Raw genomic sequence first — 144,179 nt, forward strand, 5'->3', positions numbered from 1 at the left:
AATGTACCACTAATAAACAAAATATAATTAATGTTAGGTCACTTGTAGCAACTTGTATCAAATATATCTATTCAAAAAACAATATTATATTATATTATTATTATTATATTTGACTTGGCTGCCATTATTTATGATCTATTCATCGTTGCACACAGGAAAATATCCCAATTGTGTTTAACCCTTTTTTAAGAAACGTCTTAATAACGAGATAATTATGTAATCATATTATAATTATGTAATAATTATGTAATAATATTATAATTATGTAATAAATATGTAATAATATTATAATCATGTAATAAATATGTAATAATAGATCCCGGTAAAGCTACATAACTCAAATATAAGTACAAACCAAAGTTTATATAAAACATAAGTAATTACTTTCTACCGTCCTTCCCTCTCTTCATCACCTGTTTCTCTTTCAAATATCATCGTGTGATCCTAATACTCCCTAAGACTGCACAGAATTTCTTGTTGACCCCTTGACCTTCTGAAATCCTCCTCATCAGCAGCCATTCATCGACCAGTTTGACACTTTTGATGAGGTTCTCCAGTGCCAGGTTGTTTCTTTCCCTTCACTGTCTCACCTTTGTCTGCACTATATGATATTACCCACGTCCCTCTGCGCCCGTTGGACTGAACCAGTCGTTAAACCATGGGGTCCATCACTAATCAATGCCAGCCGGACTTGCCCACCTGTCAATCCAGACCATTCATTAGGAGCTTCAGGTCCAGGATGGGACGGAGGAAACAAAGGAGACGCTGTAGCAGCGACTTGAGCAACTTTGTTATTCATTTTCTCTCTTTTTATTTGGTTCTTATCTTAGGTTTTCTTTCCTCCTAAAACAAACTCAATTAAAGTAAAGGGCAATATTATCATATTTACACGTTTCTTCTATTCTATTTATATTTATATATAAATAACATGTACATTTTGAAAGAAAAACACATTTTTAAAACAGTTCATCCTTTTTTCTCTTCATTAATCATTCTTTTTAAATCATGTCAAAGTATAACGTATATTTTCTAGCCTCAAATGTTACATTGAACAATTACATATTAAGAAAACTGGCCTGTTGGGTTTTAAAAAAATATAGATATGGCAATATATCGCAATATTTTTTTTCAAGATACTGTATCGATATTTGACAGCTGTGTACAGTATGTATTTGTTTTTTTGCCTTTCAAATCATATTTTATTTTTTACCAAAGTTCTTTAAATAAATTGTGTTTAAATTAAAAATAAATCAATTTTATATTTACAATTAAAATGCAATTATTCAAAGAATTTGTTCCTTTTTGTTTTGCAATTAAAGTCCTGCCGCTGGACGCTCAATCATTATGTCCTTCGCAGCTAAAGGAACAATGAAATTGCGATCATGGCAGTGACTGAGGACGAGAGGATACATCTTTTAAAGCTTATGTTTGGACATATTTTGGTTTAAAAACAAATGAAAGCAGTTACGACTTCGTCAAGAAGTCATGTGGTCTGTAAATTCTACAACACTAGAGTCAAGTACTTGACAATACTACAAATATATATTTGTACCTACAGTATCGAAACATTGGCCAAGTTTCGTGATACGTATCATATCGCCAGATTCATGACAATATATACCCTACCCTACTCAGCACTGTTTTGAAGCTAGAGTGATGGGGTTTTTGTCATTGGACTGAACAAACTATTTCTGCCGGTGAGAAGCTTCTGGAGGACAGCAGCTCCGACATCACCACGTTCGCTTGATTGATGAAACTTGACGAGCCGAGCTTGATTAAACTGGATGGAAAACACACGTCGACATGTGGTGTGTACTGTCGTATCCCCGGGAGTCGTGCACGTGGACCGTACACAAACAAACAACGTGCAGAAAAAAAACCCCAAACTCTTGCAACATCTTGCAATCAAAAGCTGTCACACAGAGTTCATGAAGGGACGTGACAAACAAACGTGGTGCAGGAAGTTATTAGCATTACATTTACACTCCTGCTTTATTAGTGTCTCTGGCTTTATTAGTGTCTCTGGCTTCATTAGTGTCTCTGGCTTTATTCATATCTCCAACGTTATTAGGACGGCAACGGCTTTGGAATCTGGGGGAAGAAGTTGTTAGTGAAGCTAATGTTTAACCAAATTCAATTAGTTGTTTTTCTTAAAGTTGCATGTGAGTATTAGCAGGAACTTCATCAAAAGACTTGTAAAATAAACTATGCTTTTCAATATTCTACAGTTAACTGCATTTGTGTATATTCTATAGACGAGTAGTCCCTGGTGCGGGAACTGATTTAAAAAGACCAGATTTTCGTTTAAATGTCATTAGCATGATATTTTTGATTAGTGAAAATGAGTGAAACTAAACTCCTTAGAAACTTTACTTCTGAGTCTTCCTTCCTTATAAATAATGACAAAAAACAAACACACACATTGGGACAACACATAGGCACACACATACACAACACCATCGTCAGCATACAATCAAATATACATACAGTAGATGCAAATACATGGTTTGTTTTTGGACCTCGGGTCAGTTTGACCCAGAGCTAACACAAAGGTTAATTGTATTTTTTTTCTTTCTGGATGTCAGACCATGAATATAATCCGGACATTTAACCGGTCCGTGGTACAGATAAGGTTGGGGATATAGACCCAATCCAGTCCACCTAGTCATAAAAAATTATCTATTACATCTATCTTAATTCTGATTTATAAGAGCTAGATTAAAAATAAGTAGAAACTTCTTAACAACTTAAATCCGATGTTGAATGAAAGAGTGTTGGTGAAGTGATATTTAGGATAGGTTGAGCGGCCATCTTGGATAGCTTCCAGTTTAGCCATATTAGGTTGAGAAGCGTTCAAGTGGCGTAAGTTAGGATTGGCTGATATAACTAGACTAATTATGTTGAAGCTATGTTGCTAATACTTGCGTACTTTTTTGTAGTAAAGTACCAAGTCCCTTATGATGCCAATAAAAGGATACTAATGAATAGAAATGTAATAAAAAATCCCTGTACATAAAAAAGACATTTGTGTGTTTTAAAACCTTTTTTGCAAGGGTTTGACCGTGACTTCCTGTCCAGCCTCCAGTGGACACTTGATGAACTGCGGCTTTTTGTGCTTCCAAATTGACATCACTTTTTAATACAATATGTTGGCGCTTGGTTTATACATACGATGCAAGTGATGTCTTCCAAGATGGGACAAGTTGGTGTATTTAGAAGTATAGAAGTATAGAAGTCTCTTTTCTCTAAATCTTTAAACCACTTTAAAATGCCCAAGCGTTTTTATTTTGTCCATCATATCTGCTCTCTTTACCAAAAAAAAACACTTGGTGTTAACAGAGTATAGTATCAGAAATAATCGCAGTATTTGTATTTCTTCACACCTCTCGTTGAGTTGCATTATGGGAGTTTCAGTGAGTAGAGCTTTTAACCTACAGGCCATAATTGGAAAGACCTAATAAAATGAGGTTAAGGACCAAGTGCACGAGCAATAAGTGGTTTGAGAGTTTTATAGTTTGACCCACGATGTTGTGATGGTTGTGCTGTCGAGGCTGGAAATGGTTAATACACAAGTGAGGTCAAAAATGTTGCTTTAATAGAGCCCGTAGAACACGGTTCAGAGATCTTAAATGTCAAGTTGGTCACTGCTGTGCTTCTTAAGCCAAAGAACATTGGCCACAACTATTGTTATTGGTAGCAGATGAAAGATTACAGTGTAAAGACTTGTAATGAGTACACTGAAGATCAAACCACCCTGTTTTTTGGCTCGTTTTTGACATTTCTTGGTGCCGAAGCTGTCGCCTTGGCGATTGCCAAAAAGCCTCCAGTGTCATTTTTTCATATCCTGCCTTGAATTGAGGTCTGAGTTTTTGTCTTTATTGAATTTCGTCCGCTGTGATTCCCACATCTGTAAAGGATTTGCTGCTCAATATTATCTCCCTTCTTTCAACTCCATGAATGTTTCCTCCATTTCCTCTCAGCTGAAAGATTACTTAATCCCCTTTTTTTTTTTTGGTTGCTTTTATTCTGTCCATCCTGCTAATTTTCTGAAGCTGGTTTGAATAAGAGGGCGAGGACAGGCGTCCCACGCAGCTCGTGTTATTGCCGAGGATTTCTGTCACGATGTTGAACCAGCAAACGGGATTTCAAGTCAAACACGGTAATGGAATACTCCGGGCAGGCACGTTGGAAACTGTACTTTTGTTTTTGTTGGTCGTACACGCGGCGTCTCGTCCTCCCGTGATGAGCAGACGCCGTTATGATGGGAGGGAAGCATGTAATGTGATTTATTGAGCTGGCGCACTTTTCAAATTCAATCAGGAACTTTGATTGCTGATGAAAATTTGAGACAGGAAATCACTTGGATAGCAAAGTGAAACCTCATGAGACAGAACAGTGTGTGTGTGTGTGTGTGTGTGTGTGTGTGTGTGGGGGGGTATGTGTGTGTGTGTGCATCTGTAACGTGTTTGATAAGAGGGCAGCCAGGACGCCGGTGAATGTAACTATTGTGAAATGCAGGACGAGCAATTCATTTCCACGGGGAGGAACGAAAGCGGCGGTCGTGTTGGATATCAGCCAGACATGTGACAGGAAAGAAGATGATTGATTTACAGAAACATACATGTATATAAATGAGCTAAAAGCTTAGCAAATGATTATATTAATCCATCTTTTTTTTTGTATCTGTATATCTTTACTAGGAACTAAATTCAACTGTGAGTAAAGTTTTCAAATTTAATTAAATTAACTTTTATCCAAACATGTAATGATGCAACTAAAACTTTTATAAAAAATATATATATACATTTATATATATTGAAGGATTTCAAACTAAAATAAGGTATTACATTGTAGACATATTACTTAAAATAATGGGTTAATTAGAGGGATTCAAGTCGGAAAATGAACAGAAATTAGAATGTAATTAAATTAACACAAATAAGTCAATATAAAAATGTTTTATTGTCAGCCAAAATATTTTAACTAAATTGAACGACAATACTAATAACTATTATTATGTACTGTAATGATAGCCAGTGTTCAATATATTTATTTCTGAAGAAAATAGGAGATAACTTCTGTTTTAAAAGGTTCTTGAAATAGAAAGATGGATGGATGGATAGAAAACTACAGTAAAAACGTGAATGTTGGTAAACATGAATTCAATTATCAACATATTATGAGAACAATTAGAATTATATAAAAAAAATGGGGTTAGTTAGAGAGAAAATAAGTTAGAAAAATGAACAGGAATTGTAATGTAATTACATTTTTTGGGTAGTTAACTTTAACTATGATTTAGTTTTTTTATTTTAAGATTTACAAGAATAAATAAGTATATTAATGTTTTATTATCAGCAACAATATTTTAACAAAATGTAATGACCATACAATTAACTATTATTATGTACTGTACTGATAACTTATGTTCAATACATTTTTTCTGAAAAAAATAGGAGATAACTTTCGTTTTAAAAGGTTCTTTAAATTAAAATGATATCCAAGAACAAATAAACTACAGTAAAAAAATTCTACTTATTATAAAGTTAATTATATTTTTTATTTTAAGATTGACAAGAATATTTAAATATATTAATGTTTAATTATCAACAATTAAGAAGTATAATGACAATATGCTTAAGACCGTACAACTATTATTATGTACTGTAATGATAACTTATTACTTATTATTATTGCTTTCAGAAGAAAATACACTTATTCTTAAAAGTACAAAAATAGCCTCAATTATGAACCAAAATCAACAAAACATGAAATAACAAACTGTAAATGATTTTTTGACCAAACTAGACACCAGAAAATAGAAATAAACAACAACTTATCATGTAATCCTTATAAAAGCGAATGAATGTCGACAAACATGAATTAAATTCTCAACAAATTACAACAATAAAAGGGTGAATACGATCAGATTCAAATACCTTCAACTATAGTTGAGTATGTACATCAGCTGAGGAGCCGATGGCAGAGCAGGTCTAGTCTAATGGAATCTACTAAAGATTTAATCTCTACTTCTATTCCAGGAGACTAGACCCTCATCGAACCAGGGGTCAGCGCTGGTTCCCCCCGTGGCAGCGCGAGCGCACACATGAACCCATACGGCCCACCAAGCAGAGGTCACGGCGGATCTATGCTGGCTCGGTCTCTTGTGTTATTTTAATGTGTGTTGTTGCACACGAGGGGACACTCAAGCCCACACCTGACAGCATGACAGAGGGCCCCAATTACTGATTCTGTGGGAGAGTGCCTGTGTGTCACAGCCGGAGCTACAGCAAGAAAAGCCATGCAGCGCTGCTGGTGCACACATGTGATATAAAGATGACAGACTCATCAGTCACCGATGGCCTTTTAAAGTCTTCTCCATAGGGACCCCCGACCTTTTCGCATGATGCCAATAGCAGCTGTATGATGAATCAATTGCCTTGGGCTCCCGCCGGCTTCGCTGTAATCCCGGGTAAATATGTGACTAAAGCCTAAACCTATGGTTGTGTCGACGACAACAGCGACAGTAGCGAGACATGAGGACGGATTTGAGGTTGAAGGGATGACTGCTGGAGGAAAAACAATGCATTTCAAATCCACTTGTAACATATAAGACATTCCAGGTTTGTGTCGTCCACTTAAGTAGAAGATCACGGCTTCTGCACTTCATATGTGAGGCCAATTTACTTCGTCCACGTCAAAGAGGCTTTTGAGAAGTGTTTTCGGTCGATTACCAACGTTTTCTCCAGTTTTTTGTCTGATAAATGTGTACAGGACCTACAAATATTGCAAGAACTAACATGGTATATGATGGTCAGACTGGTCAGCTGAACAGTTTTGTTTTTGTTTTTGGTGTAAGTGTTATTTTCCCTGATAAAATTTGTGGCTAAAATTTAAAGGTTCAATATCTTCTAAAAATAAAATCATATTATAAATGTATGGATGGTTATCGTATTAGTTTGATCCGCTATGTCCATAACGGTACATAAAAATGGTGCATAAAACAAACCTTTTAAAACTAAAATAAAGCAAAATTTAAACAAATCCAAAATATTTTCAACTTGTTCCTGTGTGATACATATTTTACGTCATCTTCTGTCAGTATTACTTCCGATTCAGAGAGAATCACTGTCATGACAATATTTAAAAAAAACATGGTAAATGTTTGTATTTTAGTCCCAAAAATGAATCAGGTAAAATGAAAACAAAAAAACCACAATGAATCCCAAAATAGTAAATAAATAAATAATAATAAGACCCAGAGATTTTAATTGTTTTTTGGTCGGGTTATTAATTCTTATGTCAAAAACTGTACTATTCCCATGTCAACAATACTGTTGCACAAAATTAGCCCCAAAATAATTCTGACAGAATGTAACTGGTGAAGTGAGTTATTATGTAAACATGCTGAAGTTTATTTGAAACCTATCCATAAATACTGGTTTAGAGCTCAACTGAGTTCTACTTTATATCTTATGAGTCAAGCTATTACAATAAAACATGTAAACTCAATTTTGAAGATATACCTCGAGGCACCTTTATTGAGCCTAAACTGCACCTGTGGAATATTGTGTTACCAGCACATGATACAAAGTATATCATTTAACGCGTCACCATCTCTACTGTAATGTCATCCATCTGTAAAACAACATATTTAGTTCCTCGCACCATTCATTTATATTTGCACCACTGCACCATGTTAATAATACTTTCTTTACCTCTTTACCGCAGTTATTTGGATCGTACACAGAATGTACATATTAGTGTCGTCTTCTTGCATCACTCAGTGTTTGAGCTAGCTTGCGTCATTCCTAAACAACTACCCATGATCCTCTTCCACAAAATATAGTTAATTTTGACTTATTTCAACGTGAAGAAACTGTTGCTACACTATGAGACTTAACTCACTCTCCTTCCATTCACTCAAGAGTGATATTTTGCCCAAATTTAGCCGTATTTTCCATCAGGTTATATAGTATTTTTAACACGATTTTTCATCAAAGCGTAAATTTATATATGTAAGGTAAATAATCACAAGACCAGTCAAATGGTTCCATTAATTATGGTACAGTACTTTATATAGACCTGATTTTTCAATGTTTACTTCTTATGATTCAGACCAAATAACACATTATTAAATAATATTCACCATTAGTTATGAAACTAAAGGTAGCAGCAACACTTGCATCAGAACGTAAATGTCAAAAGCTGCATCTGTTCAAAACAATACATGAATTATTAAAACTTTTTCTTTCGTATTTACCAACATTTTCAACCGCCACAGCGATTCGCGTGAAAGAAAAAGTCGAGTCGAGGGATTTTCCTCGCCTATTGTCGGATGAGATTTAAATATAGATTAATTAGGTCAATTAATTTCAGATCATAATTAACTATTCTCTCACCAAGTGTTAATCTCTTGATGGCGCTCATTATGAAATAAGGTTAATTAATTGTTTCTAAATCTGGTATTTTGAGGCAGAGAGTTTCAGCTTCTTCACAAAAATAAAATAAAATAGAATGAAATTGGAGGTGCTGATGGGATGGATGGAGCATAAAAATACATTTTCGGGGCTACATTGGAAAGAGGGGAAATGGGGGAAGCAGGAAGATTAACTGGGGGAGTAGATATTGAGGAAATATAGCAGGAAATTGGAGTTTTTTACATATATATGTAGTATGTTTGTGCGCCTGCGAGGTGAGGATGGGGGAGCCTGATATGATGCACTAAATGAGGTGTAATGGCGGTAACATAGAGTGACAGCAGCGGGGTTAGTGCATTAAGGGGTTAACCAAGGCCAGGAGTCACCGACCTTCCTCGTCCCCTGAGACCGAATTATCTCCCTGGAAAGAAAATCGCACATCCCCTATACACACATATATACGGATAGTAAACATGTTCTATGGAACAGATTTTTCCGTGAAATGTTTTCGGTACGGATTTGAAATGAGCAGGAAGGCGTGAAAGAAAGACGGCGTAGCCTCTGTGTGAGAAATTAGAAATATTAGCATATTTATTACAGCGACATGAAAGACATTATTTATGCCTGTAACCCTTTTACAACGAGCAACACATGGGAAACCTGGTGTAAATAAGCGACGCCGTGTGGCCAAAGAAGGAATAGAGAGACATCGGAAGTAAGAGCACTCAATAACATTCACGATACAGAGATGGTGAGGAACTAACACTGTTTTTTTTTTAAAGACCGACACACTTTGTGAGGTTTTTTTTTTCTTCGATTCAACCGTTTTTGATTTGAGTCCTTCCTGTAATGTGTGTGTGTGTGCGTGACGAAGAAAGTTTGACTTTTTTTCACAACCAAACACTCCAGGAACACCTGACGTGTCGTTATTTTCGGTGCATTTTTGATCGGATCGTGGTCGAAAATAAATAACACGGTACCATTTGTCTAACCACGATTCTCCACTCCTGAGGATTTTCAGTGTCGATGCGAGTCATCGTAGGAACACAGATAAATAATACCTGTACATACAGTTGTCCGATAATGACCTCGGGGTAACACCGAAATAATGGGGTCAAAAGAAAAAAAAGAGCTGGGTAAATAAGGCATCTAAAAAGCCAGCAGTCAAAGGGGCTTCCATTGGACTGATCCGTAGAGTCATCAAGAGTGGGACGTTCTTCCACTTGGTTGCAGTCGAGCGTCTATTTTATTTTTACTGATGAAGTTTTTAACTGAAGTAGTATTATTATGACATCGGTAATCTCTGTTCCTGAGTGTAGCTCAAACAATTGTCTCAAACACCAGTTATCCTCGACTTTAAAGCAGCGATACGTAAGATTTGGACTTTTTAATTTTACATTTACTCTAAATGATGGCTGTGTCCCAAATCAAGTACACTTAATATACTTAATATAATACGCAATTAGTGAACTCAAATGGCCAGAAAATTGAGTGTGGATCGATGGACACTTTCCACCCTTAACGGCCGCCATCTTAGTGATGTATATGACACTAAACGGAAGCAACACAAAAACCATAACACAATGAAATACCAACGGCTGTTTACAATCAGTGTTAAAAAGTAGTAGAAGAAGAAGCTTTCCAGTCATTTCTGGTTAGTGTGTAGCAAGAGTGATCGATTTGAGACAGTACTAAATGGGCAAGTACGTGCAGTATTTTAATATGTACTTTAAACCAGTGCACTCGTACATGATTTGGGAAACAGCCATTGTTTTCATTTTGAACTGTAGAACTCTCTAGCTACCATTAGTACGTTGATACAAAGTACTGTAGTACAACAATGGGTCAGAGACGTTTTAATTTGAAGTAGTGAAAGACTTTTTGAATAACCGAGAGCTAAGAAGTATCTGGCAACGGCGCTAATTATGCTCTTTTCCATTTTTACGTATTGCTGCTTTAATACTGAGCATCTCTTTCCTTAAAGGGGAAGTCCCTCAATTATTATGTTTTTTTTACAGAGCAAAATTAGAGAATACATGTCGGATAAATACTGGTCTCTGAGTGTGTCTCGCTGAAGGTGGCTACAGCTAAGTTAGAGAAGCATGACGCAACGTTGTCTTTAAATAACGGTGCTTCGAGGCGTGGACTGAGTGGATGACTCAGGTCGACCGATGCACTTCAGAGCCACCACGTCTCAGCTCCGATCCCTCAAGGAGACCGAGGACACGTCCGAGGCGACCCGGGTCGACTTCTAACTTCACCCTTACGTCATAAACGCTCCTATTTATAAGCGCTCATCCGACTCTTTCTGACTCTACGACACAAAACTTCAGCCGCCTGCCAATCACAAGCCGGCGCTTCGCACACAATACATTCCTCTTTTTCATCGCCTCCTCCTCCTCCCCCCATCCTCCTCCTCCTTGTACGAGTCACCCCCAAATCTCTTTCCCACAATTAAAGTACATCGTAGTCATTATCATTACACACATTCTAACATTGTAAATCAACACTGTACATCATTTACACTATGATACAATCATATATACTGTTGGTTCTACAGAGTACCACGTAGTCAAACTGGCAGCAGTATTCTAGAAGCAGTGCTGTTAAAGACATGAACGTAAAAACAAAAAAAAAGAAGTCCTGTCAGAAATAAACGCGATAAGCAGCAGTTTTTTTTCCAGTCTGTCGGGAGTTTGACCGAGGCTCGGAAGTAACACGCTGGCCGTGAAGACTAACAAGAAAGTGCGACGTTACCAGACACATGATCGTCTTTTTTTTTTCTTTTTTTGTTTTTTAATTGGAAGATTCATTAAATTGTCATCATCATCGACAGTGTAAACTCTTTTCTCCCCCAAATCATCCTCCCGGCCGCCGTCCGCCCTGATAAAACACTGTCATTACCCCGTAATGAAAGGACGGGTGAATTACCGTCGGACGACCAGCCCCAGATGAATGGTTTAAAAAATGACTGTACACACGACTCTGTCAACAACATCATAGCTCGATGGCTCCCAACAACAATACCCTACAACTGCTGAGTGGACGTTATTCCAACACGTCTTTGAGGGAGAAACAAAAAAACGTTTTTTTTTCCCGCTGAATGCAGCTTCAGCTGGTTTCTCTTTGCACTGGCTTACATCATAAGTGCCAGTGGTTCTGTCTATGTACGCCTGAGGTCTAGTTGCTATGGAAGCGTCTCTATCAGTGTCGCTAGGGAAGCCCGTGTCCTTTACGGTCCAACAAATCTCTCGAGTCCACAAGTACACTCGGACACATGAAAGTATGTTTCCCCTTTTCTTCGACCCACTACTAATGTTCCTTGAGTTCATCTGCTTTGTTGAGTTAGAATGTGAAGGTTGAATAAACAACAATTACGATGGTTGACATAAAGAAACTGAAACTTGTTTGCGATAAAATTTCGCTCATTTTCTACTCACCCTCATCTGAGAGTCGGCGATTATTTTCAAAGTAATCTGTTCCGTTTTAAGAGTTATAGACAAAAAATATAAATTCAGTTTATCGTACACTGGAAGCGCTCGCGATGTTTTCCGAAAGTACTTCCTGTCTCTGCAGGATGTCGCGCTAGCAGCTAGCATAGCAGCCTCCGCTAAAAACACTCTTGAAATATAGACTTTTTAAAAGTTTTTCCAAAGCGTTGACGCTTCAGTACAAGATGAATGAGCTGTATGGAAGTATTTGGATGCCATTTTGGACAAATATTAAGAAGACATGTTAACTCCAGTCGCTACATTGACGTGGATATACATTATTGCCTATAACTCTATATCTATAAAGGTTTCTTTGAAAATAATTCCAACTCTTAGTCGACATGAGGGTGAGTAGAAAATAAGTGAAGTTTGAATTCAACCCGAGATATAACCAAGTGTTTTGGCCTCTAAATTACACCAAAATGATTCTTTAAACTCCCAGACTAGACATTTCTAGGAAAGGTTGTTTATATCATTCATTCATTCTTTTTCTGTGCCGCTTAATCCCTTAAGGGGTCCGCGGGGGGGCTGGAGTCTATCCCAGTTTCATCGGGAGACTCTGCCAGTCAGTCGCAGGTTGTTTATATCTGGCTTTAAAAATAGGAATAACCAACATTTTTGGTTCCGAAAACCCTTTAGTAGAGGAAGAAAGATGGAGTGCAAACTGGGTTGCCAGATCTGCACGATAGGTTCCAGATCCACCTAATAGATAACACAACTATCCAAAGACAACAACCATTGAACCTTGAATACATTTAAATAGGACGAAATAAGTGCGGCAGGACTGCTCCGTTGTTGTGGGCGAAGACATAAAGGCTCTCTATGTTTCTTTATTTCAAATTAAAACTAAAAAAAAGACCCCGAATAACACGGGCTCTCTGACATAAATAATGCAAGACAATCATAAATACAGATTTAGATACTTTCTCCCAACACACGTCTTTTGTTCCTTTAAAAAATATAAATCTTCAACTCAAACTGTGCTTCTTGAAACACTCGAATTTTTCCTTTTCAACGTGTCAAAGTGTACGTGTGGATGAAATACTGTATATATATATATATATATATACTCCTCTTCTTACTACAGGTCCAATCTGTCATCAACCCTTAACACAACTTTCACGTCACGCCAACTCTCGTCGAATGAAAGTGTCCGGGCGGATAAAAACTCCTACAGCTCAGCATTATGAACACCGATACAAACGTTAGGTCCATCTCTACAGATTTTTTGGGAGACAAAGTCCCTATAAACACATATCTACACATTTACAACGTTTTTCGCCCCGAAAACGCCCTCCGGTCGCGGTGTAAAGCAGAGACGAGTCAAGAGTAGAAAACAGACTGCAGGACCTCGCAGACAGCCATGACAGTGAAGTCTTCGTTCATTCAGTTGTCAAAAGATCTTTCTGATATGTTGAAAAAGTAGGCAGGGGATGATCTCGGTGTCGCTTCCGTTTGTCGCTCCGTGACGGGGGTCTGCTCTGGTGAAGCCGGTCGTAGCCGCCCGAGTATCAGAAACGAATGAAAACTGCGTGACGGTGAACGAGTCAAAAGAGTCCGTGGTGGTCACATCTCTGTGGATCTCCAAGTTAATGGCGCAGGATTCATAGCAAGCCTGTGGAGGAGCATCTGTCTCGAGGTGTTTTTTTTTATCGTGGAAGCCGTTATACTTGAACATGCGTCCCTTGGGTCTGAAGGCTCTGCACGCCGGATAAAATTTTCTTCTGGTGGCCGGCCAAGGTCACGCCCATCTTTGCTAGTTCACTGTTGTAGGACACAGAGAAGAAAAGATGTGTTAAGGTGTTACGGATGGTAGCGATGACTGCTGGCATCTCTACCTGATGCTGATGTAGAGGATGGAGTCGAAGCTGACGTATCCGGCGCTCGCAAAGTTCTCCTTGTACTGGTCCATCTTGATGGCCTCCAACCACTCGTCCACCGTGCTCACGCTGAACTCGGGGGTCGTGGGCTCGTCCCTGCTGAAGAACAAAGAAGTCCCGGTTATAGTTCGGATGTAGAGCCCCCTTGGTGTTCCCAGGGTCGGAATGGTTGTCGTCCCAATTCCCAGTCTCGATGTTTTTAAAACTGACGTCCTGATAAGTTGAAGATTCCAAAAATGAAGTGACCTGTGTGGACCCTGAGACACGGCCATTGATACTTATTGATTCAATAAAAGCATCTGCTGGATGACAGGTACCGTATTTGTCGGACTACGGGGTGCATCTCAAATCAATGAGCCAAGAACCGATTTTACGTGGTCCAGGTGTTCACAAATCTGTAAAAATGTTTCGGTACGACTAAGATATACATTTGCATCGCTAGGCTTCGTTATACCCTGGTTATACTTTGGTGTATTACATACTGTTAAAAGTACTGTCCTTTACATTAAATTATGGTACGAGGCGGATGTAAAACTCAAGGCTACTGGTCACGCTTAATGCGCCTTTTAACCCGGGTCCGTTACATATGTAAGAAAATTAATTGGGATATAACTCAGTGTGTTTTATGTCCAACAAAAACTTTTTGTCAATCAGGCAACAATGTACTCCTTTAATTTCTTTTAATTAACCTTAGAATGGTAATTATAAACTTGAAACTTTCATTCATTCATAATCTTTGCTTTTTGTTTACAATGCTATTTTCTACACGGTGTGAAAATATCTTTGGTCAATAAAATGCTAAAGTAGCACAAAAGCGCATGAATTTAACCCTATTGACTCAAACACTATACTATGTCACTACCAACGGGTTTAAAAGTTCATTGGAAATGATTGTAACTCCTTGAAGATTTTCCCTATTAACAATCCGAACCGTCTTAAAACAGAGACTGGGACTTGTCCTTACAGTCGCACCAAGAACTGGACGAACCCAGGTCCAAACATATCAGTATGGTTTCTGAAATATAGCATCACAACACATCCAGCTACAAGTTTTCTGAGAGGGAAAGATACAAGGATCAATTGTTCGAAGATTGTATTTTAGTTAGAAGGTCGATGTTGGTTTCAGTTTAAAAACCCCAGATCTGGTTCTAACTAGGCTTCTCTGGGACTCACCATCCAGGACTGTTGGCCAGCTCTCTCAGGCTCGCAGGGTTCCGTATAAGCTTGTCCAGAATTGTGACTATCTGTCCAAACTTTGGCCTTTCGCTTCTTCCTTTCTCCCAACAGTCCAGCATGAGTTGGTGCAAGACCACCGGACAGTCCATCGGGGCGGGCAGGCGGTAGCCTTCGTCTATTGCTTTGATGACCTGCAGAGAGAAAATCAAATTACTTGATGTTGTTTGTTTCTGAAAGATCGTATCGAGTCGATAGCAACTGTTAATGTCATCAGCGTTCTTGTCAGACTGACTGGAATGTTAGTAAGTGTTTCATGACTCACATCCTGGTTGGACATCTCCCAGTAGGGTCTCTCTCCGTATGAAATCACCTCCCACATGACGATTCCGTAACTCCACACATCACTCGCCGAGGTGAACTTCCTGTAGGCTATTGCCTCGGGAGCCGTCCATCTTATGGGGATCTTCCCTCCCTGGGAAAGTTACACAACGTTAAACGTCTCAGCTTTCATGACATTTGTATGACAATATTCCCATCAGCATTTCAGATGAAACCTCATGGTAGTAGATCAGTGCCATCAGGTTATTGAGGGAAATATCTTAGTAGTCAGTGCTTCTGTGTTGTCACCTGATCAACTGTTCGTCGCCTGATTGGCTGAAAGTAGTAGTCGGTACTGATATTGGTTTTGTCTGCTGCCACTGTTGTACCAGCATTTAGATTGAATTTGAAACGCTACAAATTGAATTGAATTGAATTATTGAATAAAAACAGATTTAACCCTTTATTATTCAAAGTATTGAATTCAATTATTGAATAAGAACAGATTTAACCCTTTATTATTCAAGTTATAATTATTGAATAAGAACAGATTTAACCCTGTATTATTCAAGTTATAATTATTGAATAAGAACAGATTTAACCCTTTATTACTCAAGTTATAATTATTGAATAAGAACAGATTTAACCCTTTATTATTCAAGTTATAATTATTGAATAGAACAGATTTAACCCTTTATTACTCAAGTTATAATTATTGAATAAGAACAGATTTAACCCTTTATTACTCAAGTTATAATTATTGAATAAGAACAGATTTAACCCTTTATTATTCAAGTTATTGAATTCAATTATTGAATAAAAACAGATTCAACCCTTTATTATTCTAGTTATTGAATTCAATTATTGAATAAAAACAGATTAAACCCTTTATTATTCTAGTTATTTAATTCAACTATTCAATAAAACAGATTCAACCTTTCATTATTCTAGGTATTTATTTCAATTATTCAATAAAAAACAGATTCAACCCTTTATTATTCAAGTTATTGAATTCAATTATTCAATAAAAAACACAAATTATTCAAATGAATCATTTATAAAAATAATGCATTGGTACTTATTTAAAAAATACGAAATGTTATATTCAACTATTACTATACTTCCATAAAACCTTTTACATTTTCCAATAATATACTGTACACTTTCTTTGGATAGTTTGCATCGTAGTGAAGTTTTCTTTTATGATCCTTTACAACAATTTAGTTTTTGTCTTTTACCACATTTAAAAACCTTCGTTAACTCATGAGGAAGTATTATTGACAGACTTTACACTGTAATTACATCATATTTTACGAGTCTTCTTTCCCAATTTTGCATCTGTAGCTTCCACAGAGAGTCCATCATGTTTAATTGATACAATGAGATCAATAAAACAGTTTTTCCTCTTAGAAAGCTGCACGAGTCCTGCTATTTTCCACATTTCTTTGAAGTCAAACCAAAAGCGGACGAGAATGTTTTTTTTTTAAAGAGGATGTCTCCGATAAAACCCCGGACCCCTCTCCTTATCTCCCCGGCATGACGCTGCAGCTTTTCAAAGCCCTTCCTAGTATCGATCTAATAACCCGGTGGAGAGAAACGAAATCACTCCATCCCTCCGTAGGAAAAACTATCTCCTTTAAAAAATTACGACACGTTCCATTATCCCATCAAGTCGGTGTGTTTGGACCGTAAAAAAGTCCAGACGGAGGCCGTAAATGACGGAGCACCGCAGGATAACTCCAGTATATTTTCTAGTAAGAAACAAAACTTAACTCCTCAGAGCCGCTTGAGATTAAACACAAACTTCCAACTCGCCGCCACTTATCCTCTCCTTCTCTTTCATGCTCGCTCGTTCCTCGACCCTTTTGTTGTCGACGCCGAGATCAAACGATTTCAAATTTAATCTCCTGTATCGATACAACAAGCGGCGAGAGACCCTCGTCCTCCTTCATCAGCGCCGCACTTACATTATATATGACTGGATCCATTAGGATGCCGGCGCTGCCTCTGCGGCGCTCGCTCAAAGTCAAATAGAAGACGTCGCTTCTAACTTGCGTTTGTTTCCAGCACCCATGCGTCTCCTGCTCTTTCATCTCGAGTCCCCTCACTATGTGTCTTTTATCCTCTTCTTCGCAACCTCTCCTCCGTCTCCCCCCCATCCTCGCAATAGAGCAGTCAGCGGCTGATTCGCTCCTCCCGGGGCAATGCTAATGCCATATTAAAAATAACATATCCGACACTTCCTATGAATATGAATAATACTGTCTCCTCCTGGGCTTTTCAGACGGGTCGCTCCGCCGGGGTTTGACTCACTGATGTCTCAGTCTCTGCACTTTCTTACTGTGAGACGCTCCTGTTACCTGCTGTTTATCCTCAAGTCTGGGAACTATTCCTGCTGCAGATAATACTCTATATAGACTCTTTATTTAGAGGGTTCAATAAAGTTGTTTCTATCTATCCATCTATCCATCCATCCATCCATCTATCTGAGTATCCATCCATCCATCCAGCTATCTATTCTGCTATCTATCCATCTGTCTATCTATCCGTCTATCTACTTATCCATCCATCTATCCATCTGTCTATCGATCCATCCATCCATCCATCCATCCATCCATCCATCCATCCATCCATCCATCCATCCATCCATCCATCCATCCATCCATCCATCCATCCATCCATCCATCCATCCATCCATCCATCCATCCATCCATCCATCCATCCATCCATCCATCCATCCATCCATCCATCCATCCATCCATCCATCCATCCATCCATCCATCCATCCATCCATCCATCCATCCATCCATCCATCCATCCATCCATCCATCCATCCATCCATCCATCCATCCATCCATCCATCCATCCATCCATCCATCCATCCATCCATCCATCCATCCATCCATCCATCCATCCATCCATCCATCCATCCATCCATCCATCCATCCATCCATCCATCCATCCATCCATCCATCCATCCATCCATCCATCCATCCATCCATCCATCCATCCATCCATCCATCCATCCATCCATCCATCCATCCATCCATCCATCCATCCATCCATCCATCCATCCATCCATCCATCCATCCATCCATCCATCCATCCATCCATCCATCCATCCATCCATCCATCCATCCATCCATCCATCCATCCATCCATCCATCCATCCATCCATCCATCCATCCATCCATCCATCCATCCATCCATCCATCCATCCATCCATCCATCCATCCATCCAAAAGTAATAATACATAGTCTTCCAATAAAATTAAAAAATATTCAGGAAAGGTATTTGATTGTCCTAAACTTGTTGTCCATGGAAAATGCTCTATTTATAAGCACAGATTGAGGCTTTCCAACAATTTATAGAACCCCCAACTTTTTGCCCAGTCTTTACAAAAAGTGTCACCCAAGGCAGTTCATTATTTGACCCCGGGTTCAAGTCCAATGTAATATTCAATGCACATATAACAGGAGCCCTGAACAGAATGACTGGCTCTGACAAAAGTCTTACCCTGGTAGTGTACGCCGCCTCAGGGTCGTCCTCCAGAACTCTGCTCAGGCCGAAGTCTGACACCTTACACACCAGGTTGCTGTTGACCAGGATGTTCCTGGCCGCCAGGTCTCGGTGCACGTAGCTCATGTCCGACAGATACTTCATCCCCGACGCGATGCCGCGCAGCATCCCCACCAGCTGGATCACCGTGAACTGGCCGTCGTGCTTCTGCGAAGGAGGGAACAGGATAGGAAGTCAAGGACAGTCAGAGTATTTGTCCCTCGACATTGATACATTCCAGTTTGTCTACAACATTCATGTAGTATTTGCAGTATTTTTCAAGGTGAAGTCATGAGAGAGAGGGTCAATTTATCAGGTAAATTAATATTTATAATTATTATAAAAGTCAAATTTGTAAATGAGAACTTTACCTCCCATTTGTTTTTTTGTTTGTATTACTCATGAAAAGATAGTTGCAGGTGGGTGAGGTATTTAAGGTGTACAGTCCAAAAAGTTCCAGGTTGTGCCACAACAAATACAGAGTTAAACGTTTTAAAGTCAAATACTGTAAGAATAAGAATAAGAAATACTGTAAAAAAGAAATGGCATAAATAAATGACAAGCCACAACATAAAGGGTCATTAGGGGGTTGGTAAAAATACAATTTACTTTGTAGATAATTAGTCCAATGACGTTTTTCTTATTGTAAATATGTTGATGGTTAAATAATGTAAATATTTTTATATAAAATAAATGACAGTCCATAAAATATAGGTTCATGAAGAGATTGGTGAAACAGATTACAAAATAGTGTAAATAATGATTTTAATCTAGTTGTAAATAACTACGTAAATATTTTGACATTTTCTTTTGGGAATAAAAGGAAAAATAAATGACAGGCTACAACATTAGGGAGTAGATAAAATAAATAATAAGTAATTATATGAGATCAGATCAGTGATGTAAGGAGGAGTCTGACCATGAATAGATCTGGAAGTAAGAACCAGAATTTTAAAATTGATCCTGAAAGAAACTGGCAGCCAGTGAAGAGTTTAAGGATCAGAGAAATGTGAGTTCTTCTACTAGAGCAGGTCAGAATTCTCACTGCAGAGTTTTGTATCAACTGCAGGCGAAACAGCTCCTTCTTGTTAAGACACCAAATTAAACTGTTACAATAGTCTAAACGAGAAGACACAAACGCATGGATTATAAACTAATTCCTCTCAGTCGAAGGAAACAGTTAAGTAGAAACATTTGTCTGCTTCAAGGACAAACAGTTTTGACTTTTAAGATATTTGTTGGACGCCTGGTTCACGTGTCGTCGCTCCACTGGGTCAACAGCTGCCGTTCAAAACTCCCTCCTGTTCCTTTGTGATCTCGCATCACTCCACAGAAAAACCGAACGTCTCTTCATCTATCTATCATCCGGCATCTGCACCTTCTTCACTCATCCCTCGTTCTTTCCCTCTCTCTCTCTCTCTCTCTCTCCCCCTCGACAGCTGCGGAGTAAGTTAATTAGCAGGAGGTTTTGTGAGATGCTGATTGATTGGACTGTCTAACAAACCTACAGACTTCCTCTATCAATCTGCCCGCCACGTTCTGCTGCCAGGAAGGGTGGCGTGGTGTGGTGGGGCGAGGGGGCGGTCGGGCGAGGGGGTGGGTGGTCCGTGAAGAGGAGACGAGTGCGGGGCAGGGAGCGGACGAACGAGCCGCATGACGGCAAAATGATTTTTTTCGACAAACCTCGCAGCACGACTTTTCGGCGTTTTTTCAGCCAAACTAAAAGGCGAGACTTAATCAAAACGGCCGCTGGAGCGCCCCGGAACTTTTTGTTGGGTCTCGGGGAGACAGAGACGCTTCATAAAACGTAATTAAAGACTCGGTTTCAATGCAGCCGCTCAGCTCAGCTGTAAAAAGTAAATAAAAGTGCGTTCCATTATTTTAAGGGCGGCTCGGCGGACCCTCTTTATGAGGCGCTATTAGAAAACATACTTGGGCTGATGCGTTACTTGGCAACTATAGCGAAGGACGCGCGGGTTTCATCGTCGTGAAGGACTTCTGGCTACAGATCTGGTGATATTACAATACGTCTGTCACTCAAGGCCTGTCATTGGTCTCTGAGAAGTTGAAATATTCTTTTTTTTTCATGTCTTTATAATTAACTAAAGACAACCTCTCGCACAGTGATGACTCACATATGGAAGTAGATCAGTGCCAGAATATTGAATATATTAATTACATTTTAACCTCTTTTTTTAAATAATTAATTCAATATTTTTTAACTAAAATGTGGATGTTTATTGTTGTTTATTACTGGAAGGATGCAACAAATTACTGGTTCGCTAGTGTCGACATTAGGTTTTTTTTAAAGTTGCTATTGGAGAAAAAAAAACAACTACAAACAGACAAACAATATTCAAATATAAAATTCCTTAAAGTATTTTTGTTTCTTTCATCTGTTTGTTAGATTATTAAAAAACAACAGATTAGTTCAATTTAGAGGGAGAATCGGTAAAAAAAATCAGTGATGGTCTCAGTCTTAAACTTTACTATCACTTTGAGCAGAAAATAAAAACGAAACATTAAACCATAACTAGTCAAAGTATGTGTGCGTATTGTCAGAACTCTTTAGGATTTGTGGTGTCAATCAAATCAGAAAGTAAAAGTCAAACGCCAAACTGTCTTGACACAAAAAAACAACACGTGGAGTCTATTTTACAAAAAGGGTTTGGGACTCCCATCATGCTTTGCAGCTTCTAGAACATCAACAAGTGTATGACATGATATGTTTGCTGCAATATTACAAAAAAAACTAAGTATTTTAACCCTGTAATTTAGTGGAAAAAAGTCCTGTTGGCTGGTGAAACATTGGGTCAAATCCCACAACTTCTTATGTTAGCGCTAGTTTCTGATGATTCACAGAAATAAATTGTTTAAATCAAAAAAATGTAAAATAAAAACGACCAAATAAGAGTTTATAGCCTGAACATATATTTTATTTCTAATAAAGCAAACTCTTCCATTTAGAAATGTACAGATAAATTCATATTTAAGCCAATTTTGAGTAAAAAAGAGACCTTCAGTACTTCAGTCAAATTAGATTGTGATAATATTTAATCATTATAGCAGTTTAAAGTATCAACACTTGAACTCTGAATCAAATATAAACCGTATGAGAAACTTTTTGACGTCCAATCAGACGAGTCGATCTAATAGCAGAGTAAGCGACAGTTTCAACTTTAATAATGTAGAATTACCGCCACAGTTTTATTGATTTCCTTTCTGATAACAGGTTTAGCGATGATGACAGTTAAAGTGGCTTCCTGTCCGTTTATCAATGTCAGTCCAAGGTCAAGCATCAGGTTATATCCTTTTATATTTATTATTGTATTGATTGTTTTTTCTCTGCTGTAGCTGTGATAATATTCACAACGTTTCTAATACTTCCTTCATAAAAGTCATGAAAGAGTCGCTTCCAACAATTGTCGTTTTTTTCTCTCGGTCGGCGACGTTCGGTGACTCACCTTGAGGAAGGTGTCCAGAGACCCGTTCTCCATGAACTCTGTGATGATCATCACTGGTTTACCTGAGAACACACGACGAAAAGTTGCCGTTAATGAATGTATACATGTAAGAACCCGGGTCGAGTCGTGTCGGGGGGTCCCACAGCTGCTCCCCTCTCTCTCTCTCTCTCCCTCTCTCTCTCCCTCTCTCTCTGGGGGATAAGGTGACGTGTCGTCATCAGTCACGGTGACAGCCTCTAATCAGCTTCTCCATAAACGCCAGCAGATAATGAGAACGGACCAAATCCTGCAGGATCCTGGTGTGTGTTTGAGAGCCTCCTGAGAGCCCATGAATACTAATCATCCTCCAGGGGAAGGGGGTTTGCGGTCGGATCATGGTGCACCTGCACGAGTGTGTGTGTGTGTGTGTGTGATTGCACGAGTGTGATGGAGGGCGTTGTGATTGACAGGCCCCGGTGCACCCTGGTCCCCTGCTCGACATCTGGTGAAGTTTACAAATGATTAACAAAGTACCGCAAATCACAGGATCCTGTTTACACGCACACAACGAAACGGTAGCAGTTGTGAGTCGTCTGGGAAAAGTTTCTCGGATTACACACAGTTTATCACTTCTGTTGTGGTGTTGGACTCATAGAGCGTTCCACTTGTGCGATTTTAGACACAGCCACAGTGTTACGGGGTGCTATACTTTACCTCATGAGCTAGCATTGATGCTTAGCCGAGCTAGCATGTAGACAATTCAGTTTTCTTTACTTTACATTTCAGTTCGCAAAATTATTTGTAACAGTTTCTCTATTTGTTATGCGTCACGGGGTGTTAAATATCACATGACAGCAGCTAGCATGGTTAGCGACTAGCTAGGCAAGTAGCGGGATTTTTTTATTCACTTTTAAGTACAGTTAAAAAAAAGAAAAACTGGTTTATTTAAACAGTTTCTCTACCTAATGTGTGTTATGGGGTGGTAAGTGTAAGTCAGTAATGTAGTGTAAGTAATCATTTCTATATTATTTGAGGAAACTTTAAACTTAAAATTGTTTGCGTCGTTGCTAAAAATTACTTAAAGTGTGATTTATATTTACAATAATACAACAGAATTAGTACATCTATTTTGAAAATGTATAAAATGTATTATATATATATTCCATTTGTACATTCAGAAAAAGAAATAAATACAAATAAAGCCAAAAAATACCATAATAAAACGCTTTGGTTCGGAAGAAGTAAAGTAAATAAGTGGATTAATTTTATTTATAAAGCTTCTTTCAAGTTAAGCGATATATACATTTAAAACAATACATTTTTAACTATTCTTAAATTTGAAATCAAATTACCAAATATTTCTACTCAAATATCCATATTTATAAAGAATATATAATGACTCATATCACGGCATAACCTAAATATAATATATCCTTTTGAAATTAAATACGAAAGTAACACAATATCCCACAATAGTTCATGATTTAATATAATATATATGCATGTAATAGAAGATAATGACCATATAATCACACAATATATACTCATACATACTACATTATTATTATACCTGAAAATATATATATATACTGTATATAAAAATAATTGTCTGAGGCAGTAACTATTTTATTTTATTTTCGTTGCTTGTATCTTCTTGTGTTTCGACACCAGCGTTTACAAATGGCTTTATTTATTTGAGTTGTCTGGTGGCTCTGGAGAGAAGTTTACAGGAGACGACATGAGAAGAGGCCTGTCAGGAGGGGGGGGGGGTCTTCAGTGAGATTGTAGGTAAAGACAGTAATGCATCAACCTAAATGAATTCACTATCTGGCTGCAGCAAACACACACACACACACACACACACACAGCAGAATGGCCGGGTCTCTTGTGGTGGTGTAGTCTTTGACAGTAACATTAGTCTCTGGGATAAAAGTGAAAGAGAATTGGATTTTCTTCTGCTGGGGGTGAAGACTGCTGGTTACATTTATCTCCACACGGGGCTTGTGTGGTTGACGGTGTGTGTGTGGTGTGTGTGTGTGTGTGTGTGTGTGTTAGGGACCTGCTTTGAGGGCGCAGTGTGTGGGAAGGGCACGATGACAGCGGCTTGATCTGGTTACGATAGGAGTCGCATCATTCTATGTGATCCTCAATGAAAAGTCGTGGCTCTCAATCTTCTCCTCAGCCTCTCTGCGGAGGAACATCTGACCACCTGGGCCACGTGGACAAGGTCAGCGTCACCTTGACATGAACCGGTCGGGAGGGTCGAGTCTCGTCCGTGAAAATGTTATCACTTATTCATACTTCATGCTATTTTTTTTATTATTACCTTTTTAAACATTTGTTTTTAACCAATTAAAGGGAGTTTTATTTTATAAACAATAGAAAATAAAACATTCAAAATATATGAACTGTATCTAAGACACAACCCACCAAATATTTATTTAATATCAGGTTAAAACACAAAAATGTAAAATGCTTTAAATATTTTAGAATCAGCAATTTTGTCGTTTATTAAACGAAAAAAATGGCCAATATAGAAGTTAACCAACCTGGATTTTTATAATAATTTACAAATTCTCACTGTGGTGTAAATTCTGATGAAGGGGAAACAAATGGCCCAGGAGCCGTTTAGCTAGCTTTAGCTAGTGCTAGTAGCGTTGTAGCAATTGTTGGCTAAAGTTGAAAACGCTTCATTTCAGAAATAAGATTTTGATTTAAACTTTGATTTTAACTTTGTTTCTTGATTTTTTTTATTTTTTCTTAAAACTTGTAACCATTGCAGTGCATTATGGACCCTGAAGCTTCTTCGCGGAAATACGGGAAAATCATGCTAACATTTTTAGCTGCATAACTCCTTCTTATTCATTCTTCTTGTCATTCTTCTTGGATTCTGGAACCAGCACTTCATTTGCAATAGCTATTGCATTTTAAAAATAATAATAATAATAATAATAATACATCATACGTATGACAAGACTGAAGTAAAAACTATAGTAAATTAAGTGAAGACATTTTTCTTTACTTTATATACTGAAGAATCGGGCAATACAATACGTATTACAATACAGGGGCATGATGATATATCTGTAGTATTGTCGAGTACTTGACTCTGGTGTTGCAGAATTTATAGACCACATGGATGAAGTTGTAACTACTTTCATTTGTTTTGAAATATGTCCAAACTTTAACTTTAAAAGCTCCTAGGGTATCCTACTGTATCCTCTCGTCCTCAGTCATCACTAGAATTCATTGTTGCTCTAGCTGCGGAGGACGTTATGACTGCAATTGAAATATAAACCAAAGAATAACTATGATGAAATACACTACATCGATATGGAATCATGACAAAAAAAATTGCGATGTTTAATCATGTCCATATTTTCCATCACCTCGACTGTAAACACTGTAGTTTCCAGCTCTCGCCGGTGGGTCTTGAGCTCATCTGCAGTAATCTATCACTCGTCTGTTGTTTGCTCTGTGCAGTTCTCAAAAGCACACACACCCTCCAGCTCATTTGGAGGTTCTACTCCCCCAGAAAAGAGCTGGAGTGGCACTTCCAAATATCCCCCTGAAAGAGCCTCATTAACTAATCACATTCATATTCACAACAGTCTATCGCCATTCACTGCTTTTATAGAAGCGCCGCGGCAACCCTGGATCCAAACACCTCCCGGTGTACGGATGCGTGTGCAAATTGGGTATTGATGTTCTGCCAGTTGGAGTATGTAATGGAGTAGATCAGGGCCGAGTTTGATCTGCTTTCCAGCTCTTCATTAAAACGAATGTAGGAAGTGTTGTCGCTCCTTCTTCTGAAGGTTTGTCACACTTTTGAGTCGGGAAGTTGCGGGAAAACAACATCCAATACTTGCACCTGCGAGGCGTCGCTTGGAGAGACGCCGGCGTGGGTGCGTGGGTTTAAATGAAGGCGATAAGATCTGAATACAATTACATTAGCGGCAGTTATCCGTGCACGTAGGGCCCGGTGGGCCCCGTTATTGAGTGAGGCGGCCCAAGGTACGGAGCAGAAAATGAAATAACTGCTGTATTGATTAATGTTAAGGTCCTGAACTAAATGATACAATGCTTTTAACACGGGACAGATCTGTGTTCTGGGAAGCGGCGGCGGCGGCGAGTGCTGCCGCGAGGGGAGACAGAAACTCAATAAGCTTATCTCTTCACCTCTCCTCCTCTCTTTGCTTCCTCATCTCCTCTCATTTCCTCACGTTTGCTCCGGCCTCGTTCCTTCCTCCTCTTCCTCGAGAATCTCCCGACGCTCATCTCGCCGCTCAAGTCCCCCCACTCGTCCCTCATTTCCTGACGTCCCTATCCTCGCCGGCCAAATCTCCGCCATCTACATTTCCAAACGACGGATTGTTCTCTCTACGCTCCCGACTAATTCTCTGGACTGGAAAAGCACAGTTTTTTTTTTTCTTTCCCCCGGCACCTGAGTGTGTGTGTGTGTGTGTGTGTGCGCGAGAGCCCGCGATGGAGCCCGTGATGGAGCCCATGATGGAGCCCATGATGGAGCCCGGTAATTGAGGGTTTTCCAAATGAGCTGATTGTCGCAGCGATTGTAAAACACGTAAAACGACGGACAGGCTGAAACGGGAGACGGGGAGATAAAAGGGAGATAAGAGAACGGGGAGGGGATGGATGGATGGATTGCCACTCGCTCTATAGAAAGAAAAAACTGTTGGTTTTTTTTTTTTTTGTCTCTTCCAGCGCACGGCGGATAATTAACATGACAATAGTGACAATCAGGTTCAGACAGAAGAGTAGCTTATTAGAGGAAGCTGAGAGCTTACGAGGTTTAGAAGCTGACAGAATATACTCACGGAAAATAATGGGGGGGGAAAGGAAATAATTGGAAAGAAATACAAGCATGCAATGGGATGAAAACTACTCTAGTTCGGATAATGTCGAGTCGACTATTATCTGAATTAGCTTCTCAAGAGTGTTTGTCTCAAATCTATGGATGAAACAAATCAACATTTGTTATGAAATGAGTTTTTATTGCAATATTGTTCAATATTAATTCAAATTGAAAGCTGAGAACCAGGGAATCCATTCTTTATTACGGAATCCCGGTCAAAACATAGACCAGATTCACCTGCACGTGTTACGACTCACAGTGTTTATCAAGTTACAAAGTTGTATTAGTTAAAGTGTCGCTCAAAACCATAGATAAGAATATTGAATTCAGTTTCGTGTCTCTTTGACATACTACCAAGCGGCTAAAGACACCGTAACTTTCCATGTGTATGGTAGTAAAAAATATATGATTAAAGTAAAATTTAAGTTTGTATAGTTCTTGTTAAATTACTGCCAGATTAAACATATCAAGTCAATTATTTTCTCCCGATAATTAGACAGTCATCAATTAACATTGATTACAACCATAACTGTAGTAGTTTAAGGGTTAAAAATATTAGAAATGTACTCTCTATCCCCATTTCTAATGAGATGTTATCACTCATATTGTTGTTGTTCAAGACACATAATGAACAACACATGTGATGTCATCAACTCTTCTAGCTTTAAAACACGTAAATATGTAGTTTTGTCATCTTTGTGTAATAGGAGATCTGTTTTATTGAGTGAAATTAATTAAAAAAAAGATTAAATGTTCTGTATGTGAGCATCGCAGTTGTTGGTCAACCAAGCTATAGTGTCCTTCACTTTTAACATTAACGTTGCCACTAGCCTCGCATTCTACCTCACTTTAAAATCACACTAAAACCAGAAGCCATTAACTCTGTAAAGCGACATTTCTTTAATCCTGATGGTTAAAAATCTCCCTTGGAAAAGCTTCCAGTGGTTCAAGTCTGCATAAAGATCTTACTCAGAACCCTTTCAGACTGGATTCTTACCAATACTCGTATAATAATTGCACCGTCTCAGACATAAGCAGAAGAAACCAGACTGAAATACAGTATCATCGGCAGTTGGTACCAGACGATGCGTTCTAAGATACCACTTGACTCAGTTGTGGACGCCACAGTAAGTATGATGTCATCCCATAACAAACCTGATGATTCATCTGAGCCGGTCACTGGTTAGTCAACTGCAACGACGACAACATGTTGGATCAGCTCAGTACTCAGTTTTAGTTTTCATTTTCAGGGATAAAGATAAAAATCAAACTTCTGAACCGTATCCTCTCCCACCCACACAAACCACTCCAACACACCTGAGCCCCAATCCGGCAGGGGTCATCCCCGTCTGATTAGACCGAGTCTGGTGTGAAGGGAGCAGCTGGTGCGGTGGAGAAAAAAAAGGCCTGAAGGAGTTATTGACCCATCTCAACTCTCAACCCCTTCGCTCTCCGCCTCACACTCTGGGCTGTGACCTGTGAAATAACTGCTACACTAGTGAGATTTGTTTCGGAGGGGCTCTATCAGATCCTCAATGTGCCGTGAAGACAGGCGGGGGATAAGCACACACAAGGAAAACAGAACCTATGGATTATATGCAAAAAAAGCCTCAGTTTCGCTGTCAGCAGCCTTTTTTTCCTTTTCGAGAGAACGACCCCCCGAAAATAAACGTGGTTATTCAAACAAACTGTAGGCCGGGAAGAAGGATGTGTCCCCGTCAAACGTAAAGAGCCTCATTTATTTCGTCAGTTGAACAAACCGATTCAATCCTGCGAATCAAAGGTCACGGCGTCGCTTACAAAGCGGGAAGAAAAGAATAAGAAATGCGAGAAGGTTTTTTGGCTCTTAATAGGCTACGCTGCTGAATATGCATGATGCTAAAAACACGTCCAATTAACGTTATGAATTATTAATATTCCTGATAAAAGCCTCTGCATATGCATTTGTTCTTTTGTCGGTGGCACTGAGCGCCACATCGGAAATCTTTAATGTCCCGGGAACAGAAGGGGGCCGGAGGAGCACGGGTTTATTTGTCTTGTATTGTGTTTACAACTCGCTTTTTCTGTCGCGCAATTGCTTTTCTCGCTTTCCCTCGTAATCGGCAACACAAGGTGTAAACGTGGAGCATCAACACTGCATGGAAATTAAATGGAGACTTTCCTTAATATTGAATAGTTAAATACGCGCTGAGAGACTTTTAACACCATCGTACTTTTTATTTAAATTTTCACCAACACCCTCTTAGTAGTAATATCGCACGATTACAACCGTTTTTAGTGTCACAAATGTCAGCCAAAAACTTCTTCAGCAGCAATTAAATGAAAACTTTTCAATCATTTTTTAAGTATGTTCAATAAATATGTCGTATTTATGTCTTCAACATTTAAAAAAAAAGTGATGAAGCAAATCGTAATAGTAGTAATAAATCAACTTTTGACATCTTCGAATGTGCTTGTTATTCATATAAACGATTTACTTATTACTAGTTATGAAACTAAAAGAGTTTAATGTATCAACCCCAATGTTTCCCTTACTTCCACTCCTTTTTTTACTGATAAGAAACAGATAAAAAAATTAAAAATAAAAATAAATGACCTGTTTATATAAAGGACTAAGCCTGTAGGATAGTTGGCGTTTTGACCACAATTGTGCTCTACTTTGGGTCTACCCTGTAGACAAATTGTTTATACCTATTGTTTATTGTGTTGTCGCCTCCTTCGTGGGTTATTCAATATTATGACTTTTTCCCTTTTGTATTTTCTTGTTACGCTAGTTTTTAATGCGATTAATGACACATTTTGCTCCATTCTTCTTTCTTTAGAATGTTCAATAAAGCTTCTAGTTTATTCATACGTCAATTAAATTATTGTTTTCCAATATGGCCTGATAAGAAGTAGCAAAAAATAAAAATAAAAATCCATTGTTTAAAAGGATTGGTAGCAACTCTGCTACTTAGCATTAGTACTTTTCAAGAAAATGCATTTTCTTCTTGGAAAACCCTCACTTAGGAACAGTTTCTTTCAAACAACTGCCAGAAATTTGTTTTATTACTATTATTTATTCCATTGTTACGTCCATCCGAGGGGCCTTTCTACGTTTTTTTTTTCTTGTTTTCTACTGTTTCTTATGATGTCGTGTTGCTGTGATGAGAAATGAATATCTCCTTGTTCTTAGCAGATGAATAAAAATCCTTTAATTTTTTGAAAATCGGGAAAACCTGTCTATTTGATAAACCGACCGAAGTTACGTCAATTCAGTTCACGTTGGAGGAAACCGAGTACTCAAAGAAAACTCATTCAAGCTCATGAGAAAAACCAAACAAACTCAACATAGTGAACGACTTTAACGACACAAAGACTTACTTTACAATAGTTTACCGTCTCTGAAAACGACTTGATATTAGCATCTATTCTGCTTATCGCCTGTTCCTCTCGGTCGCAATTTGTAACTTCTGTAACTCCCTTTCATTTCCTGCCGCAGGAGTATCCGCACTGTAATTATCTCTGGTCTGAATTATTCCAGCTGACAACGGTGTTTTTTTTCACCGTGAGGCAGAAGAAAAGACCGGCGGAGAAGGACGGGGCCGAGGCAGGCGGTGATTGAATGAGAAGATGAGATGGACACCGAGAGTGGACGCGAGCGGCGAGACAAGAGAAAGATGGATGAAGAGGCGAGAGAGAGAGAGAGAGAGAGAGAGAGAGAGAGAGAGGGAGGACGGCGAGAGCGGGCGATAACAAATCAGCTATCTTGTTGAACCAGACCATTGTCTAGCTCACCTTAATGAACACACGGCTCTCTAAGCACCTCACACAATCATGGCAAGTTAACAAGAGTCTGCTCCAGGAGGGTGGGTCGGGGGGGCAGGCGCTGCTCGCCATGCGTCATTAACGCGTTACCATGGTGATGGACCCTTTATCTGATCCATGGTCCACTCTCCCGGCTCTTGTCACACACATGCGTATCACCGAGTGATGGTGAAGGAAAAATGGTTGGGCTTACATTTGGTCACGACGCCCTCCAGTCGGATGATGTTGGGATGGTCGAACTGTCCCATGATGGACGCCTCGGACAGGAAGTCCCGCCTCTGTTTGTCGGAGTAGCCGGCCTTCAGGCTCTTGATGGCCACGTAGATCTCGCGTTTGCCTTGAACGCGGAGGCGACCGCTGCACACCTCCCCGAACTCACCTGAACACACATCATGTTTGAGTCGTTACTTCCAACGGATAATACATCAACAGAAGAAGAGTCATCGCACGACAGTTACTCTATTTCTCTGACTATAAGGTCTCAAAATGTTTTAATACGACATTTGTGAGCTACCATGATGCTCCAAAGTATTACTACTCAAAGCCCCGTAGTATCATCAAGACACTGTCGAATTACTCTACGAGGGTTTGTGGTAAAACTCGCGATGCTCCGTAGCAATATTCCGAGAGCGTCTATACTATTAGTCCAAGAGGTTCCGGAGTATGATACCACGAGGCTCAGGAGTATAACTCGGAGAGTCTCCTCAGCTGGTGAGGCATCGCAGAGTAACATGCGAGGATCCATAGGGTTACTAGCGAGGCTCCGTGGTATTACTCTGAGTGGCTCGGTAGAATTACTTGCGAGGCATCGTTGAATACCTTGTGATACTCCTTTGTGTAACACATGAGACATCGCGGAGTATCTCGCGAACAGTGTATGATAACGCACAAGCCCCATAGGATTAATGCATGAGGCTCAGTAGTATTACTCTTTGAGGCTCAGTAGTATTACTCTGCCTGGCTCCGTAGTATTACTCTGCAAGGGTATGTAGTATTACTCCGCGAGGCCATGTTGTATCACGCTGTGACGCTCAGTAGTATAACTCGGCGAAGCTTCGTAGTATAAGTCGGCGAGGATTCGTAGTATAACTCAGCGGAGCTTCGTATTATAACTTGTTGAAGCTTTGTAGTATTACTCGGCGAGGCTTCATAATATAACTCGGCGAGGCTTCGTAGTATAATTCGGCGAGGCTTCGTAGTATAACTCAGCGCAGCAAGTAGTATAACTTGGCGAGGCTTCGTAGTATAACTCAGCGAGGCTTCGTAGTAAAACTCAGCGAAGCTTCATAGTATTACTCAGTGAGGCTTTGTAGTATAACTCTGCGAGGCTTCGTAGTAAAACTCAGCGAAGCTTCATAGTATTACTCAGCGAGGCTTCGTAGTAAAACTCAGCGAGGCTTCGCAGTGTTACTCAGTGAGGCTCCGTAGTAAACCTCGGCGAGGCTTCGAAGTACAACTCGGCGAGGCTCTGTAGTATAACTTCATGAGGATGTGCAGTCAAGAGCATCATGTAGTAATATGTAATGGGTACTGTGCTTTAATATTAAGGTGTGTGTATAAGGTCCCAAAAATGGAACCTGTTAAGAAACATACTAAGAAAAATATATCAGTCATGCAGTAGAAGAAAATGTGTCTCACAATTTTCTAGCATAGTATATATATAGTATATATATAGTCTGAAAAATATATGTCATTAGTCTATCTTGGAAAAGTTATTCACTGTATATATTGTTGTCTTTTAATCAGCTCGGCCTAAACACTTTGTTTTCTTCCCTACGTTCACTGTTTATCTGAGGATCTACTTTCTTCAACCAAACTATTTACACACATATGGTTTTGGCCGCTAAAGAAATCCAGGCACATCCTGTCATGTATCGTTCTGCTCGCCAACTCACCAGCTCCGATAACTCGCTCGATCCGAATGTTGGAAGCGTCGATCTCCTTGGCGAAGTCTCTGACAGCCTGGTTGGGATCTTCATAGGTGTGAGGATGGATGTAGGTTCTGCTGCCAGGAAGTTTGACTGCGAGGATGGAAACGTAGAGATTTAAACAACAGGAACAAAGTTACAGGGTGTTTTTTTTTTTTTTTGTTCCCCTCCAAAGTTCGCAGGCAGTACAATGTTAGATGAAAGTGTCGCATTTCTCGCGGCGTGAAACCGCGGCGTCGACGCGTGGGAACAAGAATGGTTATATAATCGAACACATAACTTGTTGGTGTTATAATGACTCATGATTTTTAACAGGAACCCATAAGGAGCTCCGATCTGCAGGCGACGTTATGTTAAAAAAAAAAAAACGGGAGGCAATTTGGTTTTCCTCCAAATTCATTTGGACACAGACGTCCATGTGGGCGACCATTTTATCAACTGATTAGTGGAACGTTTTAGATATAAAAATGTGCGTTTTCTTAACCGTTATTTGGTTCCGGGGACGAAGTGAGACATTTTGCTTTGTGGTAAAGTCAATATAAGTGTGTGTGTTTGTGTGTTTGGTCGTCACCTCGCCCGTGTTGAAACTGCATCTTCTCTTCGTCCGGGTCCTGCTTGGCTTTGATGTATCCACAGTGCCTGGTGAAGAAGAAGTACAGATGGTCAATGATCCGCATTTAAACACGAGCAGACACAGCAGATCATCTTCTCAACACGCTGAGATCTCGATTTAACCAGGATTTCCTGGGTTTTTTTCTCCTGTTTTCTCAGATTAGAGATTTTTTTTTTTTCCAACGGTTCTGAAAGACCCCCTGCGGTCGTCCAGATTCACCTCCTGCTTCCACCGTGACGCAGGAAGACGGAGGCCAAATATTGATGAATTGATCACTTCTGGTGCCCAGCTGTGAGCCGCTGTCTAACTTCTGTTTTACAACAAACCCGTGATTACGCTGCGTCCACATGTGGTCCTGATGTTAGCGAACACGTTGTTACGACACCAGAGAGCTTCTGCTCACTCGTCGAAAAGACATTCCTTGTAATACTTTAACCTTGTCTTTCCACAGGGCTGTACGGTGAAGCAGTTTACTGACTCTACTAAAGGTAGGATTTGCTTTTCAATTCCACTCACAAGACCCGCCAAGAGTTTTTAATGTTTTCAAACAGTGCCAAATGCAGAAAACACTTGAAAAAAATAAACGTATTATCTATTGATAAACAAGTTACTTACTCGTTTACTGGTAGTGACCATTTACTTGGGAGTTTCCATACAGTCAAACAGTACCAGAGGCTGATAAGTACTTTATATTTACTTTCATGCTGCTTTTATAATGTTGTTTTATTGGTGGAATTATATGTGACGCATAAGCTAGCCTTGGCTCCACTAGCTTGTTGAAGGGTACACACCGAAAACAGATTTCTAAGAAAGTAAAAAGACTTATTTCTTTAATACCGTTCTTATTCACCTAAAAAAAGACAAAAAGTTACATTGAAGAAACAAAAATCTTATATTTAGCATATGCTAAAGAAAATGGGATCCCAGATCTACATTACTTTCCTATTTTTTTCTTTCATGTAGACCGCCTCAAATACCTTACAAGAAATATTTTAACATTGGTGAACCTATTGGTGAATCGTTTTATTGGGAAGGAATTGGCGAATATTTATTTCTTAAGTTGCATTTATTCGTAGTGAACAAAGACTGTGTTAAAAAATACATTTCTTAAATAGTGGATGGAAGAAATGTCTTGGTTTCCAAAGGATATATGTACAGTATTCCTCCTTCTGTTCGTTGACAACATATAGTGTACAAAACAAGTCCATTACTTGCAACTCCAGTGGAGACTGGATAAGGGATCAGCGACACATGAAAAGGTGCTGTTGTTCGGTTGAGTTTGGTCTTTAATCCTTGTTGATTCTACACGGCTTAACGCTCGATGGAGCCCAGACATCAGGCTCGCCCAGGGACCAACACTCTGGGGTACACACCGGACACTGGTATTTTGAGGGGGGTGTAGGGTTGGGAGGAATAATTATCTCAATGGCATCTAGAGGAGGAGCGGGGGGGTTCAGAGGGGGTGTCACCTGGTTATCAGCTGGGCTCAATCCAGCCTGAACACCAAGGGACCATCATTACCCCCATGACACACTCAGTAGCTTTAGGGCATGTGTTGGGAACATATGGGGAGCGGGGTCCGGGGTCGCACCTCTTGCTCCCGCGGTGGTAATCCCACGGGTGCCACCGACGAGAAATAAAAAAACCCGGCAGCAGACTTTAAAGCAGATCTCCATCACTCGTGCATGTGTGCGCCTGCACGGGTGCTCGGCTGCTGATACGAGCGTCTGATGGGAAATGAACACATTTCCATAGTAATTACAGAGCGACTCGTTTCTCCTCTCCAGTTAGAGGTGTCATGAGTCATTAGCTCCGCCGTCTTAAACATTGCACAAGAACCTGACGTGGCTGCGCGCCCCTGATTTGTTTCCTGTCTGTTTTCCACCATCAAACAAACACCAGTGACCACGGATTCAACTCAAGTCTCAACACATCACGTTCTCGAGTATACCGGGGGTTTTCTTACGCTATAACTTCACTTGAAGCGTTCCTGGAGCCGAGGTCGAAAGCAGGCAGGATCCCATATCGTTTTATTTCATTCATCTGCTCTTTTTTTGTAGTTGGATCAGGTTTGTTTAGCTTGAGTTCCTAGTGTACTTAGACCCTGAATTTGCGGGTACACACCACAAAAAAGTTGACATTCCAAAAATGGCTCTATTATACCTACTCTATTTTTAAGACGACTGCTTATGTTTACACAAATAGGAATAAAAATGTAATAATCGCATAGATCTACCAAAGTCAGCCGACAGAGGACTCACTGTAAGTAAGTAAGTAATTTGTATTTGTATAGCGCTTTTCCAGACCAGGGTCACAAAGCGCTTAAACAATCAAAACAATATTCAGTAAAGTATATATTTTAAAGGTCAAGATAATACTGAGAACAACATAGCCCTTGGGGAGTGTACTGGATGTGGCTGAATTTCATAGACTTGAATACCGTCATTTGAGCGAACATTACCTGATAGATTATAAACAATGTCGACTAGCGATCTGGCGGAGTTATTCCGATCACCTGCCGGGCAGTGTTCAGGAAACTAAAGTCTTTGGGTTTCACGGGGAGCATGGTTACAAAGCCATGTAGTCAATAATTGTGCTTCCTCTTCATCCACATATTCATCCCAACATATTTGACTTATTCAAAACCGCCAAGCGCTAGAAAGATGTCCAAACATTTTGTTTTCCTAACTGCAACTGGAACGATCCAAAGTGCCTTTAATGCAACTCCCCGCTCTTGGAACGCTCATTTAACATTTTCACTCCATAACTGTTTTGTAAAGATTTGGTAAATACCCATTTAAATAACTAAATATATATATATTTTTTTTGCATATCATTTATACATTGTGTCCCAAATATAGTGCATCATGTCCGTTACGGGGTGTTGAAGATGAATTGATATGCTCTAAAACTAGCGCCTGAGTTAATAATAATATTAATACTTATACTGAGGGGAAATTAATATCAAACCTTATTTAACAATATAGCTTTTTTTTAGATGACATTAGGTAGTGACGTATTTTGTCTGCTGACAGATGAATGATGGAAAGAAAAACAAAATGAGAAGCAGTTTTTTTTTTACATCAGTGACACGTTCTCCATGATAGATTACGCTCGTTGTTCATGTGTGTCGTCTGTGATTCATTCCCACCGTTTTCCGTCCACGTCAGATATTCCCACTTGAAAGCAGAAACAGCGCAGGTGTAATTAGCATTAGCAAAAGTCTGTTAGCGAGGCTGCGTGAGATTTTCCAGCCCCTCGTATTAAGAACAAGCCAGTGTTGGTGATTACAAGCCAGTTTTTTCCCATCTGGGAAATGTCCAAATGTTGTCAGTAAACAACTTCAATAGAGGCATTATGTATGACAACTTTCTTGAAAGACTGACTTGGAATTATTTATAATTTTCTAACTTTTGCTAAAAATAAACAGTCTTACACTCTCTTTTAGTTCAGAAAGGCATGAAAAATATTTCTGACAAACTATTTTATTGTGTTTTCTTTTATTAGTCAACAGCTGCTCAACTCCGAATATTAATTACTAAAGTTTGTTTCTGTAATTTAGTAATAGTTTCTTTATTTCTTCATTTATGCATTCTTATTTATTTAAAATGTTTTTCATATATTTTTATGATACACTGCATATTGCCCATTTTGCATAGAAATAAAAAAAACTATAATGCTCCGGTAATGCTTTGCCGCCCAGCTGACCAAACACAGTAACATCAACGTAAAATATTTGTGCATTAGCTTCGTAGAATTTTTTTTATAGATTATTCTAAATTTCTAATCACTTGACTTAAGACATGTCATTTCCCAAGAGTTTTCTTTGACAAATACAACACAACTCAACTCCCTAGTATCACATCATGTAAGTCATTGAAGGCAAAGTCCTGATCTAAAGTATGTTTATCAAATTTACTTCACCACATATAGTAATATTCCCTCACGCATTGTATCACTGCTTGTGTGGGAAAGAGATGTGGTTGTACTTCGTGCCAGATCTCTGAAGGAGTAAACGCTAAACCTGACCTTGAGGATAATAACTCAGTCATGTTTGTGTTTTGTTGGAGTTAAGATAATTAACAGCTTGTGAAACTGTGACGAAGATATAGCAGCGAACTAACAGCTCACCGCTTTAGAAAGAATTCAGACCGACATGTAAACTCTGTTCTACTCTCTCCATTATATACAAGTAAAATGTGCAACTCTTAACCAGATGTGATCTCTATTCTTTGTTTAATTAAAATAGTCAATTCAGATTCCTAGTCATTGTGCATCTGATCAAAAAAATGGTTTCTCTTATAAGGAGCATCACAAGTTTTCCCTGCTCCATTCCTCGCCCTTTCACACTCGGAACAGACGAGCGGCGTATATTCAAGTCCACACTCCTGCCGCACAAATCACACCGACTGACACACATTAATGGACTGATATCACCGTCACCCTGGAGCCTTCACCTTCCTCTCTGTTCCACTTCGGCGGGGACAACAGGCTATCCCTGTCCTCCGAAGCCACACACTCCACATTTGCATATCAATTTACTTTTTAATATAATACTCTGTCACTCGAGACCCATTTGTCATCCCGGCTCCCACCTTCATAAAGCGCCATCCATTTATTATAGTTGGCCAAGTCCCTCCCCAATTTTGCCCTCTTTTCTTGTCATTCTCTCCCTTATCTCTCCTGTGTATTCTTTTATTTCACCAACTCTTCCATTAAGTTTTGACGTCGCCCCTTTTTTCCAATAAACCGCAAGTTGGGTCTAACGTTTCCATCCATTTAGCTGACGTCTACGATACTCTTTGTTTTTTTTTGATTTCGTGTCCTCTAAGAAGAAGAAAGGGTCGACACAAAGGACTGGAAAGAGAAAAGACGCGAGCGAGAGGGGGGGAAAAAAAGGAAAAAGAGTGCTGACAGGCAAGAGCGAACAATGGGGGTTCAAGCCTGCATACCAAGTAACATACAATCACATGGAGGGGAAGCTATAGGAACTGAGACCCACTGGGTAACATAACAGATGTGGACAGGTGGCGGTGGTGCTGCGGGAACACAGCGACCATAACAAGGGCATGTTTCAGAAGAGACTTGGTTGAAAAGAGATGTAACAGTCAAGGTCGAGGAAACAAATGGATGTTAGGCACAGTGTACATTAGGAAAGGAAGCAGCGGTGACTAAGTGTCCAGAAAGTGTAGCACTAATGGATGCATTGTGGGCAAACAATAGAGACACGAAGAGGATCGAAATCCTGGAGAAAGTGAACACGCAACCAGCTTCAGTAAGAGGAAAATACCTGATGTCTGGATTGGTGGCAGCGAGATCAGATCTTAACATTTGGTTGTCACGGAATCCATGAAGTTACTACCTCTGACAAGGTCATGGGATCTGACTTTTAGCTACTCAAAAGTGGACGAATGTATTTCAACTTCACTTTCAGTGAAGTGATGGATGATAGTTCCGGTTTTCCACCAGGATGCAGGGAGGTTTTCAGAGGTTTTGCCATTTGCAACAGCAACACTTTGTTGGCAATGTATTCAATACTTTTCTCTGAAAACACAAGCGGATCTACCGGGGAGGCATAGCGAACGGATGTTTGTTTTTTCAAGACAAGACCAAGTAAAAATGCCATCAAGACCAAGACTGATCTTAAGTACTTCAACACTACAAGACACACAACGTATGCTTGAACCACTAAAATTCATTGTGACTGTGATAAAATGCGTTTATTTGACACAACATAGTAGGGCTGGTACAGTAGGTACAACTGAGGAATGCACTGACGCAGATACCTGTTGGTTTGGTGTCGGAAGAAGACGCCTTGTTGTTACCCTAGAATTGCATCAAATTAATCGCACTTTGTTGTAAACCTAAACCAATACTCACAGTATTTTAGTAAAATATGACTTTTTTGTCTTTTGGTTTTAACAATGGTATTTCGCGTAAGTAAATTAAGTAAAACAAATTAAAGTCAGTTTTTTTAACCCTTACCCTAACCATAACCCAAATAAAAGAAAGTCTAAAAGTCTGAAGTCTATATTTAAAACTGTTATTGACACTGCATAGTCCCAGAAGTGTGTATGTATGTCCAGCCCAATTTTTGTGTCAGTCCTCTTAGGAATTTTCATTTGTTGTATTTCACACACAAATACAGGGTTATAGGTCAACGTCTAATCAGGAAATACATTTTGTCATAAACAAGCACGATTCTTGAAATCGTGTAAGTAGTAGCTAATGAAGTTATTTGAAAAGAGGTTCCTTGGCAGAGGTTTGCACTGCCTTAGTGCTTTTATAGTTTCCAATAGGAAAAAGGGTCTTGTTCCCAAGTAGTGATGTAGGAAGAGATGGTGATCAACACTCTGGTTGCTGTATCAAAAAGATCTGTTTCAGTTCGGGAAGTGACCCGAAAAACAAGATAAACAACCGAAGTCTGAACGAAGACGAGCAGCAGCCTTTTGTTCTCCACCTTCCCTATAATTAAGCGATGTACTTTCCCGGTCAATTGCGTTTACGGCCCGACAGCTCGGCGTGCAACTACACAACAACCCCTCTGTGATAAGCCTTCTGATAATCACTTGCTTCTGTGTACTCTCACAAGTGTATTAGCGCAACAGCGAAGTTGGTCTCGCAATCGTCAGCGGAGCTATTAGGGAGCCATTTTTAGACCAGTGTTTAAGAGAGAGGATGTAAGTTGGTTTACAGTCGGTGCAGGGAATACCTGAAGTGATTAACATAATGACAATTATTAGCTTTAAATGCAGTTATGTCATTACAGATTTAAAGCAGGAAAGTCAAATTTGGCACCCGAGAGTGAAAAGTTTTAGACGCCGCGAGTACAAGGTCATTTGAAAGTAGAAAAAACATAAAAACCTTCAATAAGCGGTACAAACAGATAAATAATAATCATTTTTAAGCATCATTTTGAAGATTTAATAGTGTTCGTTCTCATTAAATCTATTATGAAGGTCATGTTAGCAGTGTCGATTTTGAAAAGTAAGAATTCAAATGTACAATCATCAAAAGGACTTGCATTATAGTTGTCAGTCCCCACGTAATTGGCCTATTTCGATGATAGCAGTAGGCTGCAACGCAGCATGTCATGTTGTTTTTTGACAAGGTTAGGTTAATAAAAACGTAGTGCCAATTATAAAATAAATGAATGACAATCGTCTGAAGTTAAACACAGACTACACTACATTCCTTATTCAAAGATGGCAGTAGGCTGCAACGCAACATGTCTATAGCTATAGCGTCGATGAGGGAGAGAGCACAACACTTCCTGAGCTGGGATCAAACCAGCAACCTTTACAAGGCAACTCTGTAACATCTGAGATAAAAAACCCTAACATGGATTAATTACCGCACACTCCTTTACTTATGGTGCCAACAATTCATTAGACTCCCATGATGCCGTTCTTCAAACTTACTTAATTACTTGCTTCTCTATTAAGAGACAGTTTAATAGTCAATACAATACTGTATTGAATATTGTTAGTATTTCTAAGTCTATGTTGCCATAGACCAGAATGGCGTAATTGACAAATTTGGCTGGGCGGCAAAGAACTATTGGCGCTATCCAGGTCACTAAGAGGGTTGTTGAGAGGGATTGCACCTCATAGTCAATGTTTTTAATTGTGATAACTTATTGATGAAAATGTTAAGTACGTTTAGTACGGGCTGTATTTCAAATATATATTGTACTAAGACTTATTTAGGGCTGTCAAAGGTTTGATTTAGAAGCGAAAGAAGACGACCCACATTTACTGGTCACTCTTTATAGGATTCCATGCTGGATAAATGGATTCACTCTCAGACATTAAAAGGGTCACGTTCGCAAACATATTATCCGTTATTTATTTATTTCTGTCTCCTCTTTCATTTCCTGCCTCGCCACATTATTTTTTTGCCTCCGCTAATCAAAAAGACTAGAAAAATGAAATCAGTAAAACATTAGTCACCCCTTTCGGCATGACACAATGAAATAACACATCTATTCTCCTTTTCCACACCGTCTCATTTCCCCCCGGTGTCGCACACACACACACACACACACACATCGGTATCTGTCGCCATCATTACTCACGATAATGGTGATTCCATTTAATATCAAGCTATTAAATGAAATATTATCACGGCGAGCTAAATCAATGAATCCAATTCACTCATTATTTCAAAACAAAAACGATGTCGAGCTTCCCCGCAACCCAGATGCGTTCGCCGCCTGCATGCTAATCCCCGCGAACCTTTTTAGAAATCTGATTGTGGATAATTAATTAAGAGCATGGAAACAACAAGCCGGGCGCTCGGAGAGAGACGTGGCATCGACCCAACACCCTCTGACCACGGCGTAGAAGGATTTACTCAGCCGCGGCTAATTATTAGCATGATTAGCGGGGAGAGTTACGACCACTAAATCCGTCGCTTTCATTAACGCCCCTGTTTCGGAAACGTTTCACTCAAAGAGAAAGAGGGGGGTAAAAAAAAAAAAACTGGGACCACCTGACGAAGAAGTCATTAAGCAAAGTGTATCTTTAAATCGCGGGCGAAACGAATTCCTCTAATGATATTGCGACGCCGCTTGATTAGCTCGCGCTCGTAACGCGAATGTGACTCATAAATGTATTTAAAACGAGCTGTAAACTCTCCGACTGGTTTGAACGTGTCCACCGTTTATAGGACATCCAATCAATCTGGCTAAAACATCTGCTCATTTGCATTTGCACCTGCGGCGACTTTTTTCCCGACTTTCTGCAGACAAAGCGGTATCCGGACACCGCCGCGGCTTAGCGGCATTAATTTAACTCAACGGCGTCCAAGCGGCGCGTACAAATCTGTTTAATAACCGCGCACACATGTCATCGTCGCACATATGCGACGCACACCTTCCCACACTTTTGTGTCCGACTCGAGCGGCGGCTGCCAAAACCATCGTTGGCGGGTTTTTTTTTTATCATTTTGACAATAACGCCCACGAGAGCGACGATTATGTGGGACCGTTTTTCTTTCACACGTTTGAGGAAGATACTGTTGTGTTATTGTGTCGTAGCTTCTGTTTCATTTGAAGGTGACACTTTCACGCCTTCTATGATGTTCCCACAAGAGTGCTGTCAGATTATTATGTTTTCAGATGATAAACTTTTGGAAGTTTTATTGCTTTAGATTTTACATTTACCAGCAAAACGCATTATAGTAACTCAATGCTACATTTGCTAGCTTAGCTAGTTGATAACTGGCATAGCAGTAATCGTTTTTAGGTACATTTTAACAACCTATGATGCAAAATAAATACAATTTTAAAAGTTTTATTAGTTGTTCTTTTTCTACTACTGTAACTTAAAGATAAGCAGATTTTAAAAGGACTGCTGAATTTGCTAGCTTAGCTAGTGGATAACGTTGCTAGCAGCTGTCATCCTAAGGTGAATTTTACACAATTTATTGTTCTTTTGTTTGTTTTTCTTCTTCTACTGTGAAAAAGTTTATAAAAGGAATGCTAAACTTGCTAGCTTAGCTAATCGATAACGTTGCTAGCAGCTGTCATCCTAAGGTGAATTTTATACAATTCATCGCAACATTAATAAGACTATTTTTGTTTTATTTGTTTTTCTTCTTCTACTGTAACGTAAAGTGAAAAAGAGTTTAAAAGACATGCTGAACTTGCTAGCTTAGCTAGTCGATAGTGTTACTAGCAGAAGTCATCCTAAGGTGAATTTTACACAATTTATCGCAAGGTTAATACAACTATTTTTGTTTTATTTGTTTTTTTGTTTGTTTTTCTTCTTCTACTCTAACGTTGAGTGAAAAAGAGTTTAAAAGGAATGCTGAACTTGCTAGCTTAGCTAGTCGATAGTGTTGCTAGCAGAAGTCATCCTAAGGTGAATGTTACACAATTTATTGCAACGTTAATCCAACTATTTGTTTTATTTATTTATTTTTTTGTTTGTTTTTCTTCTTCTACTGTAAGGTAAAGTTAAGAAGATTTTAAAAATAACGCTAAACTTGCTAAATTAACATAACTTAATCAATAAATATATTTAAATGGAAACAAAATATCACTCAATTTGAGAAGTAACATTCTTAAAAAAAAAAGAAGAAAAAAGCCACATGGTGCTGCAGAATGTCTGCCTCAGCACTTGCTCTGTTTTTCTATTGCTTTCTCAATTATTTTCTTCTGTACAACACAAATCCACTGTTGTGTTTACAACACAATACAACACAAGTTTCTGATTCTGACATCCAGTTAAAATAATAAAAGCCAAAGACTTCACACCGAGTGAATGTGTTTCATTGTTTCTGGCGACACATTGTTATCGGGGCCACACTCAGGCCACACAGGGGCCGACACAGCAAAGCTCCGTCTCCGACAGATACTGCACAGATCCTGTGAAGACAAGCTCTTGCTCTCGACCCGAGAAACTCTTCAGCGGCGCTTGATAATGTCTGAGAGCAGCAACTCTGAATAAGATACTTATAGTTCATCCCTTGATGTCACCGGACAGATTTCTTTACCATTTCTCCACCGCAGATCAAACGTTAGATATAACACTTGGATATGAAAAGTACATTTTCATTTTCCTCTCCCATTACTGTAACCGCCATTACAATTCTAAAGTACAATAGTGCAGCAGAGATGCTGTCAGATCCAGAAAGCAAAGAGCGATACAGTCATTACCTCCTAGAAAACTCTTTCTCTTCACATGTGTCTGGTGTCTTTGCTGCAGAACATCTTTTTTACTTTGACTTTTTGTCTTTTCTTCTTAAATTACACTTTAGGTCATTGTTTAAGTTTAGGTCTAAGCCTTTTTTACGCTTATTTCATCAATAAGTTTGACATTTCTCAAGGATTTTCCTGCTTAAAGTACAATAAATCAGCGGAACATTATTACCTTTTTTTCAGAAATAAATTGTATAGAGATACAAATGCAAACCATAATAAAAAAAATAATCTTTTAGAGCGTACCTTTAAATAACAATGCATATTTAAAATGCATCTATACTTTTTAACAACTTTTTTTCTTTTCAATGCTTTATTTTCTTGCCAAGACAAGCAAACAAAAGTATCCAGGCTTCATATTTTACACTAAATATTTAAAAGAAATCACAACCAGGCTGTTAAACTAATCACCCAACGGATTTCTATTTATATTCTTGTTTAATTTAATTGATTTATTTTTCATTATATTGATTGATTCAGTTTACACTTTGTGTATTTATTTATTTTAATATTCTTTTTTCATTTTTCATTTTATTAATTAATTTAATATTTAATTCATTTTACATTATATTTATTTATTTTAATATTTCATTTATTTATTTTACTCTTTTTTTTCTAAATATTTTGATCTTAGTTTATTATTATTTTTTTATTATTATTTTTCTTTATGGATGTTTTTTTTTTTCTTTTTTCATTTTAATTGTATTTAACATAATTTCTCTATCTTTATTTTCAATTTTCTTCTCTCCTGAAGCGCCGATAGATTTAAACTATCCATGTAAATATCATTAAATGATGGTATTTCCAAGATAAAGCTTTATTTAAAAGCTTTACGTTGACACTGGCTAATAGTGGAAAAATCTTGATCCTCACGCTCCAGCAAACATTACCAGTCAAACCGGACAAAGTCATTTGAACATCTGTTGAATCCACCATTTTGACCCTCACTTTCTTCTCTTTTTCCCCCCCCATCATCGGTCGCACCTGCTAAATCACCGCCAGGAGGACAAAATCAGCAACTTCTCTCCGGCGCACGAACACTCGTGGAACCGCGACGGCGGTCGCGCAACAATAACCGCCGCGGCGGCGTGTCGGAGGAGCTTTAGTCGCCTTTTCATGTTTCCCTCCCGCATCAACAATAGCATAACAGTGGCCTCGCCGAACGTGCAGCAACACAATGACCTGCAAATCAGCCAGTTTATGAGGCGGAGCTGCCAACACGCTTGTTTATGTGGCCGCGCTCGTGTCACGGGCTTTTATGGACCACTGCTAAAAACATAGCCTGGATTGTGAAGCCTTTTCTCTCTTATTTATTTAGGTTAAAATCATGTGATTTTTACCATCAATATCGAGAACCTTCTTGACGGAGCTTCATCCACTTTTAATAATTTCTTCGCGGGACAGTTACTTCAGGGAAAGGCAAAAGAGATTGAGATATTGGAGGCTAAGATAAGGATAAGGATAAGACGAGGATTTAATCAGAAACAGCGGAGTAAAAAAAAAAATTGGGTCTTTTTTCTTCTTCTTGTCCACCCACATCATTACGATGCCACTTTCTCTCCCGACTGTTCCTCTGCTCTACAAATCTTACACCAAAATAAGGAATGTGTCACGACATGATAATGAAAACACCTGTTTCTTTAAGTCATGATTAAAGAGTACATTCAGAATCAAGCATATGAAAAGTTTAGTAGTAGTTTTCTACATGTATGCAGCATCAGATCGTGAATAATACACCACGATCAAAGCTGCCGTTCAGTTTCCTGGATCCTGATTGGCTAAGCAATGAGCATAACTGCGATCACAACATTGAATTTTCTATAAACTTGTGATAACAAACAAAAGGGAAAGAATTGCCGGATTCGTAAACACAGAAACATTACTGCTGGCTATCCATACGTTTACTCATGGTTTTACTTCAATTCACGTCAACAAGTTCTGCCGCTTTACGTTCCTTCTTAGTTCTTGGTTCCTGTAATACATAGTCCAGAAATATACTCGAAATGGTCTTTAGTTTCCAATGTTTTAATTGATTTATTCTGAGAATGTCTTCATTAATCGGAAGAGAAATTAAAGAATTCATAGTCAAATATCATTTTTAGCCTCATTTTTCTTAATGTTATCGTGGCTTAATTACTTTCTTTTTCTTTCTATCTTTGTGTTTATTTATTTAGTTTTACTCAAGACGTTTTCCTGATGATATTATGAGTCTTTTGCTTATTTTTCCACTTTTTGTCAACGGTCTCTGCCTCGTAGTGACTAATGATTCAAGCTAGTATTCCAGTGAGTTTGACTTAGGATTGCAGTGCATTGTGGGTCTTAGATTGCTAATAACCTCCCCTGATCGGAGGAACCATCCGACATTTAGAAAGGAAAGCTAGTCGTTCTCTGTCAACACTTTCGAATCGCTCCTTGGGTGGGAGGATTCTTCGGACCCCCTGCTGAGCCGTGTGACTCGGAGGTGAAGATCCTCCTCCTCCTCCTCGACGTCTGAGTGGAGGATCAGAAGGTCGATGTGATCGTGACCAGAGATTCCTTCAGATTAAACTCATACGCTTCCCAGAAGTCGTGCGTCTCCAGAAACGTTCTCTCCGGCAGTCTTCGCTTCCTACGTAACATCTTCCGTCCATCTTCCCTGCAGCATCGCTCTGGTCTCTGGAGTAACTCCCCTTTGATCGGCTCGCTCGGCTCGCTCGCACATGACAGATGTGCACGTGTTATTTAATAGAGAGAGTAATCAACACGGCTTCCTCTTAAGTGGCCTCACAAGATAGAAGATAGAAAGAGAAGGATGGTGCGGAAGACGAGGGAAGGAAGGGGGGGATGAAGTTAATATGTCATCGTCAAAATCCGGTCTCTGATTGGTTAATGCGTTAACACCTGACAGATTGTGAGGGTGATCATGTGACATCACGCTGTTTTCTTCCCCGTGATTAAAAATATTCAGACGAGCACTTATCGAGTGAGTTTTACGCCCTTTTTTCTTTCTTTTTTTTTGGGGGGCGGGGGGGCGTGTCTGCGTCTCATCCACAGCTGAGTCTCTCACTGATTACAAACCTACTAGTCAATAGTGAATAGAGCACTCAGCCTGATAAGCAATCACCTGAATCAATACTAATCTTTTTAGTGTGTGTGTGTGTGTGTGTGTGTGTCGGCTTTTTTTTTTTTTTTTTTCAACTTACCGCTAATCAAGTGCGGCTCATTGTGCATAAACATGCAGTTACAGGAAGGTTAAATCACAAAAGTGTCAACTCTTTCTTTTTTTCAGGTCCCATATTGCACCTCTTTCTCTCTCTCTCTCTCGCTCCTTTCATCTTCAAGCCTCACACCAATTGGCATTCTTTTATTTTTTTTCTTCCCCTCCTTCATCTCCTGCTCCTGCTCCTCTCTGAGACGCAGCATTAGCAGCAGCCTAACCTTCAAAGAGAGTGATCATAGAAGGTCTGAGCTGCTCTCACGCAGACCCTCGCTCCGGCTTCGGCGGCGCAATAAATGTCATCGTTGAAGTGTCTGCTTCGGCAGGAAAAGGGAATACTGCGGCGTCGAGGAGGGGGATTTTTTTTGGGGGGCCGAAGCCGCATGCGGTGTTTGAACCCCGTGAGCGGAGGTGGAGGTTTCGACTTACCTCCCGCTGACGACGAAGCACGTCACCAGGAAGATCAGGAGGATGATGCCGCCGGCTATTGACACGGCCAGGATGGTCGATTGGTTTGGGTCGCCTATCGCCAGCACATCTACAATCAGGACAAGAAAGATAACACATGAGGGCCTCGTCTTCCTCTTCTTCTTGCTCTTGTAACTAAACTCGGAGAGAATTCTGACCCGCTCTAGTAGAAGAACTCACATTTCTCCGATCCTTAAAACTCTTCACTGGCTTCCAGTTTCTTTCAGGATCAACTTTAAAATTCTGGTTCTTACTTTCAGATCTATTCATGGTCAGACTCCTCCTTACATCACTGATCTGATCCAGCCTTAGACCCCAGCTCGGGCTCTGAGGTCTGTGGATCAGAATCTACTGATGGTTCCTGAACAGGGTTCCGGACAAGAGGAGAGAAATCCTTCCAGACTGTTGCTCCTAAGCTTTGGAACGATCTTCCTCTCTCTCTGTGTCTGATGATCTACTGACTCCTTCAAGAAACATCTTAAGATGTTTTTATTTTTGCTTTTTCCTGATCTTCTGGGACTCCTGTGTTTGTCTTATGTCTTGGCCTTTAAGAGTTTTTAAATCTACTTTTATCAAAATGTACTTTTAACTGTGTATTGCTTTTGATTGTTCTAGCGCTTAGTGACCCTGGTCCAGAAAGGCGCTTTACAAATATCTATTATTAATTTCTTACTTACTTACTTGTAAACAATTCAAGATTCATACAACTCTTCACCATCTCTTAAGTTGCATCTAAAAAAGTCTTGGACTCAAAACTGTGAACTTGGACAAATAAGAGACATCCAGGATCAGAATTGGTTAAAAGTCACATCGACTTTACTCGCAAGGAGAGTTTAATACAGAACCTTGTCATTGAATGTCTCATTTTCACTCTCAAGTGAGAGCTTTTTGGCTGGCAGCTCTACACTCCAGCGTAAGTTTTTTATTATCCGAGAGACGGGAACGAAGTTAAAACAGAAAAAAAAAAAACAGAACAGATGGTGTTGAATGGAGCAAACAGAGATTAGCGTCTTATCTGACTGAACCTGTGATGTCTTCCTCAGACATTCTGAAGACAGAAAAATAAACCAGTGCTTTGAAACTTTACCAATGATTAAGATGTAAATACCTGTGGCTAACACTCAACACACACTCTTCCGGGGTTGCGGGTCTAAAGTTAGTGGAAAGTCAAAATGGCAGATCAGAATTGAATTGAAGGTTAAGACGCCATCGTCTCTGAGAGAAAGTCTCAGATGAAGTGGTTTTTCACTCATAATAATCTACATCACATTCACATACAAATTAATTGATTCCAACACAAACATAAGGTTTTTTGTTTATTATTACTTGATAAATGTGTGTAATATCCACATGGGGAGGAGATGATATGAGGAGAAAAATACAAGGAAAAAAGTTTGGGATTCACACAATGTTATGTTTAAAAATTATGTTTGATTGTAGCGCTTATACTTCTTTTGAGCAGTAAAATAACAAATTTAAATATATTTTATGTATAAAATTATATATATAGTACCACATGAGTCGAAAATGAGAATAGTTAAAAACATAGTTCAGTTTTACATGACATACTACGTCAAAAACACAGCAGAGAAAATATTATTTTGGTAAGGTTATGATGAGATCTCTCAATCGCTGTCCATTATATATTTTTAAAGATAAAAAGATATATTTTTTTTGCTTTCCTGTTGATAAAGAAGGCTAAACCTTAACAGTAACATAGTGTTGAAAAGAGCTGGTCTAACATTACGGGAGGTTCGTTGAGTAAAAGCTCTCTACAGGTCACACGGCTGAACGTAATAGTCAAACAGACCGAGTGAAAAGTCTCCACGTCGCCCAGAATAAACGTTGCTACTGAGGTGCATTGATTTTACGCCCCGACAATCCCTGTCCTCGATCCAAACAAACGCCCCAGTACTGCAGCACGGACAGATTTGTAAAACTCTGCATGTGTGCTGATGAAGCAAATGGAATGCCTGGAGGCATGCGGAAGCATTGATCTTCCATTACAGTTACTGGCACACGCTCAAATGCATACATACTTCTTTAACGATCAATGGCATGGATTTGATCAGCTAACGTTGATACGATCGCTCCGAGGTCTTCGGGCTGATTATTTTTACGGCATTGAACTCGACTCCCGACGTCAAAGGAACTCTTTAATCGCTCTATTATATTCCACTGATCAATGCGTATCGTGCACAAGTGGCGATTGAAAGTTCTTTATTTTTTTAATGAGTGATTATTGCGGCGTCAGAACGTCCGCCCAGACGATCTGCATACCACAGAGCTATACATCCACCCCATTGATCCCTCTTGCTGTCAGGGGATCAATGCTTGCTTTGAGGAGCACATTACCAGGTCGTACGCCGGCGAAATAACCTCTCGTGCTCGTACAGTAATGAAGTGATAATGGCGGCGAACAAAGGACAGAAGGATGAGTCGTGGAGTTTGAAAACAACATGACAGAGATGTTAATAGAAAAAAAAAAAAGCCCCGAGCACAGATCGGAGCCTCTGCAATCGAAGATGGAGTTTTTCTTTGGGTGTTTTCAAGCATGAAAGTGAGAAGCTTGTTCTTTTCAAGATGCAGGCGTTGATAAAAACCTTGTTGTCAGCTGTTGTTAGCGAGCGTCACGTTCTATTCGTCGGTTAAACCGTGAAGATCATTAAATATTGAGCTTTTAGGAAGGACAAATGAACATGTCGTCGATATACACAGAGCACGTCCACCATATGGTTTCTCTGGTTATTTCCTGTTTGGCGTTGAATCTTTTAACAGTATATTGTGTATTTCTTCCTTCAGACTTGTCTAAACTGCCTTGTCTTCTTTTGTAAATGTTCCATGAATGTCATCATCAGACTTAATTTAATAATATTAGTACCTTTTTTTTTATTTCTAATAATATTCTTTACTTATCTTGTTTACTTTTCCCAGCCTGTCTACACTATATTCCTTGAATAATAAAGTTAGACTTTTTATTGTATAATTTTGTTCGAACATATACCTGTATGTAAAAGGACAAATTATTATTTATATTTGAAATTATTAATATATTAATAGATTGTCTAAATATTGTGTTTTTTTGGACTATATTTATGTATTTGTCATATTTCTTTTCCAAAGAAAAAATGTATTACCTTGAACTGGATTGGGTTGTGTTTTTGAACATAAGGGGTCCTCAACCTTTTTAGCACTATGGACCAATTTTAGTAAGTATTTTGTAAGTAGTACCAAGTATTGTTTTTTAATGGACAGGCCTCAAAGATAAGGCAGATCTATACGTTCTTCTTCTGGGTGCTTAGTTGGCCCTTTTCCTCTTTTTCCTTTTTCTTTTGACCTTTTTACATTTTTTCTCTTGTTGGCAGGTTTATTTAAAGTAACCAATCACGTGTCAAAGAAGCTTATTATCAAACAGAAATGACTGTCCCCATTAAAAAATGCCTCATTGAGACATAAAAGTATATTTGTGGATAGTTGTGTACTTTATTCTACTCCAAAGGTATTCCTTGACTATAACTGTCTCTATAGGTTGATAGGCAGGAATATTGTGGAAATGGAGTCGGTCCAGGTCGAATCAAAATTCAACTTTGATCGTCTTGAGTTTTCACATCTTTAGACATAAACCATTGTCAGATAGTAAGTTAAGAAAGTCTACCTTCATGGCTGGTCTCCAGCTCGATCTCCCCGCCGTAGCTCCCGTAGCCTCCGTCCGTCTTCGCCCGGACCAGGAACACGTAGGTGGTCCCGGGTTTCAAACCGTCCACCGTCATCATGTTGGAGCGAGTCTTCAAAACCGTGTAGTTCTGCTCCCTCTGGTTCTGAAGGGTAAATGACCGACATTAGACTAGATCGAAGAAAAGTTCGTGTGATTGATGCTGCAATAGTTTTCGGTGCCGAGCCGAGCTGATAGAAGTAATAGAACTGATACCTCAAATTCAATAGAAACGTCTCCGGAGAAAAATGAAAACATTCAAATTCGTTCGTCTCCATTTAGTCACAATTATAGTTGAATGACGTCGAGTCCCAAATCTTATCACCTCTCCACTTGGGGACGATAAGCAGTTACTTACCACTCCTGCAGTTCATTGACTTCCTATTCTATCGAGTGCATTATGAGTGTGTGTGTGTGTGTGTGTGCGCGAGGAACAAAGTGTGTCGAGCAGTAAGCCGACTCCCTGCAGCGAGTAATGGAAGACAATGCAACATGGATTAGTGCTATTTTACTGCTAATGCCTGACAACACACAGACACGGCGGCTTAATTTCATCACCTTAACCGCGCTTTACGAGGTTTGTTCGACAGATGTGTGTTTAATTGGCGGCGGGGAGACGAGGAAAGTCAAAGCGCGAACGAGAGGATAACATCATCAAAGACTCGGCGCCCGCGGTCGACGCGTGAGGTCGGGTTCGAGCTTCTGAAGTCGTCGACTTGTTGAAGAACGACTTTTAAAATGTATTTCTGCACATTTAACCCAGTATTAATGAGATTTAAATCAAGTGATTAACTTAATTTTTACATCATGATCTAGAGTTAAAGTTCAAATATAATGAACGTCTATTTCTAGGGCTGGCTATAGATTAGAAACTTGTGATAACAGCAATGCTTACGATAGTATCGGTGGGTATGGGTATGATGATGCAGGGGCAACGATACAGTATATTGCAATACTATAGGAACAATGATTTATTTCTAGTATTGTCGAGTACTTGACTCTATTGTCGTCGGATTTACATACCAAACAACTCTGCTTTCATTAGTTCATCAGTTTTAAAAGCTGATGGAGTCAAATGTATCCTCTTGTCCTCAGTCATCTCGCAGGATTTCATTGTCCCATACGGACTGCTGCCATGTAGCGACAGGAGGTTTAATTGCAACACAAAAATTAACAAACACTTTGTGTATTTCCTTGATTTTCTGGAACTCCTGTGTTGTTCTCAGTGTTCTCTTGATCTTTTATATTTTATTGAGTATTGTTTCGATTGTTTAAGTGCTTTGTGACCCTGGTCTGGAAACGTGCTGTATAAATATAAATTACATACTTTATTAATTTTTAATTGTAAATACAAAATCGAATTATTTTATTTTATACACACTTTATTAAACTGTAAACTAATAAAGAACTATGGTAAATTATATGATTTGAAGCCAAAAATAAGTATCGATACAGAGATGGCAAATATTGATAAAGTATCCCAGACAAAAGTATTGCGATATATCAATATTTTCTTACTCCCCTTATACCTTCACTTCGATACCGGTTCCTGAGCTATACTTTTTTTTCGATATCAATGTTATAAGTACAATTCTGTCAAAAACAAAATGTAACTCTTTGAGAAAACAGATTGAAGAGGGAAAAAAAGATGTAGTTCAAATCTTTTTTCAAATTAATTTCCTGTAAAAATGACTTATTAATCTGATTATCAATCTAAAATCCACACTATGTCAATTTTTGATCACAGAAAGATGAAGTATTTTTCAATACTCAAGACTACTGAAGCATTTTGGTCGATACTCGAAAATAGCGGAGGTTTCATACCCTTGATTTACCACGCATTATCACTTGATTTATTTAAGTCACGCATCTGTAAATGAGGTATTGTCGCTTAATTTAGTAGTAAATAGCTTCCAAGTAAATGTAGCTTACCTTTTTTTGTCAAATACTGATATATCCAGTATTATTTCCATGATTTAAATAATTAAAAGGCCATTCAAGTGAACCAGACAATGCTAAAGCTAACTTATCTTAAGCTAGCTTGATTGAATACAATACATTTACATCACAGACTTGGACGTCAGCTTGATGTATTTGTTATATTTTCTTATATTAAGTGTTCTACCTAAAACATGGGTCCCTTTTGAGCTCAGAAAAAACGGTTAAACCTATAAAATGTGTTCGTAAATTGTTATCACAGAGCTATTATTTGCTCCTGATCAATTTCAAACTTTGAATTCCCAACTGAATACATTCTTAAAATAAATTAAAATTAAGTACCTTATTATATCCATTAATATAACAAAAACAATCCAACAAGAGTTTAAAAAATGCATCCAGGACTCACTTTTTCATAGTAGGTGACCTCATACTCCACGATGGCGCCGTTGGGTCTCTCCGGTCCCTGCCAGGCCAAGGTCACGCTGTCCTTGCTCCGGCGCTCCTTCAACACCACGTTCACTGTCCACACAAACAGGTAAAAACACGTGAGATTTAATCGCTTCCCACCTGTGATAAATAAGAGTTTTCATACGTGTTCACCTGATGATCAAACCTTCCATCAGTGGACGGTGAAAACTCTGTTGTTCTACTGTTGATTCTCACATAATGAGGCCTGAGTTATTCCTCTTGGTTTCTTATTCGCTGGTGTTTGTGTTCAAGGTCAACCGTCTCATCACTCTCAGAAGAAACTCCTCCTTCAACCTTCCATGACTTTTCCTACTTCTTAGTTCCTGAAGTTTAGCAGCGATTCCTCTGATTGGTTGAAACTTTATTGCTGTTTTCCAGTTATTTCGTCATATTTTCAACTCAAATTAACCTGTAGTTTTATGCTAGAGGAACTGGACAAGCAAGCAGTTGGAGTTTTATCTATTTTTCCATCCATCCATCTCTTCCTCCCTCCCTCTCTCTCTTTTTCTCCCTCTCTCTTTTTCTCTCTAGTTCTTTCACGGTTTATATTTCAATAAAGTCTGCATAGACAACCGCAGTCATAACATCCTCCACATCTAAAAGAACGTTTAAATCTCGCGAGGTCCCAGTGATGACTGAGGACGAGAGGATACATTTGACTCCAGCAGCTTTTAAAGATGTTTGGACATATTTTGGTTTAAAAACAAATACAATCAGGATACTTTTTTTCTGGGATACTGTATCAATATTTGTCGCCACTGTATCGATATTTATTTTTGGTTTCAGATTATATAATTTACCTTAGTTCTTCATTAGTCTATATAGATATAAAATAGAATAATTAGATTTGGTATTTACAATTAAAATGCAAATATTCAAAGTGTTTGTTCGTTTTAGTGTTGGAATTAAACCTCCTGTCGCTACATGGCAGCAGTCAGTATAGGACAATGAAATCCTGCGAGATGACTGAGGACGAGAGGATACATTTGACTCCAGCAGCTTTTAAAACTGATCATTGGACAGCTTTTGGTTTCAAAACTAATGAAATCAGATACGACTTCCTCAAGAGTCATGTGGTCTGTAAATCCTGCAACACCAGAGTCAAGTACTCGGACAATACTACAAATTGATCCTTGTTTCTACAGTATCGCAACATAAAGCAGTATATCCTATCGTTGATGTACCTATATTGTGTTATGTATTATACCGCAAGATTCTTGTCAATACACACACATAAATCACTTCATTTTCGCTGTCCTGGTCTCTGGGAAAAACAAAATGTTTATTTTAATATATTGCGTTTCTCTTCTTGAAGGTTGCATCTGTAGTACTGATCTCTGTGTTTGGACTCCTCTGCCAAACATTCCTTTCAAATGTCTTCACTTCGACATCTGTTTTACTTTTATTCGATGTCTCCAGATCATTGTTTTTTAAAGTGAGGTCGTCAGGTGTGCCGTGGGAAAACATACAACTTCACTTAATTAATCTGCAATTAACATGTCATTATTCAGTGTATTTGCTGTTGTACTTACTGGGAGTGTATTCATGTAATACTCCTCATATCACTAGATTGTTAATTCTGCTACACAGTATAATTTTTTAACATTTCTAGAGGTTTATTTCATTCAAAAAGTGTGCCTTGGCTCCAAAAAAGTGTATAAATCACTGCTCTATATAATGCTAATGGTTGACATCCATTGTGTCTTTGCTGACCTTGAACACTGTCATCTTTATACGTTCCGAAATCATCAGGAGGCCACATTTAGACGACTTGGCGTGGACGTTTAAGTTTGACATAAAAACGACTTGACATGTTTAGATTTGAGCTACAAATCTCTGCGTCTGTGATCAGTTTAAATCAAAATATTAAAAAAAAAAACATATGTATGTCAGTGATTAGAGTTGATGCAAAACAACTTTTAAAAAAAAAAGTACTATGTATCGCCCCCTGTTGTTCGTCCTCCACCTTTCTTTCAGCGGCACATGTGAAGCGTGTGAAGCAGGTGGTCGTGATGTACGAGCGGACGTGTTCGCTAATGAAGTGGGTCATTAGTGTGTTTTAACGATCCGGCGCTGACCTGTCTGCGAGGTGGTGACGTTCACCACGGCGGTGCCTCGGGGCGACGAGCTCAGGTCCGACACGCCGTTCTGGCTCTCCACGGTGAAGCTGTAGTTGGAGTCCGGCTGCAGGTCGGTGACCAGGGCGCTCGGCGACGACAGGCCGAACTGCCGCGGCACGAAGTGGACGCTGCTCCCGCAGGGGGCGCACTTCTTCCCGTCGCCCAGGCAGCGCCGGCAGTGGATGCTGTAGGTGATGTCGCCGCGACCCCCAGTGTCCCGCGGCGGGGACCACTCCAGCGTGGCACAGGTCTCGTTGACCGTGGAGATGGGGTTCTCCGGGGCGGACGGAGGGCCTGTAGGGGGGGTTGGTAGACCGTTATACAAAAAGAAAGTCAAGAACAGAAGTTTCCATTTCAAAATATAATATAATGTAAATGAAAAAACGTGGCTAGAGATTGTTTATATCTTAGAATCCTCTTTTTAATTACATTTTATAAGATACAATTGCATCTTTTTAGTTACTTTTGGAACGTACACTAGTGTGAAAACATTGTGAATTTGTTTTAGAAGGCCCGTCTTCAACTATTGGATGGAGATACATCAATCAAACGCAATTTGTCCCGCCCCCCCCATTATAAAGCTATATAAATACAAATTATTTACTTACTTACATTTAAAAAGAGCTAGCATTGGAGTTTAAAGGAACATTTTGAACAGATGGGGGTGAATTTTTCAATTTAAAACAGCAGCTTGATCACAAAGTTTTCAGTAGTGTCTACCCCACCTTTAAATACGACTCCCTACAGTGAAACCAAAGACGTTTTAATGTGTAAAACGTGTAGCAAAATGCTAAAAACGAAATACTTTTTTGTAAGTAAGTAATTTTTATTTGTATAGCGCTTTTCCATAAACAATCAAAACAATATTCAATAAAGTATAAACTTTAAAGGTCAAGATAAAACTGATAACACAACAGGAGTTCCAGAAAGTCAAGGAAAAGCCTGAACAAATAAAAACGTCTTAAGATGTTTCTTAAAGGAGTCAGTAGACTTATACTTATTGCTCATGAGTATTTAACAATAATAATGGTGTTTCAATCCACACTTTTTCTTCTCAATCTACGTCAAACTCAAGAACATCCGGCTCACGGTATGAATAAATGTCTGCCGACGTACTTTCATAATGACCGACATCAGTGGCCCAGTTGGAAAACACAACGCTCCAAGAATAACATGTTGCGTGAATAATATTAAAGTTAAATTATTTATCATCGTATTACCAGTAATATGCTTTATTTTGTATGTATTAGCAGCACATTATTAATCTCTTGTTTCTCCCAAGAATTCCACCACTAAATAAATAATAGCTCCACCATATTTTTTTCTTTAGCATTTCCACAAATAGTTCCCCCGCAGGACGCCAGGTTGGCGTGATTCAGAAAAACTGCTCACAAGGCTGTCAAAGAGCCAGCGTGGGCAGCAGGTTTGCGGACCATATGGAACCTAAACAGTCGATGACCATTCAGGCAGACGTCTCATTAGCTCGCGGCTAAGCAGTGGGCTCTCGCGGGACCCCATGGTGGGACCGGGGGACTCTCCTGATTAGCCTCCGCCGCGGCTAGCCTCCCTGAAGTGCACCAGCGTTCGGGGAAGAAAAAAAAAAGGAACGCAAACTCCTGCATCGGAGACCATGCTGGGGATAATTGTGAGTCTCGGTCGTAAATCTAGGGAAAGGGTTCTGCTGACTGATCCCCCCCCCCGTACCCCCCCACACACCCCTCAACCCTCCCGCTCAACTGTCCGTCATCATAGTCACACTGACCTGACGTTTAGATTATATTCCACGACACTTCCTGCTGTTCTATTCTTTCACCACGTCCAAAAAAAAAGTCATCCCGGACTAATTTTCTCCTCATTTTTTGCCGCCTCGCACAGTGTGTGTGTAGGTGTGTGTGTAGGTGTGTGTGTGTGTGTGTGTGTGTGTGTGCTCATACATATTTGAGCGAGGCGTTACTCATTTCCAGCTGATAACACCTGTCACATCTCACCTGCTACAACGATTAATGAATGTAATCTACCATAACCGGATAATGGCTCTCTAGGATATGTGTGTGTGTGTATAAGTGTGTGTGTGTGTGTGTGTGTGTGCGCTCGATGGTTTCCGAGAGTGTGATCTTCATACCCGGGCGGCCTTTTGTCCTCTCTCATCCCTTCATCACTTTGTCAACCCGTCCGTCTCTCGCGGCGACGATCGAATCTCAAGGTCAGATTTAAATAGGATTCAAAGTGTTGACGCAGGTGAGAGAAGCGTAACTTAAACACTTGTTTATGCTTCCAACTGTCTCCTGAAAATCCTATCAGTTTTCCTGTGTATTCTACCTTTCACACTCCTGACTTCATCCACCCTGTCTGCACTCTCTTCTTCGCCTCTGTCCTGAATGATATTGAATTAAAACGGTTGCAAGATAATGCTCTAAGGTTTTCAAGAATCTACTTTTATTTTAGGTAGTACTAGCTGTCCCTTTATACTACTTACTACTACTTCTTTATTAAGGAAAATGTATTAATCACATATTTAACAATTGTTTAATCTAAGAAAAACACACTTTTTTTTAAACGTATATGTTTTGTTTGTATAAGATAACTAGCTTGACTATCATGCGAAAAATATTTCAGATTGCCATATCTTATATATACTGTATATATATTGTTGTTCCATTAACATGCTTGCATGTACTTAAAAGAGCGCTAGCGTAATTTTATTTCGGCTAGTTGCGACAGGTTACAAAAATTGGCCAAAAACTTGAAAGTGAAAAGGACTTGAAACTCTTTTAAAAGCTGTAACTGGCTTAATATTTGAAGTACAGAGCTCTATTGTAGTTTAAAACCTTCCTTGGAATAAGTCGAAGAACACAAGCATATGCAATAATTATAAGGGAGTAGTGTTGTGTCATTTAATTAACAAATAATTGAAAGTAAATGTAATAAAAGCAACAACAAAACTGGTTCTAAAGTGAATACAGTACAATCTAGGGTACGAGCTGTAATCACACTAGGAGAGAAATTGCAAAAAACTATCGTAAAAATGGATCTAAGAAATGTTTTTCAGCTCTTGAACTATACATTAGTAAAGTATAATCAAGTTTACCACACTTTGAAATAGTAGTTGATTTTAACTCTAGTCTTACAATGACAGGTTTGGCTTCTCAAGTCTTGAGTTTGAAACATACGTTCTGGAGCTTCTGGTTGAATCAACATTAAGCAGACCAGGGTGATGGATGGAGATAAGCATTTCAAAATCAGAGTCCATGGTTCTTCTCGGTCAGGAATAAGGTGGGGAGCCTTCTATTTCTAAAGGATGAGTTTAAGTACGTCTGGATCTTGTTCATGAGTGAGGGAATGGAATGTAAGATCTACTGTCTGGGCTTCTCTGGGACCCGACCACCATAATTCTTGTCTTTAACTTCTTGCTCAAAAGTTTCTTATCGTTTCATCTGTTAATATTGGTTATAAATACATGTAAAAATACATTAATTTAATTATCATTATTCTCTTTTCAAGTTAAATACATTTCTAAGACAACTTTGACTTCATTTCCACAGATTCTCTTGTATTTTTCGGTCGACAGGACTTTAGATTTTATTTTAAAATGTGTGGAATCTCTCATTTTTATAGACAAGTTAACCTGAAACAAGACTGTAATTTTCCACTCGGCCCTCGTTGCTGACTTCGCACTTTTTTCAAATCACGACGCGGTCATTACGCTCTCAACCGCTTCTTTTCATCCCGTCATTTAAAACGACTGGTATTCATTCTGGCACCTCTGACCGGATCAATTCCCTTTTCGTTCCTCTCCTCCTTCTGCACGTCCTCAGAAACATAACAACCTTTTAGCGGCGCATGATCCGCGCCAGACGCACGTGTCAGCACTTTTATCTGCCGTTTGAACGGAGCCGCAACAAAAGGTTACGAGTAACCGGGAGTCTTCCATGCGTCGAAAATCCTCCCCGCGGTATACATTGCAAGTTAATGTAATATAGAATATAATCCAATATTCAGGACCTAAAGCCTGCTGTAGGATTTAAAGGTCTGGAGCAGCACGGTGTGAAATTAACTTTTTTTTCGTTCGGTGTGAGGGGCGGTCGATACGAGGACGCCGCCGGTGTCACTCACGAGTGCAGGGCATGGATCGCGGGTCGGCGTCGGCCCGGTGGAAGCCCCTCTCGCAGACGCACTCCGTGGCCTGGTCCTGAGGGGACGCGCTGTGGGCGGGGCACTTGGTACAGTAGGCGTCCGTGGCCGAGGCCTTGTAGGTCCCGGGTCTGCAGGCTGGAAAGCAGAGGAAGGAAAAGTTAGCGAGACGGAAGATGATTCGTGGAGAACGGCTTTAAAAAAAAAAAGATGTTTTATATTCCATAGATCATTTAAAAAAGATTTGCCAGGGAGGTGATGTATTGCTAAAGGACACCAGTGACGGCCCTGAAGCCCCGGATTGTTGAACTGGCCATAAATTTATGGCTGGATTTCTGCCAGAAATCTTTCTGCAGACGGAGTGACGACCATTTTATTTTATTGGAAGTCTGCGCCCTGATTCTGCCGCTGCCATCACTCTCTTCCGCCGGTCCATCTGGATGTCTCAGTGTTTTATAAAAGTAGACGATAAAACTTCAGAGTCGACTCATATTGTGATGAATAACTTTATTTTAAAACATGTCAACATATTTGTTTTCGGACCTTAAGGTCACCTTAACCCAGAGACAACACAAGGGATACCACTAACACATTTGTTTTCTGGCCTTTCAAGTCACCTTGACCCAGAGACAACACAAGGGATACCACAAACACATTTGTTTTCGGGCCTTTTCAGGTCACCTTAAGCCAGAGACAACACAAGGGATACCACCAACACATTTGTTTTTTGGCCTTTTGGGTCACCTTGACCCTGGTCTCGAAAAGCGCTATATAAATAAATATTACTTACTTACTTACTTGACCCAGAGACAACACAAGGGATACCACTAACACATTTGTTTTTGGGCCTTTCGGGTCACCTTGACCCAGAGACAACACAAGGGATACCACTAACACATTTGTTTTTGGGCCTTTCGGGTCACCTTGACCCAGAGACAACACAAGGGATACCACAAACACGTTTTTTTTCGGGCCTTCTGGTTACCTTGACCCAAAGACAACACAAGGGATACCACAAACACGTTTTTTTTCGGGCCTTCTGGTTACCTTGACCCAAAGACAACACAAGGGTAGCACAAACACATTTGTTTGCGGGCCTTTCGGGTCACCTTGATCCCAGAGACAACACAAGGGATACCACTAACACATTTGTTTTTGGGCCTTTCGGGTCACCTTGACCCAGAGACAACACAAGGGATACCACTCATACATATGTTTTCAGGCCTTCGGGTCATCTTGACCCTGACACAAAGATAAAAAATATATATAATTTTGAAAAGTGTGTTCAGAAAGTTTAAGAAAAGAGAGAAAACTCTGTTAAAACTTGTTAAAACAAACTCTGTTAAAAATTGTTAAAACAAAAAAAAACAATTAATAAAGAGAATTTGAAATAAACCAAGACTTTTATTTGAGAATAATTGGAAATCAAGTTGAGTTTTTAGGTAAAATGTTTATAACCAAACTTGTTCTGAGTCAGGAATCATAATATGAATTATATTTAATCAGAAGGAAACAAGAAAGAAAGAAAATAATATATATATATATATATAAAGTAATCTGAGAGTTTTTTTTGTGGCGAAGAAAAAAATGAATTAGTGAATCTCTGAATAAAATTTTAAAAAAGTCACCATAACCATTAAAAAATAACATTGTACTTGGTCCTCATTGGAAGCTGTCAGTACAACAGGACACAAGACATCGCGTGCGGCCGAGGTTTTGAGCTGATATCCTGTGACATCAAGTCTCTTTTGAACACGTCTGTAGCCCCTGAGCCCGGGGGGGTCGCACACCACAATAAACTGTCATTTACGTTACATAATCATGGAGGCGCACGTTACGATATCACCACGGTTACGGCGCCTCTTTTTATTAGTCGCCGTCCGCCGAAATACAACTGGGACTTTCCAATGATTTCCCTTTTGTCATCCCGGGGAGTAAAAAAAATGGAATTCCTGGCCCTTCCCTTTGGTGATCAGGGATGGATATAGATTCCACGTGTGTTTATTCATACGTTCCTGCGCCGGCGTCCTGGTCCTCGCCCGGTAAATACGCTTTCCAGGAGCTGGTGGCGGCGAAAGAATCAATGACGTGACAACATCCAGCAGGTGCTGATTGCATGTGTGTGTGTGTGTGTGTGTGTTTGTCGGTGAAGGTCACGGATTGAATCAACGTCGCCGAAAAAGCTTGTAAATGATCGCACTAATTCACACACACACACACACACACACACACACACACACACACACACGGTTCAGTAAACAAGAGGAAAAGGGAAAAGTGGCCTGAAAGTAGACCCATTGCTCACGGTTCGGGGGCGACTACCGGCGCCTCCACCTGGATGCGGCGCTCGCTCGCGTACAGACAGTATTTTTAGGCAAATCATTCATCATGTGGGAGCAAAGTCCACTAGCACAATCCCCCGAAGACTCCCGGGAACACTGAGAAAAAAAAAGGGATGAGGAAGCGGGACGCCGGAAAGAAAAGGTGAGCTAAGGTAGGGTGGAGAAGACGTGATTATCCTCCTGGGGTTTTTTCTTTTTTTTTCCCGCTCGCTGTCAGCTCGCCAGGTAACGGTGTGTATGTGTGAGTTCCTGCTCAATCCCCCCCCAACCCCCCCAAACTCCAACCAAAAAAAAAGGGTTTCATCCGGAGAGTCCTGGCGGCGGGACGGAGTGCACAAAAGAGACACACAGGGGGCGCCGTGCCAGCCCGGGGGCCTGGCGCTCGAACAAGAGCCCGATCTAAAACTTGGTGCAAAAAGTTGGCTGCTACAAGTAGAGCTTCCATCTCCAGCTCTTTTTTTTTTTCTTCTTCGATCTGGTTCCCACTTCCCAACTGCTCTCTTTCTCTTCTCCGCTACCTCCAGTCTGTTCGCCGGGGCCCCTCAGGATTTACAACTCGGAAGTAGTGAGACCATGTAAAACTGTATTTAGAATATTTTCACTATCTACAGACCAGGATCCATCTCTTACATCCACACAAAACTCTGCAGCAAGAATTCTGACCCGCTCTAGTAGGAGAACTCACATTTCCCAGATTCTTAAAACTCGTCACTGGCTGCCAGTTTCTTTCAAAGTCAAGTTTAAAATTCTGGTTCTTACTTTCAGATTCCATGGTCATAAAGACCTTTTTATTAGTGCAGACTTTTTCCTAATTTTCTCGGACTATTGTGTTTGTCTTATGTTGTCTTGGCCTTTTAGAGTTTTTAAATGTGTAGGTATTTTTAACTGTGTATTGTTTTGGATTTTTAAAGCACTTTGTGATCCTGGTCTAGAAAAGGCGCTTTATAAATAACTATTACTTACTTACTTTTAATTGCATTTTAGTGCCTGATGGTACTGTTAGCATGCTAGCAATGGTATGTGCTAGTAAACAATAGCAATCATGATAATACATGCTTAAAATTTAGAATTTATATATTTTATTAAAGTTAAACTGTGTAAGCAAATAGAAACAAACTTAAGTCCAAAAAATATCTCCTAAAACTTGATTGTTAACCATCATTCATACACACTCACACCAACAAGTTAGCGGGTATGCTAACCACTAAGCTACAGTGTGCCCTGATGTCATTTATTTCTTTAAATACCTAAAAATTGAAACGGCCAAAGTGCTCTTAAACTTATATTCACCATATTTACTTGAATATTGATATTAAAATGCACATTTTTCTTTTACAAATTATGACAGGATACACCATAGTAAACAAGGTAGCTTAATTAGCAGCTAAGTTAGCATAATGCATAACTGCACAGATAACTTTCTCAACTTTAAAAAAATAATTTTTAGGATGTAATTTTTCATGATGGGCCATTTTCAAGATAAATACATGTTCCATTATTAAGGGGAACAAATATATATATATATATATATATATATATATATATATATATATATATATATGTATATTTATAAATAAAACAGTGGGAAAAAAGTAAGATACAAACACGGCGAGACAATGTAGAAAATGGTTCTTTGCTAAAGGAGAAAATGTCTATTAAATATTGTTTTTTAAGACAAAATAAAATTAGTTTTTGCTTTAAGTAAAAGAGACGAAACAATACTTGTTTAAAAACACCTCAAACAAAAACTCTAGAAGTCGCTGAAGGGAAAATAAAAGCTCCAAACTTGACATTGGATTCTTTTAAAAAACTCTCTTTTTTAACGTTTTTATTTCAAGTTCCATGAATAAACAAACCCTAAATCCTCTGGAGCCAGAAACGTTTGCTTGAAGCTGTCGAGTCACAATAACTGGTCGAAGCTGCTCGATGGGATTTCAAAACGTTCTCACCAGGATTTCTTATCGACGCCAACGGGTGTTTTAATCGGCGGAGGCGTGTCTGCTCCAAAAACAAAGATTGGCTTCAGTTTCAGTGTCTCATTAAAAATGCATGTGTTCACCAGAGAGAGTGTGTATTCATGCCAATCGATAGCTCTTAGATATGATACACTCCTGCAACTCAACACACACGGATGAGAAGGGAATAGTTCAGCTGTCGCACGCTCGGTTACTTTAATTAAAACACTCATTACTACTTTGTATATTTATTTATTTCTCTTTTAATGTAAAACTAATGGGTTTTTTCTTCCTTTATTATCACATAAAATAACTACTGCTTTGCTATATATTGCTATTCTGTATGTATTTGATTTTCCATTTATACTAGTATCAAATGTGAACTTAAATATAAAAATAATTCCATTTAAAATGTCATTTTTTTCAGATATTCTTGGCTATATTTCTGAAAAATATATGAAATATTTGTTATTTTTCTATCGACTATTATCAGTATTGCTGTCATATTGAACTTTTTCGTTTTCTAACATCAAATGTAAAATAAACCAAAAAAACAATTCCTTTTAACACATACTTTTTACATTTTTTTAAGATATTCTTGGATATTTATTTTTAAAGAATATAAACAACATTTAAAATGTTTATATTAACTTCTGTTACTTCTGTCATTAAAGGTATTGCATTTTCCATGTATTTTTATTTTAAACTTCTAAACTGAAGCCATATTATTTCAAATATATATTCATAACATGTTATATATATTTAAGATTTGGTAAAACGCAGAGAAATATTAATTTAATATATTATTATATACTTAAAATTATCTGTATTTGTTTTAATTAATTTAAGTTAAAGACGACACGGTGGCTTGATATGAGGTCTAGAAAGTTTAAGAGTTTATATAAAAATATTAAATATTTAAAAAGGGATTTTAAATTGTAACAATGCTACTGAAAAAATTAACTATTTTTTATATATATATATATATATATATATATATATATATATATTTATATTATATAATTCTAATATGGTGGATTTAAATGTAAATTTTCTTAAATATCATCTTAACTGTGAATATAAAAATTCAAAAAATTAATACAATTAAATTAGCAAAATATCAAATGAGTATCTAAATTCAATAAAAAATAACAATAAATAAAAATTGTCCGGTAAATACACAAAATTTGAGTCAAAGTCAAAGCCCATAGGAAACATCTGGACCCATTTTTTACTAAACATAACCAGCAATATATTTGTTTTATAACATGTTTTTTCATTGTGTACTGCAACAATTAAAGTTCCGATATCAGCAATTAAAACCTCGTACTTTAAATCAAATCCCCTAAAAAAAATCCCTCCCATCCTGTAACCAGCAGACCCTCTGAGCGCCGCGTTAAAAACCCTGGTTTCGAGCCGATTTAAAGGACACTGGTCAGTAGGAGTGAAGCGTCGAGCACCACCAGCTGTAGCAATAAAGAGGATAAAACTGGAGTGAGTCGGTGAGTGAACGGGGGGTAGATTGAGTATTTGTTCGGGCGCATGTGTGTGTTCCTTTGTGGAGGAAGATGTGTAAAGCTTGCTGGCTCCTGGGAGATGAGCTCTATAATGGTGACCATGGCAACAGGCTTTCAAGATGGAACCCTCTTCGTACCCCTTGAGTGCCACGGCTCCTGAAGCACAGTAGCAGCCTGTGTGTGCATGTGTGCGTGTGTGTGTGTGCGTGCATGTGTGTGTCGCACGGGCGATCCAGGCATTAGTTGAGGCCAGCTACTTAAAAATTGATACATCAAGCATCGCTGGAGAAATGTGACGAGATTGAATGCGACGCTCTTCGCGGCCACCAGGGTCACATCTGTAGCCGCTCGTGTGTTTGTGCTGCTGTGTACACGCCCGTAAAAACATGCTCACAGTTGACTTGACATGTCCTAACGCCAAACAAACTCAAGGAAACGGTGCGTCACCGCCGGAGGACGGGAACTCGAATCAATGCAGGCCGATGGACTTTCTAGAAATGGATTAGTGACGTTTACCAACAGTCGGCCGCCGGTCATAATATTGATATTTATGTTAAAAATACATCATCTGTTCATGTAGGAAAGATTCAAACAAGTCAATTCTAAATTTAATGATTGATTTGGAGCAGCGGTGTTCCTCAGAGCTCTGATCTTGGGTCCCTGCTTCTTCAAATTGAAACCAAAGGCTGTTTTGCATTATTCGAGGGTGGGAAACTCATTTTGTCTTTTTGTTTTTTTCTTGTTTTTGATGCACATATGTGTTGCTTTAAAACGAACACATTTGCTTTGCAAGTGTGTCTTGAATGGAATGTGATGTACCACTCATTTCATAATAATAATGATACAAATCCAAATATTTTGAATGATATAAGGAAAGAGTTGTGTTTTTTATTGAATATAAGATTGAAAACAAATGATTTATTATTATTAAATGTTAACTAATATTTAATATAGTTATTATCTGAGAATAATCATGTCTCATGATAAAGACATTTAATTATCACAAAAAATATGATGTATACTTTTTTGAAATTCAAGATATATTTATAAAAAGTATAAGAGATGTTTTGTATTTAATTGGTCAATATTTCCATCTTGAACTTAACATGAAAATATTTGCTTCAATAAAATTAAAGATATAAAGACAAAGATTTATGTTGCGTTTAGTTTATATGGTAACAAATGTATCAAGAAGGACAGTAGGAACTTGTTTTAATAGAAAATCATTGGAAATGAAACCATTATACTTTTTGTTGGACAAATAAAGTCATTATTATATTTAAAGTGGATTTACATTCGTTTTTGGCATTTTTTGTGGTATTTTTTTTTATAAACTTGACGAAGTGAGAATGACTGATAACGTATTCATGTATAAAACAGTTTTCAGTAAATAGGAATAAAGTTGTCTCAAGCTCTTCTCATAAAAAACCTTGGAGATGTTAAAATAGTGGTGTGAGCCACAGTCAATCTAATCTAATCTGCTCAAGGGCTACAATTGACCCCCAGTTTTAGAGCAAGTGAGGGGGAGTGTGTGTGTGTGTGGGGTGTGATGTAATACTCATGTCATGATAATAATAATGATACAAATCCAAATATTTTGAATGATAAAACGAAAGAGTTGTGTTTTTTATTGAATATAAGATTGAAAACAAATGATTTATTATTATTAAATGTATTATTTAATATAGTTATTATCTGAGAATAATGATGTCTCACGATAGACAGTTATGTATCACTAAAAATGCTTTTTTTTTATTTATAATTATAAAAAGTAAAAGAGATGTTTTGTATTTAATTGGTCAGATTTATGTTGCGTTTAGTTTATATGATAACAAATCATCAAGAAGGACAGTAGGAACTTTTTTTTTTAAGAAAATCATTGGAAATGAAACCATTATACTTTTTTTTGACAAATAAATTCATTAGTATATTTAAAGTGGATTTACCTTTTGTTTTCGGTTTTGTTTTTTTAGGGTAATAAGAGGTTTAAGAAAAAAGTGTATTTTTAATAAACTTGACAAAGTGAGAATGACTGATAATGTCTTCACGTAGAAAACTGTTTTTATTGTATAGGAATAAATTTGTCTCAGTAGCTTCTCATAAATAAAAACCTTGGTGATGTTTAGCCAGTTTTGTGTGTCAATCTAATCTAATCTAATCTAATCTAATTTGCTCAAGGGCTACAATTGGCCCCCAGTTTTAGAGCAAGTGAGGGTGAGTGTGTGTGTGTGTGTGTGTGTGTTTGTGAGTGTTTCTGTGGCTTGTGTGGAATTGAGACGTCAGCACTAGAGTCCTGCCTCCTGCAGAGACTTCCCTCTAATCCTTAATCTTCGCTCATAACTCTCTAAAACACCTTAATGCTGCCATTACTTCTAATCCTGAGACGTGGTTTCCATGTCTTCCTGCTGAGAGATCAGAGGGACCACAAGTTGTCAGCAGAGAAGGAATAAAAGATGCTGGACTCACATGCTTCACCGCTTGAAAGACCGAAAAAAAAAAGAGAAAAAGTCAAGTAGAAGTCAAAAAAATCGATGGGAGCGACGCATATACGTTGTTCTAATTGACACTTGTGGACAGACCCCCCGCTGGGCTCCTGTCATCCACACAGAGACGGCTCCGGATACCAAATGGTTCATGATGTCCAGTACATGAAGCACATGAGTGGACTTTCTGATCCACTCCGTCCTCTGGACGCCGGCCAATTACCGCGCTCGGCCGAGAGGAACCGCGGGACGGATCCTTCTCCCTCTTCCTCTTTTCCGTCCATCCTCGTCCTCCATCCATCACTCCGCCGTGCCCTTCCGTCTTGTCTCCTCCTATTTTCCCGCCCGTCTGTCTGTCTCGCTTTTACGTCTGTTTATGTATGTGAGTCTTATTTCCCAGAGGGCCGTCTGTCATATGTTGACCCTGACCTTCTCCAGAGCTCCTGCACAAATATTTACTCTCTCGCTCGCGCAACCCCTTGTCATCGAGTCCAGGACCCAGAGATCCACTTTCAGCGCAATTAATACACCTTTTTCTGCCGGTAACACGAGCTCACGGCGCTCTCGTTCAGAGGTGTTTATCCCGCTCGCCGAAAAACAGAATAAATAGATACCAGGTGCTTGTACCAGGGGTCGGAGGTGAGGGACGGGCAAAGACAGGAAGAAAAGAAAAAAAGGGTTGCGACAGGTCTAAGGAGGGAAGTCTTTCGCGAGTTTGTTTCGCAGACTGAATAAGTTATTTCTCTGTCCTGTCGGTCTTGCTTTCAAAATATAAAGAGTCAAAGCGTCTTTGAAAAGCAACACCATTGTAAAGATTTTATTTTTTATTTTGGAGGGATTTGAGCTACCGTGAGTTATATATATATTAATATTTATGTTAAATATACATCATCTGTTTATGTACAAAAGATTTAAATAAGTCAACTTTTAATTAAATGCTTGATGCCAGCAGCGGTGTACCTCAAAGCTCTGATCTTGGGCCCCCCTACTTCTTCAAATTGATTTCTAAAACAAAGGCTGTTTGGCTTATTTGAGGTTGAAAAACTCATTTTGTCTTTTTGTTTTTCTGTGTTTGACGCCCCAGTTGTAAAGTCGAGGTGTTTATCGTGGGACTTAAAATAGAATAAATAGATTCGAAGTGCTTGTATGAGAGGTCTGTTCTGTCTGTCCTGCTTTTAAAATATAAAGAGTCAAAACGTCTTTGAAAAGCAACACTAGATTTAAACAAGTAAACTTTAAATTAAATGATTGATGCCAGCAGCAATTTTGAGCAGCGGTGTTCCTCAGAGCTCTGATCTTGGGTCTCTACTTCTGCAAATTGATTTCTAAACCAAAGGCTGTTGAGGGGTGGAACAAAGACTCAAAACGTCTTTGAAAAGCAACACTATTGTAAAGTTAGTATTGTAAATTGTTGTTTTTTTTCTTTTTTTTATTCTGAAGGGATTTGAGCTGCCATGAGTTATATCGTATAAATTCAGGTCAAATAGGAAAAGACAATGGAGACATCTTCAAAGTGTCAAATTTTGCAGAAATTTAAATTTAATTTCGTTAAAATCATACACATTATGATATCGTAGAAGTCGCCTTCACCCAATTAACTATTTCTAACTATCATTTGCTTAAAATAACTGAACCAACAGCCTTCACACTCCATCCTATTTTAGTCATTCAGGTTTTTTTCCCCCCCGAGTCCCAAGTGACACTGTTTTTTTGCATCCTTATAAACAAGTGCTTTATTTTTTAGGTTTAATTGTATCTGCTGGAGTCCAAACCTTCCACGTCCGTCTCTATATAATGCAATTACTGTCATACTGGTGGAGACCGTATGGAGGTTATTTTTACTCTCATCCTATATGTGTGGAGTCATTTGACGGCGGAAACTTTTGGTTAAAAAATAAAGATTTGTTGGTGAGGTCCGAAGATTATCTTTGGAAATTTAGCTTCCCTTATGTTGAAAATGTGGCACTTAATATGGAATTACATCCATCCTTTGAGTGGAAGTTGATAATATTTTTTTGTGTAAAGTAACAATGTTTATACTAAAGACAACCTTTGATTTTTTATTTAACCCAAAACCACTATCGTTGCTCATAGTTGTACTGTAACATCTCATGGGTACCACGACCCCTCAGGACCATCCCTCTTCTGACCCCATTTCTAACGTAGAGTTAGCAAGGTTTTGACCTCGACATCACAAATAAGGTTCATTGGTTTGTAGAAATGCTGGAATTTGTGATGTAATACTTTAACCCAAGTGTCTGCAATTAACTTACGTATAGGAGCCACATTTAAAAGTGACGTCACCGGAAATAAATATGATACCAACCCTTGAAAAAGAAAAAAAGGACAAAATGAATTGCAGTGAAATTATATTTAAAAAACACCAGATGTTTGATGTTTTTTTTTTTTATGTATTTTGATATTTACTTTATCAGAAAAGAACTATGAAAAACAATGTATTTTGATTTTTGTTTTAAAATTAATTTTGTCAAGACATATTGACAGTAAAAAAAACTTCTAGTGAGAGGTTAAAAACTTCTATATAAAATGCTGAGTTAGCTATTCATGTCTACATTATCAGGAAGTGCTGCATCTATATAGTAAATACTTATCATACTTGCATAGGTCTATCAAAACTAGGGTTGTTATAATACTAACATTTTCAACTAAGTACTGAGGAGAATACTCAATATGCAATCAAATTTGCGATACCACAAGGAAAACAAAAAAGTTCTTAAAATTTTAAAGAATAGTTAAAAATTTTGTAGAAAAATGTAAAACTTATAACACTACACACTTGTAAACTAAACTCATGTAACAACTAACGCAACCACACGTTAAATATTTATAATGTATTTATAATAATTTAAAAATAAGTCACCCAAAAGGAAACTAAGTAACAAATTGTAGTAGTAACTATAACATCAAGTTTTCGATCATTTCGAGAGTTTTGATTATTGTATTGCGATACAACATTTTACTATTAATGCTGTTTTCGCGTGTCGCTACTTTTGAATCCCCTCGTGCGACACCATCTCAACCCCTTAGGCAACAAGACTTATTGCGTCACACACGTCGAACACAAAGACGCGTAAAACAAATCGAACGCACACTTCACGTGGCCCCGGACACACACGAACACACACAAACACACACAAACACACACGAACACACCAGGGAAGTTAAGTTCGGCGCCGCGTGACCAGCATCCCGTACGAAGCAGCAGAAGAAGAAGAAGAAGAACACCTCCTCCTCTCCTCCTCTCCTCCTCTCCTCCTCTCCTCCTCTCCTCGCCCACGTTATTTTCAGTTCATCACTTTCAATAATTCATCCTCACAGGGCGGAGGAGGATAAGAGCGCGAGCGCCTTCTTCTCCGTGTCATCCAGACATAAACACACACACACAGATGGACCTGTCAAGTGGAAGGCCATGTTCTCGCCGTCTTTCATCCGTGGGAGGGCAGCCACCAACCTGGTCACAACAAATGGATTGCCGCGCTTCCTCTCGAACCCCCACAAATAAATTGATGTCATAAAACAATCTTTGCAACTAGACATGTCTGAGGACAACGGGGAATGAATGCATGTCGTTGTTTTTTTTTGTTTTTTTTATGGACCCCAAAGATGGTGCCCTTGTGTTCCTTCCTGTCATCAGAGTGGGGGGTCACGGATGAAACACTGATGAGGAAATTGATGCTGTGGCTGAAGATCTTTTCATCTACGACACCAAGATCAATGAAACAATTCCAGGGATTGCTGTGTTTTCTTATAGCGGAAAGGCGGCGACAATACTATGTTAGTTTCTGTCGGAGGTTTTTAAACTCTCCCTAAAAAAAAAAAATTAAATTAAATTAAATTTGACTAAAATACAGTGACTTGTGGCATAACAGTTGTTTTTCAAAACAATTAAAAATGTTAATTAACTTATGAAGTAATTACATTTCTTACTTTTATGATGCGATTAATTGCGATTATTAAATTAAAGTCACACTTAGTTATATTTTTAAATCGGATGTATCCCATTTTAATCTGTAACTTTTAGTTCATCAGTTTACTTTTAGTCAAAAAATTTTTTATGTGTTGGTCTTTATGTGAGTTTTCGGTATGAAAACAGTGGTCAGTCACACTTTACTGGACAGTGATTGGTCTGGTGAATCATATACTTGTTTTTTTTATGTATTATGTCACAGTACTTTATATAGAGATGATATTTTATTTGTATTTAACATTGATTTAGAGGGTGTCCTAACTTTTTTCAAGGAGGGCCACATTTGACGAAGAGATTTATAGCGGGGGCCAAATATAAACAAAGCATCTAACCAAGAGTTATTTAATTTATAGGTTACAATTGAAACTAATCTGACCATCTTCAATGAAACTATCTAAAAGGAGGTAAACACAGGTTTGAAGATGCACAACTCAACAATCATCATTGAAATGTTTTTATCTGAACCAGAAATTGATCAAAAACAAACTTTAGCTTTTTGCAGAAAAAAGTACACAAAAGATTCCTTAGATTTGTCCTTACCATTCGTTGAGTGAAGAAACTTCTTGTCATTTTCCAGTTTCCTTCTGATAGCATGAGCTACTGCTAGCTTAGCTACGACCACAACTCTCATTAGCATCATATGGCGGTGCAGAAAATCTACTTTTATAACCTTATATTTCGGTGGAATAAATGCTAATAAAGCTAGCATATGCGACACAAAGTTCTTCAAGGACAGAAAAAAGACAATTTGTGTCATTTTTCCGTTTGTGCGACGTATTAAAAGTTTTATTTAAAACCTATTTTTAAACTCCCTGGTTAAATAACACAGTTCATAATGGAACACGCGGGCGACATTAAAATATAGATCAATTCATCGCTGTTTAATAATGGATTCAACTTTAATTCAAATCTGTCACTTCATAGTATGTAAGTGCAGGTGAAACAACAACAAAAACTCCCGTCCACTGGATCGTGTCGAAGCTTGATCTCGGCGGCGGAACTTTAGCTGCAGCTGTTCTGCATAAGAAAGTATCTACAAATTGGACTTTGAGCGTGACTACACGGCGACGTCATGTTTGGAGCCGGCGTCTGTGCAACAACGCTCCAATCAGTCTGACGGAATGATCGTACATCTGGAAGCCATCCATGCCGTCAAAAGAGAGAGGTGGGGTACGAGGTGCGGGGGGGGGTAAGTGGAAGGGTCAATGGCTGTTTTCCTGTTCCTGTGTTTCCTGCAGACCCGCTGGTGTTTCTGCATCCATTAGATCTTAACTAGAGCAAACCCGACTCTGACTCGACACCGTAGCCGCTGTTACGAACGCCGACTTTTTCCTCATCGCATGTTTATCCCAAAATGGAGCTGCACGGCATACCAAACACAGCCAATTAATGTCAAGTGTACCCAGAGGAGACCGCCCGCCGCACCTCCGGGTCCGCTGGGGGAATAGTTCTATATGAGGACTCGGGGAAAACGCACATTAACGGCTTCTCAGCTTTGGCCTGTTTTTTCCTCCCCTCTTTTGTTCACAGTTGCTCCGGCGGGCCCCGGCACACCGGCCGGTCCTCCGGCCCCCGAGGCGATGTGGTGGCTAACACCTCTTTTGTGCAAACATCACATCGCGGAGCTAACGTTGCTCTGGGGCGTCGCAGCCAGTCATTCGTTCTGGCTACGTGCTAGCGCTGTAGAAAGACATTATCTGGGTCAGTGCAGTGCAGACAGGGACTGTAGTGTCTGAGGACTCTCCGAGCATGTGATTTCACGTGTAATTTATTCACAAAAGAAGGGGAAATGAGAGAGGGAGAATTACAGTAAAGGTGGAGAAAGGACACATTTTAATAACAGATGAAGGAAAGAACAGACCGGGGACTTTAAACAGACCCTCAAATTATCGCTCGTCCCGAGGCCAACAGCAACTGTGTCGGCGTCTTAATTACCTCTGCCAAGGACGTTATAAAGCTTTGTCTGTCGTTTATTCTCCAAAAACTTCTAAACACACTTCAGTGGATTTCAAAGAAACCTGCTTGAGATTCAGTCATTCAGGTTTTGAAGCGGCTTCTTTCAGAGCAGTTGGGGAGACAAAACAATGAAATGAATAAAATAAATCAACCTTCGTGTGATGGTTTATTCACTGTTGTTTTGGGGTCGCTGCACTTGGTGGAGACTCAAAGCTAGTGCTAGCTCGGGAAGTGAATAAATATCTCAAAATTCCTTTGTTTTCATTTTTCTCTGGGAATACGAAGAACTGTTGGAGTATAAGTGAGTTAAAGTGATACAATTCAAATGGCATTGTTTTAATCGACCTTGTGTCCACCGATTATTTACAGTAATCCGTCTCTTTTTGGAGTTAAATTTAGAAATGTATATCAATACGATGGTCGCGAAATGGGCGCCATTTTTGTCGTCCAAAAATACACACTTAACAACAACCAAATACCTTCATACTGCTCTTCTGTAATGTTTCTCTTGTATTGTAGCCTTGACAAGAGGAATTGTTCAGAAAGAAACTATATTTTAAGCTTGTTTGTAGCAGAAGCTGAAATGCTAACATGCTACACAGACAGGGAACACTATCCTGAGCACTTCCAGTGTAGACAGTACACTCTAGTGTGTCTTTGTGGACGACCAAAATGCACATACGTTTCTCCCTAGATCTCTAAAAAGGAACAGATTACTCTGGAAATAATCTCAACACTTGACGTTTGAATTTGAACTATCACTTTAAGACATGATGCGTTTAACAAACTATTGGACCATCTTGTTGCAGAGAAACCTCCCAATGAATACATTTCTATGTTTGTTTTTTTGCCAACCGTGCTATTTTATTCTTGCTCTTTACTATCTAGAGGTCGGTCCATGATATTAATGCAGAAAAAACGTTGGCGACCACTTGAAATACCTCAAAATAGATCTTAAAACATGCTTTAAACAGAAACTTTTTCTTAACCCTATTGTTGACTTTGGTTTGTTTCCATTGATCATTTGCAGTTTAGCAAGTTCATACATTCATTTTCTACCGCGTTATCCCTTATGGGGGTCGCGGGTGACTGTAGTCTATCCCAGTGTCATTTTGCGAGAGGCAGGGGACACCCCCTCATACCCCAAGTTCTCAATCAACGTCCGTATGTTTTTGGACTGTGGGAGGAAACCGGAGTTCCCGGAGTAAACCCATGCAACACGGGGAGAACATAACCCCCGCCGGGTTTAGCAAGTTAATGTTTTCAAAATGAATGCAGACGATCTCTTCCTTGTCGATCAGACTATAACGCACACAATTGTGCATAATCTTCCCATAAACTCTACACTTAACTCGCCTGAACAGAACCACACAACCATTAAACACCCGCCGTACGGTGGAGTCTAGTTAAAAAGACGACGACGGATGGTTATAGCGGGCGATGTAAAGGTTGTTAGCGACAGTCACCGGAGGACGGATCGCTGTCGTTTTCTTGGCTCCCGGTGTATCTTGTCCTTTAGGAACATCTGTCTGGTAATAACAACCTGATGCTTCCGCGGCTTATCGTTCTAATTCCTGCGAAACAAACACACAAAAGGCGTTCACGACACAAGGAAATCCATCAGCGCTCGAGTGGACCCGCACCTCCACGCTCTCCAGCTCCCCGAGCTGCCACCGAGAAAAGAGCAAAGATATCAGTGTGTGTGTGTTGTGTGTGTGTTGTGTGTGTTGAGTAGGGGAGTCCTTGACCTTCACAAGTCTGTCTGTGATCAACATAAAAATTCTCACTTTACCGATCGCATCCACAGACCCTCGACACACACACACACACACACACACCCTCGTAAATGAGCTCAATCTCTTTCACAGGTGTGAAGATTAACATTGCTCTACATCTGTTCCCGGTTCCAACCTTTCATTAAGAACACACACTTGAATCCTCTCCCCGGATATGGAGCCCGCGGTGGATCTCACGCGACACACACACTCGTCGAGTTACACACTCGCGAGCAGCGGGTCATGTATCGTAAAAAAAAAAAAACTTTATTTCCACGGCGACAGAACGTCTCTTTTTCCTGCAGAATAAACATGCCTCTGTGTTAAGTCTCCCCCGCCGGGCTGTGGTCGCGTCCAGGTCTGATGGGCTCAACAGCTGAGCAGCAGGTCTTTGATCAGGAGGCAGAATTCACAGCTTGATCTATTATTACTATTAAAGTGCTCTGAGAGGGACATTACACAGGCCTGTCAGCCCTCAGCCGCTGCTATGAGCTCATATTTGGTGACGTGCGTCCGGATTTGTGCGCCGGCTTTACAGCATGTTCAGCCGGTGCACATGACGCCCGGATACTTGTGGGAATCAGGCGTGTTAAGACCGGACCGAAGGGCCCGACGGTGCCCCAAAGACTTTGCAAGTTACCTTATGGATTTGCTTCTCCATGTTAAACTACTTTTGCTTGAATTCCTTTTTTACAAGAACTCTCTCTCCGGATGAGTTAAAAGATTTAAAGTTGGGTCGTGTTGACTTTAAATCTCACTTCAGAAGAGGACAGATTGTCCTAGTAGCGGACTACGACCATTTTAAAGAGCAAATCCTGGTCCAGGATTTGTTTCCAGCTCCCACAGAAAGAAAAAAAACATGTTCTATTGATTACTACTGTCTGAAAGGTGTTTTCTCTGAAGTAACATACATTCTTGATTCGTGAAAAGGTCAAGGTACTTGTTTCAGTCAAGTTTATTCAAAAAATAAACCTGTAAACTAGTGAAAATGAGTGAAATACGAACTCTATATGATACATTTTTCATGTTTTAACGCTAGTATTAAACTGGTCAGTGTTGCAGAAAGGGTTGTGGGCTCTTGTTGTAGAGCAGACGGGGGCCACATGCGGCCCTTTGACTGTATTTATGCGGCCCTCGTAATGTCAATGTATGATCATGTATAAATGGTTCTTATGCATTAACAAATGTATTTTGTATTTATTATTCATTTACATTTTCACAAAACACATAACATTTTTTTGACTATATATTAAGTTAATTGAAGAAATGTTTTAACAACTCATATATACAATAATAAAATTGCATGTTTTTCTTTATATAAAGGTTGTTTGAGTGTAAATGAACAAGGAACTTTATTACGAAATGTACGTAACTTTGAAATGTGAAACATTATCACAAAAATGCCGAATAATATCATTCATTTTTTTCACATAAAACTATAAGCTACAGCTCATTTAAGTCTTTATTGTCAGAAACGTTTCTAGATAAGTTTCCCCGTCACTCCGTGAGAGCTGAATGGACACAAGCAAATGGCTAAACGTGGCCCCTACGCCCCACTATGAACTATTCTAAAACATGCGGCTATTAAGTGGACCTCGGAGAGTGCCGGGGGCCCCTGCGTCTCGTGTTCTTCGTGAATTGATAAAATCCTTTTGAGTACATTAACGTTTGCTCATTTATAACAAACAACGACCTTCGAAATGCTTCTCAAGATGTTCTTCAAATCCACTTATTATGCTTTTAGCGTGTAATTCACTTTACAATAGCTGAGAAAATAAAAATGTTCTTTTTTTCCATCTTCAAGCCCTCGAGTTGAGGTGACAGGATTCAGAATCACGCTAGCATTAGCTAAGTCTTCAACCCATTCATTTGCTGCCACTTATCTGGGGACGCTATCCCAGCTGCTCAGGGCAAAACAAATACAAACTACACACAGTATGGTTCATGTTTCTTCTTCTAGAAGCTCATCCACAACCTTCTTGTCTATAATGGCCAAAATAACCAAGGCAGCAACGCTACTGTTACCATGACAACCTCATTGTTGAGAGGTTCTCTTGTCACGAGTTGAAATAAGACGTATGTAACAAATCAAATCACAAGAGCTACGTGACGACACGACAGGAAGTGAGGCGTGAAGCGTTGACCTACATTTCAACGCGCCTGGGGGTGGGCGAGGACCAGCCGGAGAACCTGTGCCGAGGCGACAGGTGTCCGTCCTCGTCCAGCCCCTCCATCCCAAAAGACATCTGAGGCAGTAATTGCTGCTGTCAGACCTTCGGAGAAGGACGACACACACTCGCGCACACACTTGATTCTGCCCTTCAGCCGAGGGGGTCGCCGGGGGGTTTGAAAAAAAAACAAAAAACAGGGAAAAGGGTCTGAGAGTTCTCGACACTCCCAGCTGAGAGACGAGGCGGGGAGAGGGGGAAAGAAAATAGAGAAACACAGTGATGGAGAGAACAGAGAGAGAATGAACAAGTGAAGAGAGTGTGTGTGGCGAAGGTCGACAACAAACACAGACGGAGGGATGGATGGAGGGATGGAGGGAGCGAGAGAGCGAGTGACAAGAGCGAGCAAATGTATGTGACAGAGGCGCTGGGAAGAAGAGAGGCTCTGTTTGGATAAGACTGAGGGGAGAGAGATTATGTAACGGGTGACAGAGAAGATGAGTATGATTTCATGGGATTGAGCAGCCGAGGCCTTTTTCTGTGTGTTCGCTGCACGTCAGTGCGCCCCCGAAAAAAAAAGAGGTGATGTAAGACAGACCGAGAAGATTGTTTATGGGGAAAGATAAAAATAGATATTTTTTTGCAGAGAAAAGAAAGCGACAATATCAACCGAGGTTGAAATGAATCAACACAATTTTTTTGGGGGGGAAGCAGAAGTCGGGGGCATGTGACGGGTCCCTGCTGAACCTCTTGTTTACAAGTGCAATGCTGCGGAAACTAGGGTTTTAAATTCTCAACATTGATTTTCGTCACACTGGAACAATAACAAAAAGGCAAACCAATTACCCGCTACGGTAAAATGTCATAATAAGATAATTTTCCGCACTATAAGGCGCACTTTAAATTTCTCAAAAAACAATAGCTTATGCTAACAGAAGGAAACTGGAAAATGACTAGAAGAAGGTGTTTTTCTTAATCAACTACCTGCTTTAAATATCGGGAAGATGGTTTTTAGGACAAATCTGGGGAAGCTTTTGAGTACTTTTTTTGGTTGTTTGCTAAGCTAAACGGCTTCTACTGGCACAACTCATCTGTCTATGGTATGTTTTTTGTTCAGATCAAAACGTTTCACTGAGGAGATTGTTGTGCATCCTCAAACCTTTGTTTACCTCCGTTCAGATAGTTTCATTGAAGATGGACAGAAAAGCCAGATGCAATAATGGCGTCTCAAAGTTGCCAAGGTATCCAACTTCGACTGCAACCATCTTATGTGTAGATCGTTTGATCCGTTATGGGGGCCCATATAGAATTTTGAAATGTTGCCAGTAACGGTGCTTAAAGTATATTAAACACTTTTTGCTATTTCTAGATTTTAAGAGAAGCTTCGCTAAGAGAATTCCATAGAAAGTCTGACTAAGCTAAAGTGTCCAATGGTCCATCTCCTGCTTTTACCTCACTTCTCTGTTACACAATCTATTTCTGGTAGAAAAAATATTTTTGCGCTGATTCATATTGTCGTATCACTAGCTCCGTAAAAGACAAAATTAGGGGTTGATACCTGCGTAACTTCCTGGTCCGTTTACTACTATTTGTGAGAGAACTCTGGCCTATATGGTACCGAGTTTTGGTACCTAGCCTAATGGGGATTTGCTTAGGGTAGTCGACCAGAGAGCACTGTGTCCCAACAAGCAGTGTGCGAAAATGTAGTGCGCACTCAAATGGCCAGAAAATTTGAGTGTGGATCGATGGACACTTTCCACCCTTAACGGCCGCCATCTTAGTGACGTAGATGACGCTCACTAAAGACGCTCCTTCGAAGCAGATACCGACGTAAATGTCTCGATAAAACATTAATTTTGACCATAAAACAACACAACAACAGTGATAACACAATGAAACACAACTTCATAACTTGTTTCGATTGGCGAGAATCGCTGTCAAGTGTCGGCGATAGAGTTTCAACGGCTGGTTGAAATCAGCGTTAAAAAGTAGTAGAAGAAGAAGCTGTCGAGTAATTTCCGGTAGCGGTAGTTGAGACAGTACTACCTGTCTTAAAGTGTACTTTAAAGCAGTAGAGAAGTACGGAGATTTGAGATACACCCCAAGTGCTTCCCTGAGTCTTGAGTCTATCCTGATGCAGAAAGGGTAATAAGGGGTTGAGTGTTTTTCCCGATCAATCTACGATCTTACCTACGGTGGCTACAGCCTTTGACAAGTGACCGAGAACAAGATCAGGACGTGTCTAGACTGTCATGAAAGTGTAAAGGCTTGTTAGACGAGGTATTAGGTGAAGCCGAAGAAGGTTTTTTAATGAGGGTGGATTCATGGATTCTGCGGTCAACTTCCTCCGGACACATCGGTCGTATACGTGTCTGCACACGTCGTAGCGAGCAGTAAACGGAAAAGCTATCGCGGCGCGCTCAGAGATTCATAATCTGGGAAAATAGAAGCGAGAGATGAGCTGGTGATCTATAAATGTTTAACAAGCGCAGACAGAGTAGATGAGGGCAACGGGGAGAGCGAGGGAGGAGGGGGTTGAGCCAAGGAGAAAAATGAAGAGGTGAAAAAAGGAAGACGCCATGAAAAGTGATGGGCGAAGAACAAAATGGGGGGGCTCACAACGTTCCAGGAGGGAAGAATTATGACGGTCGCCAGTAAGGTTAGAAAAGAGCCCGGAGGAAGGAGGGGAGCTGGAGATCGGAGGAGAAAAAAGCTGTAATTGGACTTGTCTGGTGTTTGTCTAACACAGAAAGGCTAGTAATGATTCCATTAGCGCCTCACACCGAGAGGCAGGGACAGGAACACAAAGAGCGAGGGAGACCGAGGGAGAGTGGAAGTCGCTGGAACAACAGGAGGAGGCCTGAGGGGCCGGAACACCAGAGGATCCACCCGGAACATTACCAGCGCAAAACAATAAGCATCCGCTAAATGGTAAATAAACAAGAGCGAACCAAAGGTGTCCATTTAACGCTCACCTGCACCACGGCGATAATGACAAACCCACCCCCACCCACGCACCCCCCACCACCACCGCCGCCACCTTGTCTTTGTGCGGTTTGAATGCGTTTTCCCTATGGAAGACCCACGGAGCCTGGTGAGCGGAGACCTTTTGTGCGGCGCTGGCACCGGCCGACGACACCATGTTCCTGAAAGCCTCGTCGGCGAAACAGAGCCAGTGGTTGTCTTTTCATGCTCGCGCTAAATGGATGCTCACTTCGGCGCCGTGACATCATGCCAAAGCAAACGGTGTACGAGGAGAAACGAGCGGCGGCAACAAAACACACTCGAACGATGATATGATCGTAGATGAATAAGTAGAATCGAGAGCTTCTTCTGGACAGATTGTTCACTATAATTAATACTTATTACCTTATTTACAAGAATATTAATTACCGTAGCAGACGACGCCAAAGACGAGATACAGATGTATTTATGAATTATATTATGTCGTTAACTTTTTATTAGCAATGATTTCTAGGTTGAGAAAATGCACTTTTTACAACCGTCTTTTAAATAAAATAGTTAATCTGGGTCATTCTACCGAACATGTTTAAGTATTGTTTGAGTAATTAATAGTTTCTGGATCTTTTAGAAAAATAGTTAATCTCAGTCATTCTACCGAACATGTTTAAGTATTGTTTGAGTAATTAATAGTTTCTGGACCAGGGTCACAAAGCGCTAAAACAATATAAAGCAAAAGGGAAACAAACTTCTTTCCGATTTAAGTCTGAAATTGATTGATTGTGAGCATTATTTGTCATAATATGCCAAATTATTATTTGATAATCAATATTATTTGTTTATGTAAAATTGTGGTGAAGAAAAAAAATGTATTCATTACTAGTTTAATTTTTAAAATGGTTTATTAGTATTTTGTTTTTTCTCCTTCCCTCAAAATAAATTGAAATAATATTGAAAAATTATATAATATACAAAACATAACAATTTAATATTCTGTTTTAAATAAAATGGTGTAATTATACCTTTTAATTTGATCTTTCACTGTCTTGGCACGTTATCATTGATTTAATTTAAAGCATCACATTAAGGAGTTACAGTCGCTCACAATAGCCACAGAATATAATGTGGCCCCTGAGATTGAATCTCAATCCAGTGATTTATCCATGAGATGTTCCACACCTGTTACACATCAACTCATCTCACGTCATAGATCTGACCCTTGACCCCTGACGGTTCGTTCATTTTCTCCATTATATGGTCAGCCAGCGACAACACGGTGAACCTCCACGCTTGCAGATGTTCACGAGCTTGTTAAACCAGAAACACTGCTGTGCTTCGATCTCAGCGGAGGGATCAGTCGTTAGGACCCTGGGGATGAGGTCGTGGAGGTCATGGAGGTCAACTGGTTGCAGCGTCAGAGAGACTCTTAATATGTTCTAAAATGCCTGTTAAATGTTGTTTTTTGGAATGTAGTAGAAACAATAGAAGTAAAAGCACTAAATGTGTTTCTGATTGAATCAAATATTTTTTACTTTTCTTTCAAACTCGGGGCCTGTGGGCCAAAACACATGGAGGAGATTTCAAGGACATTCATAATACTTTATGTTTTAAGTTGAAAAATACTATGTTCAACTAAATTTGTATGTGATTGCGTTGTGTTTGTTAAAACTCAAATCGTTTTTTATTGATTCACGTTCTCTATTTAAAATGAACTACTACATATAATATTCCATAATTTGTCATAAAACATATATTAAATATGATTCTTTTTTTTCCAATAGTACAGTATAACGGACCAAAACAAAACTACTCCTTAAATAAAAAGTGATAAATAATAGTAAACATTGTAAACTAACCCAATTATAGAAAAATACCATAAGAATACTAAAAAAAATAAGGAAAATAACAATGATTTGCCTGTTATCTTTTTGTCAAAAATTGCTTATAATATCATGTTTCTCTTTATTACATGAAATAAAAATCATTTAAATGTAAAAAAAAAAAACTAGCTTTACCTTTAGCAGGCAACACACTTACTTCTACCTGCTTGAATGTTACAGTGACTTTAATTGCAATTGTTCAAATTTATTAACAGCAAATTATTAAGATTATCATTAAAATATTAGCTCAACGTGTGACAAAAAATGTCTAATACTGTGATTATAAATTCGTTTTAAATTCAAAATATTGTGCAGTTACACACATTTTTAGTTATGGACAAAATCATATTTTACAATATCATTTTTTTTCAGCAAATTAAATTACTTTTTGTTGCAATATTGACTCATAATACACCTGATGACCATTTTTAATTTTTGGATTAAATTGTATTTTTAATGAATAATTTAGTCTCTCAATGTAATCGCTATCATTGCAACAAAAAACATAAAAGCCAGTTAACACAACAATGAAAGTTTACATACTTTTAATCACCTAAATAATAAGCATCTAATAATCAGATAAATGTTTATGAATCTCCTCCATTAGAAGCAGCTGTAAAAGTCACAGCAGGTTGAGTCTGTCTGTCTCGTCACCTGTCTCGCTGCAGCGACTTCCTTTTACGAGACACAGCCGGTGTTTGCCTACAAGCTGCCGATTGCAAATCACGGAGGACGTCTTGTTCTTCCTACAAGCTGCTTTTTCCTGCTCCTGAAGTTTTCTCACCGGCTTCATTATTCCAGTCTCGAGGAAGGGAGTCTGGAGCTCAGGTGACTCAACCCCACGCGCGAGCAGGAGTTTTACGACTCAATAATCGGCTTCCTGGGGCGAACACTTCCTGTTTTTTTCTTAATCATACGCATGTGGCGGCTGGAAGTTGCCGGTGCAAATACGTTTGATCAAGCCAGCGGGGAGCGAGAGCGCTGACAGTCGCGCTCCTGGGAATGAAGAGATCACTTGAAACAACCTCAAGCAAATCATTCCTGCCGACAAACTTGACACATTGAACTCTTCCGCACTGAAAACAAAGGTGTTTCTTTCCGTGTGAAGCCAGCATGTGTCCCGCAGCAAACTGGATTCTTATGAGCAACACACAATCTCACTTTTAGGCGCAAAAATATGTAGTTTTCGATCGAAAAAAAAGCATTTCCCATTGAGAGTCAACAGAGTTTTGTGTCTTAGTTTTTCTTGTAGTACTTTTTCTTAGTTTGTTTGTGTGTTTTGTGTGTTAGTAAGTGTGTATGTGTATACCTTTACTTGTGTCTATTGTTTTTTAACATTTTTCATATGTCCTTTATAATATAGAAAAAAACACTAGTTTATATAGATTTTTTTTTAAAAACATTGATGTTTAATATTAATTGAAATGTATTTTTTAATCTAATATAAACTTTTATAATCGTCCACCCGATTTTGCCCAATATTGCTGACGAAAAGTATTTATTTTATCTCAATATTACATTTTTAAAAGTAGTGATGTGTTGATGAAGCTTCATGAAGCAGTGTCCTTATTTCCTGCGTCCACTAGATGTCACTCTTTGCTCTATAATCTACTGCTTTGAAAGGCTATTCTATTGAAATCTCACGTTTTAAAGATAAGGGCGCCACCTACTGTCCACCTGCTGAAAAACATGACACTGCTTCATGAAGCTCCATCACTATTAAAAGTAAATATTTGATATTTTTTTTATAATTGACTCAAAATTTGTTTTTTTATATTCGTATGAATATGTAACAAACATCTTGAGCCTCTCAACACCACATCCCCCCGAAGACCCCGGTCCTACTCACGTTGGCAGAAGTCCTTGTTCTCCTCGAATCCGGGCTTGCAAACGCACCGCCCGATGGGGACCAACCAGCCGCCGTCGGCGCTGCAGTACATCTTGGGGGCCTCGAACTCCTCGGAGGCGTTGACGCAGGCGCCGTGCACCTCCACCAGAGCCGTGTCCCCGCCGGTGATGGTGTCGGGGAACTGGGCCAGGTTGAGCACGGTGACGGGACACTTCTTGTAGAAGACCCTGACCGACACCAGGGCGATGCAGGCGCCGAGGTCCTGGAAGGCCAGGTAGAAGCCCTTCTTGCTCAGGTTGCTGATGTCCCGGACCTCCGTGTTGAGCTTCATCACGCGGTCGCCGACGTCCACCTGAGAACGAGTGTTTAAGGTGAGCTCGGGGGAAAATACATTTTCCTTTTCGAGCAACAAACCTGCGTGAAGCTTTCGTCCGCGGCGATGGTATCGATCTTGACGTACTGGCTCTCCTTGATGAACCACAAGTTGGGATTGTTGGACTCGTAGTAGTACATGTTGAAGGTCTGAAAAAAACAACCGAGAAAAAACTCAACACGAAGGATCCAATATGAACCCTTAACAAGGTCTCCGTCAGTCCTAAGTTATTCCCCTCCTGCTCCTCAAATCTCATTTCATTCGTCGGCCGGTTCGACATCGCTCTCGCAACCCTCCGCGCAGTATTCCTCTGGTCTTCATTCCGAAGATGGAGCGACAATAAAAAAGCCTGCTGAAGGTACCGAGGAACGACCGCGGCGTTCGACTGGTGTGTGCCGAACCCAAAGTCTGCAAATATTAAATCACAAGTTCCAATATATGTGCAGGCGGTAAAGTGGCCTCTCGAGCGTTTGCTCCGTGAATGAGAAAAAGAACGACAAGAAAACCATAGTTTGCTACGGAGAGAAGTTAAATCTTGAAGGAGTCACAAACAATCATGAACGTAACGCTGAATAAAACGTCAAATAGACGAGTGTAAACCCTTTCTTTTTTGTCCCAAACTGAATTTAAAATGTGACTCTAAACTCTAAGTGTACACCTTATTTCGGGAGTATAGGTATACATTGTAGTAGAGCCTTCAATGAATTACACTCGCACTGAGATACCTGCGACATCTCAACTTGATTTTTTGGATACAAGGAAGTATAAATCTACAGTATTTTCCGCACTATAAGGCGCACTTAAATGCCTTTAAATTTCTCAAACGACAGTGCGCCTTATAATCTGAACATTACCTGGTAGGTGACTTTACAAACACTTTGATTACATCATTGCGTCGGAGGTGGAATTAACGACGCACGTCATGTCATGGCAGACGGCTACGGAGTAAGATTACTGCCACATTTTTGACCAAGTGTGTCTTGGTTGTCACTCTGCTGCGCGCTCAACCAGTCATACACGTGAGTCCAACATGTCATGCACGTGCACTCTAGCTGTCATACATGCGCTCAACTTCTCTGCTTGTAAGAGTCCTCCTTGTGGTTTGGAAAATCTCCCATCATGCTTTAAAAACAAACTACTTGACCTTTCCCGCCGTAATTGGTTCAGAGAACATCTCTTGTGAAAACAGGGATTCTAGATAAAAAGGTGTCACTCTGGAAAACCTGCTGTTTTTCTTAATTGTTGGTTCAAAATAACATAAGGACGCACGAACGACGTTACTAATATAGATCAGATAAATTATTTAATGCGTTTTTTCACATAAAACAGTTGTTTTCTAACTGAGCATATCTAGAGGCGTAATTCTTAAGACTTTCTTTGATTTTGTGTAAAATTGTGTATTCGTCCTTGGGTTTGTCCAAGAGTTACTGCACAAATAAAAGCTATTATTAGTTGGGCTCAAAGACGGCTCTGTGCGAAATGGAAGCATCATTTCCATTGTTGCAGACTCACTTTGTCACTGTTATTTTACGGGGAAGTTGTGTGTGTGTGTGTGTGTGTGTGTGTGTGTGTGTGTGTGTGTGTGTGTGTGTGTGTGTGTGTGTGTGTGTGTGTGTGTGTGTGTGTGTGTGTGTGTGTGTGTGTGTGTGTGTGTGTGTGTGTGTGTGTGTGTGTGTGTGTGTGTGTGTGTGTGTCGAAGTGTGTGAAGGCGAGTTTAGGTGGTGCCGACGTGTTATTCCAAAAGAAAGGCTCTTTTGCGTTATGTATTTTAATAACCTAAAAAACACATTTTTGTTTCTTAAAATTAAGGTTACCCTTAAAGGGGAGCTCATGTGTTGATTTAAGTGTGTCTTAAATAGATGTTGGACTCTATTGTACTCATCAGTGTCTGTTTGTACAAAACTCCCTTTTCATTGAAATATTTTTCTAGGGATGAAATCTTGTTTAACCACGCCCACTCTGCTGTAATTGGTCAAAACATGGAGGCTTGTCAACACGTGTCATCAATCAGAGAAGTCTCCATCTCCAAGGGACTTGTTGTATAAACAAAGCAGGGTGTGAATACAGCTGGTTGGAGGAGGAGTTATGCCATTATTATGTCATAATGGACTCCGCACTCGTAACCTCTAGTTCGCTGAGATTGCAGACGGTGGAGAACTTTATTATAACTTTAAAGATGAGGGGCTTGTTTTCGAGACATTGTGTGATTACAAAAAGAGGGGTGGATGTTCCTCAAAATGTTGTGAACAAGCAGGTGACTAATATTTCTTCGTAAGTATTACATTTAATTGGCCGCAATTCGGGGAATTGTTATCAAGGTTTTTCATGGGAAACCATTCTCCTAACTTTCCTTTAACATCAGGGTCAAGGTGCCCGAAAACAAATGTGTTTATCCCCGGTGTTGCCTCTGGGTCAAGGTTTACGACCTCCACCACTGAAAATGTTTTTCTGGAAGCCAGGGAGGTCGTTCACCTTCAGGGTCACCTTGACCCGGATATAATGGTTAAAACCGTCCTAACACTCGTTTTTTTTTTCTCCAATTTCCTATAGTCGCATCAATGTCAGGGTTCACCCAATTACATAAGTTGAACATGCAGCCCGGGAGTCGATAAATGTGTCAGGACGTGTGGTTGAACGCACACATTAAGTCCTTTTAGTCCACTTAGTGTCACACTCAGGGCGCTGCTGTAACTCACTGGTTTTTGGTTCTTCTAGGGTTAGCTTTGAAACCCAGTAATGACCGCAAGGACTGGATCAGCTTCAGCGATACCTCTAAGGAAGTCGGGGGGTTTGAAGGATGTTTTTTCATCTTCACTTCACACATGAACACCAGACTGGATACAGACCTCTTTGCAGGTCCCGGGGACCCCCGGCAGGCTGTTGCAGTCCCTCAGAGTGAACTTGATCTCGATGTAGACCCGCTGCGCTCCTTCACGGCTGATGTGACGCGTCCTCAGCCAGTTGTTCTGGTTGGCCTCCATGACATTGCACACCTGGTAGGTCCTCATCGGGGTGTTCCTCTCATCCATCACGCTGATCTCCTCCCACTGGGAGAAAGGAAGAGAGGGCGACACATGTGACATTTTAAAATCTCAGAGGGAAGTCAGGAACTGGTAGCGCAGAGAAATGGATTTATGGAGCACACATTCAAAAACGTGGAAATCCACCGCGGTTTCGAACGTAAACCTAACGTACGCCGACGTGTTCCGCGATCTGCGTCAGGATCCGTGTTCATCTGCTCTGCACATGTGCGACGCTCCGACATCCCAGAGCGTGATTGAGCGGTCGTAGGGGGGGGGATAGGAGGGCGGTGGGCTTGTGTTGGCGGGGCAGTAGGTAGCACAGGGCTACTTTGTCTCCCATCATTTGCTGCCATCTGTTTCCACTTGGAACCCGGGCAGTAATTGAGAACACTTCTCGCATGAGCAAGAAAACATTTTCGATTCCACGCGCACACACACTCGCATCGTCTATACCTTGAAAGAAAATGAAAATAAACTGAAAAAAAAGGGCTTTTCGGTGGTTTAAGACATTTGATCCGCTGAAGGAAAAGTGGATTCGCCGCGACACACACAAACGTATAGAGTGGTTTTGCGGTGAAGTGGACCACCATCTTTGTTCTGAGTGATGAGCACATGTTCGAGCGTCAACACTCGAGCGCTTCGATGTTGCATAAAGTTTAAAGTCGAATAAAGTTTCCCTTCAAACACCAAACAAGGTTAACGTCGATACAATGTCGGGAAATAACAGGCAGAGAGCTTTTTTTTTTTCTCAGGCGTTCGTCTTGACGTTAATCGGATGTGACAACCCAACAACCCGGCAAAAGCCCGCCGCACTTCACCTCTGAGCGCTAAAACAGATCCACATAAAAACGCACTTTTCCAGCATCGACCACGGCTCGGATTCATGCCTTTTATCCGAACGGCATCAGCACCTGAATGTGAATTACAGCTCGAGTGAAATTGTGATAATTATGAAGAAACTTGAGCTGAAGGAGAGGAAGAGAGAGAAAAAAAAAAAAAAACTCTAGAAGTCCCACTTGTACTTGCTAAAGAAAATCTTTCTTTAGTGTAAGAGTCGCTGAGAACCAAGATGAACTTTCAATTCAAGGTCTACGTCAGGAAAAACGCTTGAAGTCAATGGGGGAACTGGACAAACCAGATGTCAAATACATCGCGAGGATCAGAGAAAATATATTGGGAGAATTAAATAGAATACAATGATAAAAGCACCGAGACAGCGCATACCTCTGCCAAGGAGATTATGACTAAATAAAAAAAACAGCATACGTTCCATAATTCAAGAGATGTGTTGGCTCTCGGCTCCTGAGCGGGAATTGAACTCACAAGGCAGGCGTGAAAGCGCAGCGTTCTAACCACTAGACCACCAGGAGGTAAGTTTTCGCAGCATTCTCAGGCTTTTTAAGCTCTAGAGATGGAGAATTACAGAGAATAGCTGAGTTTTATGAGGCCAAATCTTTTCTTTTTTTCTATCGGCTGGATCCCCGCGGAGCCGACGCATGACTAGCATCAGTAAAACGCATCAATGCCTTCTTGAATCCAAACTACATCCAGATTGTTATCATCTGACTTACTAAGAACATTTAGATTGAATTAATTTAACCTGTTTCTTTTTCCTTTTGTTCAATTTGACACTTCAATGTCAAGTCCACTTTTTCAAAAACATACTTCCACCTGAAACTATTTAAATGCTGGTTTGCAAGAATTTTCATTTTAATTTATACATATTTTATTGATTTTATATAAAATATATTTATGAGTGTAACAATGCTAAAATTGCCTTTTTTCTGTTATCTTGAAACTTGTTTTTGTACATTTCAATTACAATAAGAAGACATTTTCTTAATTTCTTTGATTTTATTAAGAATATAATTGTTAAATATTGTAATATATAATTTTTAACTTTAAGAAAGAAATTTAACCATGACATGGATTGCAGTAAATGGTAAATAATGTAAAAAAGTAATTTTAACATATTAAATATATATATATATAAGTTTTTATTAAGTTAAAATGAATCACACTAGATTGTGGCGACTCATTTTTATATATATTTATTTACCTTTTGTAAAAAAAGTAAAGTGAAAAAAGGAATAATAAAAATAATTAAACTGAATAGCAGTCTAATTCTTTAAAGAAAATTGGTTAAATATTTGGAAATCTTAAAAACCTTTCTTTAAAATCGATATAGGAAGTACAAAAAAGTAAATCTCAGCATCTGACCTCAACCAACCGACACTCTTTCAACTGAAGGTCTCGGACCGATGGTATAATATGAATTTATTGCTCACCTCTAAATGAATAAATAAAACGTATTAATATGATAAATTATCTGAGCATGTTTTTGTTCAGTCCAACTTTTAAGCAGAGGAATGATGAACAGATTGCTATGCTAACAGTCGTTAACATAGAAGTTTAGCCAACTTTGAGTATGAAAAAAGAACACACAACGAATGGCGAGAGTGAAAGAAAAAGGGGGGTAAAAAAAAGTGAGAATTAGAGAGAGAGATGAATGTTGGTAAATTACAGGCGCGCCTGGCAGCTAAATAGACCCATCTGTGCAGAGCCGAGGCTCGTCCGACTTCACAGGACCGTTGCACGCACACACACACACACACACACACACACACACACACACACACACACCAAACCTAGTCACTGGGGAGTGACGATTAAAGCATTTATGGGAATAGTCATTGAGGGATAAAAAGGGCTTTATGATGTCTTTGTTTATTTCTAGTTCGGCAGAGTTTTGGAGTGCTTGGATTACCGCCACTTCCTGGTGAGCCACTGATTTCCCCAGCTGGCCGGTCTGTTCACCGTCACTCGCGCGGCGCAGGTGTGTCTACGGACACCAAAAAACAACCTGCTTGCCAACGCTAATGGCCGACGTGCCGGAGGAGAGAATGTTTGAACATTTTCGAATTTAAAACCTCCTCCCTAATCACCGCGACCAATCGGCACGCGGCTCTCTTGATTGCTTTGAAGTGAAGCAGAGACGTCGGCGAAAGGGTTTAAGTTCAACCGGTCTTAACGTAATGTCATCTGATGTATACATCTATAGGGACATAATGGGCCTTCAAGCTTTACTACAACTTTCCTACATGAAGAGGTGGGGCGGGGGGGGGGGCAGCCCAAGGACAACCTGGGCCTCCAATTTTCAGCCTTCATTACAGGGCGTCTGTTTTGTGTCCCTCGTCAAGGAGCACCCCCTGCTCGGTGACAGAAATGGGTCGGTCCACTCCGTCTCCGAAACATCCGGATTAAAAGTGACCCGCGGGGGTCAAGTGTGGTTTAATTCAGGTGGACGTTGGACTGTGATTGGAGGGAATTGCCTCTCGCTGGGACCAATCTGGAGGCCTGGGGTTCAAGGGCCAACTACATAATTCTCTGTGTACAAAACACCAGACTTTCCGACTCTCGAACACCGTCGTTCTGATGAAAATGTTTTTCCACTTTATTCAATGAATCCAAGAGTTTATTGAACTTTAAAGTGATGAAGGCAGTGGAAGGGACGGTAAATTGTTTCCTTCACACTTTAAACTCTATAAACCACAAACAAGAACGGTTGGAAACAACTGAATTTAAGAAAATGGTTAAGAGACCAGTTTACTGTGTGTGGAACGAAATTGAGAAGAAATTCGATGCCAAAATAAAAGGACGATTTGAAGGTAACGTCACAGCTAAAGCTGAATTACATGTTGCTTTTATTTTTGCCAAAATCAGTCGTGAATTAACGCCCAATGACTGACTCTCATAAGCTTAATATATAATGATTTTATTTACACATTTTACCAATATTTTATTTTTTGTATTTTACTTTAAAATACTCATTTTTCACACTGTAATATTTATTTATTTACATTGACAACTTTAATTCCCTACTCTCCCTGAATGTGGCTTTAAATAAGTCAATACATAGATAGAAAAAATATATTGAATTAACGTTCAAACATTTTCAGGCAACATTGACGTATTTATTCAACTGTATATGCAACAAACAATAATTGAAGACCTGAAAAAAAGTAGGGTCTTAGGGTCCAGATGTGGCCTTCTGACTAAAATGATGCTGGCCTCATGAAGTCAAGCTATAGATATTTTTAAAGCTTTTTCAGCAAAATTTATACTTTATTATAACCTTGTTGTTTTTCTAAAAGTCATTAAAAGTCAATTTCAAATTCTAAATTGTTTCCTATTTCTCTCTTATGTTGTTACATTAGTTACCAAATATAATATTTATGAGCTGCCTTTTTAAATAACTAACATTAATTGGTTAATTTTGATAAGTTACACAATACAAATCAACTTGTTTTGTAACAACAATGATTTGTATTATATATGTTTTGCAGATATTTTTGACTTCAGTAGGTCAGATTGATTTACAAATCCTTACAATCCAGATTGATTTACAAACGTCTTAAAACTAATACAAATAAATACTTTTAGAACACTTTTTTGACCTCAACATTTGCTCTTTTTTTGTTAGACAAGTTTAATTAAAACGCAACTCAACATTTTCTTTAAGCTCACTTTCTGTTTTATACGACTAGTGATGGTCTGACGAAGCTTCATGAAACAGTGTCATGTTGTTTAGAGGTCAGTAGGGGGCGCCATCAGTTTAAAAAGGATTTGATGTTCCTTCGTTATTCAAAAGAAAGGAAAAGAGTGCAGACACGTAGTGAGCTCTGAGAATAATGACACTGTTTCATGAAGCTTCATAACACCATCATAACTCCTAAACTATGACGTCTTCACCGACCTCGATCAGGTACGTCATTTGCTAGCATTAGCTTGAGCCGGGATTAGCGCTGCTGCTCGCGGTCGTTCCACACATGGAGCACATCGAGCGCTCCGGGCTCTCTTAGGCGAACAAATACATGCAAACATAAACAACATGTTCCTCGCAATCAATGCGGCTCAAGTAAGCAAAACTGGATACCCTCCACTATAGCGGCTCACGAGCATGAAACCGCATGTGGCGTCCTGCGAGCGAACACGGCGGCGTTGAATAATGGAGAGGAAGTGTGAATGAAGCGGGGAATAGAATTCATTCAGCGCTACTCAGAGCTGTACTCCACATACAGAACACTGTACAAAAAAAAAAAAAAAACGCACTTCTGATGTCACCCTGAAGTCTCTATACCTGCACAACACGCACACACCAGCGCACTCTTACATAAGAAAAATAACTTCACTCCCAAAAAGCGAAAAAAAAAAATGGAGGCTCCAGCGCCGCGGCGTTTGCAGCGCAGCGGAAATAATTTGTAAATTCCCCCCCGCAAGACGCCCGATTTAGCGAGAACCCAGTGCTCTCTCTCGAACACTGCTGCTCTCGTTCGACGAAACATGTCATCACCGCCGCCGTCTATGATCCGACGTGTATGTTTCGGTGGCATAAACAGGGTTGTGTGTGTGTGTGTGTGTGTGTGTGTGTGTGTGTGTGTGTGTGTGGGCGTGTGTTTACAATACTCACCCCTTCATTAGGGTGAGCCTCCCAGCCCAGGTCGGCCAGAGCCGACATGGAGTCCAGCAACGTAACTGCGAAGAAAGAACAAAAGCAAAACCATGAGCAACATTTACGAGGAAGGACGTATAGAATGTTTTCGTCACACAGATCAAGGTGGTTTTGAAAAAAACCTGTCATGTTTAATGCATGGATGTTTGATGTGTGGGAGCAGCAGCAGCAGCAGGAGCTAAGAGTGGTAAACCTATAATTTACATGTGATGGTTGAAGGAGCCCAAATGTCTGTCGGTGAAGCTATGCTTCAGGACGCGACGAGAAGAGTTTACAGGGATGTACTTGATACAGTTGGTATGTTAGCATAGCTCCGTGCTGAGGTACGAACCACTTGAGGCCATAAGAACTGAGGATTAAAGGAACATTTTGTTCTACTGCGTGATATCGGTGCAGATTTTTTGATATTACTCCGGAAGCTTCTGGCGATGGACCGTCACAAATTAATACTATAGAGCGTTGCAGAATAATACTACGTAGCGTCACCGGAAAATACTACAGAGACTTGCGACGTACAAGGTCGAACGCTCGCAGAATAATACTTCGGCGCGCCGCAGAGTAATACTTAATAGCCCCAAGATGCAATATTTCATACTACCTCGCTTCCCGGACTTATACTACAAAGCCTCTCAGAGTAAATCTCCGAAAAACCTCTTGGAGTAATACTTTGAAGCCTTGGAATGGTACTTCGGATCATTGCGGAGTAATACTACAGAGCCTTGCAATGTAATAGTACAAAGCCTCATGGAATAAAACTACGGATGATCTCCATGGGTCACTGCAGGCAGGCATGTCTTGTGTCTTGTTGGTTTATTTTCTCTGTAGTACTACATAGCATTTTGGAGTAATACTCAAAAAGGTTTGAGAAGTAATGTAATAGTACGTAGCCTCAGGGAGTAATACTACGGATGATCTCCGTGGGTCACTGCAGGCTGGCATGGCTTTGTTGGTTTCTTTTCTCTGTAGTACTACATAGCATTTGGAAGTAATACTACAAAGGTTTGAGACGTAATGTCATAGCACGGAGCTTCAGGGAGTAATACTACGGATGATCTCCATGGGTCACTGCAGGCAGGCATGTCTTGTGTCTTGTTGGTTTATTTTCTCTGTAGTACTACATAGCATTTTGGAGTAATACTCAAAAAGGTTTGAGACGTAATGTAATAGTACGTAGCCTCAGGGAGTAATACTACGGATGATCTCCGTGGGTCACTGCAGGCTGGCATGGCTTGTGTTTTGTTGGTTTCTTTTCTCTGTAGTACTACATAGCATTTTGAAGTAATACTACAAAGGTTTGAGGCGGAGCCTCGCAGAATACTACGATGGAGCCTTGAGGAGTTAAAATACAGGACCAAAATCCTAGATAAGCACAGCTAGTGTTTCGTTGGTTACTTTTCTCCGAAGTACTACAGAGCCTTGCATAAAAATGCTAGGGAACCTTACGGAGTAATACTACAGAGCCTTGCGACTTAATACTACGGAGGTTTGGCTTCATGTCTTAAAACATTTTGACAGATTTTTGACCGCCATGTACCTCTGTTTGAGGTCAGTAGGTACTACCAGAATTAATGCAACGGATTTTAAGGCGCACTTTAGATATTGTTGAGAAACTTAAAGAACTTCAAATGGATGTTAAAGTACGAAAATGTAATACTCGTTTTAGCGTACGAAGACATGATAAATCGTTTTTTAAACGCCTCCCGACTTGTACTGGTCAAATCAAAGTCTCTGACGGTTCTCTTTGTTTTCGGGCGACTTGATCCGGAGCCGGAATGGAGAAGTGGTTTCTTCCTGATTATACTGCAAGGAGTGGTTTGAGGTCCACAGACATGCTGATATGATTTTCCAAAAACAATCCAGACCGAAGAGCTGACCATAACCTCTGTTTTCTTTCAAAGGGCCACTTCATCCAAATGAGAGCAAGAAATCAAACCCAAAAACAACAAATGTCAGGGAAGAATTTTCCTTAAATATATACGTCCGGATGATTCCGACGGGCTGTTTGGTTTGGCAGGCAGACGCTCCGATACGTTTGATGAACATTACCACAAGGAGCTTATCATTAAACCACAGCTGGAGGGCTACAGCTGCAGGGGATTTGTGGTCATAATTTAATAATGGAGTGAAGGGCAGCCATGGCTGTAGAAGTCAAAGATATGACAGAACATATAAATCAGCCATGTATGTTTTGTCAAGGCTTTTTTTCCACGGCCGTCGCTAAAGTGTCGCAGCTTTGAGGTCATCTCGACTACTTCATGGACACTTTGCAGAGCCACTTTAGAAGACCATCAGGCTTTACTTTTGATATTTTAAACCTATTTTTAAAGGTTCTTAATCAAGTCAAACCAGCCATTCATTTTATATGATCCACAAAAGCTATGACGGTTAGCTTCTGTGCTAAACTTTGACTTCCTGACCAACAAAATGTCAGCCTCCACGCCTATAGGGGGCAGAATTTTTCGAAAGCCTTTTTAAAGATGGATGGAGATTATAAACATGAACAATCGCCAAAAGACTTATTACTTAATTTTTGACTTTTTTTATTATATTACATTTAGTTGGTCGGGTCATGTCGTTGCATCACGTCATATAATTTTATACTTTGCTATTATTGCATTGTATTGTATAGTATGGTATTGTGTGCATGGTGTCGCATACGCCTTAGATTACGTTGCGTTACGTTGCGTTGCGTTGCGTTGCGTTGCGTTGCGTTGCGTTGCGTTGCGTTGCGTTGCGTTGTGTTGCGTTGCGTTGTGTTGCGTTGCGCTGCGTAACGTTGCGTTGCGTAACGTTGCGTTGCGTAACGTTGCGTTGCGTAACGTTGCGTTGCGTTACGTTGCGTTACGTTGCGTTGCGTTGCGTAACGTTGCGTTGCGTAACGTTGCGTTGCGTAACGTTGCGTTGCGTAACGTTGCGTTGCGTAACGTTGCGTTGCGTAATGTTACGTTACGTTACATTAAATAAAAACAATTTACACAGGTTGTGTTTAAGTTACAAAGGGTTCCGCCAGGAAGGTCATGTGATCTCCATCTATCGGCCCATTTGTTAGCAAAATATCAGAAAATCTTTTTTGAAAAACCAAACTAGCTCAGATTGCTAAATGCTATCTTTGCATCTTTGTCAAAACATCTAAAATACAGAAACCATGAGCATGGAACAGTGATATTGGAGGGAAATCTCAAAACAGACGTAAGTAAGTAAGTAGCGACTAAAGCGTAGTATTTTTCTAGCTAATACTCTTGTAAATGAGTTGTTTATATCGAAACAGAAAAAAATTGCTAACAAATGATAAAAACGTCATTAAATAGGACAGTAATATCTATTGATGTTCATCTAGATAGTGAGCATTTGACAATTATTTAAGGTGTTTTATTATTGCATTTAATCAAAGATTATTGCTTTATTTGATCGTTGTCAGTAAGTAAATTATATTTATAGAGCCCTTTTCCAGACCAGGGTCAGAAAGCGCTTAAACTATCAAAACAATACCCAATAAAATTTATACTTAAAAGATCAAGATAACACCGAGAACAACACAGGAGTCTGCACGAATAAAAATGGTTGTGTAATTGTTTTCATTGTAAAACAACATAACTGTAACTTTAAATGTTAAATCACTAGCAAAGCACTGACTTAACGTACGTCTGGTTTTCTTACATAAAAGCAGGTAAAAGATGTCAAGAGGAAAAGTTCCAGAGGAAGCAGGCAGGTGACGGGTCAGACCAGTGTGTGTGTGTGTAGAAGTGTGAGTGTGTAGAAGTGTGTGTTTGGTGTGAGCTCAAGACCCTGATCAGGTCCTCAACACCGCTGACCATCAATATTTAATCACCGTCCATCTGCAGAGGCGGCTGTTTGGCTCTTTCTTCTTCCCTCGCTCTCGCGGGTTACCTGCCTCAGAACCGACACTTTAAACTTTAAAGCAGAGGATTTAACATTCCCTATCATGTTCGGCGGCGTGACAGCGCTGACCTACACAAACCATCCTCGGGAATACTCGCTCCTCCTGCATGCAAATGCTTTCATGACTGAGGGAAGAAAAAAAAAACTTCACGTCGCCTGCAGGTCAGACTTGAAAACTGCCTCTTCTTTTCGTTTTGTTCTCCTGCTGTTCATCATGAATCCCAGCTGCTCCCCTGGCACACTGGGACAGCGTTTTTACCGCGCGCACGTAATGAAGCCGGGAGCGAGGCGGCCGTTGTCACGGAGAAAGAGGGGAGTTGAATTAAACGAGAGGGAAGAGAAAGAATGGGAGGAGGAGGAGGAGAAGAGGTGCTGAGCGGAGAAAGGTCAGCGGCCGCCTGCAGGTCCGGAGTGTATTCAGAGACTGAAGAGCGTTTAGACGGAGCTCCGGCCTCGCAGTGACACACAGAAGGAGAATAATGGGATAATAATGTGTGATTATTTTTTCGCCGCAGTTTATTAGCAGTAATAACTGAGAGCCGCCTATTATGGTTTGATACTTTGACTTGAGTCACGGAGCAGATGTTTTTCCGTCTGTCACAGTGGGCTTGAAGGGATGCTGTAGTTGTTTAAGAAAACAAGAACATTTAACGGGAAATTGATTTTTAATTATGGGTTTATTTTCAGAGTTTTAACAAGAGATGACGTTGAAAGTAGCTACACAATTGTAACTATAAGCTCAATAAATATCATTCCAATGGTTTTTTAAAAAACATATGTCAATGTCAGTATGCATCAGTAAATATGTGTTAGTTTACTCTTGTTGTAACCTCGGGGTCAAGGTGACCCGGTGGCCCCAAAATAAATGTGTTTGTGGTATCCCTTGGGTCAAGTTTATTACCTCCCTGGATTCCCATTGACCCAGAGACAACACAAGGGATACCACAAACACATTTGTTTTGGGGCCTTTGGGTCACCTTGACCCCTGATAAAACACAAGGGTTGATAAAAAAAAATATATAAAATTTGACCTATAGTCCAATAAATGAATCTCTGACCGTTGAGGATGTGGAAAATTAGGGGCATGCATTGGAAAATCTGGAGATTCAGTAAGTATCACGATGCAGGGGCGACAATACAATATGTTGCAATACTGTAGTAACGTGTATGTTTCAGTATTTGTTGAGTACTTGACTCTGGTGTTGCAGAATTTACAGATAACATGGCTCTTAAAGATGTGGTCACTGCTTTTATTTGGTTTGAAACCAAAATACGTCCAAACATCAACTTTAAAAGCTGCTGGAGTCAACTGTATCCTCTCATCCTTAGTCATTGATTGTATCTTGTGGGATTTCATTGTTACTTCAGCTGCTTCCTCTAGCGTTCATCGGCTTGAAATTTAATCACAAAAATGAACAAACACTGTGAATATTTACATGTTAAATGTGATTAAAATATTTAATTATTTAATTTTAAATACACTTTACTAAACAATGAAACAAAAAAGAAAACCGTTACAGTGCGGTTAAATATCGTACAGTATTGTGAAATACAATATTGCAATATATTAATAAAATTATTTTATTTATTTTTCTCTAGTAGAACTGCATTTCATCGTTGCTCCAAAAAAGTAATATATTTTAATATATATTAGACATGAATTGCTCAACAACAAAAAAAATACAACCAAACTGATGACACAATACGCATCACTATACTATTCCATTAAATATCCCAATATTATGATACATTGCGTTACTCAATGCATGTACCACAGGTTTAAAATACCACATAAAATATACAAAATGGAAAAATTTAAGCTAAAAAATTGTATTTAAAACGTATCTTTTCTTTTACAACTGTAGTCAAGGTGTAGAATTCATGAGTATATTAGGAGATGAAATACATCAGAAGTCTAAGTATTGTGATATTGCTGTATCTATATTTGTACAAAGCACTAAAAGCACCAAAAAGTTAATTATAAAAAGTATAAAAAGTATTCCCTAGCTGCGTTCAGAGAGAGGTAACTGTTTTACCAGTTAGTTTAACTTGCAGCAGCAGCTTCTCTTCATAAAGTCTCTTCCTGACAAAAATACTTTCACTCACTTCTGTCCAAACTCTGCTCGTCTCGCGAACAGACCCGACAAGGATTCAACCTGCTCTGAATTCCTGTAGTTTCCTCTCTCGCACGACTCCACCCGAGGCAGACGCCGTTCTTTACTTTGAGTAAGACTTGCAGAGTTTCTGCCAAAATATCCAGCTGTGAGATTTTCACGACGCGTGCTCCGACTGCAGCATTGTGTCGACAGATGATGACAACGAACTACACAATCGCACAACCAAACATGTCTGGCATGGTGTGATTTAGGTGTCTTGGAAAATATGGATATGGTGATATATCGCGGTAGTATTTTTAGCAATACTGTATCCATATTTGGCAGCACTTTGTCGATTTAAAAATGTATTTTATTTTTCCATTTTTGGCTTGGAAATCATATTTTATGTTTCATGATAGTTATTTTCTGGATCACATTACAATGAAGTGTGAATGAAATAAAATACAACTTTTTTATTATTTGAAATGAACATGTAATCCCGTGTTCATTTATGTTTTGCAATTAAACCTAGATGGCAGCAGTCATTACATCACCCGCAGCTGAAGGAACAATAAAGTACTGCGAAAATCATGACTGAGGATGAGAGGATACAGTCAACTCCAGCAGCTTTTAAATCTGATTTTTTTGGACATATTTTGGTTTCATAACAAATTAAATGTTACAGAGTCATGTAGTCTGTATATCATGAGATACCAGAGTCAAGTACTCAACAATACTACAAATATATGTGTCTAAATTTGCGATATATCTCAATATATTTTTCCGTTGCCTCTGCTTCGTGATATGTTTGAAATCGCCAGATTCTTCCTCAATACACACCGCTAGTGTCACATGTAAAATGTTGTCTGTTTGGGGTCTAAAGTTAGTGTAAAGTCAAAATGGTGGATCAGATTTTGATCGATCAGCTCTCTTCAACCGGAAGTCACGTACACACCCGGCCAAAAAAAACATTACAGCGTATTTCAAAAAATGTCTTGCATCTAAAACACTTGTTTTTACTGTCGGCACAAACTGTACAGCGGTGATTTGCATAATTAGGGGTGTTGTAGATTAAGTACGTATTAGCCTTTTAGCTTGAAGGCTATGCTAGTTTTATATGCTACAGATCTGGTTACTGATAATATCTCCTTTTAAAGCTTGGATTAGCCGTAGCTTCAAGCTAAATGGGCGTGGTTTTATCGTCCAATCGTATCAACCCCTTGCCCGCCGTATGGCTATATCGGAAGAATGAGTTTTTCAAGATGGCCACGACCACGGATTGGCTTCAAAACCGCCGAAAATGCTATGTCCATATGTTGCACAATCTGAGATTTAATAATTTGATTTTTTTCCAGCTAGAAAATCTTCATCTCCACGTTTCCCGATCCGTGGATACGACGTTACAAATCTCACAGGACGTCATTATTTCCGCGTCATCAAACCCGAATTAACATCTCGCTAATTTAGAAACTAATAAACCACCGATAACTTCGCCAATTAGGGAGTCGTTCTCGCCGCCGAAACATATCTCACGCTGGGATCCGCCATTTATAAACCGGGCTCCTTCCAGCTCCCGTTGATTAACGGCAACACGGAGTAGGACCGCCAGGAAATCCTTCGCCTTCCCTCGGGTGTGTTTGTGCGAGAGCCCGAAACGTGGCGTCACATAAAAAAGCGAGCCGTCGCGGACACGCCGGATCGCTAATTAGTTTGCCGTTATATGGTCGGCGTGCATGCGAGGGCGCTCTATTAAGGGAATCCATAATGACAAGTATTCATTACCGAGTTCAGCGTACTTAATTAAAAGACATTTAAAAAGTTACCGGCGACGATAGAGGTCGTTGTAGGTGAAGCCACTTGCGGAAATCTCAGTGAAAACCGATTGTTCATTTTTTTTTTTCCTCGCCCGAGAACATTAGACGAATGGGCCGCTCCGGCGTTTCTTTGGCGAGTTGACGGCTGACGGAAAGTGCAGCAGTTGCAGCTGAAGTTGTTTATTAATGTGCAGCACTTAACTTTGGTGGATGAGCAGACAAAAGCAACGGAGATCTTATCGTGTCAGGGGAAAATATTTTAAAAAGCTCTCTGATGATGAATCTGCACGACGACCTTCACGAAGACGGATTATTGGATGGGTGAGGAGACGTTAGCGGCGTCATTACGGAGGATCTGATCACGACCGCTTCATGAGCGAGATATTATCAACCGTAATTAAAGCACTTTAGCGTTCACCGGATGATAATCCACAGAGATTATGGGATGGATTTAGCACCTGATTCTGTATGTAAGGCTACATGGAGCACATTTACTTACAATTGCTGGTTTAAAGTGCACTTTAAGACACTACACGTACTTGCATAATACTCAAATTTCGACAGATAGTACTGCCTCAAATCAAACACTCCTGCTACACACTTACCTGAAATAACTCGACAGCTTCTTCTTCTACTACTTTTTAACACTGATTGCAACCAGAAGTTGGAACACTATCACGACACCAATTTCACCAATTGAAACAAGTTTTTTAATTTGTGTTTCATTGTGTTATTATTTTTGTTGTGTTGTTTTGTCCTTAAAGGAGACATTTACGCCGGTACCTGATCTCATACTTAAGTGACGTAGTTTCTGTTTAGCATCAATTTTCTGGCCAACTGTGTGCTCATTGCGCACTACATTTAAGTGTAAGTGCAGAAGTGTGCAATTTGGGACACACCCAAAGACTTCTAAGACTGTGACCACTTTCCTAAGGGGCCGCTTTATATACTGTGTAATCACAGTGGGGGGCATCAAAGTAAAAGTAAGATAACTTGTATCATAATATTTGGAAAAAAAAATGCTAAATTGTTTCACTATGTATTTTTTTTTGGTAAAAGAAGAATACTGTTAAAATAAAACTGTTAGCTAGCTTCATATCCTTTTCTTAATTTAGCTCTGACGTCACAAGGACTGCGTAAATACAGTCTGAGGGCTGCATGTAGCCCCCGGGCCACACTTTCAATTAGTTTAAACAGTGAGATTAATGAATAAAGGAGGGAAGTTGGACAGTAGAGGACGATCAATATAATCCTGCTATCGCTACAAAACAGTCTAACAAAGGTTTTCATTTTTAATTTAAAAAATTAATTTGTTTGAAGCTCGGACCACATACACTGACTTGGCGGACCAGATTTGGCCCTCGAGCCTTCATAACTTTATGAATAAATCAATATAAATGTACTGAGGTACACAACGTCCAAGTTTTATTTAGAATCTAATAGTTTAATGTGTATTTATCTTAACATAGAGTGGTAATTTATAATAATAAAGTGTGTATAAAACAAAATATATATTTATTATTATTAATTAGAATTAACATAGAATTAGCAAATATTCACACCGTGATGCCAGCAGTCATTACTTCATCTGCAGCTAATAGAAAGAAATCCTGGCGGTGACTGAGGACGAGAGGATACAGTCGATTCCAGCAGCTTTTAAAGCTGATGTTTGAACATATTTTGGTTTCAAAATAGATGAAAGCAGTTACGACTTTGTCAAGAGTCATGTGGTCTGTAAATTCTGCAACATACGAGTCAAGTACTCGACAGTACTATAAATATTTCCTTGTTACTACAATTGCAATATATAACAATAACTTGCAGCTATCAGAGGGACAGCATTTATCGAAGGTTCAAATGTATTTTCTTGAAAAAAGAATATTCAGTGAAGAATATCCAGGGATTTTTACAGCAACACAAAAGACAAATAAACCTATAAAATGTCATAAACAAGCACCATTCTATCTCAAATAAAACACGTTCAATACTAACTTTGTCACTCTGACACAGACGTCTCAAATGACGTCTTTATTTTTCTCGCACATAAACGCTTTTTTTTTTTTTTTACTAGCATCCCTGGAGAATACGCTATTTTCCTGGTCGGCGAAAAAAAAACTCCTGACAGGATTGTCCAGTAAGCCGACACGAGACCATTACATCTTCCCAGAGCTATTTTACATCCCGGCGGGAAAACGTGTTCACCAAACCTTACACATCAACACTTTTTCTCCTGTCAATACTACTTATCACCTCTGATCAATAGCCCATATCATCAATTATGTATCCGCCCACCACTTCCTGTCAGCTGACTCCACCAGAATTCCTCAATCTGACAAAGATGAGTGGAAATAAAAAACATGGATGAGAATAAGACATTATAACGCCCGGTCTCTGTCCGTCCTCCCGTCTGTCTCTGAAAAGCTCACTCGCTCTATTTCTCATTATCGTCCGGCGTCCTCCAGGGATCTCGCTCGATCGTGTCTGCCGGGGAAATATAAGCCCGGGTTGGCCTGGAATAAACACGGCGAGATCATCGCTCACTCAACTCCATCAGATTTTTCAGCTTCTGATCATTTTCGTTGTGACGCCTCAAACCCTCATTAGAGTTTCTACTGTGTGTTTCTGATCATTTTCTCTCTCCATCATTGATTCCCAGATATAAAAACAGAGGTTTGTTTGTTATGAAATCCTAGCAGGTGCGCAAACCTCAAAAAAGAACCTCCAGAAAAAACTTCAATTATAGACTTATTTTCCCGGTTCGTCTCTCGGGTGTTTTTTCAAGCCCCTCGCGACTCTCTCCCCCTCTGGCCCTCGTCCACCTCTTCATCTGGTCTTCAAGGAAGTCCACCTGCCAAGAATCAAGCGTCTCTGCCAGCGACCAGACTAGCGCTAGCGCATAAAAAGACGGCTTGACGAATAAGACCACACAGAGTCGTCGAAGTCCTTCTTTTGTTACGACTCACAAAGAGCTCTTCTTCTGCCAAATGGTTGTAATTCATCGTATGGGAGACAGGTGTGCGTATAGATGTTTGGAAAGACTCGTGAATTTCACAAATTACCGAAGAAATGTAACGGAGATCGCGGCTGTTAAACCACGTCCCAATAGAAAGTGGTAACAGGAGGCTAGTCGTGAATCTTCAGGAGGCTTTTATACGTTATTTTTCTCTGCACTTCAACTGTCGGGGATCATTGACTGGTTGCTTATCTTCTTGGAAAATACATCCAGCAGGAGGGTCTTAACCAAAGAGCCGTGACTCCGAAGATAAACGGTTACACAATGGAGAAAAATAACCAAGATGAAACGCTAATACTTTGTCCAGGCTAGAAAATGGAAGGTTTTTAACATCTTAAAAAGTTCATTTTTCAAGTTTTTGAATAGTTTCACGCAAATGTTTTAGCTTATGGTGACATTTTGAATACGACACGTCATGTTTTAAGACATTTACAAATCACTTGTGTAATCGATGCTATGTTTTTAACACCTGGAGATGAAAGACGTTGAAAACCATTGTTTTTTTTGTTGTTGTCTGAGCATTTAACAAGTGAGAATTCAATATTTTATTCACATTTAAAATGTAAATGTTCGCTGGGTTTGTTAATTCTTGTGTTGCAAATTAAACATCCGGTCGATGAAACCTAGATCATCGCATCCTAAAGGGAGCATGAAATCCCGCGAGAGACATTCAATGACTAAGGATGAGAGGATACAGTCGACTTCAGCAGCTTTTAAAGCTGATGGTTGGCAATTTTTTTAAAGATTTTAAATGAGGAAAGATTTTTTTCTTTCTTTTCTGTTGGCAAGAGATCATTTACTATTGATACCAACAAAATCAACACAATCTCAAACAAAAATTTGACCTGAAGGTATTAAAAGGCATCAAGTCAAAGTCTCGGCAAAACAAAACAAAAAAAATTCAAAATATTATTGAATTTGAAAATGCTTATAACACCATGAAACAATGTGATCATGTACCTTTGGATTATACTAAAAAGAAACTTTGAATTTTTGTCTGCAGAAACGAAAGTATTAGCTCTATTAACTAATGTTTTTGATAAATGAACACACATACTTTCACATGATTTAGTTTGTGCAAACATAAAGCCTAAATAAACAAAATTTGCAAATTAGGAATAGCTTTGTCGGATCGTCTTTAATCTGCTCTTCATCGCCAGAGGAAGTATAGTTCAACAAATATGTTCTTGAGAGTTTTTGAAGCACTTCTTTTCCTGCTTCCAGTCTTCAGAGGGTTTTCATGACCGTTGTCGGGGCAACCAGCGGATGGAGAGGAGGATGAAGGAGAGAGGAGTGTAGCTCTGAACTCTCAAACCATCTGACAGTTTTTGACTCTCGGTATAATCTTTCCTCGTCACATCCGAAATCACAAAAGTTCACAACATTTGCTCGACGAATCTGACAGAGTGATGAGGAGGTTTTCGTGCTGCTGATATTCAAGGGAAGGTTTTGAAAATTATTTTTAAATGCACATTTATGAAGAACAAAACTGTTTAATTTTGACCATTTTACTCATAAATCAGGAAAAAAATCCACTTTACATACAAATTTACTTTTACATTTGATGTTTGATGCTTAAATATAAGTTAAATCTTTAAATTAATTCCATTAGTGTTTACCTAAAACCTAATTTGTCTATTGGGAAATAAAATATATAAATCAATACAAATTAAAGGCTTGAAAATTGTTTAATTAAACTACATATAACAATATAAAATTTGATTTATACAATTTTATCAATAAAGACGTTTTATTTTATTTTATTAATTGTTTTAGCCATTATTATTTGATTTTATACTGTATTTTTATTTGTCTTTTTTGACCTTGTGTGTTATTTATTGAACGTTGTTTTGATTATATCCAATTCATGCGTGGATTGATGAAATTGTGTAACTTAAAGTAATAAATATTTTTTAATTGAAAGAACAGAAATACAAAAAAAGCATCAAGTAAATGCAACAACAAACTTAATTTTTTGAATTAAAAGTCAATTATTTATAGCAAGCCTTGATAGAAAATCCAACAAAAATGTCAAGCTATTGAAAAATCAATAGCGCTAGGGGCCCACATTTGGCCCCCAGGCCACACTTGTCCCTTAAGACTGCTTTGAGATCCAAGATCCATTAATTTCCAGATTAGATCCCATGAAAAATGCAGTTTCTAAAAATAGACGTGAGCGCTGACGTCCTCCGCTGAGCACGGAAAGCCTGCGATCGTGAGCCCGTCATTCACGGCCGCCGCTTCGCTGGAGTGATTTTTAAAAGGAGTGCACATGGTTTATTAAAAAGCCGGCGCAGGAAGCAAAATGGAATGGCTCAGCTGAAATGAGTTCAGTGTTTATGAAAATGTTGCCGTGCGAAGAACTCTCTTGGATCCGGGGTCTTCCTCGCCCGCCGGAGAGTGGCTTGACTTTGCTTGTTTTATGTACAGTGACAGGACACGCCAACGATGACGCCACTGATGCCCTAGATTGTCAGTCATGGAGACGCAGGAGTGCGTTTGTGTGTCTTTGTCGTCCACACACACTTTTGACTTGTGTTCAAACTGTCTTTTGTGAAGCTGTGAGCAAGAATTTACCAAAGATATGTTACAGTATGTGCACCTAAATTCACCTAAATCTTACTTTGATTTAAATGTATATTTGTTTCTCTTGACCAGACAAGATGTTTCAATGAATTTAAAAAGTATTACAGTATTTTTTAAATTTAGTTTTTGTTACTTTATTAATCACTTGTTACAAAGAATTCAATACAACCACAGAACTTAGGCTCCAATTACCGCACTGATAATTGCCAACAGAACTCCCATGATGCCTTTCTACACACTGCTCTACTTAGTGAAGGCTGATTGGGTCGATACCATGATGTGTTCAAATGTTACGTAGCTACACGATATATCGTGATATAATAGAAACAAGTATATGTATTCATTTTACTTCCATTTGTTCTGAAACGGAAATATGCCCAAACATCAAGTTTAATATCTGCTTGAGGCGGCTGTATCCTCTCGTCCTCAGTCATCGTCTGGATTTCATTGTTCTTTTAGCTACGTGGGACGTAAGGACTGCTGCCATCAAGTGGCCGGAAGTTTAATTGCAACACAAAAATGAACAAAAGCATCGAAATTATTTGAATTTAAGTGAACAAAAATAATGTTTTTTTTAAGCCAAAATTATCAAAACCAGTATTGTTTAAAATAAACTAAAACATTGCAATGCATCGATATTTTCTAACACCCCTAATATTCCTAAATATTTCCAGTTCTCTGAGATATCGGTGAACGTGGACGAGAGCTTGAACAAGTCCTTACTCGACAGCTGGTATTGGTTGGCTGGGCGGCAAAGCATTATGAGAGCCGTAACTGAGAAGGTTGTTGAGAGGGATGGGTAATAAGTCTTCATGTTCAGTTAAACAAGTGAAAGACAATGAAACAAGGGGGCTTTAAAAGTGTAACCTCCACATTACGAGGGACCATCTTATATAAAAAAAATATATATATTCTTACTTCGTGTTTTTTCCTTCTTTCTATGACCTCATGAGGTCAAATCAGGCCACAGAGTTTATGATTCTGCTGCTACTAAGGAGCAAAAATGCAACTTTCAGAAAAGCTTATATATATAGAGGGTGCATATGATGGAGTTGGATCTGTCGCTTTCAACTGACAAGAGCTTTTCAAACGCACACACACACACACACACACACACACTGCTGTCAAAGAGGGGCTGGTCACAGGAGGGTAAATTGGCCTGGACTCTCAGGAGGACCACAGCAGCACAGACAGATAGGAACTCACATGTCAAATGTAAGAGTGTTTAGACAGGTCGCTCTTACTGCCACACACACACACACACACACACACACACACACACACACACACACACACACACACACACACACACACACACACACACACACACACACACACACATTCTATTGTCTGTCACGACTGAACACTGGCATGTTTCTTTTTATTCCACCCACAGGCCTATAGAAGGAAGAACCCGAATGCATCACAAGGATGTAAAAGTACACAAATAATGTGATTTAATTCTAATTTTCATGGTTAAGTTTATGTTGTTTTTCACTCTCTGTTGTCACCGTTTTCAATTTGTGTTTTAAAGTGGCTTAAAAATTCAGCTTTGTAGTTTTTTTATTGTTGTTGTTGCTTCCTTACAAGATAGATACTTTACTCACCATCTTTTCTCGCTTTTATTTATCTTTTTTGGGAGCTGAAAACTGCAAACACAGCAGAACCTTCTCAACCTCCTCAAGTGCAGGAGATTCATTTCATATTCTCCTGCAAAGTGAAGCAAAAAAAAGTTTGCCTGAAAAAGAACGACTCGTGTCATGGTCTATATTGACCCTCTATCTCCTGTTTCTATATTTTACCATAAAAGCTGCAGGGTTTCGTGTAAAGCTCATCACTCGTGGAAGGAGTGAAGATGGTCGGCAAACATATCGCACGCTGACCTAAATCCCCGTTTGTTTGTTTGCTGGTTAAAGCAGCTTTTTTTTTCCGCAGCCGCCGCCGCCGCCACGAGTCCGGAGCAAACACAGAAGAGCCGGATTCAATTTAGCCAAAACAAAGGTCAGAGGTGGCGAGGAGGGAGAGTGAAGGAGGGTTAATGAAGGGGAAAAGAAAAAGTGCATGTTGGGTAAAGTTGCCAAGGCCCAGTGATTCTGACCCACAATTAAACCCTTGAGCAAAGTCGGCCAAATGGTCCGGAACAAAAAAAAGGGGAAGATTTTCCTGACAGAAGCTCGAGAAACATTTAAGCTCAATATTAATTATTATTGCTGCTGGGAATGATTCCGCCTCGGATGATGATTGCATTTCCATCCATCCTTCATCCCTCGTTCTTTCACCAGAAACCGCTGAGAGGAACAAAGATCGACCGATTCCTCGTTCGAGTTTACTTTTTTGATTTTTTACTCGAAGACACTTTGTTGTACAAGCTGCTCCTCTTCTGGCGCCTCCATTCACTCAACTATTTGAGGGTCTTTTTGTTCTGGATTCGAACCCCCAACTGGTTAATTACAATTCCAAAGGGGCCACCAAATGGACTCCGTTATGAGGGGCCCTCGAGCCAAAACATGAGCCAAAGGAACAAGCCTTAATATGAGAAAACTTTGCAAAAAATAATTAAAAAAATGAAAATATATATTTTTAAAAAGATCAGATGCAGTTGATAATGATATAAAACAATGTGATTTTCCTTCTTTATTATAAATTACATTTCATATTGATTTTACTTTAAGAACGCCGCAAATGGCTGCTTTGGTTTTTGTCTCGCTTTTTACAATTCATGAAAAATTCCTGTTTTGTTCTTTACATTAGTGACAATAAAGCTGATTCTGATCAATCAATGGATGGATTGATGAGTTACGCATGAAACAATTTAATACAAAAACGTATTTAAATTCTGTTTTTTTTTCATTATATTTCAGGTTTAGAATTGAAATCCTTAAAACACGTTAAATAAAACTCATAATAACCAAATATAACCAGCAGTAATTTTGGTTCGCTGAAACTTAAAGTAAAAGCAAAAGGGCAAAGTTTGTTGAAAGCACTTACAACTTAATAAAGTTAGTAAATATGGACACATTTATTTAAAAAAGGCTTTATTTTCCATTAGAATAATTCTTAAATGCCATAATGTAGCCAGAGTTCAAAAACTGTCGTGAAAACTATCTTTGTTTATTGGGCGATTTTCTTGGAGATCCTGGTCTAAATCTCTGGACTAGCTTAAGCATCTGTATCTGTTATCAGTCGTGTGATTTGTCTTTTCTACGTGGATCAGATGCCGATCTGTGAAATGATAAGAGGACTTGTTTACGCCAAATAATCTTGTTATTCCGACATGCTTGAGGTCCAACGGCTAACAGGATGTGTTGTTGCCAAGTTCAGTCGCTATGACCTGTATTGAGATAAAGTCCTATTTCCAGTCGGTCAAAGCATTTCCAGGGAAAAGTCAACGCCCGGAGAAACATACCCTTGCAAACACGTGTTTGACTGACTCGACGTTCTCGAGTGTGAGTTTGAATAAACTCATGATCTTTTACCTCCAATAGAACCGAGCTATAGTACTACCAACTTCTCGTCTTTTGGCCAATTCTGTAGCCAACAGATACAAATGTTCAACGTCTCTATGATCCGTACGTCCAGAAGACAACGACGACAACATTTGACTAAACTAGGGTTTTCAAAAGTATCCAACTCAAAAAAAGTATTGGTACTTTAACGTCGTATCCAGATACGATACTCATATTTAAAAGTATCGATACCATCTAGTTTTTATTGTAGTTGTATTTTTTGCACTAGCTAAAACATGACACTTACTATCACAGTTTATTTTCGTACAAATGTTTATAATAATAAATAATTCAGGTGTGCTTCAGTTAAGTGATGTAACAGAGATTGTTTTCACATTTTTCTCAAACATAAATTAGTATCGGTATCGAGTTGAAAACTGTTTAAGTACCGTAACAACTCTAAACTTAACATTAGAAAGTCTCAATTTAATTTGAGCAAACTGCTTCCTCCGACTCACAACAGTGTTTTAATTTAGAACAACAACAGTTACCGTTCTTCTTTCGCTCTGATTCGTTCCCATGAGCACAAAGATCACCATTGAAAAACACAGTAAAACAGATGGTGTTTTTCTTCTAAATAACCGTTATCCCTCACTTCAATATGAAGCAGATCATCAAACAACAGCGATGAAATATAAAAACAAAGCCCTCTGAGAGAAGAAAGGGGGCGCTGTGCTCACCCTGATGATCCCTTCGCTTGCTTCATGTTCTTGTGATATTACTTTTATCCATAAAACTCTTAAGAGTCGGCCATCTTCGGGAATACGTGGTCCTTCCTCCCCTGTTGTACATTAGTGTGTAGCTGTGAGTGTGTGTCGCACTTGTGTTCCCGAGGATCACCTCCTCATTACGAGTGACGGGTTGATCCCGGCGTCGTCGGCCGAGAGACAAAAGAAGCAAAAAAAAAAAAGAAAACAGTGGGAAGGAAGTGAAATATCGGAGACGAAGGGGGGGGATTAGGAGGATGATTCCGGGAGCTGCCTGCTGTACGGCCGTTAAAGAGCGAAGATCTATATCCTCCTCTCGTCCAAGGTCACGGCTGGAACACGGGAGCAGCAGCAATCGTTTCGGACCCACCTGCAGGACGCACACTCCGGGGGTGAGGTATGGCTCTGCCGATAACTACAAGCGACCGTTATGGATTAAAGCAATTAAAGCACAGAGGACCTTTGACCTATCATTATACCGCCGTCTTGTGAATCATTAGGCAAGTGTGTGCGCCGGCGCTCGCCTCTGCAGGAAGCGCTCGCCCGTTTGTTAAGCTTACGAAGCAATACCGTCGACGTCCCCCCCTCGGCACCTGAAGGCCGATCCGATGAACGGACTTCGTGTCGAGGAGGGGGGTTAGCGCCGGCCCATTAGAGTAGACCACCACTAGAGTATAGACTACTGTGAGTTAGCGGGCGCAAATGAGAGGAAACGGATTTAAACCATTAGCGCAAACCGTTAGACATTAGAACGGTTTTCGGACCAAATTCATGTAGCAGTGGAGTCAAGTCACACAGAGTATCACTTGAAAATGCCATTTTTTGTAACCCTATCCTAGATTTGTTTACATTTGAAAAACGATGGTTTGCGTGTTTTTTCGGTTAATGACGACAATAATTGATCTAGTCTTTTCGTCTCAAAATCTCTTTTGTGAAAGCTTTTTGGTGATATCGACACTACCTTTTCATTATAGCAAGTTGCTAACAATAGTTGCTAACAACAGATTAAGCGTTGAAAAGGTTAAACACATTTTTAATAATTAGTTCTTGACACAAACATTATACTCTTGAACGGGATATTCTAACTACTCCAACTAATATTTACTACAATGTTTTAAATGTACGTGGTTTTGGCAAGAAAACTGACCCATTTTTTACATAATTTTTGTTTATAAAACTGTAGAAAATGTTTCCTTTTCAAGCGAAAAAAGATCAAAAGTTTCACGCTTTGTCTGTTTGAGCTGAGCCAGAAGCTGGAGCTCATAATATACCACAAGCTAGAAAGTTCTGAACAAAAGAATGAGCAGTTAAAGTAACTTATTTTAATCATATTTGTATCAACTGCTGTTGTTTTAAAAGTGCTTTATAAATAAAGTTTAGTCGAGGACGTCTCTAGGAAGAAGGTCGGAGATACTGTCCTGTCAAATTAGGAACCGGTCGAGGGGAAAATCCTCGACCTGATGACTCAGAAGAAAGTCTGACACATATAGAAGAATTTGACCAAAATGACACAATGCTGATTAAGCAATATTTTTGGATTCAAAAGGAAACCTTTCTCAGCTTCTATTCCACTTCCACAGGAAGTATTGCTACAAAAAAACAAAAGATTCAGAAACCTTCAATGTTTAATGTAAACAAGATAGCAACATTTTTTTAACCCTATGCTGTGTTAACAAGAGACTGGTCTACACTCTACACTGTTGGTACAACTGTACACACCGAACACAAATATTATTTCAGTAATATTCCTTCAGTGTAGCATATTTGTTTTATCAAGGAGACGTATCACAATGTTACAAATAGATTTAACTTCCAATCCAAATTTTCTTTTCTTTCAAAATTGTTTGACTGACACCAATTTAAAACAGACTCGACCAGGTTATCCTTAGCTCATGCTAGCTACCCAATCTATACGAAATAAAAGTTTAAAATATTCATAATTAATGTTTCCACCGAGATGCAGGATGACGCTAACATCACTGCACATGTTTAGAGACTGCATGAATATTCAATTTAAGGAATTAAAGGCAGTTAACATGATGGTTGTATGTGTTGCAACAGCTAGCATGTTGGCTACAAACACTGTTATCCTAATAAGCTTCTACAAGTTAAAAAAAATGCTTTAGTTCACGTTCAAATTTAAATTTAAAAAAAGATATATAACCATTTTTCATAGTTCATAGTTCATGAAAGTCCGTTCTACGAAAATAAGTATTTTTTAAATAAATAATTACGTTCAAATCATTTTAGTAATTTTTACTCAGAACTGCGACAATATCTGGACATTCCCGCGGAAAAAAACAGAGGAAATATTCATTAATAATTCTCCATTTTCAAACATTTTTTCCATTAAATACATTATTCCGGAGCCCCGGGATGTTTGCATGTTCTGGTTATTACGCTGTATTTTTAATTGACATAAACAACAGCCGCTTTTATCAATCAAACCCATGCGGGAGCCAAGGTCCACCAGGGTGTTAAAATGAAGCAAACCAACCCCTTAAATACGTGTAATGTGTTGTTGTTTTTTAACTGAATGCTTCACTTTCTAGCCGAGCTCGCGGACAGAAACGCTAGAGGTGGAAGAACCTTTTTTTGAAGGTCGAATTGTGAGTCTATTAAGAAAGATTTGTACATGAGACTAGAATAGTTTCATGGCATTAAATCATCACAGTTATGTCAAACGTTAAGTTAAGTGAAATGTGACTGACGTAAAACAATCTCTCAACGTCAAAATCATCTTCTCCATGATGTTAGAAGGACCTTGGAGCTTGATCTAAAAATAGAAAAAAAAAAGCCAGCAACTGTCAGGAAAGGTATCGAACAATCCGGACCGAGTGAGAGTCTTAAAAAAGGAGGACGGGAGGAAGACCTCGGAGCATCCTCCCTGTTGTTACATCAGAGTGCCCCGGAGGGACGGTGGGTCTGAGGGGGGGGAGTCCGGCTCCCTCTGCTGGTCTCAACGAGGACCTTGTAGCTGAAGAACAAACCCTTAGACTTCCACCTTCTTCGTCTCTCCAGGACCAGTGAAAACACTCTTTTTTTTTATCAAAAGACTCTAAAATAACTCCTTCTTCTTTTTCTTCTAATTGGATTTTCCTGGAATATTAGGACTCCAGAGATGTGTGGGTGGAGAAGATGCAGACTTGATACACAAAAGATGCCCACACACACACACACACACTGGCACAAAGAAGAGAGCATCTCTCAGCAAAGTGTGCCTTCACAGCTACACAACGGTAAGAGCAGCAGAGTTTCAGACAGAAACGGCTTCATTAGATTACTGTCCCAGTGGACACACACACACTCACACTCACACACACTCCCTGAGAGGTGTAAATTAGGCCAGTGGTCTCCAATGATGGGGACTCCAGGAGCCATCAATCTGAGGTTAAAATCAAATTAAAAAGTATATAAAAGAAGCAGAAGTGATCGACTAAACGATTCCCAAATCCTCGGTTGGCGTTTATCAAAAATCCACACGACTATAGCTTCCAGTTATTTTCATTTTCATGAATATTTCAGTGTAACAAGCATTGTTAAAAAATCACACACACTTCCACGGCTGGTCTCTCTCTCTCTCTTTATATCCTCCTGAGTCTTTGTTCGCCGACTCCTCCGGGCTGTGACATACATTTTCCTCTCTGATGTTTATATTTTTAATGATCTCCGGGGTTAAGTCGGGTCAGATCGACCCCTAATGACACTTATTTTTTAAAAAAACAAACAAACAAATGATGAAGTCTCTCTTCCCTCCATCCCTCAGCCTCTCACAGGAGTCAGAAGTAGTTAGTGAGTGGATGTATTGGCTCATTCCTGTCCCTGGACATCAATGTTAATGCAATAATGTGTGACAAACCTAATGGAACTGCTGCTCGTTTAGAGACACACTCATTGGTCACTAGATTTGATCTTCTTTTTTTTTTTTTTATAAAGTTGGTCACGTGGAGATCCATCCTCCCTCAGCATCACCATCCATCACTTTTAAAAAAGTCCATTTATATGGATGTATATGTGGAGAAAAAAAAGCTCGGGGGGTTCCCAAAACACCCCGCAAACCCGCGACACCCACCTTCATTCTCCGGGTAATTCCGTAAGGCTCGACACGGGGTCGGCGCGAGCGAGAAGAGCAGGAGGAGCGGGGAGGTGAAGAAGAAGGACGGATAGATCCACAGGACGCGTGGTGGTGCCATTCTCAGGCTGCGCTGCGCCCTCGATGCATCCCTGTTGGCGGCGCGGACTGTAGTGCGCGCGAGTGGAGGAGAGAGAGAGGGAGGGAGGGAGGGAGAGAGAGGGAGGGAGGGAGAGAGAGGGAGAGGGAGAGAGAGAGAGGAGGAGGAGAGTCTGTCATTCAACTCTGATCCTGAAACATGAGGATTCTAATGTTTGCATAAAACTATTTTAGATAAACAGAAACTGGAGATTAGTCCTCCAGGGCACTGGTTCCCAAACTGCGTTTTTTTTTCATGTACAGTGCGCGACTAAAATATAGCGCCACCCGTTTTTTTTAGCGGGTAAATCATGTTTTAGATTCGCTAAATAAAAATCAAGATCTTATGTTTTTCGTTGTTATATTCTATATAACCTGCATTTTTTTTGCTCTGGTTTGAAAGATATCAAAAATTCTAGTGCCTAAAATTATATTTCCTGATTTTTGTTCTGTGAAGAAAGAATTATTTGGTTATTATGAAATCTTTAATAGTGTTATTATTTATTTCCTGACTCTTATTCTGTGAAGAGATGGTTATTTGGTTATTATGAATTCTTTAATAGTGTTATTATTTATTTCCTGATTTTGTTCAGTGAAGAAAGAGAGAGACCAGGGTCACAAAGCGCTTAAACAATAAAAAATAAAAAATAAAAAAATAAAAAAATACTTTAAAGGTCAAGACAACACAGAGACAAACACAAGAGTCTCAGAAGATCAAGGAAAAGCCTGCAGGAATAAAAGTGTCTTAAAACAATACATTTTTTAAGTGACCCAGTGTTTGGGGACCTGTGATTAAGGGCAATGGTTCCCAAACTAAAAAAAAACAAACACCATAAGCCTACCCATATAGCAAAAATACGTTAAATTAAAGTTGTAACATTGTCAGGCAACATTGAAATCTGATATTGAAACAACATTGGAACAATACTTAACTCATTCTATCAGTGAATCAACATTTATTCATTCTATATATACATTGAATACGTTGATACCTTGCTCTGTCTCAACTGACCACAGGTGTCCAAATTTACGCCACGAATGTCCTCTTCCTCATCATGTATTTTTTCATGTGTTGAATAAATGTTGATTAAACGACAGATTTTCAACGTCCAGTTATCAGCAGACGATCGTTTCATAAAAACGAGAACAAATGAACAAAGGGCAAGGGATGACAGAGTAAAAGTATGAATGACATAAATCAAAATAATGAACACAGATTAAAAAGAACCACAAAGGAAAGGATACAAAGATGAACATAGAACAGAATGTCATAATACTTTCAATCCACTCCTGCCCCCAAATTCACAATTATAAAGCCTAATACCTTACCTTACCTTACTTTACCTTACCTTAATAGCACGAGGAATGAATGAGTCCCTGAGTCTGTTAGTGTTGCATCATCGGAGGAGCATTCGTGCTTCTCTGCTCACTGATGACTGAGGATCGCTATCATCATCCATGATGGACAGTAGTTTGTCCAGTGATCTCCTCTCAGCAACTGTCACCAGTGAGTCCATCTTCATGCCAACCATAGAACCAGCCTTTCTGATCAATCTGTCCAACCTGTTGACACTCCTCTTGGACACATTTCCACCCCAACACACCACAGCATAGAACAGGACACTGGCCACCACAGACTGGTAGAACATGCAGAGGAGCTTCTTGCAGATGTTAAATGATCGAAGTCTCCTCAGAAAATACAGTCTACTCTGAACCTTCTTATACACATGGTCTGTGTTGCAGGACCAGTTTACTGTCCAGCCACACACCAAGGTACTTATAGTTGTCAACTATCTCCATCTCGTCGCCTCTGATGGACACTGGACGTGGCTTTGTCCTGGACCTCCCGAAGTCCAAGACCAGCTCCTTGGTCTTTGAGGTGTTCAGCTGCAAGAGCTGAAGTGTAGATGGTGAAGAGGAGAGGGGCCAGTACTGTCCCCTGAGGTGCTCCTGTACTGCACACCACAGTGTCAGATATTATGTTGACATACTGTGGTGAACATTGAATCCATTTAACACAGAAAACCCTTCAAAAATATATCAATAAACATAACATTTTAGAATATATTTCTTCACCTTAATTCACTTTTCAATAATCATTATCTGTTAAACATTTCAAGCAATCATGGCCATTTGTCTTTATTGTTGTAAATCCGTACTTGATGTATAATGCCTCATATTTTTCAGGTTTACATGACCATGAGATCTCTTTCAAACTTGTCTGATACGTGTTAACTTTATTCCTTCCAGCAAGTCAAAGAAAGGGCTCCATATTCTCTAAAACTTGTTTTGAGAGTAGCAACATAATCTTAAACTGCAGTTGCCACTTTCTTTTCCCGCTCAGAAAACTGTACATTTTCGCCGCACAAAGCCGGGGGGACACAGAATGTGACATCATCACAGGTGGTGTGTTTAGGTACAATCGGAAACTTGAGGATCCGAACATCAAGGTAGTTTCCTCGTTGTATTTTCAGGTAAAAAGGTAAAAAATATTTTATTTTTCATTCACTCATTTATTTTCTCTACCGCTTAATCCCTTATGGGAGTGAAGGGGGGGCTTTAGTATATTCCAGTTTCTTCATGCGAGAGGCAGGGGACACCCTGGAAAGGACGCTAGTTTGTTGCAAGACACACAAAGACACACAACCGTTCACACACACACTCATACTTACGACAATTTCCCCAAGTTCCCAATCAACCTGTGTTTGTTTTTGGACTGTGGGAGGAAACCGGAGTACAAACCACAGATATACAATATATAAAAATCCACTCTTCCCTTCCCCTACTTTTTTCAGGGGCCCACTGTGGCCCCTACTTTAAAGATCACAGATTAAGGGAAAGAAATTTGATACATAAACTCATGCAAAGGTTTGATCATTAAAAGATACAGTGTCTTTGTAATAGCTATAATGGGGTGTTACTGTGGGACGACAATCTCACCGTGTTTGTGCTAGTTTACTCCGGGGTCTCCGGTTTCCTCCCACGGTCCAAAAGAACATACAAAGTTTGTTTAAGCTTTTGGCAACCCCGAAAAGAAAGTCATGGCTAGGAAATTAATAGAAAAATGTTTGATTTCTATGTAAGTAAGTAAATAATTTTTATTTATACAGCGCTTTTCTAGACCAGGGTCACAAGGCACTTAAACAATCAAAAAATATATGCTAAAAAGATCAAAATAACACAGAGTAAAACAGGGAAATTGTCCATGTTCTTGGTAAAAAATGAAAAAAATGTAGCATTTATATTGTTTTCTATCTATATCTTAACATCTGTATTCAATCCTTCATTCTAAAATGCATTCTTCTATTACTGATCTCAATGTTGAGATGTTCTTCACATGCCGACGTGGGTGGATGCCCCGGGGCAGACCCGGAACACACCAGCGAGACGATGAGAGTCTTTGTGTCTCTGCTGCCTCCTGCCTGACCTCAGACAAAAGAGAGGGAAATGGATGATATTCTGGAGTCACACGTCCATGATTCATGCCGTCTTCTGAGTTCGCCTCCAGCCGACCACATGACAAGCCGTCGCCCTCGTCACCGGCGCAGATTCGTCGGCGAGCGATCACCAGCGTAAACACTTCCATCTCACTGTCCTGTCAATTATTTTGATAAGCAACACGACCACATGACAATTACTGGATTAGTGTCAGCTCTTCTTCGCTCCGTCCTCGGTTTGATTCTCACCCTCGACGCTCAAACCTCTCCCAATATTAGGCAGATTTCCCCGAAGATTCAAGTCTGGTGTCTGGACCTGACTGGACATGAATAAGTTACAGCGTGTGGAAAGGTGTCGTCGGATGAGCGCGAGGTCAGATTTTCAATTTCAAGCTCGCGAAAAAAAGACATTCGGGCGCACGCAGATGTGTCGGCGACAGCCTTTACTCTGAGTTACAGTCTCATGATTAATGCATGGATGCGTGTTTACGTCAGGGTCGTGGAGGTCACTGGGAATGAATTCAAGATGTTGCTGGAGCTGAAAAACACCCTTTAATTTAAAGAGAAAGCTTGTTTTTTCATCATTGATGGATTCAATTTCAATGTAATATATGTATTTAATATATATTTAATTTTAGTAATTTACCTTGTATAAATAATATTTCTATATCAATAATGGCACGTTTATTTACAGAGATATTAAAAAAATGTTTTCTAATTTAAAAATATGTATTTATTTAATTGTGCAACAAGTAAAAGCTATAAATGTCTAATATTATGTTGACGCGATCAATTATATTATCACTGCATGTATGTATTTTTGGAGATTATGGTACCATTAATGCAATGACATTAATTGTGATCATGATAAAATAAAATTAGAGTTAAAAACCCTATTTTCTGTTACAAAACATGCCAGAGAACAACTTTCTAGTCTTTCTTAGCACAGTTTTGTGCTAAGAAAAAGTTAATCAGTTTTTCACTTAATTAATGAATTATCTGAATTTTTATTGACATTCAGCTCTAAATACACTTATGATAATTCATTAATTCATGAAATATATATTGTGTCTAGTAACGTCTCTCTTTTTTAGCCATTGAATTTGAATTTATAAACAAGAAGTAGAATTCCGATTTATTAATTTTTGGCTCATCCCATTTTAATTTAAATTTGAATATAGGTTTGAAACAGGAAGTAGAATTCCAATTCATTATTGTTGGCTTATTCCATTTAAATTTGAATTTGAATTGAGATTTCAAACAGGAAGTAGAATTTCAATTCATTATTTTTGGCTGTTTCCATTTGAATTTGAATCTGAATTGAGATTTCAAACAGGAAGTAGAATTCCAATTCATTATTTTTGGCTTTTTCTATTTAAATTAAAATCTGAATTGAGGTTTCAAACATGAAGTAAAATTTAAATTAATTATTTTTGGTTTATTTCATTTGAATTGAAAATTTGAAAAGATGATTCAAACAGGAAGTAGAATCCCAATTAATTTTTCTTCTGCTAATTCCATTTGAATTGAAATTTAAATCGAGATTTCAAACAGGAAGTAAAATTCCATTTAATTAGCCTATACTTTACCTGATGTTTTCAACTTTAATGAAGAACAAAGATATATTCTGTAAAAATACAACAAAAAAAAGATAATTTCATGTATTGTACTTTTTGGTGGAAATTAACTTAACTTCCCAGCATGCTTCACTTTATCCAAGTGTTCAAAATGGTCTTTCTGTTGATACATTTCGTAGAAAGTGTCCTGAAGAAAAAGTTTTATATAATATCCACGTGGAAAAGGAAAACCCACCAACAATGACATCTGCTGAATATATTCATTGTTTAAGTCAAAACCAGTTTAAAAATATGACCCCTTGTGTTGCGTTAATTGGCTTCACTTCCTGTTATTCCAAAGAAACATCTTGTGGTTTGGATTCAATTGAAATAAAGATTTAATTAAAAGTCTAAATTGGGAATGCTATGCATTGGGATTAAGCCTGGATGAGCCTGAACTATCTTTGGAGACGATGCATCTCATCAAGTAGAAAGAAAAAGATGTCGATCTGACGACAGAAGCGTCTTTAACCGGATGTGTTTCTCCTCGCGATTCATAAAAACCTCCGGACGATCTCGTACGAGACATTTAATCACCTGCGAAGATGAGGTCAAACACCCACGCGACCGCCTTCCTGCGCCTGAAAATTAAATTCTCTGGCAACTAATTGCGGCGCGCGAGTCATTTCTAATATTTGCTGGTGAAGAAATGAGGTTTAATTTTCACTTTCACACTTGTTAATACCAGAAATGACTATTGATTCTAGACAGAAGAGTTAAAACCCGGGGGGGGGTTTTTTGTTTTTTAACTTTGCTCCCGTTTAATGGCCCTCGATGGGGAAACGATGGGGATGAAGGGCTCCCTGGGGGTCACCTGATGGCGCCGTCGACCCCCCCGATGTGATGTATAACACGAGGATTTATGTGGGGTTCACGACCACAATTACATCCACGCCGGCGAGCGCTCCTCCATCGCGCTTCCGTCCCGAGCGAAGCTCCCGGAGAAAGATATAAATCTGTCCGAGACCGTGATTCATGTCAATATTCCGCTTTACCTCCCGGTGCGACAATATGAATGTGCGTCGCTGTGTGTATTCCTACTGTGTGTGTGTGTCTCTACTGTGTGTGTGTGTGTGTGTCTGAGATGTGTTATGTCTCCAATTATGATGATGATGATTTTCCCTCCGCAATGGCTTTACTGGAATGACCTAATTTCCCAGTGAAGGGAGAAGAAAAAAAAACATGTCATGCTTTTTTCTCTTCATCTCGTTCCTCTCTTTTTTCCCCCCCTCTCTCCTCTCTTCTTCTTCTTCTGCTGCCATGACGCTGCATTCATCGCAGTGACTAAACATAGCTGTCATGCATTCCAGCAGTGACAATGTGAGCGGCCCCTTAAACCCATGTCTCCCCCCCACACCACCTCCACCACCAACACCACACACAGACACACACAACGGTGTGTAAGCTACTTTGGAATTTATTGTATTAATGACGCCACTTTTAAGCTTTATTTCAGATTTGATATTTAAAAATAATGTTATTTTGTGGTTGTGTTCATATAGAAAGTAGAGATATTATTGTTTCAATGTTATTCATCTAAAAAAAGAAAACGTTTTTAATCGTTATTTATAATTGTAATATATTTCTAGGTCTATCAAAATTTCCAATACTTTTTACAATTTAATCTGATTTAAAATATTAAAACCGAAGTGTCTGTATAAATATTTCGGTTGATATGAAGTTTGACTGTAAATCAATGCAAATTTTGACCAAAAAAAGGGGGGAAAGTACTATTGTTTGTCTGCATCTAATAAAAAAAATGGATCAATAAATTTGAAGGAGGGATGTTGACATTTTAGTGGTGTTTGAGATTGCCATCTGGATCCACAAATCTTTTGAAGGATACAGGATCTGCTAATTGTTTTGTTTTTATTCGCTTTTGTTGATGGATGGACGGACGGACGGACGGACGGATGGTTGAATGGATGGATGGATGGTTGGATGGATGGATGGATGGATGGATGGATGGATGGATGGATGGATGGATGGATGGATGGATGGATGGATGGATGGATGGATGGATGGATGGACAGATGGATGGATGGATGGACAGATGGATAGATGGACGGATGGTTGAATGGATGGACAGATTGATGGATGGATGGATGGTTGAATGGATGGACAGATGGATAGACGGAAGGATGGACAGATTGATGGACGGATGGTTGAATGGATGGACAGATAGATGAATGAATGGATGGACGGATGGATGGATGGACGGATGGACGGATGGACGGATTGACGGATTGACGGATGGACGGATTGATGGATGGATGGATGGATGGATGGATGGATGGATGGATGGATGGATGGATGGATGGATGGATGGATGGATGGATGAAGGGATGGAACTTTATTGATCCCTCTGAAAATCTCTTCCGGGAAATTGTGTTTCCAGTTCACAGCAGACAAAAGATTCATAGGAACAAGAACGACGTGCAATGAAAAGAACAAAGTGCAAGGGATGACAAAGTGAAAATATAAAAACATAGATCAAAGGAAATGAAACAAACAAAAGGATACAAAGATTAAAATAGAATAGAATAACATGCTAACGCTTGCCAATGCTACTGCACTTTACAGTCTAAACTAGCTCACTTTAATTTCACACTTACTGATATATGAGGCTAGAACGTATATATATTTATGAAAATAAAATGAAAAATATTGTTTGAAACTTATAATCGGGTAAAAGTGAGTATTTGTTTCTAATTTATATACATTTTCTGCAGAAACAAAAGATGAAAAAATGATTCCAGGCAGATATTTTGAATCGACAAGTCCAGGTCATTATTGTCTTCTATTGTCTATTCTTTTTTTTCCCCTGACGTCCAATTCTGTCATTAAATGTTCCACTTGTGTTGACCTCCCTGCGTCACCTCTGACCCCGGACCAGCCTGGTCCTGCAGGTCAGCAGCCATTCACGGCTATATTTAGACGCACCATTAGATGCTGGAAGACGATTGGACGAGAAGTCTTTGAGTCATTTGATAGGTTTCTTAAATTTTACAATAAATAAAATTCCTATAATAAAAGTCTAACCCTATAATACAAAATCGTATTTTATTTTATTTTATTTTATTTTATTTTATTTTATTTTATTTTATTTTATTTTATTTTATTTTATTTTATTTTATTTTATTTTATTTTATTTCAATTTACTTTACTTTACTTTATTTTTTTGATTTTATTTTATTTTATTTTATTTTATTTTATTTTATTTTATTTTACTCTACTTTACTTTACTTTACGTTACTTTTTGATTTTGATTTTGATTTTATTTTTATTTTATTTTATTTTATTTTATTTTATTTTATTTTATTTTATTTTATTTTATTTTATTTTAATTTACTTTACTTTACTTTACTTTACTTTACTTTACTTTATTTTATTTTATTTTATTTTACTTTACTTTAATTTACTTTACTTTACTTTACTTTATTTTTTATTTTTATTTATTTTATTTTATCTTCCTAGTGTTATCTGTATGACAACCTTTTACACTGTAGTTTACAACAAGCTCTAAATAAAGCCATTTTCTTTTTTAATTATTTTGTTAATAAATTAGTAGTTATTTAAATAAAATATTTATCTTTTTTTCACAATCCAGTGTAGATTATTATATTTACAAGTTTTACAATCATATATTATTTTTAATCAAAATCATTGTTTGTATTTTTAAATGTATTACATGGAAGTTCCTGTTTGACACAAAAAAAGTAATAAAAAAAATAACAATAAAACATAAACAGTAATGGAGTGTCATAGTAAACCCATCCATCAGTCTTTTTCAAAGTCGCAGGCGACATTATGGGATGTTGTCAGTCGCCTGGCTAATAAGACACAGGCACCGTCTCTCTGACAAAATAGAATTTTTTGAAAAGCGCATCAGGCGTGTTGTGTTGTAAAAGTGTGCGCTGCATCTTCCCGTCTTTAGGGTCCATCACTTGTTTGACAAGAGGCCAGAGGTGATGACAGGGTCGTCTGCCTCGCCGCCCCCCCCCCGGCCCACCACTCTCTGTATACACACCAGCCCTCGCTGCTATTCAGAGCCACTCACTCATGTGGTAATGTGTCCATTGTGTCGACCCGGACGCTTCACGGGCAACAGCCTGGTTCTGGTCGAGAGTCATGTGTGTATGTTTCCGTGTTTGTGTAGCAACTCTTTAGCTCGTCCGGGACTCATTCAGAGTCAGGGTCTGACTGTTGACACGCCGGCCAGGAGTCGAGTCTCACACCTGGAGGACGATTCCAGTCACACGTGGGGAACAAAAAAAAACCCGAATGGTTACTTTCGTCCGTCCTCTCGTCGTCCTCGCCGCCGAGCACGGCGCAGCGATTCGTCATGTCTGAGCCCGGGAGCTTCCATACAAGCAGAGGTGAAAGGGAGTGTGGGAAAGGGCCCCGGCACAAAGCTGGCCCTGCCCCCCCGTCCGTCTCGCTGACGGCCCCTCAGTGTCACCGCTGTCCCGGACGTCTCCGACAGTCGACCTTTTATCGTTTATCGCCCCATCTTTCAAACTGCGAGAGTTCTGACATGAAAACTTTGATTCTTTATTGTCCAAAAATAGACTCAACATCTTATCTTAATGACCTTTTTATCTCTTTAACTTAAAGATATAGCTACTGTTTTTTTCTAAATATCATCTAGAGTTGTTTTTAATCCCAAGATTTTGGGGCTAAATCCAGCCCAGAATAAATAAATGTTTATGTTGATATATTTTAACTATATATATATATATATATTTATTATTTTTTATTTATTTATTTAAACTAAGCTAAGAAACAGAGAATATTGATGCAAACAATATTTTCAATAATGGTAGTTATTGTTAGTTGGTAGTTAACATCCAATAATAGTATTGATGTTGAAAGAGAGGAAGTAGATGGTTTGTTGAAGGAGGACAAACACAGAGATATCTAAGATTATTTTAAGATTATCTCAAGATAAGGACTAGACTACTAAAAGATGTGCGACCATTTGGAATCAGAAAAGTTTTATTGTGTTTGTTAAACTGGAATGTTTGTGGTGGCAACATAAAATCACGTATAAATAATGAATAAAAAAGAAAAGAAAACTCAATATATTTAATTTAATTAAACAATATTCATGATCCAGAGACCAAAGTAGAAAAGGTTCTTGAACTGAGATGTTCTGGTTTGTATCTACTTTATATTAGGATGTGATGACCTTGAATTTTTATTTTTATTGTTACTGTTATTATTATTATTATTAAATGTGACATACAATAAAAATTAGAGCTAACGTAACCATCTGTAGCACGTGGTAATGGGGTTGAAATAACAATATATATGCATCTATTTTAAATATTTTTAATTAATTTCCCTGACATAAAAATGTACTGAAATTGATAGAAGAAATTACCCAAAATATGGGATTCGCATTGGGACACGTGTGCTCTGGTAAACTTAATACCTACAGATGACAAAAGTATTTTGATAAAAAACTCTTATCGCCTTTTACATTGACCGAAAATCTCCACCTCGAAGATGAGCTCTAAAGCTTCTAAATCTAAGAAGGAAGATGCTAGCATGGATGCTAACGAGGTGCTACTAGAGGCGCATCGTGCTATGCTAGCTAAAGACTTTAAAACATCTTAAAACGTCTTGGAAACCAAGCAAGAACAGATAAGACTAAAAATGGACGACCATGATCCCAAATATACAGAGATACAAAGTGTTACGAGGTGGTACATTTAATCTCAGAATGACTGTAGCCAACATAGCAGCTAACTAGCTATGCTAGCAAGCTTTACATGAAGCGTTAAAAAGCATTTACAATAAAATTATTCACTTTCCATTAAAAAGTTGTAGAAAACTCTGTAGAAGCTTGCTTGAGATCTTGGCTCCTGCAAGGATTTGAGTGATCTTTATAATTGCCAGTAAAGTGAATGTAAAAGCATAGTTTTAATTAAAAAAGATTTGTCTTAAAAAATGAGAATTTTATATTTGGATATAAGGAAGTTCAGTATGTAGTTTGTAAAAGAAAAGTGTCAATTTATAATGATATATACAATGCCTTGCGAAAGTATTCGGCCCCCTTGAACCTTTCAACATTTCGCCACATTTCAGGCTTCAAACATAAAGATATAACATTTTAATTTTTTGTCATGAATCAACAACAAGTGGGACACAATCGTGAAGTGGAACGAAATTTATTGGATAATTTAAACTTTTTTAACAAATAAAAAACTGAAAAGTGGGGCGTGCAATATTATTCGGCCCCCTTGCGCTAATACTTTGTAGCGCCACCTTTTGCTGCAATTCCAGCTGCAAGTCGCTTGGGGTATGTCTCTATCAGTTTTGCACATCGAGAGACTGGAATTCTTGCCCATTCTTCCTTGCAAAACAGCTCGAGCTCAGTGAGGTTGGATGGAGAGCGTTTGTGAACAGCAGTCTTCAGCTCTTTCCACAGATTCTCGATTGGATTCAGGTCTGGACTTTGACTTGGCCATTCTAACACCTGGATACGTCCATTTGTGGCCGAATACTTTCGCAAGGCACTGTATATATAATGATACATTATATGTAATTCACTGGACTACAATTCACATTTGCTTCTTTTTTGTTGATTGTGTTGTGTTGGTTATTACTCTCTGAAATGTGTTTCAACACATTTTTTTCTTTTGTTTTAAATCCGTAGTCCGGTCCGTGAAAATGATGCCGGCGTTAAACGGTCGGGTTCCGCTTCTTTCAAACACACTTTTTACATATTTCAGTTCATTTCTTCACAAGCTCACGAAAACAGACACGAAACGAACCGAGCCAAACTTCCATTCCCCGGCTTTGCCGCCCAGAATCTCTCCCTCTCGCCGGCTTTGGCCAAAGAACTGGAGCATCTTTACTGAAGACTCATTCATCCCTTCGGATTGCATTGTGGACGAGTCGCCGCCCGTGCGCCAGGGGTACTGGGGGTTGCTGGAGCAAATCCCAGCGCTTCGGAGTAGGGGTTCCCGATTGTTGGAGGGTGGGGGGGGGGGAGGGATCTCGGTACGAGGCCAACCGCGTATTGCAAACATTGACTTGGGTGGAAAGATTTAGAGACTTAATTTAGCCTGAACCAACACGGGGACTCCATTGTGCTGATCCTCGGAATCATAATTGAAGCGCGAGTCTTTCGACTGAGCAGAGAGAGTGAAATATCTCAAGCAAGTCTCCGGAGTATTTTCGGTGTCTTTAACACAGAGGCAGGAAAAAGCATAAAGCGTCCGTTCAGGTTCTTCTGCCAGCTCCAACCGAAAAGAGAGTGGGAAAGAGACGGAGGATGTCCTGACGCCAGACGACGACAACAAACAAACAGACACACATTCACGCCGATCCAAGTGTCTTCGCGTCTGATTCGTGCACCTGAATTCCTTGGCAGCGGTGGTCGCACTGACGCAGGCCGAGCAACTGCTGACTTGTAGCTAAAGTGAAGGCTGTCTGGCAGATTGCTGAGCCCAGAGGAACGAAGACTCCCGGGCGAGGGGGGGGGGGGTCTTACCGTCTCATCCGAGTCCTTCTCACGATCAATGAGATCCGACCTTCCTGTATCCTGAGGCTCAAACATGCAGATAAATAAGGAAGTTAAGATGAAAGAAAAACACGATAAAAGTACATTTTTTGTGGACAAACACCTTCTTCCTTCCATTGTTCAGATCCTACCGTGGCATTTAAGACGTGGTTTTTTTCCGCCGTTACCGGCTTCTCCGGATTTCAAAAGGCTTGAAAGGAGATTATTGAGGTTTTTCGTCCGTAATTGAATTTTTCCACCAGTCGTCATGTGATCCATACATCACAAAGACTCTTGGCTTCTGTGATGATTTATATCAAAAAAATGAAGGTTTCATTTAATTCTCTGGGGGGTTTTCTTCAAAAATCTTTGACAGGATTGAAAAACTTCATCGATAAGAAAGAAGATAAGATGAAGACTTTTTTTTTTTCCTCGACACTTAATTAAATGGTTGTAATTCAGTGGCGCGGTCAGTATGAAAAATGACCTTCATAACTCTTTGAATTACTTTGTACGTGAAGGTGAACGTTAACTGTATGTTAGACCTGGTTAAAGTGCAGCTTATGGGTTAGGGTTAGGGTTACATGTGTTTTATCATTTTAATTTATACATTTTTAACCATTTTGTTTTGTACTTTTTAGCAATTCAGAAAAAAAGGTTAAAGGTCAACTGATGTGTTGATCTAAGTGTCTCTTAAATAGGTGTTGGACTCTATTGTATCATCAGTATGTGTCTGTTTGTACAAAACTCTCTTTTATTTGTTTTTTTCTGGAGATTAAATCTTGTTTATCATAACCACGCCCACTTTTCTGTGATTGGTCAAGTTGGTTTCACATTAGTTGGTCTTTAATGTATGTGACATTAATAAAGAGGATCCAGAGTAAAATATAAATAACATTAAAGTTGGCTGACTTGCTGTGGAAAGTTAATGCAGATTTTATTTCTAAATAAATGCTGTCAGGACATTTATCGCAGCGCTGTGAACATTAAAAAAAGCCACAAGAGTCTTCACGCTTCACCACCACAGCTAGAAATATCCTGCATCTCCTGAACTGTTGTTTTGGCACATAGTAAAGTAAACTTTACAATCAGTCAATAGTCTCTGGATGAGTTTGATGCTGACTACAGCAGTTTGTTTGCGAGAAAATGTATTTTTCTTCATAGAGAAAAGTAATAAAACAAACTAAACCATCTATGCTTAACCTTTGTGTGTCCTTAGTTTTATGCTACCATGTCTGCTAACTTTAATTTATACTAACTACCATGTCTGCTAACTTTAATTTATACTAACTTCCATGTCTGCTAACTTTAATTTATACTAACTTCCATGTCTGCTAACTTTAATTTATACTAACTACCATGTCTGCTAACTTTAATTTATACTAACTTCCATGTCTGCTAACTTTAATTTATACTAACTACCATGTCTGCTAACTTTAATTTATACTAACTACCATGTCTGCTAACTTTAATTTATACTAACTTCCATGTCTGCTAACTTTAATTTATACTAACTACCATGTCTGCTAACTTTAATTTATACTAACTTCCATGTCTGCTAACTTTAATTTATACTAACTACCACGTCTGCTAATTATAATTTATTCTAACTACCATGTCTGCTAACTTTAATTTATACTAACTTCCATGTCTGCTAACTTTAATTTATACTAACTACCATGTCTGCTAACTTTAATTTATACTAACTTCCATGTCTGCTAACTTTAATTTATACTAACTACCACGTCTGCTAATTATAATTTATTCTAACTACCATGTCTGCTAACTTTAATTTATACTAACTTCCATGTCTGCTAACTTTAATTTATACTAACTACCATGTCTGCTAACTTTAATTTATACTAACTTCCATGTCTGCTAACTTTAATTTATACTAACTTCCATGTCTGCTAACTTTAATTTATACTAACTTCCATGTCTGCTAACTTTAATTTATACTAACTACCACGTCTGCTAATTATAATTTATTCTAACTACCATGTCTGCTAACTTTAATTTATACTAACTTCCATGTCTGCTAACTTTAATTTATACTAACTACCATGTCTGCTAACTTTAATTTATACTAACTACCATGTCTGCTAACTTTAATTTATACTAACTACCATGTCTGCTAACTTTAATTTCTACTAACTACCATGTCTGCTTACTATAATTTCTACTAACTACCATGTCTGCTAACTTTAATTTATACTAACTACCATGTCTGCTAACTTTAATTTATACTAACTTCCATGTCTGCTAACTTTAATTTATACTAACTTCCATGTCTGCTAACTTTAATTTATACTAACTACCATGTCTGCTAACTTTAATTTATACTAACTTCCATGTCTGCTAACTTTAATTTATACTAACTACCATGTCTGCTAACTTTAATTTATACTAACTTCCATGTCTGCTAACTTTAATTTATACTAACTTCCATGTCTGCTAACTTTAATTTATACTAACTACCATGTCTGCTAACTTTAATTTATACTAACTTCCATGTCTGCTAACTTTAATTTATACTAACTACCACGTCTGCTAATTATAATTTATTCTAACTACCATGTCTGCTAACTTTAATTTATACTAACTTCCATGTCTGCTAACTTTAATTTATACTAACTACCATGTCTGCTAACTTTAATTTATACTAACTTCCATGTCTGCTAACTTTAATTTATACTAACTACCACGTCTGCTAATTATAATTTATTCTAACTACCATGTCTGCTAACTTTAATTTATACTAACTTCCATGTCTGCTAACTTTAATTTATACTAACTACCATGTCTGCTTACTTTAATTTATACTAACTTCCATGTCTGCTAACTTTAATTTATACTAACTACCATGTCTGCTAACTTTAATTTCTACTAACTACCATGTCTGCTTACTATAATTTCTACTAACTACCATGTCTGCTAACTTTAATTTATACTAACTACCATGTCTGCTAACTTTAATTTATACTAACTTCCATGTCTGCTAACTATAATTTCTGCTAACTACCATGTCTGCTAATTATAATTTCTACTAACTACCATGTCTGCTAACTATAATTTCTACTAACTACCATGTCTGCTTACTATAATTTCTACTAACTACCATATCTGCTAACTATAATGTCAGCTAACTACCATGTCTGCTAACTATAATTTCTGCTAACTACCATGTCTGCTAACTATAATTTATACTAACTACCATGTCTGCTAACTATAATTTCTACTAACTACCATGTCTGCTTACTATAATTTCTATTAACTACCATGTCTGTTAACTATAATTTCTACTAACTACCATGTCTGCTTACTATAATTTCTATTAACTACCATGTCTGCTAACTATAATTTATACTAACTACCATGTCTGTTAACTATAATTTCTGCTAATTACCAAGTCTGCTTACTGCCATCCATGCCAACTACCATGTCTGCTAACTTCCATTTCTGCCAACTACAATAGCTTCTAACTACAATGTCTGCTAACTGCCATAGCTGCTAACTATAATCTCTGCTAATTACCATGTCTGCCAACTACAACGTCAGCTAACTACCATGAGTTTTAACTACCATATCTGCTAACTTCCATGAATTTTACCTACAATGTCTGCTTACTACCATGCCCGCTAACTACCATGTCTGCTAACTTTCATTTCTCTTACCTAGCATTTCTGCTAACTACCATGTCTGCTATTTAGCATTTCTGCTAACTAGCATGACTTTTAACTACAATGTCTGCTAACTATCCTTATTTTTAACTACCATGACTTTTAACTACAATCTCTGCTAACTACCATTACTTTTAACTACAATGTCTGCTAACTACCAATTCTTTTAACTACCATTACTTTTAACTACCATGACGTTTAACTACAATGTCTGCCAACTACCATGACGTTTAACTACAATGTCTGCCAACTACCATTACTTTTAACTACAATGTCTGCTAACTACCAATTATTTTAACTACCATTACTTTTAACTACCATGACTTTTAACTACAATCTCTGCTAACAATCATGAGTTTTACAATGTCTGCTAACTACCATTACTTTAACTACAATGACTTTCAACTACAATGTCTGCTAACTACCATTACTTTTAACTACAATGACTTTTAACTACAATGTCTGCTAACTACCATTACTTTCAACCACCATGACTTTTAACTACAATGTCTGCTAACTACCATTACTTTTAACTACCATGACTTTTAACTATAATGTCTGCTAACTACCATTACTTTTAACTACCATGACGTTTAACTACAAAGTCTGCTAACTACCATTACTTTTAACTACCATGACTTTTAACTACAATGTCTGCTAACTACCATTACTTTTAACTACCATGACTTTTAACTACAATGTCTGCTAACTACCATTACTTTTACTACCATGACTTTTAACTACAATGTCTGCTAACTACCATGACTTTTATCTACAATGTCTGCTAACTACCATTACTTTTAACTACCATGACATTTAACTACAATGTCTCCTAACTTCCATGAGTTTTAACTACATGACTTCTAAGTACTATTACTTTTAACTACCATGACTTTTAACTACAATGTCTGCTAACTACTATTACTTTTAACTACCATTACTTTTAACTACAAAGTCTGCTAACTACCATTACTTTTAACTACCATGACGTTTTACTACAATCTCTGCTAACTACCATGACTTTTAACTACAATGTCTGCTAACTACCATTACTTTTAACTACCATGACTTTTAAATACAATCTCTGCTAACTACCATTACTTTTAACTACCATGACTTTTAACGACAATATCTGCTAACTACCATTATTTTTAACTACCATGACGTTTAACTACAATCTCTGCTAACTACCATTACTTTTAACTACCATGACGTTTAACTACAATGTCTGCTAACTACCAATACTTTAACTACCATGACGTTTAACTACAATGTCTGCTAACTACCATTACTTTTAACTACCATGACGTTTAACTACAATGTCTGCTAACTACCATTACTTTTAACTACCATGACTTTTAACTACAATCTCTGCTAACTACAATCTCTGCTAACTACCATTACTTTTAACTACCATGACTTTTAACTACAATGTCTGCTAAGTACCATGACTTTTAACTACAATGTCTGCTAACTACCATTACTTTTAACTACCATGACTTTTAACTACAATGTCTGCTAACTACCATTACTTTTAACTACCATGACGTTTAACTACAATGTCTGCTAACTACCATTACTTTTAACTAACATGACTTTTAACTACAATGTCTGCTAACTACCATTACTTTTAACTACCATGACTTTTAACTACAATGTCTGCTAACTACCATTACTTTTTACTACCATGACTTTTAACTACAATGTCTGCTAACTACCATGACTTTTATCTACAATGTCTGCTAACTACCATTACTTTTAACTACCATGACATTAAACTACAATGTCTCCTAACTTCCATGAGTTTTAACTACCATGACTTCTAAGTACTATTACTTTTAACTACCATGACTTTTAACTACAATGTCTGCTAACTACCATTACTTTTAACTACCATGACGTTTAACTACAATGTCTGCTAACTACCATTACTTTTAACTACCTTGACTTTTAACGACAATGTCTGCTAACTACCATTACTTTTAACTACCATGACATTTAACTACAATGTCTCCTAACTTCCATGAGTTTTAACTACCATGACTTTTAACTACAATGTCTGCTAACTACCATGACTTTTATCTACAATGTCTGCTAACTACCATTACTTTTAACTACCATGACATTTAACTACAATGTCTCCTAACTTCCATGAGTTTTAACTACCATGACTTCTAAGTACTATTACTTTTAACTACCATGACTTTTAACTACAATGTCTGCTAACTACTATTACTTTTAACTACCATGACATTTAACTACAATGTCTCCTAACTTCCATGAGTTTTAACTACCATGACTTTTAACTACAATGTCTCCTAACTTCCATGAGTTTTAACTACCATGACTTCTAAGTACTATTACTTTTAACTACCATGACTTTTAACTACAAAGTCTGCTAACTACCATTACTTTTAACTACCATGACTTTTAACTACAATATCTGCTAACTACCATTACTTTTAACTACCATGACTTTTCACTACAATGTCTGCTAACTACCATTACTTTTAACTACCATGACTTTTCACTACAATATCTGCTAACTACCATTACTTTTAACTACCATGACTTTTCACTACAATATCTGCTAACTACCATTACTTTTAACTACCATGACTTTTCACTACAATGTCTGCTAACTACCATTACTTTTAACTACCATGACTTTTCACTACAATGTCTGCTAACTTCCATGAGTTTTAACTACTGTGACTGCTAACTACCATTACTTTTAACTACCATGACGTTTAACTACAATGTCTGCTAACTACCATTACTTTTAACTACCATGACGTTAAACTACAATGTCTGCTAACTACCATTACTTTTAACTACCATGACTTTTAACTACAATGTCTGCTAACTACCATAACGTTTAACTACCATGACTTTTATCTACAATGTCTGCTAACTACCATTACATTTTACTACCATGACTTTTAACTACAATATCTGCTAACTACCATTACTTTTAACTACCATGTTTTTTCACTACAATGTCTGCTAACTTCCATGAGTTTTAACTACCGTGACTGCTAACCACCATAACTTTTAACTACAATCACTACTAGACACTTTGTCTTCAAGCCAAATCTTTCTTAACCAAGCTTTATTATTTTTATTTTATTATTATTATAAATGTATTCTTTACTTACTTTATTGTTAAAAATACAGAACCTCTTCCTCTCCTAAGTCAACCCTTCGGTGTTGGTTAGTTATTCCTCCACAACAGCAGCAGTTAGGGCGTCACATACGTGTCGGGGGTCATCTGTCACCGTCCTTCCTGGCATGGACGAGGAACCCTCGCTAATGGACAAACACTTTCTCTGCTAAACAAATTATCTCCATTAGCGGGGGAGTCGTCCGGGGCGAGAGGCAGGGGGGAGACAGAAAAAAGCGAAATGTTGGCGCTTCAGGATTAATATATAGAAAAAGGTAAACATGAAGGTGGGACTAGAGATGCTCCAACTATACAATGATGAGTTTGTCTTATCGGGAGCGAGAGTCTGGCGAGACACGACGCCCGGCGAGTGGATGAGCATTATCGTCCATCCATCACATCATCATTCACTTACACACTCCCAGACTCACACACATGGATGCTGATACAACCTAATACGCGCACTTAACACCAGGCTGGATGTGAGCGAGACACATTTATCTCCATGCGAGTGTGTGCGAGTGATCCTGAGTGCGTCTGTGTGTGCGTGTGCACCAGAAGTGATCCGCCGGGTTTGAGGTCAAAGCAATTCTATATCAAATGATTGGCTCATAATCTGATTGACAGGCAGACTCCCGCCACCCGTCTGTCCGCCCGTCTCACGCCACGCGTTCATCCTCCTCGCTCTCATTTGCCTCACCTCTGGTGTTTCCCGTCTCACCTCAGCAACGTCTCACTGCTGATGATGTCTGTTGACGTCGTCATCCTGGTGTCGACATCATTCTCAACAACATGCCTTGAAACAATGACGTGTGTTTGCTTCTGTCCCGCCCACGCCTGCTCCGTTGTGATTGGTCAAGATCTCAGGGTTATGAGTGAAAGTGTATCGCAGTGATGTCGCCTCCATGACAGTTGGTGGCGCTGTCAACTTAACATGGCTACAGCATGCTAACCGCTAACAATTTTCTGCTTGTCGACTCTCGCTACAAAGCTAACGTGGAAGTCGCTTTAATCGTCGTTTATAAAAAATAAATGATAACAAGTTCATATGTTCTTTTCAAGACTTATTGTAAAATGAACATGTCTCATTTATACGGTGGCCCAGAATGGCAAAACAAACTTTGAAACAAATCCATAAAATATAAAACAATTGTGATTCCCTGAAAAAAAAAATTCAAATGAAAATTGCATTATCTTGAAACACATTTACAAACTCTTTGAATAGCCTGAAACTAATTTGACATTCTCTGTAACAAAATTAGTCTGTAATAAAATGAAATAGTCAGTAACAAAATGAAATAGTCTGTCACAAAATGAAATAGTCTGTAACAAAATGAAATAGTTGGTAATAAAATGAAATAGTCTGTCACAAAATGAAATAGTCGGTAACAAAATGAAATAGTCTGTCACAAAATGAAATAGTCGGTAACAAAATGAAATAGTCTGTCACAAAATGAAATAGTTGGTAACAAAATGAAATAGTCTGTCACAAAATGAAATAGTTGGTAACAAAATGAAATAGTCGGTAACAAAATGAAATAGTCTGTGACAAAATTAAACAGTCGGTAACAAAATGTAATAGTCGGTAACAAAATGAAATAGTCGGTAACAAAATTAAACAGTCGGTAACAAAATGTAATAGTCGGTAACAAAATGTAATAGTCGGTAACAAAATGTAATAGTCGGTAACAAAATGAAATAGTCGGTAACAAAATGAAATAGTCTGTCACAAAATGAAATAGTTGGTAACAAAATGAAATAGTCTGTAACAAAATGAAATAGTTGGTAATAAAATGAAATAGTCTGTCACAAAATGAAATAGTCGGTAACAAAATGAAATAGTCTGTCACAAAATGAAATAGTCGGTAACAAAATGAAATAGTCTGTCACAAAATGAAATAGTTGGTAACAAAATGAAATAGTCTGTCACAAAATGAAATAGTTGGTAACAAAATGAAATAGTCGGTAACAAAATGAAATAGTCTGTGACAAAATTAAACAGTCGGTAACAAAATGTAATAGTCGGTAACAAAATGAAATAGTCGGTAACAAAATGTAATAGTCGGTAACAAAATGAAATAGTCTGTCACAAAATGAAATAGTTGGTAACAAAATGAAATAGTCTGTCACAAAATGAAATAGTTGGTAACAAAATGAAATAGTCGGTAACAAAATGAAATAGTCTGTGACAAAATTAAACAGTCGGTAACAAAATGTAATAGTCGGTAACAAAATGAAATAGTCGGTAACAAAATGTAATAGTCGGTAACAAAATGTAATAGTCGGTAACAAAATTAAATAGTCTGTGACAAAATTAAACAGTCGGTAACAAAATGTAATAGTCGGTAACAAAATGAAATAGTCGTTAACAAAATGAAATAGTCGGTAACAAAATGAAATAGTCGTTAACAAAATTAAGTAGTCTGTAACAAAATTAAATAGTCGGTAACAAAATTAAATAGTCGGTAAAAAAAAAGAAAATAGAGAAAGAAATTTTGGACATTTCCATTTTTTTCTTTAGAGTTTGTGGATTTATTTCAGGAAATTGTCATTTTGTTTCAGGGTTTGTAAGTCTGTTTGGTCCTTCTGGGCCACCGTACTTTTAACTCGGAGCCTCCTCAAAACAGTCACCTTACATAATGTGGTCCCTCAGGAGATGTAATTACAGACCCTTGACTCAGCGCCGTGGAAGGTCAACGAAGGGAGTTTGAAAGAAAAAAAAGCAAAATTTCTTGGTTCGAGACAGTAAACCTGTTCCCTGCTGCTGTCAGAGCCGAACACCGTTGTTTGGACAAAAATAAAGATGATCTTTACTTCTCATAGGAAGGATCAAATCTGATAAAGTTCACCGACCTGAACTCCTGAACCATGAGGTCGAGGCCACTGTATCCAATCAGCTATCGGTGATTGATCTGCGAGTCTCAAATTAGAAACGGCTCAGGTCCCCCCGCCGGCCCACCAGCCTTTGACCCACACACACACACACACACACACACACACACACACACACACACACACACACACACACACACACACACACACACATCGTCCAAAAACCTCCTCCGGAGAAGAAATTTGAAGGCATTTTTCTTTCCTGGAAAACTCTTGGTTTCCTCCGCGATCAGCTTCTACAAGCAGCTGCTGTGGATCCATAGCGTGGTGTCATGGACGATCAATACCTCAGTCACACCTTCACACACCCATTGAAGGTTTCTCTCTTATCCAAAAACATCTGATCAAGCAGATACACTCCAGCGGGGCCCCGATCGAAAGCTCCACCGAAGGGGGCTCCGGAGATCAATGTTTTTTTTTACTCGCCAACCCGACCAGCTGCTTTACTCAGCGACTCCGGGGCGTCGGACCGGCAAAGGAGGCCCTCGGTTTCCGAGCCCCCCTGCTGGGCGGCAAAGACAAAAGACGAGTGCCCGTGTTTCCAAACATTGGGGCCCCCGCTCATCACCCAGAGGTCAGGAACCCCAGAATAATCTGGCTCGAACAGGAGGCCCCGGACTCTCTCTCTCCGAGCACATTTAAGGATTACGGCTTTGATGTGACCCTGCTTAACCCATCAGAGGAGAGAATAGCAGAAGAGCTGGAGGAAGAGAGGAAGAGAGGAGGAGAGGAAGAGAGGAAGAGAGGAAGAGAGGAGGAGAGGAAGAGAGGAAGAGAGGAAGAGAGGAAGAGAGAAAGAGAGAAAGAGAGGAGGAGAGGAAGAGAGGAAGAGAGGAGGAGAGGAAGAGTGGAAGAGAGAAGGAGAGGAGGAGAGGAAGAGAGGAAGAGAGAAAGGGAGAAAGGGAGAAAGAGAGGAGGAGAGGAAGAGAGGAGGAGGAAAGGAGGAAAGGAGGAGAGGAAGAGAGGAAGAGAGGAGGAGAGGAAGAAAGGAAGAGAGAAAGAGAGAAAGAGAGAAAGAGAGAAAGAGAGAAAGAGAGAAAGAGAGGAAGAGAGGAAGAGAGGAGGAGAGGAAGTTTTCCTGATGATTCCCTATGTCTGGAAAGAAGCTACAAATAGAGACGAATATCAGTGTCTGTGACACAATAAACCAGAGAGTATTTGTTCAGGAAGGTCTGGAGTAAAAGACATAAAACATTCAAAAGCAGCTGATCTTTTCTGTTTATCCTCGCAACTTACTGTGAGAGGAGAGTAATGTCAGCAGCAGCCTGAGGGGCTGATGTCGTTCGATTGCCATGGAGCTCCCTGTATAAGGAGAGAGGGCGCCATCTACCGGATGATATAAGTAGTGCAGAAGAAAGATGCGATAAGATAGAGGGTTGTCCCAAATTCAAATGTATCGGTTATAAAACATTTGATGTCCAAATGAAATAGTTTTTCATTATCATTTCTAGTAAGAGGTTGGAGTTTAAATTCTGAAGGGGCCTCATTATATGATCTAAATGCTGTTAGGGGCCGTCAAGCCAGAAGAGAAAAGGGAGGATTAATAAGTCTTAAAATTAAAATATTCTTGAGAAACAAGGACACAAATAAGACAAATCTGTTAGTTAAGATAGCCTGATTATATATATATATATATATATATATATATATATATATATATAAATATAAATTACTTACGTACTTACTTACTTACTTAGTTACTTACTATTTATATATATATATATATATATATATATATTCAAGATGTGTTGACTGTATTTTAATATATATCCATAAAGCAAAGGGAAAATTAAGTCCTAAATAAAACAAGTTAAATAGGATGTATTCATTACATAACTGTTAAACAATAATAATAATTCTGACCTCATAAGAACCATGTAAATACAATCAAAATACCTCTATGGCCACCAAATCGCACTTTTTTCCAGACCTGATTTAGTTTCTCCAGTATGGACTAACAATGATGTCAATTTTTTTGGGGGAAACCTGTACGATCATCTAATGATTTTATTTGAATTAGTAATAACAATATTTCAGATCATTCCTCAACCCATTGAAAAAATGGAAAATAGGAAGTTTTCCTTAAGTTTTCTCCTCACTTTGAATCATCAACTATTGTTTATTTATGCTTGTGTAATGACAGAGAAAACTAAATGTCGGATGCTTCGCTGTAAATGTTGTTCTTTCAAGGTGATAATAGTTTAACAACCTCCGCTTCACTTCTCTGAACATGTGTGTTCATCTGACCTCCATGTTCCAACCATCCATCACTCTTATTACACATGCGTGATTAAGGAGTGGCTTGTTACATTAACCTGGACTTGGATTTGACTAATGGTGCCGCTGGTCTCCTCTGGGGTCCTATTTAAAGATGAAACAAGGATCTTCATCAAGACTCTTCTGGTTATTGCCTTAAAATCCAGTTCATGTTGAGACTTCAGTTCTACCAAGAGAACTATGTTCTATGTACACGTATACAGTAGTGATGGTCTGATGAAGCTTCATGAAGCGGTGTCAATATTTCCAAATGCCGGTCACCTTGACCCAGAGACAACACAAGGGATACCACAAACACATTTGTTTTCAGGCCATGACCCAGTGATAACACAAGGGATACCACAAACACATTTTTTTCTGCGCCTTCGGGTCACCTTGACCCAGAGACAACATAAGCGATACCACAAACACATTTGTTTTCAGGCCTTGACCCAGAGACAACTCAAGGGATACCACAAACACATTTGCTTCCGGGCCTTCGGGTCAGCTTGACCCAAAGACAATACAACACATACCGCAAACACATTTGTTTTTGGACTTTCGGGTCACCTTGACCATGAGGTAACACAAGGGATACCACAAACACATTTGATTTCGGGCCTTGACCCACAGAAAACACAACGGATACCACAAACAAATTTGTTTTCGGGCCTTCGGGTCACCTTGACCCCGAGACAAAACAAATGGGATGCCACAAACACATTTGTTTTTGGACCTTTGTGTCACCTTAAACCTGAGGTAATACAAGGGATAGCACAAACACATTTGTTTTCGGGCCTTAGCCCAGAGACAACATAAGGGATACCAGTAATAGTTATTTTCTTACATTTCTCGTCCCTCAATATATTTTAAGTGAATATTCAGATCATATTTAGAAAATAAAGTTATTTTCCATCATGTTTTAATCAGTTGTTAATATATATATTGCATCAGGTTTATTTTTGGTGATATTCTTTTTTTTTTTTTTCTCTCTCGTGTTGTTTTTTACTTTAGCCTGGACGGCCCCTGACAACAGTCACAGTATATAATGTGGCCCTCATGTCGTCGCCCACCTCTGCCTGAGCATCTGGGATCAGAACCAGCAAGTCCAAGGACGTTCAAAACCCTCCTCAGCCTCGACACAGTCCAACAGATGTGCTTCTCTGCAGAGATGAGCCGAGTCGAAGTGTTTTGTAATTATGATGAGCTAACCTGGTCCCGGTTCTTCTTTTCATTCCGGGTTTTTCCAAGCGTGCTCCGTAATTATATTTCGATTTTGGCTGCGAGGTGTTTGGCCCCTGCAGCCTGGCAACAGATACACAGGATATGAATAAATGAATGAACGTATGTTGCTGCTCTCGCTGGACGATGGCGGAATATTGAGGAGCTCCTCGAGTGTAGTAGTTTTGTTAACTCGTTTCTTGTTTGAGAGCTTTGAGAAAACTCATTTAAAACATGTTTCAAAGCTATTTTTTTCTTAGTATTCTTTGTATAAGTTAGTATTTTCTCCTAACAATAATACTAATAATAATAATAGGGTGGTAAGCTACTGAAAAGAGCTAAAAGATATGATATTAAAATCATGTGTGAAGTTGCCTGCATGAGAACCTGGCTCCTGCAAAGGTTTAAGTCATTTCAAAAACACTGTTGGCCAGAAAAAGTACCGTAAGTAAAATGGTCGCTGGCCCAGAACTGCACATTTTCAAACTCCTGAATCAAACTTAAAATTTCCAGAAACAGATTTACAAACTCTGAAACAAATTTCCATCTCCCAAACAAAATGAGCATTTCTTAAAAAATATACGATTTGCAAATTTTATTTGTAGGTTTGTTTTGTACTTCATGGCCCCTGTATGTACAGGATTTCTAGACTTAATTAATTGTTCATGTTATTACAAAAAATAAATTAAATTGTCATTAAAAACAGCCATTAACCGCTTTTTTTTCCTTTCAAATACAATTTTTTTCAAACGTTTACATATTTTAGGAGCTCACGAATGACCCACGATCGTTCTTCACCCACCAAGTGATGAACTATTTTCCATAATCTGAAGCCAAACATGAAGGTTATTCAATAATACTTCCATAAATCAACTGTAAAGGTCAACTTACATGTAAACCCGACTCTCCTGTCTCACTCACAAGATGTCCTTCGTCTGAAATCATGGCGAACAAGAGGTTACGAGAGCCATTATGACATAATAATGGGCTTTACTCCCCTAATCACACCCTGCTTTGTTTATACAACGAGGCACTTGGAGGCGGAGACTTAGAGGATTACTGACAAACCTTGAGGTTTGATCAATCACAGCCGAGTGGGCGTGATTATCATTAAAGAGATTTCATCTCCAGAAAAATGAAGTGTATTCAGTGGGCGGGGCTTAAGCACATTTTCTAATGTCAATATTTCAATGAAAAGACGACCTGCTTCCAAGCAGGCGAGTCACTGAGGCGCTGAAAACCCAGTCCATCTGAAACCATCAGATCAGCTGCGGTGCCTCCCGACCGTGAAGAGCCGCGGGCCCCGGGGCCGCTATAATTAAGGCGCTCATTGATTGGACGCCACGCGCTGCCGTGTCCTCTGGAGCGTGAGCCGGAGGCGCCGGGCGGGTCCGGTCGCTCTCGCAGGTCCAGATCCCCTCACTATGCTAATGTGGACGCTAATGCCGTCGCCTTCAGTCCATTATTGACGACGCCTCTAAATGGACAGTTGATCCGGCGTCAGAGCTCTCGGGTCAATAATGAGGAGATTGATGGAAAGGTCAAGAGGTCGCGTGCCTTTCAACTCCCGCCCTCCCAGGAAATGATTCGTCGATGAGTTGCTTGATTGGAATATTAATTGGAATTTGAGTTTTCTCAAATGAGATTCTGTTAAGTTGACATTCTACAAGCGACATGTTAGCGAGACGGAGCGAGGGAGAGCTGAGGGGATACAACGGGTCACCTTGACCCAGAGACAACACAAGGCATACCACAAACACATTTGTTTTCAGGCCTTTCGAGTCACCTTGACCCAGAGACAACACAAGGGATACAACAAAAACATTTGTTTTCAGGCCTTTCTAGTCACCTTGACCCAGAGACAACACAAGGGATACCACAAACACATTTGTTTTCAGGCCTTTCGAGTCACCTTGACCCAGAGACAACACAAGGCATACCACAAACACATTTGTTTTCAGGCCTTTCGAGTCACCTTGACCCAGAGACAACATAAGGCATACCACAAACACATTTGTTTTCAGGCCTTTCGAGTCACCTTGACCCAGAGACAACACAAGGCATACCACAAACACATTTGTTTTCAGGCCTTTCGAGTCACCTTGACCCAGAGACAACACAAGGCATACCACAAACACATTTGTTTTCAGGCCTTTCGAGTCACCTTGACCCAGAGACAACACAAGGGATACCACAAAAACATTTGTTTTCAGGCCTTTCTAGTCACCTTGACCCAGAGACAACACAAGGGATACCACAAAAACATTTGTTTTCAGGCCTTTCGAGTCACCTTGACCCAGAGACAACACAAGGGATACCACAAACAAATTTGTTTTCCGGCCTTTCGAGTCACCTTGACCCAGAGACAACATAAGGCATACCACAAACACATTTGTTTTCAGGCCTTTCGAGTCACCTTGACCCAGAGACAACACAAGGCATACCACAAACACATTTGTTTTCAGGCCTTTCGAGTCACCTTTGACCCAGAGACAACACAAGGGATACAACAAAAACATTTGTTTTCAGGCCTTTCGA

General features: G+C 39.0%; 1 protein-coding gene across 2 annotated transcripts; it reads right to left on the reverse strand.

Moving 5' to 3' along the window:
• Window positions 1-8,984: 8,984 nt before the first annotated feature.
• On the reverse strand, window positions 8,985-115,906 carry LOC148063607 (ephrin type-A receptor 3-like). Of its 2 annotated transcripts, none has more exons than XM_087811504.1 (19): window positions 115,726-115,906; window positions 93,990-94,054; window positions 88,343-88,543; window positions 85,538-85,645; window positions 85,124-85,475; window positions 60,232-60,387; window positions 56,077-56,412; window positions 53,937-54,049; window positions 51,533-51,695; window positions 47,839-47,947; window positions 33,467-33,534; window positions 32,863-32,988; window positions 31,161-31,346; window positions 22,309-22,370; window positions 18,803-19,012; window positions 15,290-15,439; window positions 14,965-15,158; window positions 13,750-13,887; window positions 8,985-13,675 (listed from the first exon to the last, which is right to left on the reverse strand). In XM_087811504.1, the coding sequence occupies exons 1-19, from the start codon at window positions 115,844-115,846 to the stop codon at window positions 13,576-13,578; spliced, it is 2,958 nt and encodes a 985-aa protein (XP_087667630.1). In that variant the 5' UTR covers window positions 115,847-115,906; the 3' UTR covers window positions 8,985-13,575. The 2 variants fall into 2 exon arrangements, with proteins under 2 accessions (XP_087667630.1, XP_087667629.1); XM_087811503.1 differs by having other exon boundaries at window positions 13,750-13,890.
• Between the last annotated feature and the right edge of the window lie 28,273 nt (window positions 115,907-144,179).

This window comes from Callionymus lyra, chromosome 16, assembly GCF_982586985.1.
Source record: "Callionymus lyra chromosome 16, fCalLyr1.hap1.1, whole genome shotgun sequence".
NCBI classification, from domain to species: Eukaryota; Metazoa; Chordata; class Actinopteri; order Syngnathiformes; family Callionymidae; genus Callionymus; species Callionymus lyra.

Bases quoted from the DNA above. Each gene is read 5' to 3' on its own strand.
- LOC148063607 (XM_087811503.1), bottom strand. From the start codon at position 115,846: ATGGCACCACCACGCGTCCTGTGGATCTATCCGTCCTTCTTCTTCACC. The intron at 54,050-56,076 runs GTCAGCGCCGGA...TTGTGTGGACAG, and splicing joins CGTCACCACCTCGCAGACAG to TGAACGTGGTGTTGAAGGAG. The intron at 31,347-32,862 runs GTGAGTTGGCGA...ATGTGTGTTCAG, and splicing joins CGAGCGAGTTATCGGAGCTG to GTGAGTTCGGGGAGGTGTGC.